This window comes from Arachis hypogaea, chromosome 15, assembly GCF_003086295.3.
Source record: "Arachis hypogaea cultivar Tifrunner chromosome 15, arahy.Tifrunner.gnm2.J5K5, whole genome shotgun sequence".
In the NCBI taxonomy this organism is placed as follows: Eukaryota; Viridiplantae; Streptophyta; class Magnoliopsida; order Fabales; family Fabaceae; genus Arachis; species Arachis hypogaea.
The window spans coordinates 152,863,896-153,008,074 of record NC_092050.1 but is presented as its reverse complement, the minus strand read 5'-3'; the positions used below and the strand labels follow the sequence as shown (position 1 = coordinate 153,008,074).

At 31.8% G+C, this 144,179-nt stretch overlaps 11 protein-coding genes and 1 long non-coding RNA gene across 16 annotated transcripts; 10 read left to right on the top strand and 2 right to left on the bottom strand.

Moving 5' to 3' along the window:
• Positions 1–7,327: 7,327 nt before the first annotated feature.
• On the top strand, positions 7,328–8,605 carry LOC140179434 (uncharacterized mitochondrial protein AtMg00810-like). The gene is made up of 2 exons (XM_072218316.1): positions 7,328–7,465; positions 7,568–8,605. The coding sequence occupies exons 1-2, from the start codon at positions 7,328–7,330 to the stop codon at positions 8,603–8,605; spliced, it is 1,176 nt and encodes a 391-aa protein (XP_072074417.1).
• Positions 8,606–17,382: 8,777 nt separating this feature from the next.
• LOC112751430 (golgin candidate 6) lies at positions 17,383–25,917 on the top strand. Of its 2 annotated transcripts, XM_025800576.3 has the most exons (20): positions 17,383–17,551; positions 17,646–17,697; positions 17,895–17,944; positions 18,340–18,467; positions 18,545–18,597; positions 19,295–19,441; positions 19,576–19,649; positions 19,739–19,808; positions 20,072–20,125; positions 20,215–20,310; positions 20,798–20,848; positions 20,921–21,007; positions 21,092–21,202; positions 21,296–21,367; positions 21,648–21,833; positions 21,983–22,086; positions 22,328–22,376; positions 22,532–22,597; positions 23,740–24,507; positions 25,041–25,917. In XM_025800576.3, exons 2-20 carry the CDS (start codon positions 17,668–17,670, stop codon positions 25,611–25,613), a joined length of 2,769 nt encoding a protein of 922 aa, XP_025656361.1. In that variant the 5' UTR covers positions 17,383–17,551; positions 17,646–17,667; the 3' UTR covers positions 25,614–25,917. The 2 variants fall into 2 exon arrangements, with proteins under 2 accessions (XP_025656361.1, XP_025656360.1); XM_025800575.3 differs by having other exon boundaries at positions 17,383–17,697.
• Positions 25,918–26,146: 229 nt separating this feature from the next.
• On the bottom strand, positions 26,147–29,829 carry LOC112751429 (putative glucose-6-phosphate 1-epimerase). The gene is made up of 9 exons (XM_025800574.3): positions 29,560–29,829; positions 29,287–29,436; positions 28,830–28,904; positions 28,266–28,322; positions 28,010–28,164; positions 27,742–27,873; positions 27,527–27,629; positions 27,263–27,362; positions 26,147–26,681 (listed from the first exon to the last, which is right to left on the bottom strand). The coding sequence occupies exons 2-9, from the start codon at positions 29,362–29,364 to the stop codon at positions 26,464–26,466; spliced, it is 918 nt and encodes a 305-aa protein (XP_025656359.1). The 5' UTR covers positions 29,365–29,436; positions 29,560–29,829; the 3' UTR covers positions 26,147–26,463.
• A 17,436-nt stretch (positions 29,830–47,265) lies between these two features.
• LOC112751428 (pre-rRNA-processing protein ESF2) lies at positions 47,266–74,771 on the top strand. Of its 4 annotated transcripts, none has more exons than XM_072217260.1 (8): positions 47,266–47,520; positions 48,562–48,945; positions 49,045–49,108; positions 49,484–49,551; positions 50,161–50,250; positions 50,344–50,474; positions 51,692–51,817; positions 51,922–52,137. In XM_072217260.1, the coding sequence occupies exons 2-8, from the start codon at positions 48,726–48,728 to the stop codon at positions 51,937–51,939; spliced, it is 717 nt and encodes a 238-aa protein (XP_072073361.1). In that variant the 5' UTR covers positions 47,266–47,520; positions 48,562–48,725; the 3' UTR covers positions 51,940–52,137. The 4 variants fall into 4 exon arrangements, with proteins under 4 accessions (XP_072073361.1, XP_072073362.1, XP_025656358.1 ...); XM_072217261.1 differs by lacking the exon at positions 47,266–47,520 and adding an exon at positions 48,145–48,163; XM_025800573.2 differs by lacking the exon at positions 47,266–47,520 and having other exon boundaries at positions 48,355–48,945.
• LOC112751427 (alkane hydroxylase MAH1) lies at positions 64,887–66,679 on the top strand. Its single transcript, XM_025800571.3, has one exon. The coding sequence runs from the start codon at positions 64,948–64,950 to the stop codon at positions 66,517–66,519; it is 1,572 nt and encodes a 523-aa protein (XP_025656356.1). The 5' UTR covers positions 64,887–64,947; the 3' UTR covers positions 66,520–66,679.
• Positions 74,772–84,283: 9,512 nt separating the features above from the next.
• On the top strand, positions 84,284–86,063 carry LOC140179026 (alkane hydroxylase MAH1-like). The gene has a single exon (XM_072217258.1). The coding sequence runs from the start codon at positions 84,353–84,355 to the stop codon at positions 85,907–85,909; it is 1,557 nt and encodes a 518-aa protein (XP_072073359.1). The 5' UTR covers positions 84,284–84,352; the 3' UTR covers positions 85,910–86,063.
• A 3,495-nt stretch (positions 86,064–89,558) lies between these two features.
• LOC112751426 (alkane hydroxylase MAH1) lies at positions 89,559–91,261 on the top strand. The gene has a single exon (XM_025800570.3). The coding sequence runs from the start codon at positions 89,619–89,621 to the stop codon at positions 91,155–91,157; it is 1,539 nt and encodes a 512-aa protein (XP_025656355.1). The 5' UTR covers positions 89,559–89,618; the 3' UTR covers positions 91,158–91,261.
• Positions 91,262–92,239: 978 nt separating this feature from the next.
• On the top strand, positions 92,240–93,249 carry LOC140179025 (uncharacterized). The gene is made up of 2 exons (XR_011872559.1): positions 92,240–92,759; positions 92,985–93,249. It is a non-coding gene; the product is annotated as an uncharacterized lncRNA (long non-coding RNA).
• Positions 93,250–95,861: 2,612 nt separating this feature from the next.
• On the bottom strand, positions 95,862–97,505 carry LOC140179433 (uncharacterized). The gene is made up of 2 exons (XM_072218315.1): positions 97,337–97,505; positions 95,862–97,243 (listed from the first exon to the last, which is right to left on the bottom strand). Exons 1-2 carry the CDS (start codon positions 97,503–97,505, stop codon positions 95,862–95,864), a joined length of 1,551 nt encoding a protein of 516 aa, XP_072074416.1.
• Positions 97,506–98,920: 1,415 nt separating this feature from the next.
• On the top strand, positions 98,921–100,671 carry LOC112751425 (alkane hydroxylase MAH1). Its single transcript, XM_025800569.3, has one exon. The coding sequence runs from the start codon at positions 98,984–98,986 to the stop codon at positions 100,541–100,543; it is 1,560 nt and encodes a 519-aa protein (XP_025656354.2). The 5' UTR covers positions 98,921–98,983; the 3' UTR covers positions 100,544–100,671.
• Positions 100,672–111,761: 11,090 nt separating this feature from the next.
• On the top strand, positions 111,762–113,510 carry LOC112751424 (alkane hydroxylase MAH1). Its single transcript, XM_025800567.3, has one exon. The coding sequence runs from the start codon at positions 111,806–111,808 to the stop codon at positions 113,363–113,365; it is 1,560 nt and encodes a 519-aa protein (XP_025656352.3). The 5' UTR covers positions 111,762–111,805; the 3' UTR covers positions 113,366–113,510.
• A 17,572-nt stretch (positions 113,511–131,082) lies between these two features.
• Positions 131,083–132,728, top strand: LOC112747253 (alkane hydroxylase MAH1-like). Its single transcript, XM_025795214.2, has one exon. It carries the CDS (start codon positions 131,139–131,141, stop codon positions 132,642–132,644), a length of 1,506 nt encoding a protein of 501 aa, XP_025650999.1. The 5' UTR covers positions 131,083–131,138; the 3' UTR covers positions 132,645–132,728.
• Positions 132,729–144,179: the final 11,451 nt, after the last annotated feature.

Genomic DNA, 144,179 nt, shown 5'->3' with positions numbered 1-144,179 from the left:
GTAACTTTTTTTGAATCTTGTTTCGAATCAATTGGATTTAAAGTTGGAAGTGTTTAGTTTTATCATGTAATATAGAATTTGCCATGAGTAACACTGCTAAAATTATCACTGTAAATTGTAAGAGGAGTATCCATCTTCACATCTAATTCAGGAAGCAAATTCTGTAGTCATTTAATTTCTGCTTCACAAGATGCCAAACTCCTGAATTCGGCTTCATCAGTGGAGGTCTAGAAATGGTTGCTTGCTTCCTGCAACATCAATAAATTAAATTAGCTCCAAAATACACACAATAATCTAATAGGTTGCGTTTGTTTCTGAGAACAGGACAGGACAAGACATTAAATAAACAGAGATACAAAATTTTGTGTTCTTGTATTCTGTTTGGTGATAAACTAGAACAAATTATGAAAAAACCAATTTATTCTCATTTTTTTTCATTAAAAAATTTGAGATGAAAAATATAATAATAAAAAATATAATTATAAAAAATTAACAAGAATAATGAAAAAAAATGAAAAATAAGTTGTGTCTCTTGTTAGTGTCTCCGTGTCCTTCCTGTCAGGATGGACACAAAATACACTAATTCAGTGTCTCTGGACACATTGTTTCTGTCCATGTCTCCTCTGTCAAACATGATTTTGTGTCTCTGTATCCCTGTCTCAGTGTCCTATCTCTGTAAACAAACGCAGCCACAATGACTTGCGATCTTCAAGGTATGCTGCCCAATCTGAATCAGAAAATCCATAGTCTCATATCATTGTTCTTGTACAGAACCAGTTCATGATGCTTTCTGCCTTGCAGGTATCTAATCACTCTCTTTGCAACCTTTCAATGTGCCAACAAAAGACTATGCATAAATTGACTAATTTTATTCACAGCAAAAGAGAGATCTAGTGTAGTAATTAACAAGTATTGTAGAGATTCTATAACTGTCCTAAACAATTTGGGATCTTTAAACTTTTCAGAATCTGTGGACAATAATTGAAGTGAAGACACCATATGTGTATGCATATCATTAGCTTGTCCCATGCCTAATTTAGAGAATAAATTTGTTACATATTTAGTTTGTGAAAGATGAATGTGTCCATTTTCAATTTAGTTATTTCTATGCCTAAAAATAATTTAATCCTCCTAATCAAGTCCTTTAATGAGAAAATTGTGTCAAGTTTGTTTATCATAGTTTGAACAGCAGTAGCATCACTCCTTATGATAATTATATTATCAACATAACACAAGATATAAATGATAAAACCTGAATTTTTTATCCTAAACAAAGATGTGTCAGACCTAGCATTGACAAAACCAAATGAATGCAGAGTTAAACTTAGCTTGATAAACCACTCTCTAGGAGTTTATTTCAGGTCATAGAAAGATTTTTTAAGCTTGAAAACATGAATATTATCAATTTATCATTGACTTCAAATCTAATTAGTTGTTTCTTTTAAATAATTTAATCCAAATTACCATTTAAGAAGACATTATTAAAATTAAACTGCTTAATAACCCAATTTCTAGATAAAGCCAAACTCAATATCAATTTGATTGTTGTTGATCTAGTTACAGGACTAAAAACCTGTTCAAAATCAAAATCTTCTTCCTATCGAAAATCTTAGTTATTAATCTAGCTTTATACTTTTGAATGGTGTCATCTGGGTGCCTTTTGATGGCAAAATTCCACTTGCAGCCTATAACTTTAGCTCTTGGAGGTTTAGGTACCAAAATTCATATATGATTTCTGATTAAAGCTTAATATTCATCACTCATAATCTTTTTCTAATGAGAAATAGCTAGAGCTTTAAGAGGATTTAGGAGGTTGCTCTTCATCAGAATGAGAGAAAGAGTAGCAGCTAAAGCTCTTGGTTTAATAGAACCAGTTTTAGATCTTGTCATCATGGTATGAATGTTATTTGGATTAGTAAGACTATTAGTATCACTGGATGTAGTTGAATTAGTATTATTCTCAGGTTCTAATGGTGGTAACACAATTTCTATACCTGAAATTGGTTGAAGTTGAGTCATTTGAGTATTCTAGTCTTTAAGGTAGCGTTTAGAAGGAGGGACTGGAACTAAAACTAGAGGATTCTAACTCAATATTGTGTTTGGTAGTTAGAAATTGGAACTAAAATTTCAATCTATTCAGTACCTCTAGAAAGTAGGAACATAAAGGGAATTGAAACTTCTAGGGATAGAAACTAAAATTTTTATAACATTTCTCTCCGTATTTATCTTAAACCGAATATGATATTAAGACATAACTGAGTCCAGTATATTTTATACCAAACACAATATAGAGACTTAAGAGTGTCATTATTTGGAATAGAATAAGAAGCATACTTAGTTAAAATAAGAAGATTTTCATTACTTGATGCAGAAGTAACAGAATTTTGATTATCATGCAGAGAAGAACTATAATTATTAGGAGATATAAAAGGTATAGAATTATCATATTGATTATTATCAGATATAGCATATTGAGAATCAGAATTAGCTAAGAAAAACATTTCATTATAGGGAAAAATATAGTCATCAAACAAGACATTTCTAGTGATGTAAGTTTTTCCATTTTGAGACAAACACTTATAACTTTTATAATTAGGAGCATATCCAAAAAAAATGCACTTATGAGATCTGTAATCTAATTTTGACTGATTGTATGTACTAAACAAAGAAAAACAAGTATTGCCAAAAGCTCTTAAAAAGTTATAGTGTGGTTTATGGTTATACAACAACTCAAAAGGAGATTTGTTAGATAAAAAATAGGAGTTAGTAATCAATTTATTAAATATGTAGCACTTATACCTAAAGGATTATTATGTGTTCATAACACGCAGCAAAAGAAAAGAAAGTAATTTTAAAAAATTATTTTGTGTTTAAATTTTATTCTAATAACATAGATCATATTTAAATATCTGAGTACGCTAGTAAAAATCATTTTTTTCTTCGATGGTACAAAGGCGCTATGCGTATTCACACCGAGACCAACCTTTGCTGTTAATTCTTTGAGAAACATCGAGAAACCTCTTTGCAACTCTTTGCACACCATAAAATTCTTTTTCTAAGAATTCGACTCACATACATATATGTGTAGAGATAAAGGAATAAAACTCTTATTATTAGTCTAAATTTCCTTTGCTCTTGTCATACATATATATATATAGAGCATGAAATTTGTTATTGATTTCAAATTTGAATCTCAATTCAAATGTAAATCATATCTTGTAATTTCAAATTTGAATCCTTCAAATTTTATGAATCATATCACAACAATTTAAAATAGATTCAGTTAGGATCTCATTCAAACTTAGAATTCAAATTTAGAAATAAAATAACTAATTATTCTCAATTCTCATTTAATATTCTCAATTATCATATTATTATTATATTCTTAGTGCTAGCAAATAATATAATAATATTCTATTTGAATTAATATAATTATTTATTTGATCAAATCAAAATAATAATTAAATAATTCTTTTACAAAGATTATAACATTCGTTAGTGTGTGACCCCATAGGTTCAACACTAAGCGGGTAGTAAATTATTCATACTAAATTTACTAATTAAAATTGGTGTCTAGCAACACTCCTTAACAACCCGATAGTATGAAGTAATATATTTTTACTAAAAACCTGAGAAGAACAAAGTATAATGCCTTTCATCTTTCCAGCTCTTGGTTAACCCTTAGAGTATGGTTTAATTGTCAAATTCTAACTTGTTACCATTATCATAATGAACTATGAATGATCTAAGAAACTCATTTCTTCATTCATTCAATCTCCTTGCCCAAGGTTTTATTCATCTTAGTCATTATAATCATAGAGCTCAAATTCTTTACCGAGAGTTGACGGATTTTTTTTTGAGTAATCATTAATTCTACAAGTATTTAAATCATACTCAATATCCATTCAACTAGCACTCTAGGATTAGGATATGAGGTGTCCAAAATCAAAATATAATAAATACATTGTTAATTACTATGACAGTCGCAGGTCAAAAGAAACTCTATTACTACATTCATCTTGGGAATATCTTATTGACAAATATGCGGTAATTATAACCATTAGAAATTCTCAAATTGAGTCAGTTCAATGGTCATATATATATATATATATATATATATATATATATATATATATATATATATATATAATTTAATAAATGAGATTTATTAATCTTCATCTAATGAAGACCATTATATATATATATATATATATTGATCTTTTCAAATTATTAATGTCTTTTTTAATAATTTTATGACCAAGAATAATTTAGATTAAATTATAAAAGATTTATCTCTCAATATTATAATCACTGTCACAATGATAAATTTCTAAATTTAATGAAAGGACCTTATTATATTAACCTTCTAATATAATAACAATAATAAATTATTTAATACATGATTGATTGAATTGTGATCATATTATTATTCCTAACAATAACTACTTCATCTTAGTAAATTTTGGCATAGCAATAGTGGACAATATAATTAAACTCATTTTAACATTTTAACGAGCTGTCTATGTTTTTTTTTTTTTTTCTTTTTGCTCTTCCATTTTGTTGAGGCAAATTGCAAATATGGGCATGAAAATCTATGTTGTATTGTATACTACATTGATTAAGAAAAGTATAAAAACTTTAGAGGTATATTCATCTCCATATAAGATTTTGTAAAACCTGAATTTTGCATTTTGTCAAATTTTTCATGTAATTCTTGTAATGAATGAAAGTTTGATAGGCCCAAAATCAGTAAGTAAGTACAAGTATAACAAGAAAAAATATCAATAAAAATTACATAATATCTATATCTAAGTGAAAAATAATTAGAGAGGGTCCTCATATATCAGAGTAGATTAATTGCAAAGACGTATTATAAATGATTAAAGAATCAAAATAAAAAATGTTATGCATTTTGGTTTGTGCACCATTTTCACAAACTGTTAAAGATTAATCTTTATTATCATTTGTCATTTTTATATTACATTGTGCAAGAATAAATTTTACAGTTTTAATGATTGAATGTCCTAATTTTTTATACCATAAATAAATAAGAGAGTGATATACAAAAAAATAAAAAAATGAATCTAGTTATTATATTTGATAAATAAGAACATGTTACTGTTAAGTCACTACAAAAAAGGGTTAAAATGGCAGTTTTTTTTTTAATTATGACAGTTTGAACTACCATTATTACCAAAAATAGCGTCTCCAAGAAACGTCGGTATTTTGGGCGCTATTCTGATTATTATGGCAATTTTCAGAAAATTGCCACAATTATCTGTGGATTATACGACGGTTTCGTGACGGTTAAAATGGGAAATTTCTAACTGCCATTTTAACTAAATAAAACGGCAGTTTGTTGTTATTTAAAATGTCAACCGCCGTTTTTACTAGGATTTAATAGCATTGTTTTCGTTTAAAATGACAGTTTCTAACTGCCATTTTTACCAGGGTTTAATGACATTATTTTTGTTTAAAATGGCGGTTAGAAACTGCTATTTTTACATGGATTTAATGACATATTTTCGTTTAAAATGACGGTTTTTAACTGCCATTTTTACCATGATATAATGGTATTTTTTGTTTAAAATGACAATTTTTAACCATTATTTTTAAAATAAGATTGAAACTATTTATTTAAAGTGACATTTTTAGAACTCAAATTTTAAAATCTTATAATAACCAAAGTAAAAATACTGATTCTTAAATGTTTTCTTAATTTTTCTTATAAAGTAAAAAGAGACAAGTTAAGAAAATAAATAAAGCAAAATTTAGAATAATCAATGTGAAACCAAGAATATATCCTAGCAGCAGGAGGTTAAAACATGTGTCATATTAAATATAAAAATGACCATATGTTACATGCAAATTTAATAAGATAATGAATAATAGAAGAAATCACTCATAAAAAGATATGCATGGAGTACTAAACAAGTTCAAGACTTGTGGAAGACCTAAAAGCAATTAGTACAACATTACTTGCACCCTATTAAAAATTCAAAATGTTCTTAAGTCTCTCTTATTGTGCTTTTCCCTTTTCAACAACCCATTTGTGCTCAAGGATTAATAATTATTCCACTAACTTGGTGGAACTGTGAAAATCTTAAAATTCAACATGCTTTTGTATTGTAAATATGTATCTGCCATCCATGAAGTCTAGAAAGTACAACTTGGTCACATTTATAACTTTTTTTTCTTTAGTTTTTTATACCTTAAAAAGTACAATAGATTATTTGTCTCATCACATGTCTAATTATAAAAACCCATGAACACAACATTCTTCAATTGTCATAATATTTTACCACTCAAAAAATTAAAAATAAAAAGTTCTAACTTAAGCAATGCAGTTAATGATGGCGCACCAATGCAACTTGAATGAGTTGCTGCAGAACTGCCACAAAAAAGTAAGCAAATTTTATAAGGTCATTGTCCCTAACAAACTAAAACAAAAATAAAAGGTCAAATAGACTAATATAATAAAATCAGAAAATAGAAAATATGAATAATTTATTTCACGAAAGTTATATCTCGGATATTTTCATTTTCTCATGAAAAAGATTAACACAGCTCATGCTATAAAGTTACAAATATTCACACTCAACAACACAAATATGGTACAATTAGTCTCATCTTCCACCATATAGTCTTATCTTATGATTATTCTCTTTTAATTTGTTACTGATGGGGTTAAAATGCCTTGAATTGAAGAAATTTGGTGGAAAAGAATTGAACATTGTTTGTTGGAGGAGTCAAGGAAGAGGTCATGACTGTTGGTGAATTAATTAATCATTTGAGATTTTTGTTTTGTTTTGTTTTGTGTTACCTAGATTATTTCTTTATCAATAATAGGTTTACCATTGTAATTATTTTTTAGTGAAAGTACATAAAAAGTACATAGTATATAAGGTGTAATAACTCAACAAATATTTTCTAAGGGGATTTTTCATTCTCTCCAACAATGAGAAGAACTTATTTCTCTCCCTCTTTTAATCTCTTCTAGTTCATCAAACCATCAACATCACAGCTTGAACAGCTTAGGGCATGAGATTTTCTTCATGGTGCGGTGAGAGTGGAGAGCAACCAAGCTGTGAATCAAATTATTAAAAAAAAAAAATAAAGTTGTGAATTGACAGCTCTAGATCAGAACAGAACTTGGTGTCTCACTGAACTCCCAAAAGACAAGAAGGCTGTGGGTTGCAAATGGATTTTTCGGGTAAAATTCAATCCCGATGGCACCATAGAGAGGCACAAAGCGAGGCTAGTTGCAAAAGGATTCACTCAAGTGCAAGGAGTAGATTATGGTGATACTTTTAGTCCAGTTGTCAAAATGACTACCCTACGAGTAATGTTAGCATTAGCAGCGGCAAAGAAATGGCACGTCAACACTGCCTTCCTTCATGGAGATTTGGACAAGGAAGTTTATATGAAGTTACCACCCGATTTGGCTGTATCACAACCAGGTTTGGTTTGTAAATTGCAAAAATCTCTATATGGGCTTAAGCAAGCAAACAGGCAATAATGGAACATTAAACTCACTCAGACTCTTGTGGATGCTGGTTATAAGCAGTTTTTTGATGATCATTCACTCTTCATCAAGAAACAATCTGAAAGCTTTACTGCCATTCTAGTATATGTTGATGACTTGGTTTTAACCAGGAATGACATTGGTGAAATCAATTCCATCAAGCAAGATTTGGATGACAAATTCAAAATAAAGGATCTTGGTGATCTCAAATACTTCTTGGGAATGGAAGTAGCACGCTCTAACTCTGGAATTCACATTTACAAGCGGAAGTACACCATGGACCTTCTCAGAGATTTTGGTTATCTAGATTGCAAGCCTCTCTCTACTCCATTTGATTATAGTCAGAAACTCTCAAAGGAATCAGGTACCATTTTAACAGACAACACTGTTTACAGACAGCTCATCGGCCGACTCCTTTACCTCACAAACACTAAACCCGATATCTCTTATGCTGTGGGACGTTTGAGCCAATTTTTGGATTGTGCAACCACTTCTCACCTACAGGCTGCTTTTCGTGTACTCCGATATTTAAAAGGCCGACCTGCAACTGGTCTCTTCTTCTCCTCTACTTCTAATCTGCATCTCACTGGATTTGCCGACGCTGACTGGGCTACCTGTGCCGATACTCGTCGCTCCATTTCCGGTTATTGCTTCATGCTTGGGAACTCACTCATTAGCTGGAAGAGTAAGAAGCAAACCACAGTTGCCAAGTCCTCTGCAGAAGCTGAATATAGGTCTCTTGCTGTTGCCACTTGTGAAGCTAGTTGGTTATCTTTCTTAATGGATTTCATTGGCTTGCCGCTTCAAAAGTCTATCACTCTATTCTGTGACAACCAGTCAGCCATTCACATTGCCAATAATCCCATCTTTCATGAAAGAACTAAACATATTGAAGTGGACTGCCACATTGTTCGTGAAAAGCATTTGTCTGGTCTCATTCATCTTATGCCAGTTCGTTCCAAGGATCAACTTGCTGATTTTCTTACCAAAGTTCTGCCACCGGGTCCTTTTCTTGCTAATGTTTCCAAGTTAGGATTGTTAGATTTACACAATTCTAGCTTGCGGGAGGGTGTTACCTAGATTATTTCTTTATCAATAATAGGTTTACCATTGTAATTATTTTTTAGTGAAAGTACATAAAAAGTACATAGTATATAAGGTGTAATAACTCAACAAATATTTTCTAAGAGGATTTTTCATTCTCTCCAACAATGAAAAGAACTTATTTCTCTCCCTCTCTTAATCCCTTTTATTTTGTTAGGTTAACAAAATTTTGTTTATTAAAATTGAATAGCCAGCCTTATAGAAGAAATCACGAACAGATAATATTACAAAGAGAGTAAACTTTAAAATTAAACCTACAATTCTATTTAGAAAACTGTAAAACTATACAATGAGATTTTACTTGTTTATTAGAAAACTGTATAACATCATGCATATATATATAAAGGGGATGTTTTGGTAAAGTTGCCAATTTTAACTTTTTGTAAAAACGTTTTCTATTTTGTGGTTGATATTGTTTTAAAAGCGTATCACTAAAAGTGTTGCTTAAAGAGAAAGTGTTATCCTTAATCGTTAACTTGGCTCGGATACCAATTTTTCAATTTCGACCTTTCTTTTAATTTCTTTTTCGAAATTTCATCTTTTATCTGTTTGTCTTTTTCTTTAATATAATTTCTCAAATCCTCAAAAACTTTTTTTATTTCTACACTTTCTCTTATTTCTAAATATCTTTCTAATTTTTCAACTTCATTTTCCATTTTTTCTTTTAACAGCTTTAATTCTTTTAAGTCATAATATGGTTTTCCAGGCATTTATAAATTTTTTAAATTTAATTCCAACTTGTTTATATTTATTCTTAATTCTATCTTTTTTATTATAAGATCATCAATTTCGATCTGAAGATTATTTAATTCTCTTTTATACTCCTCTATTTTACTTTTTAATTTTCTCGCTCTTTTCCTTTTTATTTTATTTTCTGGGTTTTCAATCTTTTTATGCTTCATTATTTATCTTAGAATTTCTGCAAACTCTATCATCGATTCATCAATATTTTCTAGAGATTCTATTAATTTTTCTAGCTCTTCAACTTCTCTTTTCAACTTGTTATGGATTACTTCTAGAGCTTCAAATGCTCTTTGATTTATTTCAGAAAACTGTAAATAATTCAAACGATTTTCTCTTTCAAAGAGCTCTTGTTTCGTATCTTGATAAGTTACATATATTTCTTCTTTATTTATTGTCATAATTTAGTATTTAGGGTTTCATTTAATTTTTCGACCTTTTTTGTTAATTCTTTTATTTCATAATTTTCTTCTTTAATTTTTAACTTAGATAAACTTAAAGGGCTATTAATTTTAGATTCTCTTATTTGAAAATTCGATGAAACCAATTTCCCTTATGGTTCTTTTAATAATAGAACTGGGTTTTTAATAGCTTTATATTTTAGTATTTCTGTTTTTACAATTTTCTGAAATAATTCATCGACATAAATTCTTTCTCTGTTTTTATATATTATACTATGATGGCTATTTGTTAGAGCATAATTTATTGCATATGTAATTGAAAATGGTTCATCATCTTGTTCCATTAGATTCTTTCTGTGAAATTTATAGGCCAAACTTATAGATCTTCCTAGATTTTCAGTTGATAAAGGTATAGCATATCCAAGATGGGCATTGAATTTAACATTTACGTTTGCCAAATTTCTATGAACAATTCCAATTATTTGATCTATTGGGTCATCAATAATTCTTTTGTCACAGATTTATAAACTTATTGGTGAATTAATTCCTTTCATATATGTAGATTTGATTAAGACTTGTATGGTACTAATATGAATTCATCCAATTTTAGATCTTTTTTGTTGATCCTTAATTTTCTCAATCTGTTTACTCAATTCTTCATCATTTATCAAAGCTATTTCAAGTTCTCCATTGGCAGATTTTATCTTTACAGGGGCTTCAAGTTGAATTTTTCCATAATATATTATATTTTTTCTATTAAAATCTTTTTTTAAAAGACTTTGTTTATTAAAATTTTCATTTGATTTGAGATTTAATTCTGTTTTTAGAACAGCCTGTTTTTCATTATCTAATAAAGCAGTTAATCTATAATAATTAGATTCTTCCGTTAATTCTAAACTTTCTAAATAATTCATAACTAAAAGACTAGGATGAAGATGTACCTTTTTGGAGAAAAACTTCCTTTATTTAGTATATTTTACATAAGGTGTTTTTATCTCCAGAGGGAAGATTGTAGATACTAACTCCAGAGGGGAGTTTAGAACTATTTTTTTCCTAAGGGAATTCTTTGTCAGACTACAGAATCGCCTCGGCAGCTTCCTCCTTGCTTTCCTAGCATATGAGTACTCTTAGCCTTCTGCTTTCTGTTTTCTGATGCCTTCTTCAATCGCCTAAGCAACCTATTTATAATAGTTGGGTCTGATGGACAATTCTCATCCTTACCCTTCGTATGACGTCATTGCTTACGTCATTGTTTGTTATCTTGCACCAGCTACATTATTGGTGCTTTATGACCTAAGCGCTTACGTCATTATACAATAATGTTGAGGGATGCTTCAGATGCACTGTCCTCTTCTTTGATCATGTGGGCTTCAGATGTATTGTCCTCTTCTTTTACCATGTGGGTTGATTCCGTTTCATTATTGCTTTCTTCAGATATTTCTGAGGCACATAGCTGGCACTTGTGGTCTTCTCTATCTTTTATCAAATAGCAGAGATTCCTCTTTATCCCTTCAGGGAGCTTTTCTAAAAGTCCAGATAAGTTGTAAAATGCTGATTCAAATTCCACCAAGAGTCTCATCTCTCTTTCTTCAATTTTATTTCTTTTGCTGGACACGAGTAGAGTATTTCTACTTTTATAATTAATCATTGTGTGAGATTCCTTTGTTATTTTTTGAGTTTTTTCAAAGACCCTTGCTAATGTGCTGGCTAGTCTTCCTTCATGATTGTAAATTGTTAAATCTTGAATTTGATCAATTGGTTGAAAATTTCCTGGGAAGACGGACATGAATATTACTTGGTGTGCTGGAACCAAGCATTCTTCTTCTTCATTAAAAATAGGTTGACTGTTTGTAAATTTTAGGGATACATCCCTTGGATTTACATTGTCAATCATATTTTTAAATCTCTTTACTGCATCAACGAATCCTGCAGAAAACTCACTAATAATTTTTAGATCATTAAAAATGAAAATTGTATCAATTAATCCATACTGGAAAAACTGATAAGTGTCAGATGGAGAAGCATCTGGAAAGATAACCAGCTTTGTTAGCTGTTCTTTGGCAATAAGATAATATCCCAAAATTGCCCTTTTTTCTTTAGTCCAATTCAGGACTATATTAAGGATTTCTCTGAGATTTGATCTACAGACCCTTTTCTTTTCCTTGATTTCAGCCCTTGTAGGAATGTTTCTTATTATTCCTGTTCTTTGGGTTTGAATTGGAGCTTTATCTGCTCTTTTTAGGGTTTGCTCTGGATGAAGAGCTTCATATTCCCTGAAGGATTCCTTTGCCTCTTCCAGTGTTAAAAATCCTCCTTTATGAATTATCCTTGATTGATGTGTGAATGGTGCTGCTTTTTCCCAGGCATCATATACTCCTTTCATGGGGCCATTATAAATTACATAATATTTTTTATCTTGGGTAGATTTTTTAATAATTTCAGCAATTGTTTTATTTTCTGAAATTTTTTCTTCACCTGATTTGTCAACCATGCTTAGCTGGCTAAACTCTGATGGTTTTGCTTGTTGTGTTGATTTCATTGCTTCAATAGCCTTCTTGAGGGATTGGATTTGTGTCCTTATTTGCTGACAATGCTTGCATTTTTCGAGTTCTTGCTCATATTTTTGAATTTCTTGATCTAATGCGTTGTAGACGAATTCCATTCTCTTGTTAATGTATCTGCAATAACATTTTTGTCACCCTTAATATATTCAATCTTTATTGGATATTGTAACAAAAATAATTGCCATCTTACCAATCGTCCATGATTATAATTAACTTTTAAATTATATCGTATGAAACCTGTTAAGTAACTTGAATCTGTCCTTAATGTAAATTCTCTGGGTAGTAAATTAATTTTCTATTTCTTAAGAGATTTAATTGCTACTAGAGTTTCCTTTTCATGAGTAGTATATCTCTGTTCTGTTGGAGTAAAAGTCCCTGAAATATACCTGCAAAGTAATTCTTTTGGGAAATATTTAGAATCTAGTGATTCTTTTTCTTGTTCCAAACCTTTTATAGCTTTCTTAACTTTTAGACATTCTGACCAGGTTATGTCTGAAGTATCTGTTTCCACTATTAAGTAGTCGTTTTCTTCTGGAATATAAGGTTCTGAAAGTTTTTCATATAATTCTTTAACTCTTTGAATTTGCATACTATCTTTTTCTTCCCATTTCCATTATTTTTTAGTACTTATTTTTGGAAATAAGCTTTTAGTGTATTCTGTTATATTCTTTAAAAATCCTTGGTCAGAAATATAATTTATACACCCTAAAAATCTTTGTAATTGTTTTCTATATTCTATTTTATTAGGAAATAAATTTACTTTTTCTAAAATATTTGGTTGAAGTTTTAACTTTCCTTGAGTAGATAGAATTAATCCAATAAACTCTCTTTCTTGTTTTGCTATTCTTGCTTTCTTTTTGTTAAGAACTAATCTTTTTTCTTTACATCTTTCTAAAACTATTAATAATTTTTGAAGATGATCTTCTTTATCCTGTTTTGTAAAAATTAGTATATCATCAATGTAAACTAAAACAAATTCATTTAACTCTTTTAGATTTTCTTCCATAAATCTTTGATAAATACCTGAGGCTTGTTTTAATCCGAATGGTAATACATTCCATTCATAGAGCAACACACTTGTTGATTCTTTTGTTGGGCAAGTAAAAGCAGTTAATTTCTTTGTTTCTTCGTCTAAACGAAGTTGCCAATATCCTGATTTTGCATCAAGAGATGAAAACCAAGTTGCTCCTTTGATTTTCTCTAAAATAGAATCTTTTCTTGGAAGTTTATGAGCATCACCAATAGTTGCTTCATTCATCTTCTTATAATTAATTACCATTCTTCGTTTTCCCCTTTTAATTTCATTATTGTTTTCGACATAAAAGGCTGGAGCCGCATGAGGACTTTTACTTAATCTTATAATTCATTTTTCCAAAAGATCTTTACATTCTAATGAGAACTCTTCTCTATCTCTTGCGGAATAAGGAATTTTATTTGGAACATTTATCTCTTTTGTAGGATCTTTTAATTGAATGCTTACTAATTCTTTATTTGTATTTTTAATATCTAAAGGATTTTCAGCATAAATTTTATCCAAAAGTTCTTCTATCTTTATTTCAAGATTATTTTTTGGAATATTTATCTGAAAGTATAAATTTAAATAACATATTTCTAATATAGAAAATATTTTAAATTTTAAGATTTTATCTATAGTAGTAGTTGGTATTTATATACGTTTTGATTTTTGATTTATTGAAGAATCGTGTGGAGCTTTTAAAACTATATATGTTAATTCTTGAATGAATGGATGATATAGCTTTAAAAAGTTATTTCCTATGATAAAATCCATTCCAGAATCTAACATATATATAGATGGAACAATGAACCTATAATTTTGAATAAATATTTCAGCCATCTCTGCTTTTTGGTCAATTTTATGTATTGATTTGTCAGCTATTCTAACTCTTAATGGTTTCTTTAATTTTTTCCAATCAAGTTTTATATTTGTACTAGAAAAGCATTGTGTTGCTCCAATATCTATGAAAGCATTTATAAACTTTTCTGTTATTTTTATAGTAATAAATGTGGCATTATTACTCAGTCTTTGAGTCTGTTTCTGAGACATATTCAAAAATATAGTCTAAGTTATCATCAGATTCTTCTAATGGTTCCATAAAACAAGATTTAGCAATTTCTATTTGTTTGGTAAGATCCTTTTTATCCTTCTTTTTTGGACATTCATTTGCATAGTGTCCTTCTTCTTAGCAATACCAACACTTACAATTTTTTTTTTTATTTGGGCAATAGTCATTTTTTTGTCTTTTGTTTTTATTGTTATTTCTTTTTCTAAAATACCTCTTTTTTTCTCCGGTTTGGATAGTATTTTCTTTTTCTAAATTGATATTTTCTTTTTCTTTGAAAATTTTTATTAAGACCATATTTTTGGGGTATCTCTTCATTATCCTGACAACAAATTCTAATTATATTTGCAAATCTTTTTTGAGTCGCTTCTTGCATACAGCGTTCTTTTATTTCCTCTCTTATTGCAGAGGTTGCTCCACCAAAATTATTTTCAATTGTCCCTCTATTTATTTCTCTTATAAATCTTCCCATTATAAATTCATTAGGAGGATATGGAAGTTTTGTTATATACATACTAAGATGATGCTCTTTATCTTCTTCTTTTAATTTATAATAATGTATTCTATATTCACATATATAAGACTCCACATTACATAAATCATATATCTGAATATTAGCTAAATGGTTTTTTGCTTCTTAATATTCTTTATTATAAACTTCTTGTCTATAATCTATAATATTTTTTCCAAAAAATTCTTTATATAGAATCATCATTATATGTAATATCTTATCATAAGCTGTTGTTTTTGTTGCTAATTCTTCTATTATTTGGTTTTCTATTGATGCCATATAATCTCTTACGGTTCCTTTAGTATGAAACCCTATGTAATTCCAAATATCTCTTCCAGACAATTCACTAAGTTTTGGATTAGTAAAGGCTTCTAATAAGAACGAATTCAACCAGTTTTCGAAAAATTCTTTTTCATTCTTTTTACAGTCTAAATCGAGCATTCTTTCTCCTTCCATTTCCTGGATTTTAGGAACGTATTTTGATGGTATTTTTGTATATTTTGAATCTTTATTTATAAACCCTTTTTTAAAAGCATAATTATCAAAACCTGTTTCCCATTTAAATTGAGATTGATTATCCTTAGATGTTCCAGCTTCATTTTTTACTTGTATTGGAATTGTTGGTTCTTCGTCACTTGAATAATCTAGGATGTGTTCTTCATTTTCTATATTTTCAGAATTTACTAATTCTTCTTCTATTTAAAATCCCTGTTCCATAATATTATTTTCTTGAACAATTTTTAATTGTTTAAAAAGCATTGTAACTTCTTCTAATTTTTCTTCAATATTTATAATTTCAGTGGTGGTTTTACTTTTAATTCTATTATGTTAATTATATTTTGAAGTTTTTCTTCTTTGGGATTCTCTTTTTCCTTATTTCTTTGAAATTTTATGATTTTAAATGAAAAATGTGGCTTTAGAATGTATGATTTAGATTTTACCATGTAAATATCTTTACCATAAAGTTATTTTTGGGATCTTTATTTAAGTGGTGCTTATATATAAATGCATGATGTCTGTTTTATTGCTAAGATATTAATAAAGAATTATGAATATGCCTATCATTAAAAACCAGTTTCACCGCTATTAAGGAGAAAGTTGTTAGTACAAAAAGGTGATAAGTATTCAAAGTAATAGAATTTAAAAATATTTAAAGAAAAAATATCGTATTTTGTATCTAACATCTATGTTCAAATTGTTTAGCAAGACACTAAATATATATTTTGTATGTTAGACGGCAAACATAAACTCTATTAAAAATTTATCACTGACTATTACGTTATTATAAATAGAAAGTAAAAATTGTCGATGAGTAATAATTTAAATAATATAGTCTCTTCATATTCAATTAAGAAGTTTTTTTTTGGTGATTGAACATAACACAAAGAAAAAACACCTAAAAGAAAGAGTAGCACTCCTCTCTAATAATAATGTCTAAATTATTAGGGGGTTATAACCACTCTAGGTACACCAGCTTGTTTAAAGCAGCAGTCTTAGCTATTAAATCAGCCGCTCTGTTTGCTGTACGCTGGATGAGCACTAAAGTAGCTGTCCAATTGCGCTGAAGCATCTCTTTGATTTTGCCAAACAGATCAGAGTCATTCGTAATCATGCTGGTTGTGCCTCGCGAAACAAGAAGAAATGCATCAAGATTATCAGTTTCACATATGACCTCTTTACACTCGCAATCCCAAGCCATAACAAGCCCTCTCCAAATAGCATGAAACTCACAAGAGAGAACACTAGAAAGAGGTATACTGGCAGAACAACCTTTCATCCAAATTCCCATGCTGTCTCTAATAATACATCCAAAGCCCGCTAATTGCCCATTTTCAAAAACGCTTGCATCGCAGTTCACTTTACAGGCATTCATTGGAGGTGGTTCCCAGTTATATTGCAAAGAGGAAGGAATAATATGTTTTTGGTTGGTAACAACCTTAGAGAAATCGCGAGCAGCATGTTGAACTAAGTGAATAATTTTTTCCTTACTCCATGAATCATTTTGATGGAAGAAGTTGCGGGTTGGAGTCTCCTATCTTTGCTAAAAAAAAATAAAAATTAGAAAGCAGAAATTAAATTCCGAAATTTACTTAAGCCGACTGATCATTTGATCATCGGTGATTCAAACACTATATGACGACACAACAATTTTTTTGGTAAATGATCACATTAATAACGCAATGAAACCCGTGCTTGTTTGGTCAGTTACTTCTTTAACTGGTATTTTCGTGTTTTCTCCAACGAATTTATTTTTTCTTATCCATTTATCACAAAAATTTCAGGTGAGCCCATTAGGTTGATTCTGCCTTTTTTTAGAACCTGGATCTTCCTACCAGCCCAATGTAGTAGATATGAAATGGGCTTTTGCAACTACCAAAAATGAGGATATGGGCTTTTTGGTGTTTCAGTTAGGCCCATTGTACATTCATAAATCATAATGGTTGAGGTGACAGACATGCAAATCTGCGAAAACAAGTGAGGCATTAACACACTCAAACTCCAAGCTGTTGCTGCTTATGGTCAAAACCAAAACAAAAAATAAAAATTTTATTAAAATTAAAATAAATAAAAAACAGGAGCGAGCGTCATTGTGTCAAAGGAAGCTCTCGATTTTCCTACGATCGGTACCTTTCTTTCATGCACCGATCATTCTCATTACAAAATCCAATTCTTCTAGGGTTCTGATAAATCCTCAATCATCATTGTGTATTGAATTAGTTTCTGGTGAACTCTGTGATCCATGAAGATGGATTTAAGGTCCGGTTACAAGGTAATACTTCAGCTCAATTTCAATTTTTTGTTTGTATTTTTGTAACAAAATAAAAAGAAAGAAGAAAAAAATATAGTTTTTGAGAAGTTATATCTGTGCATTTTTTTTAATAGTGGGTTAGCTCTGAGTTTATGGTGAATTTGTGCTTGTTTAGAAATTAATTAGTTGTTTAATTCGATTAATTTGAATTGCTGCAGGGGGTTGTTGGGCTTGTTTTCGGCAACGAGAGTTCTTCAGATGCAGATAGGTAAACTAGTTCTTAAATGTTATTGCAATTGGAAGTTTTCTTCAAGTGTAGTCAGTTCCTACCTTTTTCTTTTTTCTGATTGCATATGCTATAAACTTATAAAGTAATGGGTCCTCAAGAATGTTCGATGTTCTTGCTTTGCTATACGAATGTTGTTTAAGCGCATTGTGGATTGGTCATTTGACTGAATGTTAAGTGAGAAATTCACTCTGCTTAACTAGTTTTCTTTAAATCTTTTGTGTTGTATTTAGTTTCCCTTTACTCTATTTCATCGTTTTCAATTATCCAGATACTACTTATTTATTTATTTTTATTTTGAATAATCTGTTGCTTAATCTTACTACATTAATGAGTTCCTAATACTTAATGCTACGTGCTTGGTATTTATCTTGTAGCTATGTTGAGCGGTTGCTTGACCGGATAAGCAATGGTAAACTAGCAGATGATAGAAGAAATGCTATTATTGAGCTTCAGGCTGTTGTCTCCGAAAATCAGGCTTCCCAGTTAGCATTTGGCGCCATGGGTATACTTAAACGAATTGTTTTGTTCTGTTTTCCTTTTATTTATTTTTTTATTTTGATGATTAATGCTTCTTTGCAGGCTTTCCTGTAATGCTTAGCGTCTTAAAGGAAGAGCGTGAAGATGTTGAAATGGTGACAAACTTTTCTTCCTTATCTTTGTATTGCTCAAAGCCTGGGCCCTGATCCTCAAGTTCACCATTAGTTATTAGACAAAATAAGGGAAATAAGAAATAAAAAAACTAGAATGTGAAATTTCTGAGCTTGTTTTTCGACTGCTTAATATGAGATTCATAGTCCAGTTCACCATGCTAAATCTAGAACTCAATACCATCTTCTCTCTAGGACTACGCAATATGCTGAATCAGTATAATGGTCATATTTTACATTCTGTCATCCCTAAAGCAATTTCCCAATTTTGGCTTTGAGCTTATCCAGTGAACTTATTTACTTTTTCCTTTGGGGAATGATAAACTTTCCTCAGTATATTTCCCCCGTTTTATATTTGAGATACTGATGCATTACTCAACTTACTTCACCGTGTCATATGTTGCTTTTGTTAATCTCGTTTAATGATGTGTATAGCCTCATAGGGCATAGGCTTTGTTATATGTTATTGTGTTTGTTTATGATTATTGAGTGAGAATTCATTGCTGCATTTCTTTATTTCTCTTTCAACCCTTCTATGGTTGTGTTTCTTTTTTTTCTTTTTTTTTCTAGTTTTTTTTCCCCCTCTCGGATGTGAATTCCCTCTCATGTATTTCTACCATTTGCTTCTAGTATCAAGTCCGAATAGTTTATTAGTTAAGATTACATCGAATTGTCCATGAAGGTTCGTGGTGCCCTGGAAACTCTAGTAAGTGCACTGACTCCCATTAATCATGGAAAAGGGTCAAGTAATGAAGTTCAGCCAGCCTTGATGAACACTGATTTACTTTCTAGAGAAGCAGACAGTATCTCTCTCCTTCTAAGTCTGTTGGTAAGAATTTCCTTCTAATCATAGGATGCATTTTCAATTATGTCGCAAGAATTTTGCTTGACTTCTAGGCTTATATTGCATATAGATAATCATTATATCGTTTTCGTCATTTTTCCTTTGGGGTACTTTGACAGGAAGAAGATGATTTCTATGTGCGGTACTATACTTTGCAACTGCTGACTGCCCTTCTCACTAATTCTCCACAGAGGTATTAGTATCATAGATTCTATTTGGATTAGTTCCTGAAATTGTTAAATCATTTTTCTCAGTAAAGACACTTGCTGGATTCCTCTTCAGGTTGCAGGAAGCTATATTGACCATCCCTCGTGGAATAACACGGCTAATGGATATGCTCATGGATCGCGAGGTACAAGACTTGAAAGCTCCGCAGTCTTCTCAGTAACTTTTTCAAACTTAATTGTTGTATTTTCTCATATGGCTACACAATATATACTTGTTTAACCCTTCGTATTTATGTTGGCTGGTAAAATTTCAATAACTATGTTGGTGATAATCTGGTACTCTGTAAAAGTATTTACCTATGGAAATTGGAATATTCTAATATGGGTTGCCTATTGATCCTCATTTTGAAAGAAAGCTTGAAATATAATAATGAAAGTTTACCTCCAGGTAATAAGGAACGAGGCCTTATTGCTTCTTACTCACTTGACGCGTGAAGCTGAGGTAAACTTTTTGTTCTACTAGTATTTTTTATATTTATTGTGTTGGATGATAGAGTGTTTGTCTTATTTAAATTTATTTAATGATTATAGGAGATTCAAAAGATTGTCGTCTTTGAAGGTGCATTTGAGAAGATTTTCAGTATCATAAGAGAGGAGGGAAATTCAGATGGTGGAGTTGTTGTACAGGTGATATATTAATACTGTCAGAAAGTTAAGTAAATTTGTTTTATGTGCTTCATGATGAAGCATACTAACCCATGGTTATGGTCTCTACTTGGAGCTTCCAAATTTAGATTTCCTCAAGTCTTTGTGCATACAAATATTTTTCTTTTGGGATAGATAATAGGAGTTTAGTTAAATGAGTCTTGCAGAGAGCTTACCTGTTTTGTTTTCTAATTATGATGAGCTAGTTTTGTTTACGAGTCAATATTATTATTATTATTATTATTATTATTATTATTATTTGGATAAAAAGTTATAAAACAATATGTTCCCAAGCTATTTTAAGACATTATGTCTTTCCATTACCAATTCCTTCAGATTTGTATAATTTATCACCTTTTGTTTATGCCAAGTGTTGAAAAGTGCTTTTTGTGATTTTTGGTCAAGTGAACTTCATTGGACTTTGAAGAGCTTATATCTAATAATTACAAATTCTGTGGATACGGTGCAGGACTGCCTTGAATTGTTGAACAACTTGCTTCGTAACAATGCATCCAATCAGGTTTGTTGACTCTGTTCGGTTTATTCAGTTCTAATCCTGTCCTGGTACTGACTTCAAATATGTATGGTTCAGGTACTGTTAAGAGAGACCATAGGACTTGATTCATTGATATCAATTTTGAAGCTGAGAGGAAGTGCTTTCTCTTTTACTCAACAGAAGGTTAGATTCTTTCAAATTTTTGCTTAATTTTTTTTTTAAGTGAACCCATATAGCTAACCTTTTTTATAAACACCATGCTAGTAGACAATCAATCTGCTCAGTGCATTAGAAACCATTAGACTGCTTATAAAGGGTTCTGACGCTGATACTGGGAAAGACATGAATAAACAGGCAAATAAGACAAATTTGGTTCAGGTTTGTCAAGAACTTAGTCTTGTGATGATTGCAGACAGTAGCAATCTGGTAATCTTATACATCCATTTTATGTTGACTTGATTTTGATTGTAGAAAAAGCTATTGGACCATCTGTTGATATTAAGTATTGAAAGCCAGTGGGCACCTGTTGCAGTTCGATGTGCGGTAAGATATGCTCCCTCAATTTAGCTATCAAAAACAGAAAGGTTTCTTCTTTATTTGCCTCTAGCAAAAAGTTGCTGTAATAAAGCTCTAGTTACATTTTATTGTATAGATAAAATGCAATGTCCTTTGTATCCTAAAGTGATAAAAAGAACTGGCAATCTTTGTTTGGTTGCATTGTTATATTTCATTCTGTAGAATAAACAACATCTAGATATGGTTGTTGTCAAGAACTATTGTCTCAAAATGGGGTCCTCAGGTTGATAGTGTTTTACTCTGATAGGCAATGCAATGTATTGGTGATCTGATTATTGGAGATTCAAAGAATCGTGATCTTCTTGCTAGCAAAATTCTTGGAGAGGAGCCACAAGTTGAGCCTGCTCTAAATTCTATACTTAGAATCATTTTGAGGACTTCTAGCATGCAAGAGTTCATTGCAGCGGATTATGTTTTCAAATGCTTCTGTGAGGTTGGCTATGCATATAGATTTTTAGTTAATAAAGTCTGATACACGTTTCTTTTCTTTACCTTTTTTTTAACATGTCTCATTTCTACTTCACTCTCCCCCCCCCCCCCCCTCTCTTCTATTTTGATTTACTTTATCTTTATCTAAATCAGAAAAACTCCGATGGGCAATCAATGCTGGCTTCTACTCTAATTCCACAGCCATATTCCATGAGTCATGCAACCCTTGAAGAAGATATCAATATGTCTTTTGGAAGGTTTGCTTTGTTGTTGATGCTTTAGGACCGCACTTAGTTTGTTTTTGGATTAACTTATGTTGAAAATTGCTTATAATCATTTTATCAAAATCTTACAGATAGATTCATTATATTTTGTAGATATGAAAACTAAATTTGTTTGATATAACAAAGCCTTGTTCATTTATAAATCCAGAATAGTCACAATTTGTTTGTATGCTTCTCTCAATCAGTTTAATACTGTTAATTGTTTCCATTTCAGCATGCTATTACATGGTCTCACTTTGGGTGAAAACAGTGGTGATCTTGAGGTATGTAATATTAATATTAGAAAATGATGATATTGGGTGGCAATTCAGTGAACTATAGTTTTTGGTTTTGATCTTGTACAATGGAAATTGATTTTCTTGATTTTTTTTACTTTCTGAGCAAAAACCATATGGATAACATTGTGTCAATAATGTAGATTTGTTGCAGAGCTGCAAGTGTTCTATCTCATATATTGAAGGACAATCTCCCTTGCAAGGAAAGGGTATGCAATAATTCCCTATCTCATTGTATGCTTAGCTTTATTCTAGTACTAATTGTGGTCGAGGTATGATCAGAGTCCATGTTCTCTATAAATGCTTTATTTTTAGCTCAATGACCAAAGATTTTATCATAACCAATGGTCTTGAGTCGAAATCTTGGAAGAAGAAATTTTATTTATTTATTTATTTATTATTTAAGAGAAAGGCCTCCGAGACCAAATCAAGTACCCCAATTCTCTTTATATATAGGTGTAGAAGATAACTGGATTGGTCAACTGGAAAATTAATTATACTAATAAACCAAAAGATGTATGATTTTTGAATAATCCCCTAATTGATTCCTAGTGATTTTGTATCGGACAAATTAGTCCCTTGTAAAAAAATTTGATAAATTGGTGCCGGATTTTTTAGAATATTAGCCAAATTAGTCCTTGATAAAATAATAGGACAAATTAGTCCCGAATAATTTTAAAAATAGACAAAGTCATCCTTAATTTTTCTAATTTGGGAATTAAATTGTCTGAACTTTTAAAAGACAAGGGACTAATTTGTCTATTTATTTTGTTAGGGACTAGCTAATTTGTCTATTTATTTTGTTAGGGACTAATTTGTCTAATATTAAAAAAAATCAGGGATCAATTTCTCGAATTCTTTTGTTAGGAACTAATTTATCCAATACAAAAATTGTTAGGGACCAATTTGGGTATTACTTGTAAATTTTTTTGTTTGTTATGCACGCCCTAACTTATAAAAAAGTGAGAAGTTAAAATAGTTTATTATATTACCATAGAGCTAATCATGCTGCTGCCACTAATATATCCTCTTTTATTTATTTAAGTCTTTGTCTTTTGTCTCTCTCTTTGCAGCTTCTCCTTCTAGTAGTTGAATAGAAGTTTTAATACCTTAGGCGGTAGTTTATTTTTCTTCAATGCTTTTACTATTATTTTTCTTCAATACTTTTACTATTCTGGTTGTGTAAAATTAAGAGCCAAAGACAATGCAGTTTTTTCCCTACAACGTCTTGTTGGGCTTTGTTTTTGCTGCTTATACACCTATTTCTGCTGTACCTTTTTTGGTTGTTAGATTATCCATAAAAACAGAAACTTTGGTTGTGTTTAGAGAAATCTTATGAGAAAAGTTGCAGGTTTTACGAATTGAAATAGAGCCACCCATGCAATCTTTAGGAGCTCCAGAGCCACTACTGCATCGAATGGTGAAATATTCTGCCCTTGCTTCTTCCATGAAAGGCAAAGATGGAAAGTCTAGTACATCAGAAAACTCTTATACAGAAGTCATTATCTTGAAATTACTGATTACCTGGCTAGCAGACTGTCCAAGTGCAGTACAGTGCTTCCTAGATGCTCGCCCCCACCTAACTTATCTTCTTGAGCTCGTATCAAATTTGTCAGAAACAGTGTGTATAAGGGGATTTGCAACAGTGGTCTTGGGTGAATGTGTTATCTATAATAAATCCACTGATAACGGAAAAGATGCATATGCCATTGTTGATGCAATAAGTCAGAAAGTTGGGCTCAGTTCATACTTCCTAAAATTTGACGAGATGAAGAAGAGCTTTGCTTTTGCCAGTGTGGAATCATCTATGACCCGTAAATCATTCGCTAGATCTTCAGCAGCCAGCATGGCAGATATTGAAGATGTAGATGAAAATGATTTGTCTGAAAAGAAATCTCCTGATCATCCAATTCTTTCTTCTGTCTTGGATTCTTACTTTGTGAATTTTGTCAAAAAACTGGAGGCAGATATTAGAGAGCAGATTGTGGATGTTTATAGCCAACCAAAAATCAAGGTGGCGGTAGTTCCAGCAGAATTAGAGCAGAAAAGTGGGGAAAGTGACGGCGAGTATGTAAAGAGGCTGAAAACTTTTGTTGAGAAGCAGTGCTCTGAGATACAGGTATTGTTTGTACTTATCTTTTCCTTCTATAATATCCTTAAAGTCCCGAGTTTGTTCCTTGTGTGCTAAAATCAACCGTCAAATGTAAGATAATTTTACTTGTGTGATTCTAACTGGCATTACCATTTTTCTTAAAGTGAGACTAGTGTTGGTTTAATGTTATGCATCTGATAAGATTATTTTGCAAAGTCTTTGCTAGGATGCGCTACGGTCAACTACATTACTACATGTTTAACAAGTTGTTAACTGAGATTGTTTCTGATGGTTTCGTCTCTGTAAATCCCTAATGATAAGAAATTAATACTGCAGGCTCAGAATCTTAATGTATCACTTAGTTGGATACTTGGATGAGGATTTAATGGTGGACTATTTTATTACGTGAATTTGATAGAGGGCATTACAAGAATAGGAAATACATAAACTATAGTTGCCAGTGTGGTCCAACAAACATCAATGTGAAATTCATCATTTGACTATTCTTAATATGTATCTGATGTTGTGGTTCTTTGTATGATCATTGATCATTATTCCAGGATCTCCTTGTTCGAAATGCCACTTTGGCTGAGGATCTGGCTAAGACTAGTGGAGGTAGCAGAAGTTTAGAGTCTGACCAAAGAGTAAGTGGGGCCTCAGAAAGAGTCCAAATGGAGAAACTCCGGAGAGAACTCCAAGAAGCATCTCAAAGGTTGGTGAACCTTCAGGCAGAAAAGGCTAAAGTTGAATCAGAGGCAGAAATGTACCGGAATTTAGCCGGAAAGACAGAAGCTGATCTAAGGAGTCTATCCGACGCCTACAATAGTCTTGAGCAATCCAACATTCAAATGGAGAATGAGTTGAAAGCACTTAGGAAAGGAGGGCCCTCAACATTCCCAGATGTGGAAGCAATAAAAGCCGAAGCAAGGGAAGAAGCTCAGAAGGAGAGTGAGGGAGAGCTGAATGATCTGCTTGTATGCCTTGGCCAAGAACAAAGCAAGGTGGAAAGACTTACTGCTAGATTGCTCGAGTTGGGGGAGGATGTTGATAAACTACTTGAAGGCATTGGCGACGAGGCAGGGGCCGGTGAAGAAGACGAAGATGATGATGATGATGATGATGATGCCGAATAATATATTTCAACTACGCCCTGCTAGCTTCGTGTTACACATTTCATGTTGAATTGTACAGTCTAACACAATTTGTTGAGAATGGAGCAGAAGATATATTCCATGGTTGAATCTGTTATGATTTCTTCAGGACCCTGTTTCTTGCTGGTGTTTTTGCAATATCATTCTCTTTATTTCTCCCTTTTTAGTATTGGCGAATCAAATTTGGAGAAATAATTTAAAGTTCAGTATTTGTATTCTGTTGATATTTTAGATGAGGACTCTCTTGTTATTGTATATCTATGAAAATTATGTTATTTATTATTTAGTCGTTTCTCCAGCCTTTCTTTTTCATATGGTTCAGAATGAAAAAACTTGTTAATACTTTTCCCTTTTTCCCTTTTGGGGGTTCTACTTTATTATGCAAAGAACTCCTTGTTTCTGTTTGATTTATCATTACTTGTTATGAGATTACTGTGTGTCATGATACAACTTCTTCCAAAAACTTAAGCCAATAGGAAGAGATAACATATGATTATATCTCTGACATTGTGATATTATGAGAAATAAATTCTTATAGATTGAATCAAAACAAGAAAAGATTCAAGTTCACAAATTGAATACAAAACTGACATAACAAAAATGGATAGTACTCTTAACAATTGTCAATGACATCTCTCAGTTATTACACAGTAGAACTGAATAATTATAATTAATAATGTTTAATGATGCTGATAAAACTCAGGCTCATTATTTGTTGTGGCCTCAGCATGATATAATGATATTCATGCACTTTCTAATTTATGTACACCTAATTAGGATCCTAGAGACCATGTAAATAAAAATGAGCATTTTGACTTGCATTAAAACTAGATCAGTGAAGGCCATAAAGAACCTTAAGAGGGTCTAATTGTCCACTGCAGTAGCTAGATGAAACAGTAGAGATCTCTTGATACCCTTTCCACTCTTCAGAAGGCTTCAAGACAATAGGGTTCTCAATGGCTGCAGAGTTCATACATATCATGAACTTGTAATCATCAACTCCTAAATCAGGTAGAGTCTTGCCTTTTCTGTCCCATGGATTCCATACAACTGCACCAATATAAGTATATATAACAAGGTGTTAAGTGAGCCATAACAAGATAATATGCACCAATTGATATTGTCAAATAGTTTTACACTGTCATATCGGTTCTTGTAATATGAAATTGGGTAAAGTATATTTTTTGTCTTTGAAATTTGTCAAATATTTCAAAAATACTTTCAAATTTTATTTTGTTTCAATTTGCATCAAACATATCCATGACAGCTAAATTTTCAAAAAATTTAGGACTAATCTAGTAATAATGCATGCAACTATCTCTAATTTACTTGTGTTGATGGTTGGTTCTTGTAAAATTGTTGCTGAATTGGTCCTAAGTTTTTTGAAAAATTAGCCGTCAAGGGTATATTTGATACAGATAAAAAACTTTTGGAATAAAATTGAAACAAAATAAAACTTAGGAGTATTTTTAAAACTTTTAGTAAACTTTAAGAACAAAAATATACTTTACCCTAAGAAATTTTACACAGATGGTGCATACAGATTAAATCCGTATTTAAAAATTTAAGATGACAAGTAATAAGTAGTTAAATGATGTAGAAATTTGTATGAACTTTTAACTATCAACAACCTGCATCAGGCATTGCATTCTTCTGAAGTACAAAAGTTCTCTTCTTCTCATGGTCTATGATTGCAATTTTTGAAGGGCTGCGCAAGTACACCCTGTCAATCTACAAGGTAACACAATTATTAGAAATTTATGAAATTCAAATCAATTAATTAAAAAAAAAAAAAAGAGATGTCTTTCTATACAAAAAATTTATGCTTATGATGTGAGTTGTAACCTCAAACCAATTGAATGAAAATATCAAAATTCAATTTAATATATTCATACCTCTCCATCAAATGTAATTGCATCTGCTTGTTCTGTGAACCTTGATCTGTTCATCAGATTGTCAAAGTAATCAAGTGTCTCCAATCCCTCAATTCTCACTTCACTGCAAAATTGCACCATTCATTTAACTTTTCTTAGTCACTTAATTAAGAAACATGTTACAAACTAATCAATTTGATTCATAGCAACAATCATTTCTATAAACTTTTGCATACCTGATATCTGATACTGATAAATAGTTGCATAGTGCAAATGTGAATGAGAATGCTTTGTTATCAGTGTTTCTGACTCTTGGGATCAGAATCAACTTTCCAGGACTGATACAGATGCGAAGCCGGAACTCAAAACTGCGAAAAATTTACATGTAAGCAGTCTATTTCGGCAAGCAATTCGCTACTTTTGTGATTAATTGACAAGTATTTTTTTTTAAGAGATAATTCAGTACTATGCTGTATGCAGAATTTGGATTGAATCAATGATTACCTGCGAGGCGTCTTCAAGTCAACTCCGGTTGACTTGAGTATCAAGTCAACTGATGATTGATTGTCTGATGGTGGTAAAGGTGAAGGGTCTCTATCCAATGACCACATTCTGTTTCTTGTGAATCCATATTGTTCAAGTGAACCAAGATCACCAAACTGAAAATTCGAAAACTTTAGGACTTAAAGAAGCAACTATAAAAGAAGTTAAGATTATGTTTCAAGTTTTGTATGATGAAAAAAGTGTTAAATAAACTAACCCTTAGAAAGCATGATGATATGCCTCCTCTGATTGCTTTAGGCTGTTTCCAATTTCCCTGATTAGTAGAAATAAATCCCCATAAATTACATTAAGTATGTTTATAAATTTCTCCTATTGAATGGAAAAACAAAAATTCAAACAAGCACATGGAACTTTCGAACCCTCATTTAAGAGAGTTGATCTTGGATTTGAGAAAGAACTTGAGTTTAACTTCAAGTACTAATTAATGATTGAATTTAATTTTGATGCATTGTCAGTAGAATTAACGTCACATCAATAAAAATAACTACCTTTCACACTGACTGCGTAAATAGTTATCCAAAAGAATGGATCTGATTACACGACTGTGTAAAACGCTTTACACGATCAGTACATCAAAATTAAACTCTTAATAATTATGTATTTTCAATGGAAAAATTAATGTTTATTGTTGTTAAGATTGCTGTAATGCATTGGATTTCAAAAGTGGAAAGAATCTTATTCTCAGACACACACCACTATGGTTGTTAGTAAAAGAAAGTAGGAGAATTTATTTATTTATTTATTTATTTTTCTTCTTTACCTTGCTGCTCATAAAAAGTAGCTCTTCCTTCCTTTCATTCTTCCAAGAAACAACTTGTCCTCCGTACAGAAGCACCTGAAAAACACATCAATTCACAACAATTGGTTTCTGCTGAAATTTGAAGTTGAAACTTCTAACATCAGATCAATTTTGTTAAATCCATGGTAGCATCTTCAGAAAACAGAATAAGGAATAATAAAAAAGTAAAAAAAAAAACAATTGTTTGGATACAAAAATTCTAAAAATGATTATTAATTAAGTTCACACTTCCAAAGTATCAAAAAACTATTTCCAACTTAAAAACTTCTATATCTTATTTCAGAATTTGATAATAAAAATTGTTCCTAGAAAACTCATACAAGAGAATGTATTCAGGATTCATTTCAATATGCAGTTTACATATTTTATGATTAAATCATGAATAAGAAAACAGAAAAAGAAGAAGAAGAAAAACAACCTCAGCTGAAGAACCTTTAGGTTCAGTTAAAATAATTCTTGGCAATCCATGTTTGTCATGATATATGTTAAACGGCATCGAAGATGATGATGTTGGATGCAACAACCTTGTTCTTATTCTACTCTTCACTCTCGCTATGCTCCAATCCAGCTTCAACAAACCAAAACCATAAACATATATATATCAGAGAAACAGAAACACATGTTTATAGCTTTATACATACACATATATATATGTTACATGAAACTAGCGTAAGGTTGAACCAAGGTTTACCCTTTTGGCAACTCAAAAGGACCCTTTTAAAATTAATAAAAAAGAAACAATTTTGCTGCTGAATTCTTTGAAAAGAAAATAATGGGGTGGCTGTGTTTTAGTCAAAGACTAAGCTTGAATTGAAGTGTTCATGTCTTTGGTGCTCTAAGAGGGTGTTCAACAATGCAAGTTCATGTTGGAAAATGTGTATGGTATATATAAAGCATGTCATGGATATTAAAAAGAAAAAAGAAAATTGTGAATGGAAAAAGGGAGACCATGGTTAACGTTAGATTTGGACAATAATGCCCTACATTTATCAACCATAATTTTCATATATGATTTTTTTTTTCTTTCGGTGTCAAAATCACATGTATGGTTTATTTTTTCTTGCATGTATTTTTTTTGGTTATTTTATCGAAAATATTCCTTCTTTTTATCTTCAAGAAGCTTAATATATTTTTTTTATTAAAAATATAATTATTTATATATTTTTTTATTTGTCTAAATTTTTAGTTAAATAATTTTAATTATAATATAGTATCCAACATGATATCATAATATTAAAAAATAAAAAATATAAATTTCATATACTAAAAAAAAGATTTTTTAGATAAATATATCATGATGATATATAATTATATTATTTTTTAAAAAATTTTAATAATTAAAGGTTGTCTACATAAATAACCTTCAATAATTATACAAACAATAATCACCAAAACTAATAATTTATATTCCATTGTTTTTATCCAAGATACAAGAAAAATGGAAAACAACAATAAAGAAATGAATGCAAGGAATCTTTTTTGCCCTCATGCTCTAATAATGCCTATTATTATTATTAAGAACACATATAATATTTTAAAATTCCTTTTGTGAACTTGGATTCTTTTGTTCCTCATTATTATGTCTTTTTCAGAAGTTAACCATCAAAATGTTATCCTCTGGTTGGTCCAGCTTGTACACGTAAGCACTTCTATATGCTGTGCCATGTCACTTTACATGCAACTCTTTAGTATATTTTATTGAAAAATATTTAAGTAGATCGTTATACTAGTGTTTCAGTGATTTTTAATTGTTAATCTTAATTATAAAAAAAATATATAATATATATAATTAAAATTAATGATTTAAAATTATTAAAATATTAATATACCAGTATATTTAAAATTTTTTTATTTTATTATTATATATTAAAGTTTAATTGTGATCCAAAATGAATATATATATATAGGAATGAATGATGTTAATTACATGAAGTTTCAAAAGTTAAATTGATAGCATTATTGAAAATTGAGATCTATTGACGTGAATGGTGTAGATAAATGTTGGGAATAAGACACAATTCCCCCTTGAGAAAACACCTTTGACAGAGAAATAAAATAGACACAATCACAACACAAGAATTTAACGTGGAAACTCCAATTACCGGAGAAAAAACCACGGCCGTTGTCAAATGACAACCAGAGAATATCACTATGTGAAAATTGTTACAACACATAGACTTCTTTCTCTCACCGGCACCCCAGTACACCCACACTCTTTCAAAGCAAATATCTAACTACACCTCACAACACTCTCTAATCAAAGAGTACAGAGGAAAAGAAAAATCAGATACAAGCTTAAAGTGTTTCTGACTGGTGCAAAAACAAATGGAGAACTTAGCCTCATATTTATAGCCTAGGCCACCCACTCCATTTGCTATCCTAAGCAATGTGGGACTAATTCAACCAAATCCTAACAATCTCCACCTTGATTGAAATAGTCACACATCTTCAGCTTCCATTGTCAACACCGACAATTCTTTGCTGCCATTGTCTATACCGACAATCATAGTTCAGAGAACTATCATACTCCACCATGAAAGTATACTCACTTGGAATTAGACCACTCCAAGAATTTCGCCTTGGTACAGATCGAAACCTTGCTGAAAATTCATGGTGCAACTTCCAAATTGGCTTTTCCTGGAAGTTCTTCAGCCATCGACCTAACTCCGCCACACACCTTGCATCTCAACGCCAACCAATGCCCGTGTGCAATTGTGGACCTGATTGCCACAACTCATCCTTATCCATGGCAGTGCGGTAATACCATGAGGATACTTCTTGTCTTCTAGAGAACATCATCTTCTCTCATAGAGAGAGCAACCAGAGATCTTCTCCTTCAACGCCTTGTGCAAACCTGATTGTATCAACACATCCTTGACTTGTACTTGCCACAAGCCAAAATTGATTCTTCCATCAAATTTCTCTATTTCAAGCTTCACAGCACTTGAATATCCTGACATTGTTGCAACCGTATACTGGAATATTATAACTCAACTGTAGACCGTGCACTAGGAAGGGTCCCCAGGAAAGAGAGGTGGGTCACAATGGACACACTTAAATACCAAGTCTTTCCTTAGCCAGAACCTTTTCCAAACTGCACTCTCACAGAGTCACACTGCCTTCCAGCAACAACAACAGCAACCAAAGATCAACCTCAAGCCACAGGACAAAATTCTTTTCTGATGTGGAAGGTCAGACTAGGCTGCAACCACAGAGCATACTAAGAATAAATCCCACCGAACCGAAGCTCTGATACCACTTGTTGGGAATAAGACACAATTCCCCCTTGAGAAAACACCTTTGACAGAGAAATAAAATAGACACAATCACAACACAAGAATTTAACGTGGAAACTCCAATTACCGGAGAAAAAACCACGGCCGTTGTCAAATGACAACCAGAGAATATCACTATGTGAAAATTGTTACAACACATAGACTTCTTTCTCTCACCGGCACCCCAGTACACCCACACTCTTTCAAAGCAAATATCTAACTACACCTCACAACACTCTCTAATCAAAGAGTACAGAGGAAAAGAAAAATCAGATACAAGCTTAAAGTGTTTCTGACTGGTGCAAAAACAAATGGAGAACTTAGCCTCATATTTATAGCCTAGGCCACCCACTCCATTTGCTATCCTAAGCAATGTGGGACTAATTCAACCAAATCCTAACAATAAATTCTGCCTAGTGTTCGATATTTTCAAGGAATGAGTGCGGAAATTAGGCACTCTAAATAAATAAATAAAAAACATTAGTTGGTATTATTTGTTGACGTGACTAAGTTGAAAATTTCATGCACTGAGATAAAAAGTTACTTGCTAGGGTATCAAATTAAAGAAGAATTTCTTCTATAATTAAATTTATATGTTAGTTGTTTTCATTGATGTAGATGTGAAAATTTTTCTCCTTCCTTCAATTAAAGAAAAGAAAAACTAAGGATTAAAAAGGTCAATCTCGTAGGTCTATTTTTTTAATTTTATAATAGACGCTAATACTTTTTGAACAACTAATATGCATTTTTTAGATTTTTATTTTGTTAATTAAAAAATAATTTAAAATAATTAATTAATTATTAATAACTGTATTATTATATAGGTGTTAGGAATATTTGGTATATAAATGGTATTATTAAAAAAATATCAACAATCTTAAAAATATCTACAATTACTTGCAAAGCTTGATCACTCAAAGTACCATGGAACTATATATCCTTATGAACAACGTATTCTTCAATTACACTCATATATATATAAAATGATTCAACTTTGATATTTTTGAATCCTTTAATTTATTATCTTAATTATTAATTGACAAGCATTCTTCTTCTTTTGGGATATCTATTGGCGTGCATAAATTTTATTTGTTTTCATTATACCTAAGATTCTTTGTTGATAGGGTAAACTACCATTTCTATCCACAAATGTTGAAAATGCTGACATATCTACCCATAAAAAAAGGAAATTATCATTTGTACCCATGAAATATGGATTTCGCATAACAAAATTATCCAAACACTAAAAAATTACCTAAAATTCCTAAATTACCCTTATTTTCACCACCACACCACCTTCTTCACTCAATCACTTTTTTAACCCTAACCCTCTTCACCCAGCCACCACCTCTCTTTCCCTTTTTAATTTCAAATCCCACCACCACCCCCTTCACCCAGCCACTACCCCCTTTTCCTCCAAAACCCACACACAGAGACATTACACACACACCCCTACTCGAGGAAGAAGAAGAGAAGAGGAGGAAGAGGGAGACCGCACTGGCAACGTGGGGACTCGCTGCCGCTATCGCATCATCGTCGCCGTTGTTGAGGGAGCCCGAAAAGGAGATGCGAACCAAAACCAAGAAAGGGAGAGCTATCGCTGCTGTCGCGCCCTGTTGCTGCCGGCTCCGTCACGTCTGTCGCCGCCATTGATTGAGTCCATCGTTGTCGTTGTCGCTGGTCTGGAAAGAAGAGAGCGCGCAAGAGATCGGAGAAGGAGGAGAGGGCAACGGCATCGGTGGGTGTCACTGCCACCATCGTCGTCGACGCTGTTCAATGAGGGAGGAAGAACCGTTTTTTTTCTTTGCTTTTTCTATTGTTGTTGTTGCTGCTGCTGCTTTATGTGAAGAAGATGATGGTGGAGGTATAGTAGTGGTGGTGATGATGGTAGTGATAAAGGAGATGAGATGGTGGTGGGATTTAAGATTAGAAAGAAAAAGGAGGGTGGTGGCTGGGTGAAGAGGGTTAGGATTAGAAAGGTGATTGGGTGAAGGAGGTGGTATGGTGGTGAAGATAACGGTAATTTAAGAATTTTAGTTAATTTTTGAGTGTTTGGATAATTTTGTTATGCGAAATTCATATTTCATAGGTACAAATGGTAATTTCTTTTTTTTATGAATAGATATGTCAACATTTTCAACTTTCGTGGGTAGAATTAGTAGTTTACTCTTGTTGATATCTTCAATTTAATCTTCAGACTCATCGTTAATTAAATGTTGTTTTGTTTACTCTCCAATTTATACATTAATATTATCATTAATTAGCATATCACTACTAATAAATATTCAGTATATATGACTTATTTCAGTTATTTGTTTATATATCATACCGATAGATTAATTATTAATTCCATAAACTGGAATAATATATTTGCTTTTATAAATTTATGTTTTATTCTTCATCGTTCCTATTATGAAATTAATTTTTTTTAAATTTAAATTAATAAAAAAAAATATAATAGTTATATTCTAACACTCATTTTTAAACAAACGTCTCTTTTAGATTTATTTAATTTTTTATAATTTTCTTTTGCCTTTTATTTACTTTATATTTTTTTATTTTTAAAATTTATTAAATATCAAATTTTAAATTTTTTAAATATCAAATTTTAATATCATATCATAAAATTATTTCTTTTAAAAATTTAAACTAATAAAAAAAACAATTTCAATGATTATATCTACTCCATGTTGGTATTCTTGACCTTCGTCCGTAGACTATTTATACTTTTATTGTATTAAACAGATGATGATGATTGTCATCTTTATCTGTCTAAAATTTTGTGACCACATAAGGCATATTCCTAGCTATCTACATTTTCCGGCAAATATCATCTACAAAATTAGTCATGTATGTTTGTAAAAACAAAAAATTTATATCTATAGTCTATCATGTTTAATTAATTTTGTATATTTCTAATTGTAGTTTCTTTTAGCTTTAAATTAAAGTATGCGGATGATACATATATATTCATCATATTTTAAGCTGAAAATGAATTTTATCCGGATGAATGATATAAAAAAAAAAAAAACAAATTTTACATCTTTTGATTATAAAAAAATTTATTATTTTACGTTACTAATTACCTCTTTTCTAAATATTTAAACGATTAAACTATTATATAAAAAAAGCAAATGATTTATATTTATCATTTGGCACCAAAGTGACAATTTTTTATTTTAACCCGTGAAAAAAATATATATAAATAAACAACAATACTAATAAATCAAGAAGATATCAGCTAAAAATCAGCCAAATATCTTTGGGTAAATTTAAGATCTCTACATGGATAGTGCTTATGCTAGGCATTAGAATATTTCTTCTACTAAATATTAGAATGTTTCTTTTTCATACTAAATGGATGTTCTTTTATATATTTTATAAATTTTTTTATATACTAAAAATTAAAATTGTTGGTAATTTTGTAATCCCTGTCTTTATTTTTTTAACATATCATTTAAAATTTTAATTTAGAATAAAAAATAATTAATATCAAATATTATAAATTAAAAATAAATTAAATTAATTAAATATAATTATAAATTAGTTAAATTATTTATTTTTTGACCGATCAGATTCCATATACTTTTCCATAAATGAAAGGGTGTAGAAATTAAAAGCTATAATTAAGGTAGACGTTGCTTTCTATCTACGCAGATATGGGTGGAGAGAAGAAAAATTAGAAAGGAACAAATTAAATGTGGGCCTAAAGGCTTAAGCATATCACCATCTTAAATACTCTTTCCTATTTGCTGCATAAACCCTTACATGATGGGAATAGAAAATGACATGCAACTTTATGATTATTTATTATTATTATGGACAAGTTTTTCCTACTTTATGTTTTTTGTCACATAATACTTATAATATTAGGAAGGGCGGTGGTATGAGGTCACACCAAATTAAAGCATATATATTGGAATGAATAACAGTTGCCTATGTTCCATAAAAGACCAATTTATCATGTTTCACAAAGTTTAATATAACTTGAGAAAAATTAAAAAAGGTTGATGATATGTATATCATACACTATATATATAGTCTTTTGATAACAACAATTACCTCTTCATGTTGGCAGACAAAGGGTGATTGTATCATTTATTTGGTGAGTGATTGATGAGATATTATAATTATTTTCTTAAAGTAAATTATAAGTAGTTTTGAAAAGTTAGTATGAGAATAAATGTCAATTATGTAACGTTTGAGAGGAGAAAAAACATGGGGAAAATAATGGTAAAACATTAACTTTGAGGTCAAAATCCTCTAAGAATTGGGTATATATATTTTATTTAGTGTTAGAAATATAATTATTTATGTTTTTTTATATTAGTTTAAATTTTAGAAGAAATAATTTTTTAAAATTTGATTATTTTTTAATTTAAAAGAAAAATTTTAGCAAAATTACATAAATTTTAAAAAAGACTACTCTTATACAAGAGAACGTAATAAATATATAATCATTCATATATTTTTTTTTACGAGCTTAAGCTTGCGAAAAAATTAAGCTAAATAAAAAGATATGCATGTTAAATAAATAGAGAATAACAATTTTAATTGATTCAATTTAGTTTTTTTAAATGTGACGTTAGACTATTTTTTCTTTTTGGGTGAAAGGGTAACAAAGAAAAAGAAAAGCAAAAAAATAGAAAAGACTAAACAAAATTACTATATCAATTTCTTGTCATCCTTTGGATTTGAAGAACTGGTTCTTGTATCATAGCAGAGAGTATCCGTTCAAGTTCTTTTCGGGACTTTGGTGGATATGGCGAGTAAGGAATAATGACATCTTTAATCCCATGAAACTTGGCCTCCGAAAAAAGTGATTTGTCTGGCATTAACTTCAGAAAAGGAGCTTAGGAATATTTTTAAATTACAACGTATGTCCTTTCCCTCTACTCTAAATGGTTTTTGGAATCCCCCATCTATTGGTACTTTTAAGATTAATTGTGATGCTAGTTATTTTGGTTCGGATGATAGTGTTGGTTTTGCTTGTATTATTAGAGATTGTAATGGGAGCTGGCAAAGGGAGTGTTTGGGAATGATTGAGAGTAATAGTATTCTTCAAGGAGAATTGTTTGCTATTTGGAGAGGATATCTCTTAGCTTGGGATGTGGGTCAACGAGATGTTATTTGTGAGACGGATTGTGTGGAAGCATTTAATCTTGTTACTCAAGATGGTTTTGGGTTTATTGATCAACTGGTGCTCAAAATAAGAGATATCATGCATTGGAATTGACGGGTTGACTTTCGGTTGATTATGAGAGATGCAAACACGGTGGCAGATACTATGACAAAGATGGCGATTAAGTTACAATTTTCGCATGTGGAGCTTCTTTCACCTTGGGAGGAGTTTAAGAGTAGTCTTGAACGGGACTGTCCCTCTATTTAGACAGTTCCTTATTTTGTTTGTTTTGTTTTTCTTTGTTTAATTTATTTCAGTCACCAAAAATTACTATATCAATTAAATCTCTTAAGCAAAGATCAGTATCTAAAATATGCAAAAAATCCATCTTTCCTCCAACAGAATTGGTTTTCATCCATTTAGAATACCAGAAAGAGTTTAACTTGGCCTAACATAACAAAAAAAATTTTTAACGAATACTATGTATTTAAGTTTTTTTATAAATTAAATTTAACTAAGTTAATCTAACATAACAAAAATTTTTTATAATTAGTATTATTGTAAGTTTTATTGTTTAACTTATAGAATTTAATTCATAAAAAAATTTGAATGTATAGCATTATTCTAACAAAACACTAATCTGAATTATTAGTGTATGTTCACTAAATAATTTAAATTTGTCTTATTTAACATTCATTAATTATAATAAATATTAAATAAGATAAATTTTAACTATTTTGTACTTTTTTTTTCTTTTGTTACCAAACATTTTGCTAATTAATTTGGTAGTCAATAATAAACAATAACATTTGAAAAACTAAACAAATAGTAAAACATAATCTTATTTAATATTTATTAATTATTATTAAAATTATTATATAATTTTATATATAATAAATATATAATTACAAATATTATGTATATAAAATTATAAATATATTTATGTTATATAAAATATAACTTTAGAATTCTCTTCCAGACATTATCGAACAATAAATAAATTTAGTGTCTTTCTCTATTTATAACCTAATCCTAGGAAGGCCTTAATTAATTGTTCCCTCATTAATTGGTAAAAAAACAACACATCCATTTCCCTTCTTATTATATATTATGCTCACACACACCTCTATTGAAGAGTCATGCATAATATAGCTAGCTAGGACTACTAATTTTATACATAACAACAAATTTCAATGGTTAAATTGGTCAATTAAAATTTAGAGCATCAAATTAAGTTTTACTAGACTATTTTACTATATATGCTAATTAAATTAATATATAGAGTAGTAATAATATTGTATCCTACTGATCTTCTGGATATTCTTTGAAAACCTTTCAGATAAATTACTAATTTCTCAAATATATATATATATATATATATATATATATATATATATATATATATATTTGAGAAATTATATATTATTTATAAGAAAGCTCAAGGACATTTATATATTATTTAATAACTACAACTTAATTTGGCGTTTCAAACTACACCAAAACACACATACCGATTCATCTTGTTCAGAAGCTTCTGCATGGTAGTGAATAATGGAAATATTATTTGGATTATTCCAATGAGCATATTTATTATTTTTTCTACAAAACTTTATTTTTATCTTTTATAAATCATATACTTGAGGCTTTACAATTCCTTTTCAATTTCCATGGTTGGTTGGTATGTAACTATTGAATGTTTAGCCGTAAATTATTGAGTGCCTAATTAATATTTAATAGTAGTGAAATCTAAAGGAGCTCAAGATCAAGTCTTAAGCATTGAGCAATGTCGGAAATGGATCATTTCCAGTTTTTTTAACATTTGAGAGAATAAAGTATAATTTTTTACCTTTAATTCTATAAGTGAGACCAAAAATAAAGAGAAGAGAGAATAATAAAATGTGAGATTAAACACAGATAGCATCCAATTTTTTTACCACTAAAGAGGATCCACTCCCGAGCAATGTCCATACATTTGTCAAAGAGATAATATTATTGTAAAATTCAAAAATATACATATAGATATTTATTATTACTAAACTCAATATTTTGATGAATTTTGTTACAAAATAATGGATGCATTTTCATTTTTAAAGTATGAAAATTTGAATAAACTGTTAAATTCGTCTCTGAAAAGTCACTCATTCTTCAAATTGATTTTGAAAGATTTTTTTAATCAAATTTATCTTTTAAAGATTTTAAGTTAGTCACGTTAGTTTTTTCGTCACTTCTATTGTTAATAACGTTAAAAATTATTTATGTGACACGTTAAGTAACACCACATATATTACAATATATATACTTGACAGTCTTAATTAGTTACTAACATGATAAATTTATGCAATTAGATTAAATCAATCTTAAATTAATGAAATATATTTTGAGGTATTAAAATTTTTCAGTTTAAAATTGATTTGTTCTAATTTCATGAATTTATTATATTAACAGCTAATTAAAATAGTCAAGTGTATAATATGGTGTCACTTAATGTCTCATATCAACAAATTTTAATGTCATGAACAATAAAAATGACAAAGAATAATGTGATCAACTTAAATCTTTAAAGACAAAATTTAAGTAAGAAAATTTTTAGAAAACCAATATGAAAAATGAATAATTTTTTAAAAATAAATTTGTTTATTTACTCGTGAAAATTTAGATTTGTATTCGTATAAAACTTTTGTTTGTTAAATATGTAAATTAATCTGAAGTGCGTTGTTGCGTCCAATAGTGTGTTGTTTTAGACTTTTGGAGAATAGTTTGTATGTCATTATTTTATTTGTAGCTTCAGGATACTAATTGTGTCATTATCTCTCAAATCTCTCTTTCAAATATTTTAGTATAATGGAAGAACACGTGTCCTAATACTCTTTAACATCTCTTTTACTATGAGGGTTGCAAATCTAGAGTAATATAATTGAAAAATATTATATAATTTATCAATTATAAGTTAAATAAAAATTTAGTTTGTTGAGTTATTTATCTATTAAATTTTTTCTGTTAGCTTAAGTTTTAAAATAAATAAGCTTATAATATAGTATTAAAATTTTTATGATTAAAAAAAATCTAAAATTTGATTCTTGTTAAACTATAAAAAAATTTAATATAAAACAAATAAAAACTAAAGCGAGAAATAAATTTTATGCAAATTTTATTAAGAAAAATATTTCATTGTTATCATTTAAAATATATCTATGAGGAAAAGTTTGAATTTTCCCCTAAAATTATTAGTTATAAGTTTTTATTTTTTATTTTTATTTTTGTTTTTTATTTGCTATTAGTTATAAGTCTTAAGGATATATACTGCTATAAAAAGATGCATTTGATTTACTAGTCTTGTTTTTTTTCTTATTAATAATACTTTACATTCATGTAATTTTCGTAACCAAGTTAATCAAGTTATTTTTCATTCACGTGCTCCTTTCTTATTAACGTAAAGCTTCTTTCTTAACATAGAGCTTCTCTTTCTCAACATAAACTTTTTTTCATTCTTCTATCTCAACGTAAAGCTTCTCTTCCTCAACGTAAAGTTCTGGTGTTCTTTTCTACTATGATTTCTACAACATAAAACTTCGTATTCTCCTTCGATTTCTTCTTCATTTTCTTCTTTGACCTGTATTTTATTTATCTTCCTATTTTTCTTTGTTTTCTTCTTCGATTTGCATTGCATTATTTATCTTCTTCATTTTCTTCTTCGTTTTCAGATTTCAGATTTCTTCTTCGTTTTCAGATTTCAATAGCGTATCAAAACAATGAATGATTCAACTTCAAATCAATTAAATGAGAGCGATTTGGATTATTCTTCTGAATCAAGCGAACAAGATTTGATTATTCAATTTTGAATTGAATTGAATGGAATGCAATCACTAAATCCAGTTGTTTATGAACACAATTTTCTGTTCATTTGGTATTGTATATTGGTTTCGTGTTGATGGTATTTCTCGGTTCATTCTAGACACAGGTGTTCTGAATTTGAATTTATATAATGGACAATGTTCGGTTCATTTAGTATTGTACAGTAGTTTCACTTTGATAATATTTTCGGTTTATTCTGAACGCATGGTGTTTCTGAATTCGAATTTATATAATAGACAAATGTTCGGTTCATTTAGTATTACACAATAGTTTCGATTTAATAATATTTTTGGTTCATTTGCAGTTTAAGTGTGTTGTCGATGAATAATTTGTCCCAATAGTTAGAATAACTTTCAAGACAAATTGAATGGAATGGAATGAAATCTAATACAATTGAATAAAGTGATAATAAATAATTTCATTCTTTTTGGTTAAAAAAAGGCTCAATCATCAACAAAAACACATTAAATTTATTTTTAGACCCAAATGAACTTCAATTAAACTAAGGAATGAAGCGAAATTACTTAAAGAATAAAAAAATTAGTCAATATTTATTAGCAATATCAACTGAATCTCAATTAACATACAAATGAACCGAAATAAATTAAAAAGAGGAAGAAGAAGAAGACGAGGAGGAGGGAAGAAGAAGAAGAAGAAGAAAAAATAAATAAATAATTAAAAAGAGTTTTCATATTAGAGTGCAAAGAGTAACGTTGGGGATTTTGAGCGCGTGTACATACTCTTTTAACGAGAGTAATTTTTGTTGGTGTTGAACATATTTGATTAGACTTAAATGACAATAAAATTTGGATGTGTAGCTAATCCATTTCCTTATATATCAAGAGATTCAAGGCTTCATTAAACTAATTAGAAAAAGAAAAAATAAATAAATGTCAAATTATTTATAAAATATTTTTCTCTATCTTTCTTAAATTGATCTTTAAATTTTATAGTCATATTACACACACATGAAAAATCAACAATCAATAATTAATCATATATATATATATATATATATATATATATATATATAATATATATATATATATATTATAATTAATTTAATAATTCACTCTTTGTTATGCGTAGAAAACATTTAAAAAAAAAAAAACTTCAGGGGAAGCAGACATACATCATGATGACGATGCTTTAATAGTATTTCAACATACATACATAAACATATAAACATATATATTTATTTCAAAGATGAAAGAAGAAATGTTTATATATAAATATGGGGTGGGAAAAAAATCAAAGCAAAAAGACAATAAGGATTCCTGTTTAGTGATTGAGTTATTGGGGTCTAAAAACTGTTCAAACATGGTGGCCAGAAATTAAAGCAGTGTTGCTCATTGTTTTTGATTAAACCCCACCCAAAAAAAAAAAAATGACGGAAAGTGAATAATTGACGAAGGTGATGATGCCTCTTGTTTTATACAAAAAGGATAATACATAAAATCAACAACTTTATTATGATTATAAAAGCAAAGATTCCAAATCAAAATGGAAGGTAGAGATAGCGTACAACTTAATGAAATGATGTATCTATAATATATTGTTTTTTTTTTTTTTCATTTTCTTTTTAAAAAATCTTTTAAGGGTGTGATTAATTATGACCTTTCTCTGTTGTTATTAAGCCTTTTGAAGAATTTGAACGATAGTGCTACTTTACTTATATACTAGAGAATTTGCTTATTGTTTATTAAGATAGTTTTCATAAATTTTATATTTTTATTTTTTTTTTATATATATAGAAGATATGTATAGTATTGTGTTTAAGTTAGACTTTCATTTCTAGTGACATTAATTTAATTTGAATCATTCTAATAATTAGTTTATTCATCCATTTAAGTAAATATAAAGAGTTTAAATTTTGTTTTATATATACAATAATTATTAATTAATAATAAATTTTTTAAATAAAATTCAGATCCACATTAAATTCTTTATAATAATAATAATAATAATAATAATAATAAAAGTTTTATTTATGTTAAAGTTGTATCATTGATTTGGGACTTGATGACAACCCTTTCAAGTTTTTAGCAAGATATAAAAAATCTCCGCCTTTGAACTTGCTCAATAATAGTGTGAGTTCTTGATTAAAATACAAATATATAGAAGTTTACGTGACTCATAATATCTATCAAAATATGTGTATGATATAATATATACAAAATTCATTGCGTCTTCTCCCAAAGAAAACGTTAATTTTTGTCATGTCATTTTCTTTGGTGCATGCTTGTGCATGATCGACCATATCCTTTATATATGTCTGGGTAGGATTGGAAGAAGAAATTTGTTGTAGAATTATATGAGATTGTAAAAAATATAAATGTGATTAAAGTGATTAGTATTAAGAATTCGTATAGTGTTATATTAGAATTTTTATTCGTAATAATATTATAAAAATATAAATCTTTTAAAATTACGTCAGTTTTGACATTATAGATTATGATATAAAAAATTTATAGCATTAAATTATTTTTATAAAAAGATCGTAAGGGACAAAAGTCTCCGTCGATTAAGAAGATCAGAATTTTTGTAGATAAAATAATTAAACAATAAATTTTTTAATTATTATTTTCATATGAAAGAGTTTAATTTTTTTTACTAATAATTAATTTTAATATTCGTTATCTAAAATTTGAAATAATTTAATATATATACTTTTATATTTGATTATATAAAACCCCAAGTTTTCAAAAATTAAATAATTAACTATTTATGAGTTATTATATTTGTTGAATTTTGTTTTTAAAAAAATTATTTCTAACAAAAATAATTAAATAGAATTTTATTATTATTGAAGTTTAATTTAATTATAATTTATTCTAGTAAATTGAATTATTTATTAAAAATTATTTCGATAGATAAAATTTACATTGATTTTTATTACTATTACTATTATTATTATTAATATTAAAGTATTATCATTACTATTGTTATTATTATTATTACTACAAATAATTTTCTGGTATTTTCTTATAAACTGAAACGCGATATCGACCTAGAGGCTCAATATTAAATAGTAAATTTATAATAAAGGAAATCAGGTTCGTAACGCCTTACTTTTGGTACGATCATGACGTGCTAAAAGTTAGGGTGTTACAGATTAGGTGTTAAATCTGTTACACAAATAAAAATAATTAATTTTTATGCATGCTATTTAAAAATAATATTTTTTTCTCTCTGTTTATAAAAACATAATTAGATATTAACATAAAAAAATTATATTGATAGTTACAAAATTAATTCAAATTTATTTTTTAAAAAATAATTGAATCTTGATTCTAACTTTTAATCACAATATTAGTATTTTCTCTAAATTATATGTAATAAATATTTGAAAAAAAAATTGAAAATATAGATTAGAAAGATAAGTAATACAAATTTAAAACTAAATAAAAATATATATAATAATATTTTTTATTTAAATTATATTATATTGTTAATTTTATTTTTTGTAGAACAGAAAGGTAGAGAAAAATAGAGAATGAGAGAAAAGAGAAAGAAAGATAAAGAAAAAGAATGAGAGAAAGAGTTTGTTAATTTTAAAAGTTAAAAAAATTATTTTAATTATAATGAAAAAAATATCTAGTGACATATTTTAATTTGTCAGATTATAAATATAAAATATAAATTTTTAATTATATATAGAGTGAGAATGATAGATAGAAATAGAAAAAAGAGAGAGGTAGATAAGAGAATGTAAGAAGAACTATGAAGCACGGACACTTCGCTGAGTTGTCATGTCTGCGTGTCGGACACATTTCGAACACGACATTCATAGACACTCGTCCGACACACGTGTCTACCGTGTCCAACTGTGTCTTAATAAAAGATAAAAAATTCTTCGTCGGACACGCTTAGACACACCTAATTACCATCACGTGTCAGCGTGTCCAACTTTATTCTTAACATGTATATTGTTGAAATAAATTAAGAAATAGTATATATTATTATTTATTAAAACAAAATAATATTTTAAATACTTTATATAATTAAAATAAGATATTAAAATAATTAAAAATTTAATTTATATTTTAATATCAATAAAATATCAAAATATTATTACCATTTCTCTAAAAAATACTTCAGATTATATATATATATATATATATATATATATATATATATATATATATATATATATATATATATATATATATATATATATATATATATATATATATATATATATATATCCTCGTGTCCTATAAGAATTTAAAATTCGTGTGTCAGTGTATTCCGTGTCGTGTCGTGTCCTGTGTCCGTGTCAGTGTTCGTGTATTATAGAAGAAGAAGGTTTATTAATTTTATATTTTAATATCAATAAAATATCAAAATATTATTACCATTTCTCTAAAAAATACTTCAGATTATATATATATATATATATATATATATATATATATATATATATATATATATATATCCTCGTGTCCTATAAGAATTTAAAATTCGTGTGTCAGTGTATTCCGTGTCGTGTCGTGTCCTGTGTCCGTGTCAGTGTTCGTGTATTATAGAAGAAGAAGGTTTATTAATTTTAGAGAGAAATATTTTCTCTAAATTTTAATAAGAGAGTATCATGTGATACATTTTAGTTATTAAATTAATTAATAATGTATAATATAGCTATATTTAAATTTTAACATTTTAATTTTAATTTTAATTTAATTTAAATATAATTAAAATTTTTTATATTATTTATTTTAATTGTTAAATTTATAATTAATAATTGATAATGATATATAAGAAAAATAGAATGAATAAAGGAATGAGAGAAATAAAAAAAAGAGAGGATGAAAAATTTTTTTAATTTTAAAAAAAAAAATATTTTAATTATAATAAAAAAATGACATATAATATATTTTAATTATAAAATTAATAATATATAATAAATATTTGCCCTTTTATTTTATTTTTTTTGAGTATTGGATGTATAGTGTTTATTTAGTCTCCAAAGTAAAAGTCGGTTTTGAAGGCAATAGAGCTATTGGAAATCTGTTTCCAACGTTGTGGGCTATATGCTGTGAAGAAGAAAAAAACATGGCCCAAAAGGAATGACGGTATGCGAAAAAAAAAACATGTAATAAATCCATCCTGACCCAAAAAAAAAAAATCCACCAAATAACTTAAAAAATTGGGTATGTCCAAAAAAAAAAAAAAAAAAAGAGAAATTGGGATTGAGATATAGAGACTAGAAGATAAATAAGTATTTGTATTGTATTTTATGTAAAATTTATTGAAGTGAGTTATGTTTTAGTATTATGTTTAATTTAACATAAATTAAATATAGAGATTAAATGGTTAATTTGAAATTTAAAAAGTTAAATGACAGTATTTTTTAAAAAAATGTTATTTAAGTTTCAGTCACCTTTTTTAAATATTTCAATTTTCTGTGTCTCTACTTTCTGAAGGTATTGAAGAGACTATAATTTTTGTGTCCCAAGACTAAAAATTTAGTTTCGGCCTCTAATAATCAAATACAATATTCAATTTCAATCTCGTAATCTTAGTCCTAATCCCAAAAAACAAACCCAACCTAAATGTCCTTAAACGCTGGTAAAAGGAATTAAATGCTTCCTCCATGCAAATTAGAATGTCAAAATACAACACATTTACAAGGAAAAAAAATAGTAATAAACCATAGTGTAGGCTAGCTAGCTAAGAAAAGCTTAAAAGTAAATTTGAGATTCTATTTTGTTGATAGCAAAAATTTACATATAATTATTTTTATATAAAATTGATAATTAAGAATTATTAGAGAATAATTTAATCAAATATATCAAATTATTTAATAATTTTTAACTATTAATTTTATATTAAGACAACTATAATTTAGTGCTTGCTGATGATTATAGAGAGACGTTATTTCTCTTTTTTTTTTGTCAGATTATTATCGCCTGTTATTTATGCTTTGTAGTATATTTTGTTTCTTTTTGGGATTTTAACCGAACTGGTTCAATTGATCTCATAAACTGTCTGATAAAAAATTAGTCAAAGAACTAGTCGAATTGATGGTTAATTGGTAAACCCTCTAAATTAGCCGGTTTATTTAAGGGTTTTCAGTTTGGTATCAACCTTTTCAAAATGGCGCCGTTTAACCTAAAAAAAAAAGCAGTAATCCCCCAAACGCAGTCCGCCAGTCCCATTCCTCTCTTTCTCTTTGAAAACTAAAATTTCATTTGGAGAACCCTACTCCCCAAAACACAGCCCCATAGCCCCGCAGTCCCGTAGCCATCGCAGCCACCGTTTCTCTTCGTAGTCATCGCCGAACTCTTCTCCTTCGAGGACAAGCGTCGCGTGTGAAAATTCTGTCGCCGTCCTCTTTATGTCTTCACCGACAGTTCTCACTCCTTTGTCGTCACCATCACACCCCTTTCTCCCTAGCTACTTAGTAAGCATTGTTCATGGTTTTTTTTTTTTTTTTTTTTTTTGCTGTACGAGCTAAGGGATTGCTGCATGCACAAGGTGGGATTCGAACCCCTGACACTTGCTTAAACGGAAGAGTGAATTGACCACTCGACCAACCCAAGTTGGTTAAATGATAATGATGTTGCTGATATATTGTTGGCTTGTTGCTGATTTTCTGATAATTACTGATGAGTGATGATTAGGTTAGAAATTATTGTAAAATTTTAAATTTTATTAGGTTAGAAATTATTGAATTTAAATATTTGAAATTATATATTAAATTTTTAATTAATATTTAATTAAATCGGTTGAATTTCGATTGAATTCTAATTGAATTATTAAACCAATAAATCAGTTATTTTACTGGTTAATTGATCAGTTCGGTTCTTGTAACCTTCCAACCCTAATAAATTCAGCCACCGTCCCATCGCCGAACTCTTTTCGTCTAGTAGAGGGTGCTGTTGCCGCCAACGAGAATAGACTGTAGGTGCCATTGTTGCCCGTGGAAAGTCTGTTCGCTTCTCCTCAATCCTCTTCTCGTCGACATCGCACGAAGGCTTGCTCGGAGTTGTTGGCGTCGCCGCCACGAAAGGCTGCTCCGTCGTCCCCTCTGCTTGCTTCTTCGAGTGACGTTACCGTTCTACTTGTTTCTCTACTACGATTCTATTTGCTTTACTCTGGTCTTTATCATTGTTTTTTATTTATTTATTTTTTTTATAATTTTATTTATTTTATTTTTAAAATTATAGGTTAAACTAAACTCAGATAAATTCGTAATCTTCATTAGTTCGGTTCTCGCAACCTTAATTTTTGTCTCCTTATTTATGATCTATTGTTTTTTTCTTACTAAAATTGGTTTTTGGTTAAAGCCTTTTTTCTTTATTTTTCTTCATTATAACCCGGTTGAATCTGGTTGGTCCCAAATTCAATTGGTTGGACCAAATCTCTGAACCTTTAGCTTGACTGGTTTGATGCCTGGTCCTGTTTTCAAAACCTTGTTGCTGATACAACCTCTGTGATGAAGGTCGAGGAGATCGCAGTACAAGAACAAGAAGTTGCTGCATTTCACCAAATAAACAAGAGGACGAAAAGTGTAGAGGAAAACGAAAACCCTGATATTGGTACACCTCACCACCAAACGAACCTAATTGCGTTAAATATAAATTGAAAAAGAAGAATAAGAAGACTATGGAAGTTGCAGAGAAAGAAGAAAATGCCGAGAATGAACCTAATGGCTCAGAATCAAAATTGAAAGATAAGAAGAAGAGATTGTTGAAGGAAGCAGAGAAGGCGGACAAGCGAGGTGTTTGCTATCTGAGTCGGATCCCCCCTCACATGGACCACGTCAAGCTTCGTCTCATTCTCTCTCAATTCGGAGATATACAACGCATCTTTCTTGCCCCTGAAGGTCTTCTTTAATTCATGTTTTCACTTGTTTTTCTCAATTTTTGAAATAATGAAATTAAAGCACTCTAATACTTGAAGCGTTTTTATTTTGATTTTGCAGATTCTACTGCTCCAGTCTCAACTAAACGGTCGCGGGGTGCACGAGACCAAGCCTTCTCAGAAGGGTATTTGTTTTCTTTTTGGCAAAATAGCAAAAGCCCCCTGCACTTATAGATTTTGGGAAGATATAAATAGCTCATAACATACTACGGCTCTTTGGTTTAAGAAAATGGTGAAGACCATACCAAACAGCCTTGAAAAGTAGCGTATTTTGACGAGCTTAGTTTTGTTGAGTTCAAATGTTTGTGTAGATAGTTTTCAAATTGTAGTGAGATTTTCTGTGCATCATTTGTGGTCTGAGCCTCTGGGGGAATTTCTTTTCTTTCACATGTACCTTTTTTCAGAACTGAAAATTGGTATATAAATGTTAGTTGTTTATGTTGATAGGAATTGATCATTGGTAGGAATTGATCATTGGATCTTTCTCTGTAACTGTGTAGGTGGGTTGAATTCAAGAATAAAAGTTTAGCAAAGAGGATTGCCAATATGTTGAATGGTGAACAGATAGGTACGCATGTATGAATTTGAGTTGTGCTGGCTCTTTGTTCTTGATTCTCAAATGGAAAATCATAATGACTTCTCATTGATTCTATAATATTAGATTCTTTACATCACATCCATTGCTATTATATGATATGGTGTTTAGTTTTACCTGTAATAGATAGTAGTGGAATTATTATATACTTTCTATGGAAATAGGAATTTTGTCCTATCAACCTTTTCAGTGATAAGCTTAATAAGGTGGAAAAAGAAAGGAGGTCAAGATTCAATTATACATATGCTTAGACCATGCTGAGATCAGAGTCCTTAGGTTTTTGGACTCTGTCTGGTGCTCAGTTCATGGTTTCTCAAAGGACTTTACTATTTCTAATTTATCTAGAAATTGGGCTTCTGTTATCCACTTTATGGAGGACATCTTATCCTCCTGCCTTTATAAGTCTCTTCTTCATAATTAAATTTCTTCAGTAAAAATATACAGGGAATAAATAGTATGCGATGTGTTTATTCTGGTGTTCACTTGTAGTAGCAGGACTATTCATTGAGCGGTTTGTTGCTCATAGATTTGGTTGTCAAGTTTCAATTTTCTGATTTGCATAACTTCATGTTCTTTGTCCAGGGGGAAAGAAGAGGTCATCATTCTACTATGACCTTTGGAATATTAAATACCTAAGTAAATTCAAGTGGGATGATCTCACTGAAGAACTAGGTAGGACTATACAATCCGTATCTTGTTTTCATTTTTTGGTTAACATATCTTGTTTTTATTTAGTAAAAGCTTAAACGAGTCTTGTTACAACAGCATTAAAGAAAGCTATTCGGGAGCAAAAGATAGCTTTAGAACTTTCTGCTGCCAAGAGAGAGAGGGACTTATATCTTTCCAAAGTCGATAAGTCACGTGCTTTGAATGCAATAGAGGAGAGGCTAAAGAAGGTACTCTATCCTGTCCAAAATCTATTGAATACAATTTTGAAGGTTGCATTTGGATAAAAATTTCATGTATTAATATGTCTGACAAGAAACTTATGTGCTGGTTAAAAACTGATTGGTGAACAATCTCACTAGCAAAAAAGAGGATAAAATAAAAGTAAAAAGAAATATGTTGCTGTCTCTAATTTTCCTTTAATAAAAGACTCACACCTCTGCCTTACTTAGTTTGTCCTATACATATTTCCTCTTGAATTGTTGCTATGACTGGTCAGAAAAATGAGCCAGCATAAAATATATGTTGAAATGGTTGTCCAATAGTTGGTGCTTTAAATTGAGCAAGCAATGAAGTTTACAACTGGAACTAATTTGAAAGTGTCATGCTGCATAGTAAGAAAAATAAGGAAACCGACTAACCAGGTGTGTCCTCTCCTTTTTGAAAGGAGAGTGAAAATGGAATTGTTGGCTGTATGTTGGCTAAAACCTATTGGTCACTTAGATTTTCCCAATATGTGATGTCATGTATGTTTCACTCATTTGGCTTGTAACTAAAGTTCCTTGCAAGTTCTGATATTTACTACTTGCCTTTAGTGCTATGCCTATGATGATCAAAGTATTTTCAAACAATTTTCAGACAATTTATGATTTTTAGTTAATTCAAATTCGGATGGATTAAAATATTTTACAAGTATGGAATTCCAATGCTTGTATCTCTGTTATTCACACTATACTATTTTTTGGATCCGTTACATTGCTTTGAATTTTGGCTTTTATAACTTATCTTTACGTGGACTATTTAACTCCATAAAACTAGGATAGATTTACATGCTGGCTATGATTTTCATTTGTAATGTAAGATCATATTTTGGATTATTGATGTATCTGGTTAGTTTTCTTATCCTTCATCTGTATTTGTGAAGTACAATGTACTTGTGGAAGTTTGTTATCTTCTTTGCCATACACGCCATGATCTATAATTTCAAAGGGTAATACTATGGTGAAGAGTGTTTTCGAATGAAGAGGGAAGATAGTTCTTTTTACAAGAGTAAAGGTCAAAAACAAAATAAAGATCATGTGCAATGCACATGTCCTCTATTAATTTAGTGAGAATCTTTACTCTTGGCCCAATTCTCCTATTCACCAAAGAAATTTTCAATTTCAAATTCACATTATGATTATATATGGAGGTTTATTTCTGATGCCATTTCAATTGGTCTCATCAGAAGCAGAAGATTCAACAGGATTCTGGACAAGTCGCAAAAGTGATTCGCCATTTCCCCCAAACGAAGCCAATAACTGCTACTGCTAAAGAAAGTAAACCTGGACTCTCTGATGATATACTGGATGCTGTAAGAATCAATGTGATTTTGATTTATAACTAAATAATTCATGTTTTGGTGTATCTCTTTCATTTATTTAGGCCGTAGCTTAATGTCTACTACACCCTTTACAGGTATTTGGTGGTTCGTAATCCATGTATTGATACTTCAATATCAGGAGTTCAGAACCCAAAGAATAGCACTGCCAATTTTGTAACATGCATATAGCAATTTTCTGTATTCAACTTTTTTTTGGGTAATATCTAGAAGATATTGTTCTTTGTGATTGAAGGTTTTTGACGTGGAAAATTGAAGTAATCTAGAAATATAATAGTGTATTTTTGTATGCAGTGAATTTTGTTATATTGCTATACGCCTTCTAACTGTTAGTTTTAGCCTTGTAGGCTCCAATTATATTAACCCAAGTTCGATATTTGGATTAATTGTAGGTGAAAATTCAGGTGCAGTCAATTTCATGTAAAGTAACGTTGATAACTGAGAGCCGTTAAATAAAAATTTAGTCAAATCATTTAACGGCTCTCAACTATCAATTTCACATGAAGTTGAGTACACATGAATTTTTACCTCAATTGTAACAATTGAATTTGTGTCATGATTCACATTTTACATGTATACTTCAATTTTACCCTCAATTAATAAACATATCAAATTTGCTTGCTAACATTTGCCGAATAAATTATCAGTAGCTTCTAAATTTCTAAATTTGTTAATAATAAAAAAATATTTTAAAACGTGACTACAGTATAGACACCAAAAAAAAAAAAAACGTGACTACAATATCAAACTATTAAATATATATTTTCACAATGATTTTAGAAACCAGATTTTAATGTGATGTTTTATAAGTATAAATAAAAAAAAAAGTTTAGAGAACCAATTACATATTCAATACCTTGAGCAACTTTTTAAATTTTGAAAAAAATTCTAGTAAAAACAAAAAAAATACCTAAAGAACCAATCTAATCTAATGTTCATACACATTCACAGAACGCGCTGGAAAAAAAAAACGCACAAACTCTTGTTTCTCTCTAGCCACGTCCGTGTCCTATCTAGCGTCGGCATTTGCTGCCACACCCAGTGTCATCCATTCCCAAAATGTGACTACAATATCAAACTATTAAATATTATTTTCACAACGGTTTTAGAAATCATATTTTAATGTGATGTTTATAAGTATAAATTTAAAAAAAAAAAGAGAAAGTCTAGAAAGTTAATTACATGTTCAGCCAACTTGAACACCTTTTTAAATTTTGAAAAAAATTTCAATAAAAATAAAAAAAAATCCTAAAAAGCCAATCTAATTTAATGCTCACACACATTCATAGTACGCACTGGAAAAAAGAACCACACAAACCCTTGTCTCTCACTCTAGCCACGTCTGTGCCTTACTCAGTGCCGCCATCCGCTGCCGCACGTAGTGCCATCCATTCCTAAAACCAGTGCTGCCGACCCTGCCACTGACCACCACCACGTTCATGTAGCACCCTCCCTTCGCGAACGTAGTGCCATTGACCACTGCCGCGTAGCACCGCCGCAGGATCCCCTCGCGAACGCATCACATCCGCCACCGAGGAGACCGCCACATGTCCACTACTGTTGTCGTGTTGAGGTCACGTCGCTTCTTCTTAGTTTTGGATACTCCTTTTTACTAATTTTGGATGTTTTTCCTGCTAAATTTTGGATCTTTTTTTATCTTGTTTTGGATGTTTCTTTTGTGCTTTAGTGGATGTTTCTTTTTTGCATTGGGAGATGTTTTTTTATCTTATATTTTGGATTTTTCTTTTGTGCTTTTAGTGGATATTTCTTTTTGGCTCGTTCGGATCTTTCTTTTCTGCATTGGGGGATGTTTCTTTTGTAGGGACTTGTGAATGGCTCAGTTTGCAGGTCAAGTGGTTAGCCGTGATCGACATCAAGTGTCCGGTGGTTCAACGAAAGGTGCGGCATGGAACGCCGTGCGTGTCACGATGGGAGAAGTCGCTCTACGGATTGGTTTTTCCACTGGCGTGTGTAATCCTAATTTTTAAAACTTAAAAAACAGAATGATTTTGAAAAGCTGTTCAAGTTGGCAGGTACCCTAGTTGGTTACTTAGAGGCATCGATAAAAAAAAGAATACTTTATATATACAACTTAGTAATTTTATGTCAAGTCGACGATTTTAAAACAAGGTCAGGAGCGTTAAGGTTGCATTTGTGACAGTTTTCCACATAGAGCAAAAGTTTGGTTTTGGACAGGGAGGAGTTTGTTGCGTTCGTAGTAGAGACTGCATAAGCAAAAACTTGCTGTTTTGTAATACTATTTTTAATGAAACAATCCTCTCTAATGAGTTTGTATAGATTTATAACATTCACTTTCAGTTTAAGAAAACTATTATAGGCTCTAAATTGGTTGAAAAATGATTCTAGTGAGTTATTGATAAATAAAATTTTTTTCAATGATCATGATTAAAGGCCTTAGAAAAGAATGTGAATTTCGTCCTACTTGCATAATGATATTGACTATGTTTATGTCTGGCATTTTGGCAAGGATGACGATTTCATCACGCTTGCTCAATACTATGGACGATGTGTGGATATGATTGTATTGTTTCGTTCACATTCTTTCCCGATGTAAGGTATGGTTAGACACTTACACCTGGATCAGTTGACCTCTATGAGATCGTGACAAGATATCTTTCCTCCTATGGTAGACTTCTGGTAGGGCTAGTAAAACGGAACAAATTTACTGGGCCGGTATGCCAAAATCGGCAAAAAAGTGGGCCGAATGAGATTTTACACTTGCAGATTTTGGTGGCGTAGGCAGATTGGCTCAACAAGCTTGCTATATTATTTTTTAAGGACATTCTAATAATTAACCTCAATCATATAAATGTTTAAATAGGAGAAAATTAGGATTTCAGTTTCATTGCTTAACCACACTCTTTTTCGGACACACAACCTCACTCACGGTAGGACTGGATACCCTCAATTTTTTTTTCAGTTGAGAGAGAAAAGTACGATCTTTAACCCTTTAGTGTTTTCTCTCTCATATTTTCTCTTGATCCCACATATAAAATATTTGGTGAGAGATCAAATTTACTCTCAAGTGAAAAAAAATTGAGAAGATCTAATCCTACTCACAGTCCTGTGCCCTTACTCACGCTCTCATTCAGCCATTGTCATGCTCTCTTCCATGGAGGTCGGCCACTCCGGATCTCCCATACGGCTCCCGCTCTCCAGCTGTCGCAGTTCTCCGGCGATGTGGTCTGCTCTGTCGGATCTCCTTCGTGTCTCTCTTTGCTCCGTCTCTCTCACTCTAGGATTTCTTCTCTTTGGCGACGTCTCCCCTTTTCATTTGTCAAGCATGCACCAGATCTCCCCTTCGTAACCTCGCCATCAAAATTAAATTCTCCACCCTAAAGTCACAGCCCATTGCTCAAAGTCACAGAGTTGCAAATTCGTCGTTGCAAATTCACCGTTGCAGATGCGCTTCCTTTTCTGCAACAATGTCACACCTCTTCCTTTGCGGCGACATCAAAGCAATTGCAAATTCACCATCAATTTTTTCTGCTCTTGCTTCCTCATCCTCTTTTGTTTTGCTTCTTGTTTCTGTTGCGTTTTGCTAATTGATTATACTAAAAAAATTTGATTGTGCAAGAAATTTTAAATTGAGTAAAATACTAAAATAGTACTCGAAAGCTTACAACGTTGACAAAAATAATTCAAAAAGATACTAACAATTTCTGAAAGATTTAAAACTGCGACAGAAAGTAGATATTAAAAATATATTTTAAAAAGATTTTAGAGATCATATTTTAATACGATTTTTTGCAAATATCATTAAAAAAAGTTATTTTCATCCTTAAAATTTGGTAAATTTATATCAAGTGAATTTTTAAAAGAAATTTTAATTGTGAATGACCAAATTTTTTTTAAAAAAATAAAAAATCTAGAGATTAAATTTTACTTTAAATTTTTTTTTGTGCATTTTATAAATATTTATTCAAATGTTATTATAAAAATTCAAAATAGATAGATAAGTTATTTATTAATAAATACGAAAATTTTTTTGTCACTTATAAAAAAATAAATATTTGATCATTATTTTTGTCATACTTTTAAATCATTAAGAAACTATTTTGTCGATAATATTTTTTAAGAGTCTTTTTATCAACATCTAAATTTTTCAGATACTAATAGTTAACTCTTTTTCATTATGTGTTCTGATGATGGGTTTCGATTGTACAAAAAAAATTAATCATACCAAACTGTTCGCTGTTAATTACCAAACTTCATAAATGATCCATGTGACTATTTATTTTGTCAACAAACACTTTCCATGCGGGAGAAAATGCTGTTAAATAAAATGGATTTTTTTAATTTTTATAAAAAGAACACTTTATTTACAACATGTGTAAATGTTGCTCACCATGTGTAAAGAAACTATATAGAAAGTCATATGTACACATAAAATATTTGATGAAATAGTGTTATGGCCCAGCTCAGCTAACACAACGATCGACTTGGCCTACAGACAATTCGGTTTATGCAATCGGATTGGCGCACACAACCCGTCTGGTTTTGCGCCCAGACACGCGTCTCTGCTGCCAGCATGACAGCTATGGGGAAAGAAGCATTTTGGAAGGAGGTCTCCCCCTGTGGCCCACCCTACTCACAGGGTATATAAGGAGAGGGTCCTACCCCTTCCCCAAGATACGTCACTACACCTTTATTTACTGTCACTTGCATATTTTTTGACTTGGGCGTCGAAATGTCCTTGCAGATGGCTCTCCCCATACTTCATAAAGAACTTGGGGGGTCGTTTGCTCGCACATTGCTCATGCCAGACCCAAATCCAGGTCTACCCCCATCAACACCCAAGAATCAACCTCGACCCGTTTGGGACCCCGAGTAACCGAACAAATAGAAAATTAGTGTAAAATAGTTTTAGATTATTTTATTTTATATTTTTAATTATTGTTTTTCTTTTGTATTAATTAATTACTACTAAAATAATTGAATAATATTAAATGTACTGAATATGTAATTATAAATAAATACAATAATGACGAAATTTAGCGTGGATAATGGAGAGTCACGATCACCCAATATTTTTTTTTAAAAAATTAGTAATAAAATTACATAGAACATAATTAGACTTCAGTTGGTTAAAGTCCTATATAACCATCCTAAATACACTCTGTTCAATTTTAGTTCTTTCATTTAGTTACTATTTTTTCTTCGAATTGCTTGGACTAATATTAATGGGCTAATTAGAATGATTATGAGATTTATTTAGATTCATACGCAATAATTAGAATACCAATACAATATTAATATAGATAGATAACAATGAGTATATGCCGGAGGAGCTTAAGTTGATCATATGATTTTATTTGTGAAATATATAAATGGATGAATGTTGGTATCACTACAACATTTCTTAGTTATTGCAACATATATTACAAGTAACACTTGAAAAGTGTTGTCTAAACCAATTAAAGACAACACTTAATATTTATTACATAAAAATAAAGCTGTTGCAACTCTTTTTTAACAACACATCATAACTGTTGCTTTTGATAAATTAAAAGTACAAATAAAAAGTGTTGTTTTTGTAAATTAAATAAGCAACATTTATGATATTTATATATTACATTTTATAAGTGTTATTCTTAAATTTTTAATAAACTTCTTATTATAAATATTGCTAAAAATAAATTAAATTTTTTTCCTTAAAATTTTGACCTACCTTCTAAATATTTTAACAAAAAATATTTTTTCTTCTTTTAACTTAATACAAAATACATCTTTATAATTTATATATTATTTACTGATTTACTGATTCAAATCCTTATAGTTCAAAACAAAATTGGAAGTCCTAATTTCAATTAGAAACTCTAACTCCAACAATTAGAAACGAAAAAAGAAGAAAGAAGAAAGAAGAAAGGGGGGAATCCGAGGGAGAAGGGAGATCGGAAAGGGAGGAGGGACCGTGCTGCGTCCTGCCGCCGCACCACCATCACCGGAGAGAGAGAGATCTGGGGAAAGCAGAGGAGAGCAGAGAAGAAGATCGCGCCGGCATGCTGTGCCTCACCGCCGCCATCGCGTCGTTGTCGGACCGTGGAGAGAGAGAGAGAGAGCGCGTTCGCGGAGGGAGCCATGGGAGAGAGTGACGAGCGCAAGCCAGGACTGGGAGGGAGAAGGCACCGTCGTGCATCCTCGTTGCCATCGCTGGAGATCTGGTCGTCGCCGCCGATCGTCCTTGAGCCGCGTCGGAAACAGAACTGCGAACGGAAGGGAGCGCGAACCATAGCCACGGACGGAGAAGAAAGAGCGCGCGCGGAGGAGGTGAAGCCGTCGTTGTCACCGTCGCGTGTGGAGTCGCCGCCGCGCCTGGTCTCCGTTGCTGCTGAGCTTCAACCGCCGCCGTTCCTGCCGCCGTCAAGCCTCAGTTAGCACCGCCGAAGCTCCTGCCACCACTGTCGTTGAGGAAGCTCACCGGAGTTGCTGTAGGCTGCCGCCGCTCTGTCTGGTTCTGTTTTGAGTTGCGCAGCCGTGTTCGTGGCCGCCGGGGACAGTGTTGTGGCTGCCAGGAGTACCAAGGATTTAGAATTGGAAGTGATGGGAACTTACAACGAGTAGGCCTCTTCATAAATATTGAACCAAGAACTGGACATTTGGTTAGTGATCTGCAGCGAACCACTTTAAAAATTTGTGCTGATTGTTCTGAGGTCAATTGTTATGCTATTGAGACTTACCCCCGCTTAAGGAAAACTTGGTTTCGCCTTTCCATTCTTGAAACTCATTTCAGTTTACTCCATAGAACCTTTTCATCTGCTGCTTCGTGAGTTTCTTACTTCAACAATATTATCTCTTAATATCAACTGGTAACAAACACATTGATTTTCGAGTTGAAATCACAGGTTGTTTTATCCTGCATTGAAGGCAGTCCAGCTGCTCGTGCTGGTATTCATCAAGGGGATGAGTTGGTTGAGATAAATGGTATCAAACAAATATCTGATTCGCATTCTTTTCTTTTTGATGAAGCTATTCATTTAAAGAAGCCAGAATTAGCAAGCTTATTGCTTAGATGTTCCCTTATATAGAATCCTGGGGTTGTTTCTTTATGCTGCTAAACATTTTCTTTCTGATACGACATTTCATCAAATTTTGGCTTGTCTAAGTCTATTTTGGGGATTAAACTATGGGTCTGAAGAGAAACAACTGATTTTTTATTAATAAATGTTGATTATGCAGGGGAGAGGCTTGATGGCCTTGATAGTGAAGCTGCAGCACAGAGGCTTCGAGGGAATGCTGGAACCACTGTTACTGTAAAGGTTCGTTAACTATCAACATTCTATTTATTTTCTAAATATAATCATTCTTTTTTCCTGCTAATAATCCTTGCCAAATGCTTTGAAGCACCCTAGGACCCCTCTAACTAATCCAATTAGTGACCGATTTAGCTACCGATGACAAAGCCAATCTAGTTGGTCGCTAAAATCGGTCACTATTTTCCAATTCGGGATCGATGGCTGTAAGGTTTCGTAATTTCTCCTTTCATTCTGGTCTTGGTCGCACTGTTTGAAATGTTCTTTCCTTCTTAATATTGCAATCTTCATCAGCTTAATTAGATTTTACTCTACTATTTTGATCTGATGCTTGCTACGTTGCTAGATTGTGATTCAACAAGTAATTTAAGTATAGCTTTCAACAAGTAATTAGACTTTTTATATGTAGTTGAAGCTTCTGGTGTAGAATCATATCACAAACACTGATTGTGATATAAACACAAGCATGCACACTGCATTATGTGCTGAACTAGGAAGATGATTGCAACAGGGATTGGTTATGAATTTATTAGACAATTAGACATGATCACATCACATGAATATTATTTCCAAGAATCTAGCATTTGAATGCCATATATCTGGTTCCCTTTAACATTTCAGTTGAATTATAAGTTCACCTCCACAAGTTCCATTTCATATTCACTGTATAATCTAATATACAAACACCAAACGTGTAATGTACTAATAGGAGCTTCGGAAGAGACTCTAATGCTTGCTGAACCTATGGCTGGTAGTTGTGCCTGCTCATACAAATTTGGTCTTTATGTGATGTGCTGCTGCTTGTTTCAAATAATATTATGTAGATAAATGTTATTTAAAAGTAGTTTGCCTCCTTGGCTTGCACAGCACAACTGATCCTATTACTGGATTCATATCCAAAGAGTTGCCAAGTGAATAGTGGCTATTTTATGTGCTGCTCCAAGGAAGCCTTTCAATATTATCATATTTGCAACAGTTTATTCTTTTAGTTTTCTAATCAGTGAAACAAGTTTTTAACGTTATCATTTCAATTTAAGAACATCCCCCCGCCCCTCCTTTCCCAAAATTTCAAGAAATTTATAAATATACATTTTTTTTATATTGTTGTATGATGCAACCAGTGAAAAATGAGTCAAGTTTGTTAATATTGCAATTTGAATTCTGAAGCTTATGATGAGAATTTTGTATCAACTTTATTGAGGTGAAGTTTGGCACGTTTTTTGTTTCTTCAGAGTACTGACCAGAAAGCTTTGAAGAAGATATTGGTAGCTGCACATGACAAGTCTCAAAAGAAGGTGAGATTTCCATTATTTCTTTAAAAAACAAATCAAATATAAATGTTGAGAGAGATTATGTCGGAGAGCAAAGTTAACTTGTGATGCCAGTATAATGAGTTATTCTTTCTTTTCCAATTTTCTGTGTTATTGAACTTAATCAAACCTGTCTCTTTTCAAATTTTACTGACTGTTTGTGTGTACACTTCTTTGATAGGTTGATAAAGCTATAGAGGACATACAAAAAGATGAAGGCAGGGATACAAAGTGAAGGAAGGCAAGCATGTGTTTCCACACATGTCAGAATTGTGGATTTGATTAAGCAGACATTGAAGCTGTTAACTCCCTTTGTTCTTCATGTTTATTGCATGCAGCTGTGTGAATCAGACATTGAAGCAGTAGAGGAAATTAACTTTTCAGTTTCTGAAGTGAAGAGCAACTACAAGGTAAGATTTTCCCTTTCTCTTGTTTATTTGATGACCTAGTAATGGCTTTAGTGTCTAATGGTGAAAAACTGAAAGTCTATCATGTTTATATTGTTATGGTCTTAATTCTTATCCTCTTAACTATTTCTATATTTCTCTATTTTTTTTGGCTCTTCCTAAAATTGCTGCATTTGATTTTGATGGGTGTCTTGCAAAAACTGCTGTGAATAAGTATGCTTGAATCTGAAGTCTAAGATCTGCTATTTTATTTATTGATGCTGTTGGATTTAATATCTTTTATAAATTACAACCTTTTAAGGTTTGTTTAAGGTCTTCTCTAACCAATATATCCAACGGGATTGGCTTTAGAATTAGTGTGGTGATGAAGATATGAGTAGTCCGCAGAAAGTTCCTATAAGTTTAATAAATCTGCTTCTTGTTGTTACATTAGAGAAGGTTTAAAAAAAAAACACTGCACGAGTCCATGGTAATTTCTGTTCTTGTAGCTTCCCTTGTCCAATACAGATTATAGTATCTTATTAATTAAAGTTTTGAAGCTGCATGATATAGTGAACTCAATCATTCATGTTTGCTTTCCACTGGATAATGACATTTTTATCTGGGAGTTAAGGCTACGCGATGGGGATGCCTTGGCCCTTGGGTTATTTCTCTTAACTGGAAAAAGATTCACAATATTAAGTTTTCAACTTATATCTTAAATTATGTACTATTATAAATTCTCAGCGTTGATTACACTTGTTGTGGGTAGGAACCCTTTGTCAACATCTATTTGAGAAGCTTTGAAAGTAGTCCTAGGTATTACACACTCTTTAACTTCTTTACTACAATGTTAGCCCTTAGCACAACCTGTTGAGTGATATATTAATCTAACGTTATTTGCTTGCATCAGATGTTAGAAACCACCCCGTGCTAATTCATTGTAAACGAGGGAAAGTAATTTGATAATTATGGTCTCAAATGAGGTCAACAGGACTTCTCCGGGAGATATTTTTAAGTTCACAACTATTTGAAACATGTACTATTTGTTGTAATTTGTGTTTGAGCGGCATGTTTTAATTTGTTTTGCTAATTTTAAACATGTTTTAATTTGCTTCTCCTCTCGTATAAAGATCCTAAAGTATGAGCTGGTAATTTGCTTTTATATCTATAGTATTTAATATCATAAAGAAATTTTTATTATAATTTTTCAGTTTTAATACTATACTTTTTTGTTGTGTATTATTTGCAGATTTAGCATATGGGACAAGTCAAGCATGGATATAAAATATGCAAGTAAATTGATATTTTTTTGATAAATATTACTTACTATTTTGTTATGACAATTATTGTTAGACAAGAATTTTTTTATTTTGTTGAGAATTATTGATGAACATGTATTTGAAATACTAATTAAACCTTTTAATATCTATTTTAATTAGAATTTTATTATTAGTTATTTTGTCTCTTTTATAAATTTTATTACTAGTTATTTTGTCTCTTATTTATTAAATAATTTATTTTTGTGTATTTTTATTAAAAAAGTAACATTTATTTTTACCAAAAGAGGCAACCCTTCTATTAGTTGCATATTTTGAATATTAGACAACACTTGTATGGTTACATATTTAAAAGAAAAAACAACACTTGCATAGGTTGCATATTCAAAAGAAAAGGTAACACTTGTATAGGTTGCATATCCAAAAGAAAAGGCAATGCTTTAAAATGTTGCATATTCATAACTAATAGGCAACACTTCAAAGTATTGCGAATTCAAACTTATAAGCAACACGAAAAAGGGTTGCATTTTATTGCAAATAGGCAACACTTTTTAGAGTGGCCAAAATATAAGAGAAAAGACAACACTGAAAAAGTGTTGTCTCAAACACACCTTTGAAGTGTTGTTGTTTTTCAACCAAAGACAACACTTACCAAGTGTTGCTTTCAAAAGCGTTGCTTTTGAAACAAAAAAGTGTTGCCTTGATCTAAGGCAACGGCTGCATATGCAACGCCGCCCAAAAACGTTGCCTTAGGTCCAAAAGTATTGTCATAGATCAAAAACAACCTTTTATCAGCTTTTAGGCAACACTTTTTAAATGTTGCCTCAACCTGAAAATGTTGTAGTGTATTTGAAAACACACTTTCTGTTTAATTTCTTACACGCGATAGATTTATATTAGTTGTCAAGAGAATTAAATTATGATCATATTTTAACCATAAAAAACTCAAATAAAAAAATATACATTATTATCTCATCTTATTATATACACTAACCATAAAATTTACGACTCAATAATTTATCATTTAAAATTTAAAATAAATCACTCAATTATTTATAAATTTATAAGAATGTCAAAATAAAATACTCAACCAGTTTTATCAATGACAAAAATCAATAATTAATAAGAATCCACCACACTACAGAAAATTCTAACGATAATATCATATTATTAATTATTTAGTAAATGTCATTTCCGGTCCCTAATCATTTGTTCGATGGACTTCCCACCCCCTAAGAAATCTAAACATCCAAATCAGTCCTTATCTACTTTGATATATGTACGGTCCAGTCCCTGTCTAGTTTGAGTAAATGCCCTTTCTAGTCCCTAACCAGGGACTGAAACGTACATATATCAAAGTAGATAGGGGCCGATTTGGGTGTTTAGATTTCTTAGGGGGTGAAAAGTCTATCGGACAAATGGTTAAAGATCGGAAATGACATTTACTCTTAATTATTTAACATGCATCAATAATTCAATATCAATGAAAACATTAACAACTTAACAATTGGAACCAAGAACTAATTTGTTCATGTTTTGCAAATTGCAATTTGACAGACTATAAATGAAAAATTTAAGAAATTAAAATAATTCAGGCAAGTAATAATGTGAAGGATTAAAATAAAAACTTTGCTGATTTTTATTCCTCTAAATTATAGTCCCAATCTTATAAGCTACTGATTGAACATTTTCATTCATTCAATTTTAATTATATTAGTAAAATTTAAAATGTATTCCCCTATATAATAATTTAAATCATCGAAACAAAAACACAAACTAATAACATCATAAAATTATTCAACATAAATCAATTATATACCCACAAAAATCTTTCAAATATCTTCTACTACGAAATATTCCAATAATATTTAAATACAACAAATATATGAACAATTAATCAAGAATTTTAGATATATATATATATATACAAGTGGACAGTACAATATAAAAAGCCAAACAAACCCCAACCATAATGTCCACGGTCCTCTGAAAGAAGACACATCTTGAAGTATTTCACGTGTTTGGGCAATTATTATTATCACATCCCAAATTTTTGGCAATATATTTTCATATCATACATTAATTTGATAATAATAGCAATATATAGTAATATGTACCTTTTTGTGTTTTTTTCTTCAATCTGGTGTATTCACCAGCCTGTATGTATAGTGAAAATCACAATGTTTTGGGACCTAGCTACATATATAGCTTTACATCAATTATTAATTTATTGTGTACGATTTTGCCTTTCTCTTAGAAAAGACAAATAGAAAAGACATAAAAAAATCTTAAAATATTATAAAAGAAAATGCTTGTATGGAGACACACAAATTAAAATCATCATTAAGCATTGTCAGAAGTTTGTTAATGTTAGGAGAAAAAAATTTAAAGTTATTTTATTTAACTCAGCATTTTATGTATATAATATTTATAATTACATATATATTTATTATATTTATAATTATTTAATTATTTTAACTGTAATTAATAAATATAAAACAAAATAAACAATAATTAAAAAAATACAAAATAAAATAATTTAAAACTGTATGTGTTTTCGATTAATTTTCTATTATCTTCTAAATAGTTTTGAAATTTTTATTATAATATAGACTATATAAAGCAGCACTTTCCACTTAATACTATAAAAATGAATTTTTATATTATATATTGTTATTTAATTATTTCTCATGGAATTCATCACTCATAATGTGGAAAGTGGATGCCAAAATAGGACTACTGTATATATAATGCCACATACATACATATCAATAGAATAACAAAACCAACCTTATCTATCTAAATTAAAACCGCCTCACATAATAAACTACAAGAAATTAAACCATATACACTATGGCCATCTTTCTCTATGTATCAATAATTGCATCATCATTTTGCTACATATATTATTTCTTCCATAGGAGATTATCTTGCAAGAGTCCTCTCCTAATAGATTGGCCTATCCTTGGCATGTTACCAAAATTGTTGTGGAACTTGTATCGGATACATGATTTCATAACCGATATTTTGAAACAACATGGGAGAACCGGTGAATTCATGGGACCTTGGTTCACCAACATGAACTATTTGGTCACTAGTGACCCCATGAATGTTCATCATATAAAGAGCAAGAGTTTTGACAACTATGTCAAGGGCTCCGAATTCCGCGAGATTTTCCAAGTCTTTGGACTTGGAATTTTCACGACGGATTCAGAGACCTGGAGGTACCATAGATCCTTGCTTCTCTCGTTGTTCAAGAATAGAAAATTCGAGATGTTTCTAGAGAAGACAACCAAGAAGAAGGTGGAATGTAGCTTAATTCCCACATTGGAAGATGTGAGACAACATGAGATTGAGGTTGATCTACAAGATGTCTTCAATAGGTTCACATTTGATAATATTTGTTCTATTGTTTTAGGGTATGATCCTAATTGTCTTTCTATTGAGTTCCCTCAAGTTGCATGTGAGAAGGCTTTTAATGAAGCTGAAGAGTCCATATTCTATAGGCATGTTGTTCCAAAGAGTGTTTGGAAGCTTCTAGAATGTCTTCAAATAGGTCAAGAGAAAAAGATGAGTGAAGCTTGCAAGGTGTTTGACCAATTTATTTATTCATGCACAGCATCAAAGAGAGAAGAGCTAAGAAAGTACAACAAAAGTCAAAGAGATGAAGCTCAAGTTGACTTGCTTAGTGTTTTGATGATGATGAGAGAAGAAGAAGAAGAGAAGGGTCAGGGTCAAAGTCAAAGTCAAAGTCAAACATTATTAGTCAATGATGACAAGTTTTTAAGAGACTCAGCTTTTAATCTTTTTGTGGCTGGAAGAGATACCATAACTTCAGCTCTTACTTGGTTCTTTTGGCTTGTTGCTACAAACCCATTAGTTGAAACCAAAATTCTTGATGAAATCAAAGAAAATTTTGGATCAAATAATGATGAAATGAAGCACAAAGTTTTAGGCATAGAAGAGGTGAAAAAGCTAGTTTATCTTCATGGTGCTCTTTGTGAATCTTTGAGGCTATTTCCTCCTATTCCTTTTGAGAGGAAACAACCAATCAAAAGTGACATACTCCCAAGTGGACACCATGTTAATCCAAATACAATGATCTTACTTTCTTTGTACGCAATGGGAAGATATGAAGAGATATGGGGAAAAGATTGCCTGGAGTTCAAGCCAGAGAGATGGATATCTGAAAAAGGAGGAATAATTCATGTGCCTTCTTACAAGTTTATTAGTTTTAATGCGGGGCCAAGAACTTGCTTGGGAAAAGACTTGTCTTTTATGCAAATTAAGATGGTGGCAGCATCCATTTTGTGCAATTATCATATTCATGTGGTGGAAGGTCATCAAGCTATTCCAAATCATTCAATTGTGCTTCTAATGAAGGATGGTTTGAAGGTTAGGATAACCAAAAGAGAAGGTTTTTAGTTATTTCAAATGTATGAAGTGTGGTAAAGCTCTAATACACACAAGTAGATGGATCACTTAATAATTTTATAAAATATGTAAGTGTGTGTATATATACATATATTTGGTGTGAAGAAATAATGGAAATTGTTAGAGAATCAATATAATCAATTTAGATCAATTAGCATCGTCTATATTTATATAGCATATCTGTACATTAATTGTAGGATTCTATGTCTTTATTACTTTGATTCATTTAGCACCTATAAATACCCCTTGTATATTGTACCTCAATACACAACTGAATAATACACTTTACATATTATTCTCTCAGTCTCTTGTTTCTAACATGGTATCAAGAGCTTAAGTTTTTTTTTTTTTTTCAATGAATATTAGTTCATAGCCCCATTGTTTTTCCTTTCCGACAGTATTCTTTGGCCTCATTTTTCGTTCTCTTTTCGACGCTTTGGTTCGTCACCCCCATAACCATCTTGTTCGTCTTGTCTCCGTGATTCCAACGCAACCAGAACCGCCGCCATCCGCCACCAGACGCGCCGCCGAAAGACGCTGTCACGACCAGGTTGCTCTTCCTTCCAGCTTCCACCCGTGCCTCTTTGCTCGCCTTTTTCGACCTGTTTCCGACGCTTTGGTTCGTCACCTCCGGCACCGTTGTGATCCTCTCGTCGTCAGCTTTCCAACGCCGCTGAGATAGCCGCCATACGCCCCCGGACGCGCCGCCACGCGCCGCTGGAAGCTCGCTGTCCACCTCCATTGATCCTCCCCCGAGATGCTTCAGTAGCCATTGGATCTTGCTGTTGATCCCACGACCCTGAAGCCGCCACGTGTCACGCCACCAGCCTTCCCTGTGACCCGCGCACCCGCTCCTGACCCGACCCGGCCCGCGCGTTGACCCGACCGCCACCTCGACGCCAGCTCGTCCTCCTCATCCTCTCACGGGCTGCCACGTGTCTCCGTTGCCCTGACGTGGCGCTGACGTCACTGCTGACGTGGCTGACAAGCGGGACCATCCCTAAGGTTTTTTAGTGACCTCTTTCCGATTCCGCGCTTCGTTTTCTCATTTTCTGCTTCGAAATTGCAGTTTTCTCTCCTCTCTTTGATTTGTGTGACTATTGTTATGGAAAAGTCGGATGTTTTTGTTGCCACAGACAGAAAGGATACATTCTGTCGAAACTGCAACCGTTTTGGGCACCTTTTCTCCGTCTGCCCCTCTGTTGAATGTCGGACATGCCACCAGAAAGGGCATATTAGCTACCATTGTTCACAGTTGCTCTGCTGTTATTGCAAGCTCTCGGGACATTTGATTACTACCTGTCCTACTCGTCCACCACGTCCTGCGCCTGCTTCTACTGTTGCTGCTACTACTGAACCTAGCCCCTCTGCACCTTTCAACCCGTCTCCTGTCTCTCTATCTGATATTGCATCTCTTCTACGGCGTCTTCTCTCTGTTTCTGGTAATACTCCTGCTGCTTTATCAACCCCTCCAGGTGATTCTAAATGGTACTTTGACTCGGGTTGCTTTAATCACATGTCTCCGTTGCGTAATATTTTCTTGTCCATGTCTACAACTATAAATGGACCTTCTGTCAATACTGCAAATGGCTCCCTCTTGCACGCAACACACAAGGGTTCTATATCCCAGTCATCTCTTAATCTTCCAGATACTTACTACATTCCCAAATTACACTTCAATCTTATTTCTGTTGGTCAACTTGTTGATTTGGGTTTTGACATCACCTTTTCTATTTCTGGTTGTCGTGTACAGGATCCTCGGACGGGACGAATCATCGGGACTGGACGTAAGGTCGGAAGGTTGTTTGAACTCGAAAGTCTTCATATTTCTCCTGTACCAAATCTCTGTGCTGCTTCTTCTCCCTCTACCCTTCACTTATGGCATCAACGTCTTGCCCACACCTCCTTAGGAAAACTGCGTCCTCTTGTGTCTCAAGGTGTTTTAGGTCAGGTTCCAAATGAATCTTTTGATTGCATTTCTTGCCAAACTGCCAAACAACCTGCTTTATCTTTTCACAATAATTCATCTCTTGCTTGCTCTCCTTTTGATATCATTCACTCTGATGTTTGGGGCCCCGCTCCCACTGCCTCTATGGGCGGAGCTCGATACTTTGTCGTTTTCATTGATGATTATTCCCGTTTTACTTGGGTTTATTTGATGACTAATCGCCATGAGTTACCTCAGATCTATATCATCTTTGCTACTATGATTAAAACACAGTTTTCCAAGGTCATTATGGTTTTCCGACGTGATAATGCTATGGAATACCGTGATTCCAAACTCTTAGCCTTTCTTGCAGAACAGGGTACTCTGTTTGAGTTTTCTTGTCCTGGTACGTCTCAACAAAATGGTAGAGCTGAACGCAAACACCGTCACATTCTTGACTCCGTCCGTGCAATGCTCCTTTCTTCTTCGTGTCCTAAGCGTACTTGGGGTGAAGCTGTTCTTACTGCTGTTCATGTTATCAATAGACTCCCTTCTTCTATTCTTGGTAATGTTACTCCCTTTGAGCGTCTTTATCATACCCCCCAGATTATAGTTCTCTTCGAGTTTTTGGTTGTGTATGTTTTGTTCTTCTTCAGCCTCATGAACATAGTAAACTTGAACCTTGGGCTCGTATGTGTTGTTTTCTTGGTTATGGCACTAAACACAAGGGTTATCGTTGTTGGGATCCTCTCTCTAAACGTATTCGTATATCTCGTCATGTTGTCTTCTGGGAGCACCACATGTTTTCTCGGTTCTCATCCTTTGAGTCGATTCCTACTACTCAGTCACCTTTGTTCACTAACCCCAATGTTGATCTTTTTCCTAGTGATGATTCTACAGGTTCTATCTCGAGTGACCCTCCACAGCCTTCTGTTCCTCCGCCTTCTCCATCTCCCAATGATTCCAGACTGGACGATGATCCTGCTCCTACCGTCATGCCTCCTCCTCCCGCTCGTTCTTCTAGGGTAAGGAATCCACCTCCTCATCTTCTTGATTACCATTGCTTTTCTACTATTCTTCATCAACATGAACCTAAGACATTCAGAGAAGCCTCCTCAAATCCAAATTGGGAACAAGCAATGCAAGAAGAATTACAGGCACTTGAAAAGGCACACACTTGGGATCTGGTTGATCCTCCTTCTGATCAGGAAGTTGTGGGTAGTAGATGGGTCTACAAGATCAAGACTCGCTCTGATGGCTCTATTGACCGTTATAAGGCCTGTTTGGTTGCTCAAGGTTGTACGCAAGAGTATGGTATTGATTATGAAGAGACTTTTGCCCCTGTCGCTCGTCTTACGTCTGTTAGAGCTCTTCTTGCCATCGCCGCGGTTAAAAAATGGTCTCTCAGTCAGATGGATGTGAAGAATGCATTTCTTAATGGGGATTTGAAAAAGACAGTCTATATGAAACCACCTCCGGGATATCCTTGTCCTTCTAATAAGGTTTGTCTCCTTCGCAAGGCACTTTATGGACTTAAGCAAGCTCCTCGTGAATGGTTTGACAAGTTCAGCACTACCATATGCAGTCTTGGTTTTACTTCTAGCCCTCATGAGAATGCACTCTTCATTCGTAAAAGCGAACGTGGAGTTGTTCTTCTACTTCTGTATGTTGATGACATGATAATTACTGGGGATGATGTTGATGGTATCTCTGATCTCAAGGCCTCACTTCACCGTACCTTTGAGATGAAAGATCTTGGTTCTCTCAGCTATTTTCTTGGTCTTGAGGTCATCTCCACCGATGATGGCATCTATCTCTCTCAGGCTAAGTATGCTTCAGATCTTCTTGCTCGCGCTGGGATTACAGATAGTCGCACTGAGTCTACTCCTCTTGAGCCTAATGTTCGATTTACCCCTATGGATGGCACTGTTTTGGATAATCCGACACTTTATCGCCAGTTAGTTGGAGGTCTCGTCTACTTGACTATCACCCGACCAGACATTGCCTATCCGGTTCATGTCCTCAGCCAGTTCTTGTCAGCTCCTCGTACTACTCACCATGCGGCAGTTCTTCGCATTCTTCGGTATGTCAAAGGCACTCTATTTCATGGCCTTTATTTTTCTGCCCATTCCTCTTTGACCCTTCAGGCATATTCTGATGCTGATTGGGCTGGTGATCCCACTGATCGTCGTTCTACTACTGGTTACTGTTTGTTTCTTGGCGACGCTCTCATCTCTTGGCGTGCTAAGAAGCAAACATTCACTGCTCGCTCAAGCACAGAAGCTGAGTACCGTGCCCTCGCTAACACCACTGCTGAGGTTATCTCGGTTCGTTAGCTTCTCGAAGATCTGGGTGCTCCTCAGTCGTCTCCTACTGATGTTTTTTGTGATAACCGCAGTGCTATTCAGATTGCCCATAATGATGTGTTTCTTGAACGCACCAAACACATTGAGATTGATTGTCACTTTGTTCGACAACGTATTCTTATTGATGCTGTTTGTCTCATTGCCGTTGGGACACTGGATCAGACTGCTGATATCTTCACGAAAGCTCATCACCCGACTCGCTTTCGGACTTTGTTATTCAAACTCAAGTTGGTATCCTTAGTTCCCACTTGAGTTTGAGGGGGGATGTTAGAGAATCAATATAATCAATTTAGATCAATTAGCATCGTCTATATTTATATAGCATATCTGTACATTAATTGTAGGATTCTATGTCTTTATTACTTTGATTTATTTAGCACCTATAAATATCCCTTGTATATTGTACCTCAATACACAATTGAATAATACACTTTACATATTATTCTCTCAGTCTCTTGTTTCTAACAGAAATAAATGTTTCTTATTGTTTCAAGAATTATTTTATTTTATAAATAAATCTTACATTATTTTTCAGAGAATCAGATTTTACTTTGTTTAGTAATTCGTGATAGAAATATACAATTGGAACTAATTTGAAAGTGTCATGTTGGATAGTAAGAAAAATAAGGAAACCGACTAACCAGGTGTGTCCTCTCCTTTTTGAAAGGAGAGTGAAAATGGAATTGTTGGCTGTATGTTGGCTAAAACCTATTGGTCACTTAGATTTTCCCAATTTGTGATGTCACGTATGTTTTACTCATTTGGCTTGTAATTAAAGTTCCTTGCAAGTTCTGATATTTACTACTTGCTTAAGTTGCCTTTAGTGCTATGCAGGCGAACCTAGACAATATTTAATAGGGCCAATATTTTTTTTTAGTTTTTTATTTTAATTAAAAATAATAATTTAGGTTTAGAATTAATTTTTTATAAGATGATTGAATATATCGTATATTAAAATAATTAAACACAAATATCTCAAAGCTAATTTTAAATATTGTAAATATAAGTTACATATTTGCTTTTAGAATCTTCAAATATTATTCTATTTTTTTTAGACGTTTTCTACAAAATTATTAAAAAAATATATTATGTTTCATGTAAATAATTTAAGTCACAACCATAACTTATGCAATGAAAAAATTAATAATATTATTATTAGAGCTGAAATAAGTTAAAATTTGTAATTTACATACACAATTGAACTCGACATTTTTTTCTTGATTCAAAGTCATCTATTATTGAGAATTTACATAGATAATAAGATAAACTTTATTCAACTTAACTGAACTCAATTTATTTTATTTTTTGTAAATCAATAATATCAATGTCACAAACAATTAATAATAAAAAAAAATTAAAAATAATACAAGGATAGCATTATAATTACATGATCATCATCTTTAATTTTTTTTAAAACCTAAATTAATATTATAAGATTATAAACTAGATAAATAAATAAATATATAAATTATTAAAAAAACAAATAAAAAAATAACTTATAAAAAAAATGAGAGATGATAATGAAAGACCAAAGACTACTTATTATTTTCTAAGTTGTAATAATAATAAAAATATCGAATGATGTTTTGTTTTCTAATTGAAAAAAAGAGGAAAGAATGGAAGAAGTAATTTGTTGGCTTGTTGTTGCTGTCCTTTCAAATTCTTTATTTCTAATATAAGTTAAGATTTTTTTTAACTAAATATATGATCTATAACCTAAATAACACAACTTTTCAATTATTCTTTGCTGCATTGAATGAGAATTAGGATAACCATTCATTTTTTTAAAGAAGGGAAGACTAGACATTATTTTGAGGGGTGGGAGACATTCTTTTATTTTTTATTATATTTGTAAACAAATTTTTTTCTTTTGGGAGGGCACTGTCTCTCCTATTTTATACGTAGCTTCGCTCATGGTGCCATGCCGGCGGATTTTAGCCTGCACCTGGCAGAAAAAGGTGAAGCATTCACCTCTCACTGCTGACACAGGTAAGTGTATAGGTGTTCTGTTTTTTGATAAATTTCAGTGTGACCATTAGACTATTAGTGTATTGTTTAATAAGATAGATAAAAAATATTAATTGGAATGTTGTCCTTTATTGAACAAATGGGCATATGGAAGAAAAAAAGAAGGTACCGTATGGGTTGGGCTCGATTATATAGCTTTGGGCTAGTGCATTGTACATGACCCTAAGAAAGAAAAAAAAGAAGGTAAAGTTGTGCTGTGCAATGTCTCATATCTAAACGTGAAATCCGTTTCTCAAACCCTAACACTGGCTAAAGAAATGGATGACATTCTTGACTTGAAGCACATAGATACATGTTCATAGTTATTGAAGCATTCAAATTTCGAAAAAATAAAGTTAGTGACCTGTTTATTGGCCTCTTTCCAACTTGTGAAAACACCAAGATGATGTCCCTTGGTTACAGCAAAGAAGAGGAAACGTTTAAGACTTTCATCCATCTTATTCTATCCTTGTACAACTCACTCGATGTATAGTGGAGTGAAACTAAAAAAATGTAATTCTCAGAGGTGGAACTACAAATATATATTCAACATAAGAAATCTAAAGGCTTTTTTTTTTCATTTTAAATAGGGCCTTGCATATTTTTAGTATGTGGCCTTCAAACACAATTAACTATAGGTTGTTAATAATTGAAGACCCAATACACTTTTAAAAAAAAATTCTAATACATTTTTTATTGGCCTAAAATTCAACACAAACTTTTCTTATTTATGAAATAAATCCCACGTCTGAGGGAATAAATAATTCTTCTATAAACCTATAAACAAGTTTCCTGGTAACAAAGCAGGGAAATTTTTGCCACGCCACTAAAATCTGTGCTACGTGTTAACAATGGAAGTGTGACAACATCGAGGTGAATGCTTCACCTTATCCTGCCAGGTGCAGGTTAAAACTCACCGTGCTATGCCTATGAAAGTATTTTCAAACAAATTTCAGACAATTTATGCTTTTTAATTAATTCAAATTCAGATGAATTAAAATATTTTATAAGTATGGAATTCCAATGCTTGTATCTCTGTAATTCAGAGTAAACTATTTTTTGGATCCGTTGGATTGCTTTGAATTTTGGCTTTTATAACTTATCTTTACGGGGACTATTTAGCTCCATAAAACTAGGATAGATTTACATGTTGGCTATGATTTTCATTTGTAATGTAAGATCATATTTTGGATTATTGATGTAGCTAGTTAGTTTTCTTATCCTTCATCTGTATTTGTGAAGTACAATGTATTTGTGGAAGTTTGCTATTTTCTTTGCCATACACGCCATGATCTATAATTTCAAAGGGTAATACTATGGTGAAGAGTGTTTTCGAATGAAGAGTTATAAGAGCAAAGGTCAAAAACAAAATAAGGATCATGTGCAATGCACATGTCCTCTATTAATTTGGTGAGAATCTTTACTCTTGGCCCAATTCTCCTCTTCACCAAAGAAATTTACAATTTCAAATTCACATCAATACATCATTATTATATATGGAGGTTTATTTCTGATGCCATTTCAATTGGTCTCAACAGAAGCAGAAGATTCAACAAGACTCTAGACAAGTCGCAAAAGTGATTCACCATTTCCCCCAAACGAAGCCAATAACTGCTAATGCTAAAGAAAGTAAACCTAGACTCTCTGATGATATATTAGATGCTGTAAGAATTAATGTGATTTTGATTTATATCTAAATAATTCATGTTTTGGTGTCTCTTTCGTTTATTTAGGCGTAGCTTAATGTCTATTACACCATTTACAGGTATTTGGTGGTTCGTAATCCATGTATTGATACTTCAACATCAGGAGTTCAGAACCCAAAGAATAGTACTGTCAATTTTGTAACATGCATATAGCAATTTTCTGTATTCAACTTTTTTTTGGGTAATATTTAGAAGATATTGTTCTTAGTGATTGAAGGTTTTTGACGTGGAAAATTAAAGTAATCTAGAAATATAATAGTGTGTTTTCGTATGCAGTGAATTTTGTTATATTGCTATACGCCTTCTAACTGTTAGTTTTAGTCTTGTAGGGTCCAACTATATTGACCGAAGTTTGATATTTGGATTTTGGATTAATTATTATATTGAATTTTGTTGTGTTATGATTCACATTTTACATGTGTATTTCAATTTTATCCTCAATTAATAAACATATTAAATTTGTTAGTTAACATTTGACCAATAAATTATCAGTAGCTTCTAAATTTGTTAATAATAAAAAAATATTTTAAAATGTGACTACAATATAGATACTAAAAAAAAAGCATAACTACAGTGTAAAACTATTAAATATATATTTTTACAACGGTTTTAGAAATCAGATTTTAATGTGATATTTTATAAGTATAAATAAAAAAAGAAAAAGTCTAGAGAATAAACTACATGTCCAATAACTTGAACAACTTTTTAAATGTTGAAAAAAATTCTAACAAAAATAAAAAATACCTAAAGAATCAATCTAATCTAATATACTCACAGACATTCATAGTAGGTACGGAGAAAAAGAAGCGCACAAACTCTTGTTTCTTTCGCATTGAAAAAAAGAAGTGCACAAACTCTTGTTTCTCTCTCTAGCTACGTCTGTGCCCTATCCAGCGCTGGCATCCGCCATCGCACGCTAGGGGTGAATGTGGATCGGATTGAATATGGCCAAAATTTCGATCTGATCCGTACTAAAATCATTGGATCAGATCCAATATTTGTAATTTTTTAGCTTAGATCTGATCTGCACATTTGCGGATCGGATCGGATATCGGATATATCCGCAAAATATAAGAATACTTTTTAAAAACTTATTTTTATTTAAAAAAACATCAATAAAATCTCTTTTTCTACTCTTTTAAACATGTTTACTTTTAAAACGTGACTACAGTATCAAACTATTAAATATTATATTTTCACAATGGTTTTAGAAATCAGATTTTAATGTGATGTTTTATAAGTATAAATAAAAAAGAGAAAATCTAGAAAATTAATTATATGTTCAGCCAACTTAAACAACTTTTTTAATTTTGAAAAAAATTCCAATAAAAATAAAAAACACCAAAAAATCCAATCTAATTTAACGCTTACACACATTCACAGTATGCATTGAAAAAAAGAACCGCACAAACCCTTGTCTCTCTTTAATTACGTCTATGCCCCACCTAGTGCCGCTGTCCGCTGCCACACGTAGTGCTATCCATTCCTAAAACCAATGCTGTCGTCCTTACTGCTGACCACCGCCGCAGACATGTGTCCCCTCCATTAGCCAACGCAGCGGTGCGTAGCACCGCAGTAAGATCCCCTCGCGAACGCATTACATCTGCCACCGAGGAGACCGCCACACGTCCACTACTATTGTCGTGTTGAGATCGCGTCGCTTCTTCTTCTTCTTGGTTTTGGACGTTGTTTTTACTAAATTTGAATGTTTCTTCTGCTAAAATTTGGATTTTTTAAATCTTGTTTTGGATGTTTCTTTTGTACTTTAGCGGATGTTTCTTTTCTGCATTGGGAGAAGTTTTTTTTATCTTATATTTTAGATTTTTCTTTTGTGCTTTTAATGGATGTTTCTTTTTGGCTCGTTCGGATGTTTCTTTTCTATATTGGGGGATGTTTCTTTTCTAGGGTCTTGTGAATTGAATGGCTCAGTTCGCAGGTCAGGTGGTTAGCTGCGATCGACGTCAAGTGTCCAGTGGTGCGACGAAAGGTGCTGCATGGAGAGTCGCGCCTGTCACAGTGGGAGAAGTTGCTCTACGGATTGGTTTTTTCATTGGCGCGTGTAATCCTAATTTTAAAATTAAAAAAAAACAATGATTTTAAAAAGTTGTTCAAGTTGGCTGGTATCTTAGTTCGTTACCTAGCAGGATTGATAAAAAAAGATACGTTATATTTACAACTTAGTGATTTTATGTCAAGTAGACGATTTTACAAGGTCAGGAGTGTTAAAGTTGCATTTGTGACAAATTTATGCATAGAGCAAAAATTTGGTTTTGGGTAGGGAGGAGTTGATCGCGTTCATATTAGAGACTGCATAAGCAAAAACTTGCTTGTTGTTTTGTAATCCTGTTTTTAATGAAACATGTCTCTTCAATGAGTTTGTATAGATTTGTAACATTCACTTTGAATTTAAGAAAACTATCATAAGCTCTAAATTGGTTGGAAAAGGATTCTAGTGACTTATTGATAGATAAAAAGTTTTTCAATGATCATGATTAAAGACTCTAGAAAAGAATGTGAGTTTCGTCCTACTTGCATAATGATATTGGTTATGTTTATGCCTGGCATTTTGGCAAGGATGACAATTTCATCACACTTGCTCAATACTATCGACGATGTGTGGATATGATTGTTTTGTCTCGGTCACATTATTTTCCAATGTAAAGTATGATTAGACACTTACTCCTAGATCAGTTGATCACTATGAAATTGTGACAAGACACTTTCTCTCCTATGGTAGAATTCTGGTAGGACTGGCAAAACAGATCAAATTTATCGAGCCGGTCTGCCAAAACCATCAAAAAAGTGGGCCGAGTGGGATTTTAAACTCGCAGGTTTTGGTGGGGCGAGGCAGGTTGGCTCAGCAAGCTTGCTATATTATTTTTTTAAGGACATTCTAATAGTTAAACCCAATCATATAAATGTCTAAATTAAATGGGAGAAAATTAGGATTTCAGTTTCACAGTCTCACAGTTTCGCTGCCTAACCACACTCTCTCTTGGGCACACAACCTCACTCACGGTAGAAATGGATTCCCTCAATTTTTTTTCAATTGAAGGAGAAAAGTGCGATTTTTAACCCTTCAATATTTTTTCTCTCATATTTTCTCTTGATCCCACATATAAAATATTTGGCGAGAGATTAAGTTTACTCTCAAGTGAAAAAAAAAATTGGAGATGATCCAATCCCACTCATAGCCCTGTGCCCTTACTCATGCTTTCATTCAACCATTGTCGTGCTCTCTTCTATGGCGGTCGGCCACTCCGGATCTCCCTTACAACTCTGACTCTCCAACTATCACAGTTCTCCGGCGACGTGGTCTGCTCTATCAGATCTCCCTCGTGTCTCTCTTTACTCCGTCTCTCTTTGTCTCCATCTCGCTCACTCTAGGATTTTTTCTCTGTGGCGACGTCTTTCCTTCTCGTTTGTCAAGCACGCACCAGATCTCCCCTTCGTAACCTCGCCGTTAGAATTAGATTCGTTGCCCAAAATTAAAGTCACAACCCATTGTTGAAAGTCACAGAGTTACAAATTCGTCATCGCAAATTCACCATTGCAGTTGCGCCTCCTTTTTTGCAACGATGTCACGCCTCTTCTTCTGCGGCGACATCAAAGCAATCACAGATTCACCATCGATTTTTTCTGCTCCTGCTTCTCCTCATCCTCATTTGTTTTGCTTCTTTCTTCTGTTGTATTTTACTCATTGATTATACTAAAAAAATTTGATTGTGAAAGAAATTTCAAATTGGGTAAAATACTAAAATAGTACTCGAAAGTTTACAACACTGACAAAAATAATCCAAAAAAATGTTAACGATTCTTGAAAGATTTAAAGTTGTGATAGAAAGAAGTAGATATTAAATATATATTTTAAAAAAGATTTTAGAGATCATATTTTAATACGATTTTTTGTAAGTATCATTAAAAAAACAATTATTTTCATCTTTTAATTTTATATCAAGTGAATTTTATAAAAAAAATTTAATTGTAAATGACCAAATTTTTTTTAAAAAACAAAAAATCTAGGGATTAAATTTTGCTTTGAATTTTTTTGTGTATTTTTTAAATATTTATTCAAATGTTATCACAAAAATTCAAAATAAATAAGTAAGTTGTTTATTAAACATTAAATTTTTTTTATCATTTATAAAAAAATAATATTTAACCGTTATTTTTATCATATTTCAAATTATTAAAAAACTATTTTATTGATATCTTTCAAAAAAATTTTTGTTAACGTCTAAATTTTTTAGATATCGAATTGGTAATTAACTCTTCTAATTATCTGTTCTGATGATGGGTTTCGATTGTGCAAAAGAAGTTAATCACACCAAACTGTTCGCTGTTAATTACCAAACTTCATAAATGATCCATGTGACTATGTGAGTATGTGACTATTTGTCAACAAACACTTTCCATGCGGGAGAAAATACTGTTAAATAAAAAGGAATTTTTCTTTTATATATAAAAAGCACACTTTATTTACAACATGTGTAGATTTTTCTCACCATGTATAAAGAAACTATATAGAAAGTCATGTACACATAAATATTTGATGGAATAGAAAATTAGTGTAAAATAGTTTAAGATTATTTTATTATATATTTTTTAATTATCGTTTTTTTGTATTAATTAATTACTACTAAAATAATTGAATAATACTAAACGTACTGAATATGTAATTATAAATATATGCAATAATGACGAAATTTATAGCGTGGATAATAGAGTCATGATCCCCAATATTTTTTTTTTTAATTTAGTAATAAAATTACATAGAACATAATTAAATTTCAGTTGGTTAAAGTCCTATATAATCATCCTAAATACACTGTTCAATTTTAGTTCTTTCATTTAGTTACTATTTTTTTTTTCAAATTGCTTGGACTAATATTAATGGACTATAGATAACAATGAGTATATGCAGGAGGAGCTTAAGTTTAATTATCATATGATTTTAGTTGTGAAATATATAAATGTATGAATGTTGGAATTTGAAAATACACTTTCTGTCTAATTTCTTACACGTGATAGATTTATTAGTTGTCAAGAGAATTAAATAAAAATATAATTTTTTTCTTATAATATATATATATATATATATATATATATATATATATATATAATATGATCATATTTTAATCATTAAAAAATTTAAATAAAAAATATATATTATTATCTCATCTTATTATCTATTATATTTATCTAATTTTAGAGCCAAAATGTGCCACATGTCACTTTCTTATTGTAATTGAAATTAAATCTTTTTCTTCAAAATTAAGGAATTTTCTTCTCTTCCTTACTAATTTTACAAGTAAAATGTGCCACATGTCACTCTCTCATTGTAATTGAAATTAAATCATTCCCTTCAAAATTGAAGAATTCTTTCCTCCTCCTTACTAATTTTATAACTAAAATGTGTCACATGTCACTCTTTCATTGCAATTGAAATCAAATCTTTCCCTCCAAAATTAAAGAGTTCTTCCCTGCTCCATCTTTCTTTCTCTATTTCTCTCATTCCTTCAACAATTATATCTATTTTATATATCATTATCAATATCAATGATCAATTACTAATTTGACAATTAAAATGTGTAACATAACATTCTTTAATTGCATTAAAATTAAAATTAAAATATTAAAATTAAAATTGAAATATACCTTATTATGTATCATATATTACTATCTAATTTAATAATCAAATGTGTCACATGACAATCTCTTATTAAAGTTGAGAGAAAATATTTTTATCAAAATTAATAAACTTCCTTCCTAAATTTTCTTATATACATCTCTCCATTTTTCTATTGCTTTCTACTTTTTTCACTCTATATATAATTTATATTTTACATTAATAATTTAACAAATCAAAATATGTCATCTGATATTTTTTTATAATTAAAATAAAAAATTTTCTTTCAAAATTAACAAACTCTCACTCTCACTTTCGTTCTTTATCTTTATCTTTCTCTCTCTTTTCTCTCATTCTCTATTTTTCTATCTTTCTCTTCTACAGAAAATAAAATTAACAAAATAATATAATTTAAATAAAAATATTATTATTATTGTTATTATATACATAATTTTTTAGTTTTTTATTTAGTTTTAAATTTTTATCATTTATCTTTTTAATTTATATTTTTATTTTTTTCAAATATTTATTACATATAATTTTGAGAGAATACTAATATTATAATTAAAAGTTAGAATCAAGATTTAATTATTTAAAAAAAATAATTTTGAATTGATTTTATAACTATCAGTATAATTTTTTATGCTAATATCTAATTATATTTTTATATACATAGAGAGAAAAAATATTATTTTTAAATAGTAAGTATAAAAATGAATTATTTCTATACAGACTTAATAGTTAACACCTAATTAAATGTAAAAAGTATACACGTTAAATTATTTTAAATTTTAGATAATAATAAATGTTAAAATTAATTATTATTAAAAAGTTAGATATTTTCATATAAAAATAATAACTAAAAATTTTATTATTTAATTTTTTATCTACAGATACCTTAGTCTTCTTAGTTAAAGACTTTTGTCAATCTATGACTTTTTTTTGTAAAAGTAATTTGATTTTATAAATTTTTTATGCCATACATAATCTATACTATTAAAATAAAATAGACCGTAATTTTATTAAATTTATATTCCCATAATATTATTACGGATAAAAATACTAGTATACACTAATTATAGAATTTACGACTCAATAATCTATAGTAGCATCTAAAATTCAAAGTGAATCACTCAATCATTTATAAATTTATAAGAATGTCAAAATAAAATACTCAACCAGTTTTATCAAAGACAAAAATCAATAATTAATAAGAATCCACCACTAACAATAATATCATATTATTAATTATTTAACATGCATCAATATCAATGAAAACATTAACAACTTAACAATTGGAACCAAGAACTAATTTGTTCATGTTTTGCAAATTGCAATTTGACAGACTATAATAATAAAATAACAATTAAAAAAATTAACGTGAAAATTTTAAGAAATTAAAATAATCCAGGCATGTAATAATTTGAAGGATTAAAATAAAAACTTTGCTGATTTGTATTCCTCTAAACTATAGTCCCAATCTTATAAGCTACTGGTTGAAATTTTTCGTTCATTCAATTTTAATTATATTAGTAAAATTTAAAATGTACTCCCCTATATAATAATTTAAATCATCGAAACAAAAACAAACTAACATCATAAAATTATTCAACATAAATCAATAATATATACCCACAAAAATCTTTTATGGTGCACCATCAAGACACATCATTGAACTCGATCAAATATCTTTTACTACGAAAATTCCAATAATATTTAAATACAACAAATATATGAACAATTAACCAAGAATATTAGATATATATATATACAAGTGGACAATATAAAAAGCCAAACAAACCAGAATCATAATGTCCACGGTCGTCTGAAAGAAGACGCATCTTGAAGTATTTCACGTGTTTGGGCAATTATTATTATCACATCCCAAATTTTTGGCAATAGATTTTTATATCATACATTAATTTGATAATAATAATTAACAATATATATTAATATGTACCTTTTCTGTAGTTGTGGACACTACTTGACTGGATGTATAGTGAAAATCACAATATTTTGGGACCTAGCTACATATATAGCTTTACAGGATTTTTTATTTTTATAAATTAAATAAATATAATAATTACTAAAATAAATAATTTTAAAAATATTTATCAAAATAAATATCTCTTATCTTGTTTACACTATAAACAAGATAAAACAGATGTATGCGACACGTATTTATCTTGTCTACAGTATAAACGAGATATATGTACTTTTTTTAAATAAAAATAATAAAAAATATTAATAATATCAATAATCCAAACTTTTAGCATGCAATTAGTACATAAAAAAATTGGTAGAAGAGATTAAAATGGATATGTTTGATCAATTTTAGTCCATTTTAAATGATAGGAATTAATACGTTTATTTGAAAATTATTAAACTCTCCACTATTAACACGATTACCTCTCTTCTAATTACTCGCTATTTAAAAATTTAAAATATAATTTAAATACACGTAATTTATTTAACGACCAAGTTAATGCATGTCACTACTCTATTAGTATATATAATATGAAATCTTTTTTACTTAAATTATATTTCAAATTTGTATGTACAACAAATAAAATTTATATGTACTCTTGTACAATAAACGAAAAAAAAAGTAGATAAACATGGAATAAACAAATATATTAATAATGTATAGTTAAAAATATATTTGTAATGGCCATTATTAATAGTGTGGTGAAAATATATTTGTAATCACCCATTATTAATAGTGTGCTGGAAATATATATATTTGTAACTACCCATTACTCTTTACATGTTATTTATTTAACGGATAGTTACAAATATATTTCCATCACACTATTAACAATGGGCAGTTAGTCACCAAAAAATTAACAATGGGCAGTCCACTATTGATAATGGATAGTTACAAATATATTTCCAACACACCACTAATATTGGATAATTATAAATATATTTTTAACTATACATTATTAATATATTTGTTTCTTCCATATTCACCTACTTTTTTTGTTTGTTGTACAGGAGTACATATAAATTTTATTTGTTGCATGGAGTACATAAAAATTTAAAATATAATTTAAGTAAAAAAGATTTCATATTATATACCAATAGAATAGTGATCTACATTAACTGAGTCATTAACTAAATCACGTATATTTAAATTATATTTTAAATTTTTAACCCAGTGGATGATTAGAAAAGAGATAACAGTGTTAATAGTGGGCAGTTTAATAGTTTTCAAGTAAACGTGTTAATCCCTGTCATTTAAAATGGACTAAAATTGATCAAATATATTCATTTTAATCTCTTCTACCAACCTTTTTATGTACTAATTGCACGCCAAAAGTTTGGATTATTGATATTATTAATATTTTTTATTATTTTTAATTTTTTTTTAAAAAAAGTACATATATCTCGTTTATAGTGTAAATGAGATAAATACGGATTGCATACATATGTTTTATCTCGTTTACACTGTAAACGAGATAAGAAAGAGGTATTTATTTCGGTAAATATTTTTAAAATTATTTATTTTAATAATAATTATATTTATTTAATTTATAAAAATAAAAAATCCTAGCTTTACATCAATTATTAATTTATTGTGTACAATTTTGCCTTTCTCTTAGAAAAGACATTAAAAAATCTTAAAATATTATAAAAGAAAATGCTTGTATATATGGAGACACACAAATTAAATTATAATCATCATTAATCATTGTCAAAGTTTGTTAATGTTAGGAGAAAAAAATTTAAAATTATTTTATTTAACTCAGCATTTTATTTATATAATATTTATAATTACATATTTATTATATTTATAATTATTTAATTATTTCAACTGTAATTAATAAATATAAAATAAAATAAACAACAATTAAAAAAATACAAAATAATTAAATAATTTAAAACTGTATGTTTTCGATTAATTTTCTATTCTCTTCTAAACAGTTTTGAAATTTTTGTTACAATATAGAATATATAAAGCAGCACTTTCCACTTAATACTATAAAAATGAATTTTTGATATATTATATATTATTATTTAATTATTTCTCATGGAATAATTCATCACTCATAATGTGGAAAGTGGATGCCAAAATAGCACTACTGTATATATAATGCCATACATACTTATTAATAGAATAAGAAAACCAACCTTATGTATCTAAAACCGCCTCACATAAACTACAAGAAATTAAACCATATACACTATGGCCATCTTTCTCTATGTAGCAATAATTGTATCATCATTTTGCTACATATATTATTTCTTCCATAGGAGATTATGTAAGACTCCTCTCCTAATTGATTGGCCTATCCTTGGCATGTTACCAAAAGTGTTGTGGAACTTGTATCGGATACATGATTTCGCAACCGATATTTTGAAACAACATGGGAGAACCGGTGAATTCATGGGACCTTGGTTCACCAACATGAACTATTTGGTCACTAGTGACCCCATGAATGTTCATCATATAATGAGCAAGAGTTTTGACAACTATGTCAAGGGCTCCGAATTCCGCGAGATTTTCCAAGTCTTTGGACTTGGAATTTTCACGGCGGATTCGGAGACCTGGAGGTACCATAGATCCTTGCTTCTCTCGTTGTTTAAGAATAGAAGATTCGAGATGTTTCTAGAGAAGACAATCAAGAAGAAGGTGGAATGTAGCTTAATTCCCACATTGGAAGATGTGAGACAACATGAGATTGAGGTGGATCTACAAGACATCTTCAATCGCTTCACATTCGACAACATTTGCAACATTGTTTTAGGGTATGATCCTAATTGTCTTTCTATTGAGTTCCCTCAAGTTGCATGTGAGAAGGCTTTTAATGAAGCTGAAGAGTCCTTATTCTATAGGCATGCTGTTCCAAAGAGTGTTTGGAAGCTTCTAGAATGGCTTCAATTAGGTCAAGAGAGAAAGATGAGTGAAGCTTGCAAGGTGTTTGACCAATTCATATACTCTTGCATAGCATCAAAGAGAGAAGAGATAAGCAAGTACAACAAAAGTAGTCAAATAGATGAAGCTCAAGTTGACTTGCTTAGTGCTTTGATGATGATGAGAGAACAAGAAGAACAAGAAAAGGGTCAAAGTCAAACATTATTAGTCAATGATGACAAGTTTTTAAGAGACTCAGCTTTTAATCTTTTTGTGGCTGGAAGAGATACCATAACTTCAGCTCTTACTTGGTTCTTTTGGCTTGTTGCTACAAACCCATTAGTTGAAACCAAAATTCTTGATGAAATCAAAGAAAATTTTGGATCAAATAATGATGAAATGAAGCACAAAGTTTTAGGCATAGAAGAGGTGAAAAAGCTAGTTTATCTTCATGGTGCTCTTTGTGAATCTTTGAGGCTATTTCCTCCTATTCCTTTTGAGAGGAAACAACCAATCAAAAGTGACATACTCCCAAGTGGACATCATGTGAATCCAAATACAACGATCTTACTTTCTTTGTATGCAATGGGAAGATATGAAGAGATATGGGGAAAAGATTGCTTGGAGTTCAAGCCAGAGAGATGGATATCTGAAAAAGGAGGAATAATTCATGTGCCTTCTTACAAGTTTATTAGTTTTAATGCGGGGCCAAGAACTTGCTTGGGAAAAGACTTGTCTTTTATGCAAATTAAGATGGTGGCAGCATCCATTTTGTGCAATTATCATATACATGTGGTGGAAGGTCATCAAGCTATCCCAAGTCATTCAATTGTGCTTCTAATGAAGGATGGTTTGAAGGTTAGGATAACCAAAAGAGAAGGCTTTTAATTATTTCAAATGTATGAAGTGTGGTACAGCTATAATACACACAAGTAGATGGATCACTTAATAATTTTAGAAAATATGTAAGTGTGTGTATATATACATATATTTGGTGTGAAGAAATAATGGAAATAAATGTTTCTTATTGTTTCAAGAATTATTTTATTTTATAAATAAATCTTACATTATTTATCAGAGAATCAGATTTTATTTTGTTTAGTATTCGTGATAGAAATATATAATTGTGTTTTTTTTTATATTAACTTAAGTTTCTAAGATAAGTGGTTCATGATATAATATAGTATTAAATTAAAGTTTGTCCCTATAATTTAAAAACTTAGAGGTTGATCCTTATTAACAAAAAAAATTTTAGTATAACACAAATATAAAAAAGTTTATGTAAATTTTGAATTTAAATTTTTTAAAGTGAGAAGATTAATAAAGTAAAGGGTTAATTACTATACATTTGTAATTAAATTCTATCATATGTGAGTCTCATTATCTTAATTTAAAAGTGATTAAATTTTTACTTTATCACTTTATTAATTTGTTCGTTCACTCTAGAGGAGTTTGATCCACAAATTTCATCCAAACTCAAAATAAAATAAATTGGAAGTTAGGACTGAATTAGTTTTAATTTAAAACTTTAAAAAATATTAAGGATATAAAAACATTTTATATTCTAAAGCGGCTAGGAATGAACGCGGATCGAATTGGATATGACAAAAATTTCGATTCAATTCGCACTAAAATAATCGGATCGGGTCGGATCCTGGATATATCTGCAAACATAAAAATATTTTAAAAAGCTTATTGTTATTAAAAAATATCAATAAGTCTATTTTTCTACTTTTTTTAAACATGTTTACTCTTAAAATATTATTAAACACTTCTTAAATAATAAAAATTAAATAATACAACATATATAATAATTATTAGATAAAATAAAATATAAAAAAAATATTTACTTATTTATTTATTTATTTTTGCGAATTTATAGATATATAAATACCTACATAAAATCTGCATTCGATCCTATTAATGTGCGGATCAGATAATATCCATAATTTTTTGAATCAAATTCGAATAAATATCGTAAATATACATATTGGATCTTATCCATAAATATCCCTAACAAACTTGTCATATGGCTACATTTACTAAACTTAAAGATGAGCTAACTTAGGAGAAATAAGGGAAGGTTGTAGGCAGCTGTTTTTTTTTTTTTTTTTTAATTTTTTATCTCTTTGATTGTTTTTTATTATTTCATTAAAAAAGTATCATTACTAAACGTGTAAAAATTTGATAATAAAAAAGAGTACACTGCCTAAATATTTTTAAGGGAATTTAGACTAACACATAATAATTGCTCTCCTTGTGGTTCCATATAACACAGTAGATGGGGCATGGGTCTTCTGGCACTTAAAAAAAAATAGTTTAAGTATTGAAGTTCTAAAAATGTTTTGTATATGCAATTAGTCAATAATAAATTTTTAAATAAAATTTAAATTTGCCATTATATATGTGTATAATAACTCATAATTAATTAATGTGTTAGATTTTTAAATAAAATTTAAATTTATAATAAATTAATTCTTGATTTGTCAATTAAAAATATTATAAAAAATATATTTTTTGAGATTTTAATAGAGTTCAACTTTTTGACCAATAATGATAAACATGGGACCGGAGGGTAGGCAAACAAAGTAACAGGCAAGAGTTCACGTGAATCTGGGCAACAATAATTCATCAATAACTTGGCAAAGTACTTGAAGAGCTTTTTGTATCAATGAATTGATAAACATATTTCTGATTCTATTTTTATATATATTTCTATCATAGTATTAGAATATGATTAAGAAAAGGTTTACAAAAGGTCAATTGAATCTAAATGCATTTAATTTTTTGCACAATCTTCTTAATCTTTTAAGTATATTATGATGTTGATTGGGTTGGTGATTTTATTGATTGTCATTTTATTATTAGTTACTGTTTATTTTTTGGTAACTCTTTTAACTCCTGACCTGTTAAGACACAAATTTTTTATAGTTCAAACAAATACTAAAGCAGAATATCGTATTTTGGCTGATACTGCTGCTAAAGTCCTTGTAATTCGTAAGTTTCTTGAAGATTTAATTTGGGGCTATTCAATCTTTTTTTTTATTAATTTTTATTGAAGCGCTATTCAAATTGTCCATAATGATATTTTTCATAAGTGAACTAAACATATTGAAAATTACTGTTATTTTGTACAACAACAACTTCTCATTGGTGTTATTCGTCTAATTGTTGTTGGAACTATAACTCAGATAGATGATATATTTATCAAGACTTATCATTTTATTCGTTTAAAATTTAGTGTCCAAACTTAGAATGGTCTTCTTAGTTTTCACTTGAGTTTGAAAGTGTATATTAGAATATGATTAGTGAATTAGGTATAAATTAATAAAATTGTTAATATTAATAAATAATTAGTAAAGTAGTTAATAGAGTTGTTAAGATAATTAGTAGGATTGTTAAGAATATTATTAAAAATATTTGTATAAATAACTTTATTGTATCAATGAATTGTATAAGATTTTGTATATAAAATAAAATAAAAAAGTATTTGATGTAATTGTCTTGAAATGAAATTACTAATATTCGTATTTTCTTATTTACTGAGTGTAAATCTTGATTATAAATAATAATTCAGTTCTTAAAATGAAATTAACTATATTTATTTACTATCAAATGTAAATCATAATTTTAAATAACGAAATAGATAATTAGTATTTGCACAAATTAATATAAATTGTGTTTACACGGTAGGTAATTTATGGTTTAACTCAATCATAGTTTTTGAGCAAAATAAATAAGAAAAAAGCATAATTTTCGTGGTTTACAATCATGATTTTGATTCAGGAAAAAATGAAAACAACTAAAATTTTCTGGTTGTATACAATAATTATTGTTGGAACACAGTTAACAAAAGGCCGTCACGTGGGGACAGATTGATCTTAAATCTTGGTTGTAAATCACTATTAATTAAAGACAGTTATTCAATTATAATTAGGGCTGCACATGGATCGAATCGGATCGGATATAATCTAAAATTCTATCCGATCCGCACTGCACTCATCGGATCGTATCGGATACGATATCCGTATATTTTTAGGCTAGATCCAATACGATCCGATCCACAAGTATGCGGATAAGATCGGATCGGATATTAGATATATCCGCATAATTTAAAAAAAAAACTATTTTAAGATTCTATTTGGCTGTTTTTACAAAAAAATATCCAGAGAATTTATTTTTTATCTGTTTAAGCCTATTTACTCCTAAAATATTATCAATAATAGTTCTCTTGAATAACAAAAATAAAATAATAACACAAGATTTAAGTTTAATTATTTTAAGTTGAAGTACAATATAAAAAATTAATAATAAAATAGCATAAAATTCATAAAATAACACACTAATATTTATATATATACATCTCTATCACGCAGTTAGCGATAAATATCGTTTGTGACTTTGTGGACTCGATGAATTGCCTAGTAAACACATCATCTTTATATGGACCACCTCTACAATAATTGATAGTGATTAGTAAAAGAATAAAAAAAAATTGACACATATATATATATATGACATGCGAGAATATATATATATATATAAGAACACAAAACATACAACCAACTCACCAAACACACTTATTTTTGTTGATTTTATGATGATAACCGCAATCTTTTGCTATGTAGCAATAATTGCATCAATATTTTGCTACTTATTATATTATTTTTTCCATAGGAGATTATCTTGCAAGACTCCTCTCCTAATAGATTGGCCTGTCCTTGGAATGTTACCACAATTATTGTGGAATTTGTATCGGATCCATGATTTCTTAACCGATATTTTGAGACAACATGGGAGAACCGGTGAATTCATGGGACCTTGGTTCACCAAAATGAACTATATGATCACTAGTGACCCCATGAATGTTCATCACATAATGAGCAAGAGTTTTGATAACTATGTCAAGGGCCCTGAATTTCGCGAGATTTTCCAAGTCTTTGGGGATGGTATTTTCGCCACGGATTCTGAGAGATGGAGATACCACAGGCTGTTGCTCCACTCTGTTTTCAAGAATAGAAGCTTCGAGATGTTTCTAGAGAAAACGATTCAAAAGAAAGTGGCAAATGATTTGATTCCAGTACTAGAACATGTGGTACACCAACATGTTGAGGTGGATCTACAAGATGTGTTCAATCGCTTCACATTCGACAACATTTGCAACATCATTTTAGGGTATGATCCTCATTGTCTTGCTATTGATCTCCCTCAAGTTATTGCATATGAGAAGGCTTTTAATGAAGCTGAAGAATCCATATTCTATAGACATGTAGTGCCTAAAGGTGTTTGGAAGCTACAAAAATTGCTTCAAATTGGTCAAGAGAGAAAGATGACACAAGCTTGCAAAATATTTGACCAATTCTTATATTCATGCATAGCAACTAAGCGCAAAGAGTTAAGTAAGTCTACAAAAATTGATGAGTCTCATGATCATGTTGACTTGCTCACCTCTTTAATGAGAGAAGAAGATCAATTACATGATGATAAATTCTTAAGAGACTTAGCTTTTAATCTTTTTGTAGCCGGAAGAGATACTATAACTTCAGCTCTTACTTGGTTCTTTTGGCTTGTTGCTACAAACCCATTAGTAGAAGCTAAGATTCTTGATGAGATCAAACAAAATTTTGGGTTCAATAATGATGATGAAATGAAGCACAAAGTTTTAGGCATAGAGGAGGTGAAAAAGCTAGTTTATCTCCATGGTGCTTTTTGTGAGTCTTTGAGACTTTTTCCTCCTATTCCTTTTGAGAGGAAGCAACCAATCAAAAGTGACATACTCCCAAGTGGACATCATGTTAATCCAAGTACAATGATCTTACTTTCTTTGTTTGCAATGGGAAGGTTTGAAGAGGTATGGGGAAAAGATTGCTTGGAGTTCAAGCCAGAGAGATGGATCTCTAATAGAGGTAGTGTTGTTCATGTGCCATCTTATAAGTTCATTAGTTTTAATGCGGGTCCTAGAACTTGTTTGGGAAAGGACATATCTTTTATTCAATTGAAGATGGTGGCAGCTTCTATTTTGTGCAATTATCATATTCATGTGGTGGAAGGTCATCAAGCTATTCCTAGTCTTTCAATTGTACTTCTAATGAAGCATGGTTTGAAAGTTAGGATAACTAGAAGACAGTGCAAGTAATTAGATGAATATAAGTTTTACTTTGTGATGTTTAATTTTAAGAGTTGTAAAAGCTGCTACATTGTTACTATATAAATGTGTTAATTAGATAATAATTTCGAAAATCCTTACATATTTATAGAGTATCTATCTAGTTCATGTTTGGAGAATATGTAGGATAATTTATTCTGAATTTCTATTTAATTTCTCATGAATTCACAACATGTTCAAAAGTTCTAGAGAGTAATCACAGTTAGTATTCAGAGCACAAATTAAAACAACAAAAAATTGAGTTCATATACTGTACCTGGAGTTTATTAATTTGATATGAAATATAACGAAAATATTTAATAACAAAAAAAATTAACTACAAATAATCAGAATTTCTGAATTTATTTTATTTAAAATTTATTAATTATTACAATAATTAATATATTCTAAATAAGACCACTTCTTTTTTTTTCCTCTAACATTACCATATATATAATCGAAAGTCAAATTAGGTGGGCTAACATACCAGACCAAAAAGCCAAGAAGGGAAGTGAGCATTAGATGATGTTTTTTTTTTGCTTTATGTTACTAGAAATTAATTAAATATTGAAGGGATAGGATGCTTTTCAATTTCTCTTTGTTTTTTTCCCTTTAAAATATATAGCTGCCTTGCTTTCGTGTTTTTGAGTTTTTTTAATATATATATATTAATTTATTATAGATTAGAATTCAATTTAAGAATTTATAGTTAGCTAATAAATTATTATATATACAAGGTGAAATTTAAACTCTCAATACTATATTAATTCAAAGTTGGTTTTAATATATATATTTTTTTGGTTAAATAGATTGAAGAACTCTCAATTTTAAGTATCACAACACACCCAGAGACACTATACACTCACCCACACAATATTAGAGAGTTTTTTTAATACTTGGTGTATTCATCAAAGTTTGAATCTAAATACAACATATTAAGAGACATATATAGGCAGTATTTGGATAGTGTCTTTGAAACACAAATACATAGACACAAATACACAGTAAGACATAAATACAAAATATACATTTTTTTTAGATTACCATTTGACAGAGAATCTGAGCTAAATCTCAGCTGCCTTTTATTAAATTAATTGATAATTGAAAATTTTGAAAATCAATACTGGGTCTGCAGAAATGGGCCTGCTGGGCTTGTAGAAAAAAATCTGGTGCCTCTGTTCCAGCAGCAGCAAGGAGGAGAGAAGGCGTGCAAGCCACTCCAATCTCCCAAATGGAACAGTGTATGTTTTACCAATTTGAAATGAGCAGTTCAATTGAGACAAGATAAACTCTTCATCTTTCAATAGGTTGAAAATGGTTACTTTTGTAGTTATTCATGATTTCCTTAATATTTATTTTGGATGAATTTTCTCTGTTTGCATGCTTTGAAATGAAAATCCTTCAATAATGTATAAAACTAATATACTAATGATGATCTTATGCTATTTTGTGAACCGTGAGAGTTTTTGAGCTATTGGATCGCTTGCAACTCAAAAGGGGATTTCAATATGGCATGCACCTTGGATTGAAGCCTCATCATAACGGGACACTTGCAGTGGAAAGAGTTGCACTATTGGCCAAGCCATTAATAAGGTTCGAATTATTACACTTCTCCTAAAAGTTTAAGTGAATAGGAGAAAGTAATATAAAAATTATATTTTAAATACATCTTTTTAAGTAAAAATTTTTATTTTAGAATTTTTTTTTTGTATATATATATTTTTTTATTTGTCTTATACTATTTTTTTTTAGAATTCATCAAGAATCGAAATTTAGACTTTTCGAATATAAAATTCTAATACTATATCATGAGATTAGATTGATTACTAGTACTACATGCGACGATGGAGTGGGATATGAGTGGAATGACACTGGCTACTACAGGCGATGATAGAACGGCGGTCAAACTATGGCAATTTAACCTTCAGTTATAGCGGGTCAGTTTTGCACTAATTTTTTTATATCTATAAGATTTAAGTTGATAGGAAAATGTATATAAATAATTGTATACAATCTAAAACTCTTGAGTATGTAAGTTGTAAAGTATTATTTGTTAAATGTTGAATAGGATGATTGATGTGTATCTGGTGGAGAAGATTCTTGTGTTACATGAAAGCTATGATGGAAGATGGCACATGATTGTACAAATTAAACCTTTTACTGTGACTTAAAATGCTAAAGCAAGAGAAGAGTGAATTCACCCTATATATATACATGACATCTCAACAAATGTTTAGAATGGAAAAAGTTAAGAACCAAGTACATTAATGAGTGAAAATTGAACTGCAAAAACCAACAATAACTCAGTAACCCCCTTATCCCTACACACCCCACTTAACTAAGTCTCATTATATTCATTCGCTGTTTGATCATCATCAAAACAGGCACATGGTTATTACACCAACAATAAATTGAATTCGCAACATGTGGCGGTTCCTCTAAGCTCCACAAGATTTTATAATAAACCGACACAATAAAAATTCAAATTGTAGAAACAAATTAAATCAATAATTTCATGCATGCATCCGTCCTTCTCTCCCACCAACCATCTTATTACAATAACAGATACTTACAATACATGCCTATTACGTAGTATAGCTCTTCTCCAAGTAAGAACAAATTATGTAAATTTATTTGTATGTATCTTCTTTGACATCTTACTATACTATTTAAATATCACAATTGACCAATGATAAACATGGGTCCTGAGGATAATATGAATTACCACTTTACAAGCAATCCAAATAATAGTATATGTAATAACAATTAAATGAGAATCTGAGGTTATAAAATAATGACAAATATAACATAACAATTATATTATTAAGTTATAAAACCGTCAAATCATGGTATTAAAGAGCATATGATAATTAAAAACAGTAAATGTTTAACGAAATGGAGAAAAAATTCGACAAATAAACTTCGGTCTAAAATAATACCTAAAATTTATTATTGACTTAAATATTAGAATATCTTGTAAATATTGACTCAACATTAGAATTTTCGATTTTCTTAACTCACCTGTTCGTGATCTCTACACTTTATACGAACACTTAAATAATTCACATTGCTAGGTAATATAGTAGTATAATATACCAAATAGAGTAACTTAGGTGATGATCCATGTAATTTAATTGAAGAAAACCAATAATTTAGGTCTCTATTAAATGATGGCCTCTTTTTTGGTTGCCTACGGTATCTCCCAGTCTGACATGTCAAGGACTAATTCAACGCAGATCGGAGTTTCATTTAAAAGTCTGTTGCTGGCCAATGAGTTGCTGCATATACAAGGCGAGATTCGAACTCCCGACACTTACTTAAGTGGACGAGTGAGTTGATCACTCGACCAAACCAAGTTGGTTAAATGATGGGCTCTTTGAATGTTTTCCAACGAATGACATTTCTTCCTCCTTTTTCTAATCATAGGCCTGTATCTATCGATAATTAATAAAATCGATTAATTTTTTTCGTTACAAAAGTTTTTTTAAAGAGATAAGATAAACATTTAATCATAAGATGTACTTCAGTTCCACAAATTAAATAAACAAAAATTGAACTCCTAAGTCCTAACCGTTCCTTAATAAAATAAAATAAAATTGAATTAATCACATAATATAATAATATAATTAACCGAAGGAACAAGATTAAGTACATATACTATTTAACTATTTATCATATGTCTCACTTGTTATTACTTAAAACATCATTTGTGGACAAGATGAATTGTCTAGTAAACATCGCTTTTAATTCATAGGGCCAGTATAGTACAATTAACGATTTAGATTTATTTTACAATAAAACAAATCCAACAATAACGAGTTTTGCCAAGCCACACATCATATGGAGGAATATGTGGAAGCTTTTCCAATATATTTAATCTAACGTGTGCTTTAAAATTACAAAAATGTTATATACACAAAAAAAATATCAAATTAATTATTCTATATTTACAGTGACGGAACTAGAAATTTCATAAGAGGGGCCAATTAAATATAAAATATAATAAAAAATTAACAAAATATAATTTGTAGCATATATATCAAAAAAATAATTATATTATATAAAAGTCAATGTTCAACTACATACTTTAAGATTTTGATATTTTTAAACTTGACCGACGATGTTTCATGGAACTAAAATTATCAATTATCATCTCTGAAGTGAATTTTGAAGCAATTTCCTTTTCAATATATACAATCATACAATCTGCTAAAAATTCATCTTCCATCTTGTTTCGAAGCCTTGTTTTAATAATCTTCATAGCTGAAAAGGCCCGTTCAGTTGTTGTTGTAGTCAAAACAAGACGAATTAATCTATCAATTAAATGATATATATTTGATTTTCCTGTCTCTGTCAATTTTTGACACAATTCAGCAAGAGTAGACAAATTCTGAAAATCTGGAGCTTTAACCACATCAAGTTCATAATGTTGTAACTCATAATCCAATTGAATCTTTTCTTGCTCAGAAAAATCTAAAGAATAGAAATTCTTTGCAAGATTGCATATGTTGCAAACACCGAATAACTTGAAAGCATCTTTAGGATCTAAAGATGTACTCAATATGAGGAGCTCGGTTGCTTGCTCACTAAATCTACTATTTAGCTCTTTCAATTGAAAATCTATCACGCTAGTAAAAATGTCAACACGATAGTGGTGTTCAACAGTGACAACATCCTTTTTACGACGAGACCGAATTATGTCACTAAAAGAAGCACCCATATCAGGTATCTGAATAGCATGATCATTGCAGAAAGAACTAACTTTCTCCAAAAGTGCTCCCAACTACTATCTCTTAACTGTTGAATCAATGACTTTGTACTAGAAACCAGATGCATAGCATTCAAAATGTCTTGAGATTTTCGTTGCAATGCTTGACAAAGTTTATCAGTGATTCCCATGATTTCTTTCATCATATGCAAAATGAAAACAAAATCAAATGATAATAAAGATTTAAGAGCATAAGTAGCATCACCACGTTGAGAATATGTAGATCCATTAGTAGCCAAATCTTCCAGAACTGAAGTTGTTGCTCCAAACATACGTAAAAGGCTACAAATTGAGTTGAAGTGAGAGCTCCACCTGGTATCTCCTGATCTTTTTAATGTGCCAATTTGATTTGCTCCCCTTCCTGTTTCAATTTGATTAGTTGCAACTAAATGAAAAATTTCAGTTGCATAAGCAGATCGTAATTCATCATTGCGTTTGCAAGAAGAGCACACAACATTGATAATATTACTCAAACTTTGGAAAAAAGCATGAACATCAACAACTTCTTTAGCCGCAGCAACAAGAGCTAGCTGTAATTGATGAGCAAAGCAATGAACATAATATGCATAAGGACATTCTTGAATAATTAAAGCTTGTAACCCTTTCCAATCTCCACCCATATTACTAGCTCCGTCATACCTTTGACCTCGAACATTTTGAATGTTGAGATTGTGATGAGATAATGCAGAACAAATCTCTTGTTTTAGAGTAGCAGAAGTAGTATCTTTGACATGAACAACATCTATTAGCCTTTCTTTGACAAATTCATGCTTATCAACAAATCTAACAACAAGTGCCATTTGTTCTCTTCTAGATTCATCTCTAGCTTCATCAACAATCAAACAAAACTTTGCATTACCAATCTCATTTCGAATTTCATTTTGCACCTTTCTAGCAAAAACATGTAGAATTTCCTTTTGAATAGAAGGTGATATGTATATTGCATTTTGAGGAGCATTATCCAAAACAACTGCATCCACTTCTTTATTGTAAGAAGCTAATAATTTTAATATTTCAAGAAAATTTTTTCGATTCTGAGACTCATGACTCTCGTCATGTCCCCTAAAAACACAAGCTTGAAACGTTAACCATCTGACAGTATCAATAGAGGCTTTAAGACGCAATCTATTGCTTAAAACTTGTTGTGAGCTTTGCTTAGCCAATACTTTGTCAATGTGACATAATTGATTAAGCAAATCTTTACAAGACTTAACAGCAATATTATGAGGAGAATTAAGAGATTTACCCACATGAGATAAAAATGCACAATCCTTTCCATTATTCACTTTTTTCCAATTGCGAAATCCTCCTGATGTGAATGGACTTTATTTTCTAGAAAATAAATAGCATGGAAGACAAAATGCAGCATCCACTTCTGGCGAATATTCTAGCCAAGAAAAACTCTTAAACCAATGAGCTTTGAAACGACGAGGATGACTTTCTAGACCAGAAAGAGAGTACTCATCCATAATAAATTGATATGGTCCAAACTTTATGTATGCTCTACGGATTTCATCTTGTTGATTGATAGGATAATTCCAAATTTGCGAACGCTTTCCGGGATCACGCATCAATGTATCAATATTAACTTGATCTATTTCAGTCCTTGTTATTTTGGAAGCAGGGGGTTGAATATCTTGCTCAACAAGTTGTGTCACAGGTTGTTCAATAATATTTTGAACATTACTCAAAGAATCTGAAGCTGAATTTTGTTCATCATATATTCTCTCTTTTCTCTTGAAAAATGAGTGAATTGTTTTCATCTTTGACATTTTTAACTTAACTTGAACTATCTAACAAAAAAAACAAAAATAATTACATATATATTATTTTCTTAAAAAAAATATTAAACCTATTGAGCAATAACAAATAATTTTAGAAACACAAATATATAATAACCAAAAATAAAGTTATTAATTTACCTGAATATTTTTTTGTTTCAAGTCTCACCCAAAAATAATTCTATTGAGTTTTGTCCTCACTTCAATCTTTGAACACTGTCCATTATAAAAAAAATAAATTAATTATTTTAAATAAATAATGTAAATAATACTTGATATTGTTATTAACTTAAAAAAAATTGAAATATACCTCTTTGAATCTTTGTTGTGCATTCAATGGTTAATATTTTGCTGTTCACTTCTCTTCAATAGTTTTTCTTCACATGTCTTGTTTTGGTATGGAAAGAAAATTAGAATGGAAAGAATAGAAGACCAAAAGTTTGGGAACCACTAAAAGAGAGAAAAGTGGCGCTGATGCCTCTGATGGTTTGAAACAAATATTTGAAAAATGTACTAGTGTTACTTTAATTAATAGTATGGACTTGGACAATTGGGCTAGTATAATAGAATCATTTTTATTAATTATTAGAATGGACTATTTGTTAATAAGAACAACAATAATTCAAATATCCAATACATAGTGCAGTTTTTAGTTATTTTAATTTATAAAATTTTGTAACTTATATTTTTTTAAATATTATATATAAAAAAAATTTAATATTATTAATTATTACTATTTACTATTTTTTTTTTAAAAATTTTGGGGGACCATGGCCACCTTAGGCCCGTCGATCCGCCACTGTATATTTATATAAATATATATTATTTTATTTATTTTTAATATATATTTTATATTTTATTTAATATTTTACCCTGATAATTGATTATTGATAAAAATTTTAAAGCCCAGATTAGATTAAAACTAAGTCTCAAGCAGTTTTCTTTGCCGAATTCAATGTAATATCTATCATTTTTGAATTAAAAATATTATTTGTCTTTTAAAATTTAGTATTTAATCAATTTTTTTAAAAATTTATTATTATTTAATTAATTTGAATATTTATTTTTTATATTATTTAAAAAATAAAAAAATTATGTATTTTTTATTTTTTATTAAAAACTAAATAAAAAATAATATTTAAAAGATACTTAATTTTGAATACCCTAGAATATTATCATTATATTCTTTATATATAGGGATACAAGAATAACAACACTACTACAAACACAAACATCAAACAACATAAACATTCTCAAATTATTTAGTGATGGCCATATTTTTCTATTTAGCAACAATGGCAGCACTACTTTGCTTCCTCTTACACTCTTTTCATAGGAGACTATGTTGCAAGAGCCCTCTCTTAATAGATTGGCCTATTGTTGGCATGCTACCAATAGTGTTATGGAACTTGTTCCGGATCCATGATTTCATAACCGATGTCTTGAAACAAGAAGGCAAAACCGGCGAGTTCATGGGACCATGGTTCACCAACATGAACTATTTGGTCACTAGTGACCCCATCAATGTTCATCACATAATGAGCAAGAGTTTTGACAACTATGTCAAGGGCTCTGAATTTCGTGACATCTTCCAAATTTTTGGAGATGGTATTTTTACCACGGATTCGGAGACTTGGAGGTACCATAGATCTTTGCTTCTTTCTTTGTTTAAGAATAGAAGCTTCGAGATTTTTCTAGAGAAAACGATTCGGAAGAAGGTGGAAGCTAGCTTGATTCCTGTATTAGAACACGTGGTACAACAACGTGTTGAGGTGGATCTACAAGACATCTTCAATCGCTTCACATTCGACAACATTTGCAACATTGTTTTAGGGTATGATCCTAATTGTCTTTCTATTGAGTTCCCTCAAGTTGCATGTGAGAAGGCTTTTAATGAAGCTGAAGAGTCCTTATTCTATAGGCATGCTGTTCCAAAGAGTGTTTGGAAGCTTCTAGAATGGCTTCAATTAGGTCAAGAGAGAAAGATGAGTGAAGCTTGCAAGGTGTTTGACCAATTCATATACTCTTGCATAGCATCAAAGAGAGAAGAGATAAGCAAGTACAACAAAAGTAGTCAAATAGATGAAGCTCAAGTTGACTTGCTTAGTGCTTTGATGATGATGAGAGAACAAGAAGAACAAGAAAAGGGTCAAAGTCAAACATTATTAGTCAATGATGACAAGTTTCTAAGAGACTCAACTTTCAATATTTTTGTGGCCGGAAGAGATACTATAACTTCAGCTCTTACTTGGTTCTTTTGGCTTGTTGCTACAAACCCATTAGTTGAAACCAGAATTCTTGATGAAATCAAAGAAAATTTTGGATCAAATAATGATGAAATGAAGCACAAAGTTTTAGGCATAGAAGAGGTGAAAAAGCTAGTTTATCTTCATGGTGCTCTTTGTGAATCTTTGAGGCTATTTCCTCCTATTCCTTTTGAGAGGAAGCAACCAATCAAAAGTGACATACTCCCAAGTGGACATCATGTGAATCCAAGTACAATGATCTTACTTTCTTTGTTTGCAATGGGAAGGTTTGAAGAGGTATGGGGAAAAGATTGCTTGGAGTTCAAGCCAGAGAGATGGATCTCTAATAAGGGTAGTATTGTTCATATGCCATCTTACAAGTTCATTAGTTTTAATGCGGGTCCTAGAACTTGCTTGGGAAAGGACATATCTTTTATCCAATTGAAGATGGTGGCAGCTTCTATTTTGTGCAATTATCATATTCATGTGGTGGAAGGTCATCAAGCTATTCCTAGTCTTTCAATTGTACTTCTAATGAAGCATGGTTTGAAAGTTAGGATAACTAGAAGACAGTGCAAGTAATTATTAGATGAATATAAGTTTTAATTTGTGATGTTTAATTTTAAGAGTTGTAAAAGCTGCTAGATTGTTACTATATAAATGTGTTAATTAGATAATAATTTCGAAAATCCTTACATATTTATAGAGTATCTATCTAGTTCATGTTTGGAGAATATGTAGGATAATTTATTCTGAATTTCTATTTAATTTCTCATGAATTCACAACATGTTCAAAAGTTCTAGAGAGTAATTTCAGTTGGTATTCAGAGCACGAATTAAAACAACGAATAATTGAGTTCATATACTGTACGTGGAGTTTATTAATTTGATATTAAGTATAACAAAAATGTTTGATAACAAAAAAAAATAACTAAAAATAGTCAAAATTTATCTTATTTAAAATTTATTAATTATTACAATAATTAATAAATTTTAAATAAAATAAATTCTGATTTTTTTTATTCCTCTAACATCGTCGTATATATAATCGAAAGTCAAATTAGGTGGGCCAACATACCAGACCAAAAAGCCAAGAAGGGAAGTGAGCATTAGGGGATGTCTTTTTGTTTTATGTTACTAGAAATTAATTAAATACTGAAGGGATAGGGTGCTTTTCAATTTCTCTTTGTTTTTTCCCTTTAAAATATACAGCTGCCTTGCTTTCGTGTTTTTGAGTTTTTTTTTAAATATATATATTTTTTTAATTTTTCACATTATCTTCTAATTCGATCAGATAAGTTCAATTTAAAAATTTATAGTTAACTAAATAAATTATTATATACAAAAGTAAAATTCAAAATTTTACTATTATATTAATCCAAGTTGGTTTTAATCTTTTTTTTTTCTTTTATTAAATTAATTGATAATTAAAAATTTTAAAAATCAGGACTGAGTATGCAGAAATGGGCCTGATGGGGTTGTAGAAAAATATCTTGTGCCTCTGTTCCAGCAGCAGCAAGCACGAGAGAAGGCGTGCAACACTCCATTCTCCCAAATGGAACAGTGTATGTTTTACCAATTTGAAATGAGCAGTTCAATTAGAAGGGGCAACATGTATCTTATTCGCGGTATTCAATCTGATTAAATTAGGTTGGATAGAATTGTCAATCTGATTCGTAGTGGGTAGAATTTTCGTGCGGTTAGGTAGAATATGAGTTGGGCTTCAATTCTATCCTATCAATTCACACCCTATATATGTATATATACTTATATAAAAATATGTTTTAAGTGGATGTTGAACTAAAAAGCTCTCGTTAAATATAAAAAGTTTTTAACCACTAAGAAAAGATCATTTATTGATAATTTAATACGATTTTTTTTTTACATAAAAGTCAATTTTATTTTAAATTATCATCAAGTTATATAATAATATTGCATTTTTTTGGTAGCCAACGGGTTAAAAATGGGTAAGGTTAGAGTTGAAATATTCTCAACTCACAAGTAGAGTAGAGTTGAGTTTATATAAAAATTTCAACCCGCGAGTAAAGTTAGGATTAAATTTAAACCCTACCTACTCTACCCATTGCCACCTCTAAGTTCAATTGAGACAACATAAACACTTCATGTATCAATAGTTTGTGTCAGAAAGGTAATAGAGAGAGCAGTAGAGAAAATATTTGTGTGTATTCGAACTGTGTAGAATGATATAATATAAAAGGGTATTTATAGGTGTTAAGTGAATCGAAATAATAAAGATGTAATATTCTATAATAAATATTCAAATATGCTAAATAATGCTAATTGATCATAATTATACTCTAACATCCCCTCAAACTCAAGTGACAACTTAAGTTTGAAACTTATTTAAAACAACGAAATAAAAAAAATGCATAAACTGATAGAAAAGGTGCAGACGGAACTACATGAAGAAAGCGCAGACAGAACTGCCGGAAGGAAGCGCAGACGGAACTGCCACAAGAAAATGCAGATGGAACTGTTGGAAGGGAACGCAGATAAAACTGCCAAAAAGAAACGCAGATGGAATACCGGAAAGAAACGCAGATGGAACTATCGAAAAGAAACACAGACGGAACAGCCAAAAAAGAACGCAAACGGAATTGTCGGAAAAAAAACGCAGACGAAACTGCCGAAAAGGAACGTAGACAGAACTGCCACAAGAGTGGCCAACTATCGAAAAATTGCTGAAAAGATAACGAACTGTCAGAAAATTGTTGAAAATGACAAAGTGTGAAAAGATGGTAAACTATCGAAAGGTGATGAAAAACATATGATTTCTCTACGAGAAAGCATCAAAACATGGACAAAAGTGAAGGAAAAAAATGACACGAAAGAAATGTATGAAAAATACGGTGATTTTAGTAAAAGAAAAATAATCAATCATTCTCAAGGAGGATACCATGACTCTGATATCATGTTAGAAAAGTAAGAGAGAGAGAACATCAGAAAAAAATGGGTATATTTGAATTGTGTAGAATGATATAATATAAAAAGATATTTATAAATACTAAGAAAATCGAAAAATAAAAAAACATAATATTCTATAATAAATATTCAAATATATTAAATAATGCTAATAATTGTTTCTAATTATACTTTAATAAATTGAAAATGGTTACTTTTGTAGTTTTCATTATTTCCTTAATATTTATTTTGGATGAGTTTCCCTGTTTGCATGCTTTGAAATGAAATCCTTCAATAATGTATAAAACTAATATACTAATGATGATCTTATGCTATTTTGTGAACCGTGAGAGTTTTTGAGCTATTGGATCGCTTCTTCCAACTCAAAAGGGGATTTCAATATGGCATATTGGCATGCACCTTGGATTGAAGCCTCATCATAATGGGACACTTGCAGGGGAAAGAGTTGCACTATTGCCAAGCCATGGAGGCTCGATTTGTATTTCTCATTATACCACTTCTCTTCAAAATTTAAATGAATAGAAAGGGATAATATAAACTCAGGTGCAGTTGACTTCATGTGAAGTTGATAGTTAAGAGTCGTTAAATAATTTAATAGGTTTGACTATATTATCATCTAACGACTCTCATCTATCAACATCACATGAAGTTAATTGCACCTTAATTTTCATCATATTCTAAATACATCTTCTCAAGCAAGAATTTCTATTTTAGAGTTTGCTTATTTTTTTATGCGCATACTTTTTTTTTTATTTGTCTTATACTATTTTTTTTTAATTTATCAAGAATCGAAATTCAGGTGACGATGAAAGAGTGAAGAGTGAATTCATGGTATATATATATATATATGACATCTCAACAAATGTTTAGAATGGAAAAAGTTAAGAACCAAGTACACTAATGAGTGAAAAGTACAGTGAACTGCAAAAACCAACAATAACTCAGTAACCCCCTTATCCCTACACACCCCACTTAACTAAGTCTCATTATATTCATTCGCTGTTTGATCATCAAAACAGGCACATGGTTATTACACCAACAATAAATTGAATTCGCAACATGTCGCGGTTCCTCTAAGCTCCACAAGATTTTATAATAAACCGACACAATAAAAATTAAAATTTTAGAAACAAATTAAATCAATAATTTCATGCATGCATCCGTCCTTCTCTCCCACCAACCATCTTATTACAATACATGCCTATTACGTAGTATAGCTCTTCTCCAAGTAAGAACAAATTATGTAAATTTATTTCTATGTATCTTCTTTGAGATCTTACTATACTATTTAAATATAACAATTGACCAATGATAAACATGGGTCCTGAGGATAATATGAATTACCACTTTACAAGAAATCCAAATTATTTAGTCTTCTGGACAAACAATGTTATATATGTATTAATAAATGAGAATCTGACATTATACTAACGACACGTACAATACAACAGTTATATTATCAAGTTACGAAATTGTCAAATTATGACATTAAAGAGCATATTATAAGGACAGTAAATACTTAATGAAATGGAGAAGGAGCTCGACAGGTAAATTTTGGTTTAAAATAATACCTAAAAAATATTACTCTTTTAAGTGTTGAAATGTCTTACAGATTATTCCCCAATCTAATTCTTTTTTTCACCAAAATTAGGATTTTCAATTTCTTTAACTCACCAGTTTGTGATCTCTATATCTAATATGAACACTTAGATAATTCACATTGCTAGATAATATAGTAGTATAATATACTAAAAAAAATATAAAGAGACAATGAATTTATGGTATAATGTGTATAATAAAAGTAAAAAAAAATTAAGATCAAATAATAATTAAGTTAATTATTTTTTAATAATTTCTAATTTTAAATTAAAAAAAAATAAGGATTTGTAATGAAAACAATTACGTATACCGCATAACTTCTCTCTCCGCATATGATGGGACTTCTTTAAGTACGTGCTTTTCGCCTAGTCTCTTTTCTTCTCGCCGGTGTCGCGCCACCAGCAACTTTAGTCGCCGCCACCCATAGCACCGACCGATGCCTCTCTGCACACCGCAAACGTCCGAGCAGCACCATCGCGCACAAAGAGTGATTCGCACAGTCCGCCAACGCTCCGGTCGTGCAGTCCCTTCCCCCAGCCGTCAGGTTTCACCGTCTCAACCTCTTCATCCGCGACATACAGGGAGTGGGGATGGTGCCACGTGTACGGTGATTTGGAGTTCGGTGGGTTGCCTATGGTGGATGTAGTGTATCTGATTAAAGATATCAAGAAGGCGAATGCTTTGTTTCATGGTGTTGCGGAGATTTTCGGCCAACTTGATTTTCTTGGATTTCGCTCCCTTACGTCTTCAAGGTATATACATTGAAAGACGAATTTAGATGTTGGATTTTCAATTCAATAAGTATATAGATGGTTATTTTAATTCTTAATTGGATGGTTATTTTGTTTGATTCAGTTTAACTATATACAATTAACAAATACTGGATAGTCATTTAACTAGATAATTAGATGATTATTTTAACAATTACGTGAATAGTTGTTTGATAGCCGGTAAAAGAGCTTCTAATTAACACCAGAGAGATGGAATGATAGATAAATATGGGATATCAGACGATTCAAGGAAAAGAGAAAATAGTATTTAGGTAAATTCTTTTGATAAATTAGGATTGGAATGACTAATTTTTTTTAAATAATTGTTTATATTTTTTTTTAATATTGAGCCAAATTTAAAATTTATTGTATACATTATTAAAATTTCAAATTGCCACTCTAATTATAGAGTAACGTAGTGATCCAAGTGATTTAATTGAAGATAACCAACAATTTAGGTCTGTATTAAATGCTGGCCTCTTTGAGTGTTCCGAATGACTTTTCTTTCTCCTTTTTCTAATCACAGGCCTCACTACCAAGGTATCTATCGATCATTAATTTAATAAAATCGATTAATTTTTTTCGTTACAAAAGTTATTTTTAAAGAGATAAGAGAAACACTTAATCATAAGATGTACTTCACTTCCACAAATAAACAAAAATTGAACTCCTAACCGTTCCTTAATAAAATAAAATAAAATTGAATTAATCACATAATATAATAATTAACCGAAGGAACAAGATTAAGTACATATACTATTTAACTATTTATCATATGTCTCACTTGTTATTACTTAAAACATCATTTGTGGACAAGATGAATTGTCTAGTAAACATCGCTTTTAATTCATAGGGCCAGTATAGTACAATTAACGATTTAGATTTATTTTACAATAAAACAAATCCAACAATAACGAGTTTTGCCAAGCCACACATCATATGGAGGAATATGTGGAAGCTTTTTCAATATATTTAATCTAAGGGATAAGTACGATTTTGGTCCCTGACGTTAGGGGTCAGAATCGAAATCGTCCATCTTGTATATTTGGATTTAATCTCATCCTTAAAGTCATATTTAAAATTAAAATCGTCCTTTATAACATTTTCAGACGAAAATGCCCTTGCGTCGTTATGAGGCAGTTATTACCACCGAAAACAATTATAAATATATATATATATGCATAGAAAATTAAAATGAATGGAAAACCTTAATAAGTATACATTGAATTGAAAGGAAGAAAGGGTAAAGCATCGTGGAAGCCACTGTTGCAGAGCAGAGATCACCGTGGAGGAGCTGCCAGAGGGAGAACGCCATGGCTGCACAAAGCTCAACCTCGTCTCATAGCAGAGCTTCGTCTCATGGTAGGCCGTTACTTTGTTCCCATGGTGAGAAGCCAGTGTTGCGAATCTCAGGGACCAAGGAGAACCCAGGTCGCAGATTTTGGGGTTGTGTCTACTTCGAGGTTTGTTTTGTTACTTTTCCTCTGAATTGGGTCTGCTGGGTGATGGAATGGTGGATGATGTTGGTGGGTATGTGCAGGTGCAAGAAGGCTGCAATTTCTTCCGTTGGGCAGATCCGGAGACAGAGGTGGAACAGTCAGAAGTTGCTAGAATAAGGAAGAAGCTTTCGATGATGAAATCAAGAACCAAAGCGGCAGAGTGGAAGGTGAAGGTCGTTGCAGTGTTAGGGTTTTTTGGGTGGGTGGGGTTTCTTTGTTTGTTGTTGCAGAGTTGGTCTAAAGCAACGCAACAGTGTGTAATTCCATTGAACCTGGTATGAAACATGTGTACACTTCTGGTGTTGTTATTGTTGGTGAATTGGGGTAGGGTTTATCTATTAGGGTGGTTCCTGATTGTGTTATGTTGAGTCTATTTCAAGATGTATATATGAATGTTTTGTAAGCATGGTTGGATAATGAAATGAGATTGAGGCCTTTTCTTGGCACAAACATGAGTTCAATTACTGATCAATAACATAACAGTGTCATGAGTTCGGTAAATGTCTGAATACATGATAAGCATAAGCATAGTGTTTGACATTAGCAACATCTTAAAAGAAGCTTAACTCAAAATAAAGTAACCATCAAAAGGATTGGCTGGGAAGAAGCCAATAATTCAGTACAAGAGTTTGAGCAGAAACTTAACAAGAAAAACATAAGCAACAAAAAGTAAGCAACAAGTTCACACTATTTAACCAGAAGCTTAACACAAACTTAAAACAAAATAAACCAACATCCATGCTATATAACTATGACATATTGATGCTAAGTGTTGTCATTTTCCTAAAGCAATCCCCATTTTCTTGGAGGCAACTTTGCCATTAACTTCAATTTCCTGGGAGAAACATGAGGTCCTCCAGTAAGGCTGACAGAGAAGTGCCCAGTGGGTTGGCTTGAAGCTGTGGCAATGGATGGCTGAGATGCTGGAAGAGTTGTGGTGGTTGGCTGTGATGAGGATGCAGAAGGTGCTGAGGTTTTTGGGATTGCAGTTGTCTTGGGTGGTGGATCATGTTGGGCTGAAGATGTGGGCTTGGTGGTCCCCTTGGGCCTGCCTCTAGGCCTCTTTAGCTGTGCTACAGTGTTGGACTGGGCTGAAGTTAGTGGCTGTGTTGCTGAGGTAACTTTTCTCTTGACAGTGAGCTTAGGAGTGGGCTGTGTAGATGCAGTTTTCTTTCCTCCCTTAGCAGCAAGAGGGTTTGACTTGTTGCTGCCCCTGGATTGCTTGCCTTTGCTTACATCCTTGGAATTTTGGGCCTATGAAACAGATGCAGTTAATATAGATGAACATAAGGCTTAATGAAAAATCTGAGACAAGTAGTGTAAAACATTAATCAATATACCTCATTCTCAATAGGTTTAGGGCATCTGCTCTTATTATGTCCAACAACACCACATATGGAGCACCTTTGTTTCTCCCCCCCTCCTGGACAGATGAGTGCGGCTGCTCTGTTCTTCATCTCCAGCAGATTGTTTCCTTTTCTTGACTGGCCTGTGACTAGGCCTTCTGTATGGGGGAGGCATCACATCAGGATGTGAGGTTATCTCCCATAGATCAGGTCCATTCAATGGGTGAATAACTGCTTCATAGCACTTCAGGTATGTTTCTATCTTGTAGCAATCGGCCACATAAGGTTCCAAGCCAAATCCCTTGAACTTGATGCAGCTAATCGCATGGACACATGGTATACTACTCAACTGCCACCTTCTACATGAGCACTCAAAGGATCCTAAGTCAACAGTAAACTTATCTAACCCACTCACAACCTCATATTTCTGAGCTGCAGACCAATATGGCCGCCATTCTCCGGCAGATCTAGACCTCCTCTCCAACTTGATTCTAATCCTAGGTAAGATTGTCCCTGCATATTTCTGAGCCAGATCCCTATTCTCTGCCCACCTAGTCATTAGTTTAACCCTGATATCCTCTAACATTGTAAGTATAGGTTTCTCTCTAGCATCAACTATGGCAGCATTAAAGCTTTCAGACATATTGTTTACCAGTGTATCTACTTTAGAATTATAGGTAAACCTAGATCTAGACCAATACTTAGGAGGGATAGCATTTAGGTACCTATATGCTTCCTGATTAACAGCTTTCAGTTCAGCCATGTTCCTCTCCCAGTCCCTCCAGTGAGTTGCCTTACCACACCTCCACATTAGTTGCTTCAATTGTAACCCTGGGAACCGTTTTCTGAAATTGCTGTACAGGTGCCTCACACAGAATCGATTCTCCACACCTGGTATAACTTCATCGTATGCTGGCAACAAACCCTGCAAGCAGAAAATGGAGGATGATATAATTAGTAAAATATTTACATGCAGTGATACAGAACTTCAATGAACATAAGTCAATGTGGTAATAGTTTCTTACTTTCTGTTGGTCAGACATGAAAGTAGTTTTTCCCATTTTCTCAATACCAATGTCAGATGCCAGATGATGTAGGAACCAACTCCATGAGTCCTTCGTCTCGGCCTCTACAACCGCATATGCAAGGGGTAGCATCTGGTCGTTTGGATCCCAACCAATGGCAGTGAGCAAGTGTCCCCCCTGGGGTGTCTTCAGAAAACAGCCGTCCAAACCAATGAAGCTCCTACAATGGCTGAAGCTCTGCTTGCATGCTTTCAAGCATATATAGATTCTCTGAAAGATACAGTGGCTGCTCATGGATAAGGATTCTGCTGCATTAACTTGTTCAGGGAACCTCTGCACCTGTATGCGAACGGATGACCCTGGATTTGCCCGCATCACCTCATGTGCATAGTCATATATCCTCTTATACTACTCTCGGAAGGTTCCCTGGATTTCATCCAGGGCAATCTGCTTGGTCCTCGTTGCCATTGACTTGGTGACAGTCAAGTTCCACTTCTTTTGAGCCTTTGACACTAACTCCCTAATCTTCACCTTCGGATTTGAACTGACCTTCTTCTTGAATGCCTTGCCAAGCCATCTCGAGTGCATAATCCCCACCCTGTGTGCCTGTGTACAAGTGTGACTCAGATTCATGCTGCGAAGATGCCAAGTATCCTCTTCTTTCATTTTCGCTGCATATACCCAAAACGGACACTCGCCAGTACAAACTGCCCTAACCCTCTGCAGATCACATTTCCTAAATGTGATCGCCCTAGCTGACTGCACGGCATATGCAGTCACAGTGTCCTTGAACTCTTCTCTGGATGCATACAATGTGCACACTTCCTACTTGTATTGGCTCATGTCTTTTTGAGGCTTGTGAACTGGATAACTCTGCCCCTGGTTCTCTGAATCTGAGACATCACCTCCAACCTCATGGTCATTCTCTAATTCATCACTCCTTGCTACATCCTCGTCTCCAAAGTTATCAGTTGCGACACCCTTCATTTTTCCTGCCCTACCTTTTTTATTCGCCACATTAACATCTTGAAATCTACTAACATCAGGATCAAGCTCATCTTCACTGTTCGTAAAGTTTGAATCATCTTCAGTCTCCTCCTCTTCCTCAGATGGTTTATACTCTGAATCAACGCTGTCACTATCATTATAGTTACCCATATCAGCTTCTAGATTAACATCATCACCACCCTCATTATTCTCTGCCCCAGAGATATCAGCAGCTGCTTCAGCATGTTTTGAATCAGGATGTTCTCCTCCATACAAAACCATCTGTTGTCCCTCATCATCCATCCTATGATCCCCCCCAACATCAATGTAGCCAGACGCAGGAAACACGTCTTCCTCCTCAACCTTGTGCACTACATACAAGTCAACATAATCTCTTAACTCAGCTATTTTGCACATAGCAATGGAATCTGCATCAGTTTTAAACAACTTCAAATGTTTCTCCAAGTCTTCGTGTGTAGGATCCTTGAACCACAACGAAGGGATGTTCTCCTGCACATAACCAAACTGCCTTAACTCTGCATAGGCTTCAAATACGGACCACCGATCACCATCAATCTCTTCTATCACTGTTGTTTCTCCCCCCACATACTCTAACGACCCATTCCGATAGATAAAAAACCCCCCATGGTAGACTTTCAGTTTAAAGTACACCATTGTCCTCTACAACAACCTACAGTGCCATATCACAGAAAAAGAAGAAAAATTAAAAAATAAATCGCACTGTGATGTTTATCCCTAATCTCAGTAAACAGTGAAACATACCTGAATGCCTATGCACGACCCTGCCTTCCAGTGAACCAGACTCGCCTTCGATCTTCAGTCCAAGAACACCGTCTCTCCTTTCATATTCTTACTTAGGGCACAGTGCAACTACATTGGTGAAGTGAAATATTCTGATGGGTTTTGTTGTTTACGTTGAGGGTTTGGAAGCATATGAAGGGGTGAAGTGTTTCGCGCGTAACACTTCAAGGATAGAAGGGTACTATGGTCATTTAGAAAAAATTTACACTGTAAAGGACGATTTTAATTTTAAATATGACTTTAAGGATGAGATTAAATCCAAATATACAAGAGGGACGATTTCGATTCTGACCCCTAACGTCAAGGACCAAAATCGTACTTATCCCTTAATCTAACGTGTGCTTTAAAATTACAAAAATGTTAAATACACAAAAAAAAATATCAAATTAATTACTTTATATTTATATAAATATATATTATTTTATTTATTTTAATATATATTTTATATTTTATTTAATATTTTACCCTGATAATTGATTTGATAAAAATTTTAAAGCACACATTAGATTAAAACTAAGTCTCAAGCAGTTTTCTTTGCCGAATTCAATATATATAATATCTATCATTTTTGAATTAAAAATGTTATTTGTGTTTTAAAATTTAGTATTTAATCAATTTTTTTAAAAATTTATTATTATTTAATTAATTTAAATATCTACTTTTTATATTATTTAAAAAATTAAAAAATTATTGATTTTTTATTAAAAATTAAATAAAAAATAATATTTAAAAGCTACACTGTTTTTGAATTAGAATATTATCATTATATTCTTTATATATAGGGATACAAGAATAACAACACTACTACAAACACAAACATCAAACAACATAAACATTCTCAAATTATTTAGTGATGGCCATATTTTTCTATTTAGCAACAATGGCAGCACTACTTTGCTTCCTCTTACACTCTTTTCATAGGAGACTATGTTGCAAGAGCCCTCTCTTAATAGATTGGCCTATTGTTGGCATGCTACCAATAGTGTTATGGAACTTGTTCCGGATCCATGATTTCATAACCGATGTCTTGAAACAAGAAGGCAAAACCGGCGAGTTCATGGGACCATGGTTCACCAACATGAACTATTTGGTCACTAGTGACCCCATCAATGTTCATCACATAATGAGCAAGAGTTTTGACAACTATGTCAAGGGCTCTGAATTTCGTGACATCTTCCAAATTTTTGGAGATGGTATTTTTACCACGGATTCGGAGACTTGGAGGTACCATAGATCTTTGCTTCTTTCTTTGTTTAAGAATAGAAGCTTCGAGATTTTTCTAGAGAAAACGATTCGGAAGAAGGTGGAAGCTAGCTTGATTCCTGTATTAGAACACGTGGTACAACAACGTGTTGAGGTGGATCTACAAGACATCTTCAATCGCTTCACATTCGACAACATTTGCAACATTGTTTTAGGGTATGATCCTAATTGTCTTTCTATTGAGTTCCCTCAAGTTGCATGTGAGAAGGCTTTTAATGAAGCTGAAGAGTCCTTATTCTATAGGCATGCTGTTCCAAAGAGTGTTTGGAAGCTTCTAGAATGGCTTCAATTAGGTCAAGAGAGAAAGATGAGTGAAGCTTGCAAGGTGTTTGACCAATTCATATACTCTTGCATAGCATCAAAGAGAGAAGAGATAAGCAAGTACAACAAAAGTAGTCAAATAGATGAAGCTCAAGTTGACTTGCTTAGTGCTTTGATGATGATGAGAGAACAAGAAGAACAAGAAAAGGGTCAAAGTCAAACATTATTAGTCAATGATGACAAGTTTCTAAGAGACTCAACTTTCAATATTTTTGTGGCCGGAAGAGATACTATAACTTCAGCTCTTACTTGGTTCTTTTGGCTTGTTGCTACAAACCCATTAGTTGAAACCAGAATTCTTGATGAAATCAAAGAAAATTTTGGATCAAATAATGATGAAATGAAGCACAAAGTTTTAGGCATAGAAGAGGTGAAAAAGCTAGTTTATCTTCATGGTGCTCTTTGTGAATCTTTGAGGCTATTTCCTCCTATTCCTTTTGAGAGGAAGCAACCAATCAAAAGTGACATACTCCCAAGTGGACATCATGTGAATCCAAGTACAATGATCTTACTTTCTTTGTTTGCAATGGGAAGGTTTGAAGAGGTATGGGGAAAAGATTGCTTGGAGTTCAAGCCAGAGAGATGGATCTCTAATAAGGGTAGTATTGTTCATATGCCATCTTACAAGTTCATTAGTTTTAATGCGGGTCCTAGAACTTGCTTGGGAAAGGACATATCTTTTATTCAATTGAAGATGGTGGCAGCTTCTATTTTGTGCAATTATCATATTCATGTGGTGGAAGGTCATCAAGCTATTCCTAGTCACTCAATTGTTCTTTTAATGAAGGATGGCTTGAAGGTTAGGGTAACTAGAAGATGCTTGTTTTGATGTATAAGACTTGTTGGTTTTAATTTCTATTCTTTACTATTATTGTTCAGAGCGAGCCTAAGCTATTTTTTTTTTATATTGTTAAGTTTTATTTCTACATAAATATAATAAAAGGTATCTTAATAAGATATTTTTAATTTAGTAATATTAGAAAGACAAAAAATAATTAATTTAAATAATTTTATTTTATTTTATTTAGTATTTATTTATTGTAATGTATATTAAATAAAATTAAAAATAATAAATTTTAATAATTTTTTATGAATATTTTTTGTTTCTTATCGATATAATTAATTATCTTTGTAACTTTCACGTCAAGTTAAAACTCCATTATGGAACTTATTTGGCTTATTTATTGTAGGGTGGGACTGCCCTAAGTTAAAAGTTGAATTTAGTTATTTAGGTACTGTGTACCCTACAAGGAAGTGTTACAATAATTCGTGTACATTTTGATACTATTTATTAACATCTAGCTAGCGACCTTTAATAAGAAAATAAAGGTAAGTCTCAAGTATTTATTGCTTTTAAGCTACATGAAAAATTGATGGAAAAGTTGAATGGCGTTAACATCATTTTAAACCCTTCCTACATCAAATTACATGGTATATATTACTCTTAGCACTCGTTACTATTTTACTTACGGGGGCAATGCTAGGTAGACAAAAAAAATAGTAAGAATTTGTTTTATTTAGCATTAATTAATTATCGCAACAATTAATAAATACTAAATAAGACAAATTATGACTGTTTTTTGCTAATTTTCTTTGGTTACCTTACTTAATGTGGACACTATCCAAGTAAAATTTAACATCTCATGCATATAACTATGGATAGAGTGCTATTGATATGTCACATATTACCCTTTATGCTATATATATATAATTGATGAGTTTGGAAAACTCTAAATTAAATTGATGATGATCAAATATTATTAACAGCAAAATTATTAATCTAATCTATATATGTTAATTAAATTAATTTTGCTGTGCAGGGTTTACATGGGCTGAAAAATAATCCTGGTGCAAGCCCAATCACATTCAACCTTTGGTTTTGATAATATATGTTGAATATGGCTGAATTGTTTTTTACGTTACTTGGGCCAACTTAATCAAATTGAAAAAGCTTTCCTATGTGTTTTATGCATGATCCAAAAATTTATCAGGAAAGCAAATGTTACCAATTGGGCCAGATTAAATTTAGATGCTACCAAGCCCAATATTATTTTTGATGAATGTTTCCAAGCTTAGTCCAAAACCAAGTTAAAAGGAAAGCAAGTTGGCTCCATGCTTTCAACAGATTCCATTTCTTTATTAGGGATGGATTTCAAAACTTAATTGCTAGCATTGGAAACATGAGAGAGAATTTGACATTGATTTGATTGAAGGCATCATTGCTACACGCCACACTAAGGGAAGTAAAAGCAAGTTATTTTCAATTAATTTGTTTAAACCACTTTGAATTGCTTTTCTTCAGATTCTCTTTTCTCTCTCATTCTTTCTTCTTCTTCGGTCATTATCCAGGAAGTAATGGAAGCTATGTTCAGCTACCAAAAGAAAGAAGGAGCTGCATGCATCAAGACCATCAAGCTAATGATGGCAAGAAAACATACTAAAATAAAAATGAGCTGTGGCTGAGATTGTCACCAAATATGGATAGATTTGGTGAGATAATCTTGGGTTCTTCATGCTCAAAAAGGAAGAAGAAGATTTCGGCCAGCAAGGTGAGATTCTTGGAGGCATGGCTTGTCTTTGATTCTGCTCAACCACCACAGGAAGTAGCTAGAGTGGCAAAGTGATGGTAGAGGCAGAGATTGAAGCAGATGAATTTATCATCATCATGAAGCATCAAGGGCCAGAAATCCATCTTGGAGAGCAAGCCAAGGATGGAGAGCTCGGATTGATGAAGAGTGATGACCAAGGAAGGACTAGAGGTAATTGCATGTTGGTTACTGCATGGTTATCTCTTCTCTCTCTGTGTGGCCGAACTGGTTTCTTGAAGGAAGAAGAAGTTGGCTTGGGTTTTTGGCTTCAAGTGTGGAGGCTTCTCTCTTCTATAAAAAGGGGGAACAGCCACTGGTTGGAGCAAGGAGTTAGAAGTAAGCAGTGAGAGTGCAAGGCACAGGATTCTCAGAGCTACCTAAGCTTACAGATTTTCTTCTCCTTCAATGTATTATGTTTTGTATTTTTCTGTTTAATTGTGTCATGTCTTGAGTCTCATGGAAAAAGACAAACAGTGAGGTTTGTATGAAAAAGCCATAGAGCGGAAAAAGGCAGTGAGTGCAAAATTAAAAGAAAAAGCCATAGATGTCTTAGAGTTCCTTTGTTCATCTATGTTGTGTTTCATGATTCTGTGGGAATCCCCTTGTAAGTTGGGTTAGCACTTTACAGTTTGTAATCAGGTTGATTATAGTGAAATTCCATCATTGTTGTGATGGAGACTAGATGTAGGCTGCACTGCACTTAGCAGCTGAATCAGGATATATCTTGGTGTAATCTTCCTTCTCTCCTACTTCATTTCTGTTTTCTACTGCACAAGAGCAAAAACCAAAAATGTCTCGTGCCAAGTGACGAGACAAAATAAAAAAGTCTCGTGGCTAGGGACGAGCTAAAAACAGAAAAGTCTCCTCTAAGTCCAGCAAGTGTTAGCAAGCAAAAAGTGGGCTAAGATTCAACCCCTCCTTCTCTTAGCCACTGAAACCATCAATTAGTATCAGAGTTTGGTCTCAAAGAGATCAAGCTTTGCAGCTTGGAGTAAAGATCCTCATGGTAGAAAACAGTGGCGTAAATGTGGTGTCCTATAATCTGACTGAAGGTCAATCAAGCAACAGACCTCCTCTTTTCAATGGGAAAAATTATACCTATTGGAAGGAGAGGATGAAGATATTTGTACAAGCAGTGGATTACAGACTTTGGAAGATTATCCTGGAAGGGCCTCAATTTCCAACTACCACAAGTGCAGAAGGAGTAGTCACTCTTAAACCAGAAGCAAGATGGACTGAGGAAGATAGGAAGAAGATAGAATTAAATGCCAAGGCAGTAAATCTGCTAAACTGTGCTATCAGCTTTGAGGAGTACCGACGGGTATCAAGATGCACAACTGCAAAGGAAATCTGGGACAAATTACAAATCACCCATGAAGGAACCACCATTTTAAAGAAGACTCGGACAGACATGTTGAATAGAGAGTATGAAATGTTTGCAATGAAGGAAGGAGAGTCCATTGATGAACTGTTCGAACGGTTCAACACCATCATTGTTGGCTTAGATGCTCTGGGAATTACACATTCAGAATCTGTGCTAGTGAGAAGAGTGTTGAGATGTCTTACAAAAGAGTGGGAAACAAAAGCTTTAATTATTTCTGAGAGCAGTAGCTTAGATTCCATGACAGTTGATGATTTGAGAGGAAATCTTCTTGCTTTTGAAAATACCTATTTGAAAAAAGATTCAAAAAAGAAAGGAATTGCTTTTTCTTCTGTGACTAACCCTCTGGATGATGAATCCAGTGATAACTCTTCTGAAAATGAGTTTGTGTTGTTTGCAGAAAATTTAGGAAAATGGTGAAGCTCAAAGGCAAAGGTAGCAGCTCAAGGAAGATGAAGAAAGACCTTAGTAAAGTAACCTGTTACAATTGCAAGGAAATAGGACATTTCAGATCTGATTGTCCCAAGTTAAAGAAGGAGGAGAAGCCGAAAAGAGTAAAGAAGAAGGGACTGATGGCCACATGGGAAGACTTGGAGAATGACTCAGATGATGATGATGAAGAAATCGAGACCAAGTCACAACCATGTCTCATGGCAGATCACATAGATCAGGTAGTCTTTCATAACCCTAACATTGAGGATCTTCATCTTATGATAGACCACCTTTCTGAAAAAATAAGATGCTTTCTGTTGGAAAATCAAGAACTTGAACAACAAATCACCATTCTTAAAGCTGAAAACAGTTTTCTTAAAGAGAAAGTGAGAGAGGCCGAAACTGCTTGTGATCTTGTTGAAGAAAATAAGCAGTTAAGAGCTCAAATTAAGAGCTGTGAAAGTAATCATTCCGTTCTTGCATATGTGGATTGTTTTAAGCAAAATGAAGAGTTGCTTAAAGAGGTTAAAAGACTTAAGGAAGACTTAGCCAAGTTCACCCAAAGTTCTGAAAATCTGAATCAAATCCTAGCTAGTCAAAAACCTCTTTATGATAAAGCTGGGTTGGGATTTTATAAATCTGAAAAATCTCATTTTGAAAACATTGCTTCATCTTCAAATGATACAAGGTATCAAGACCCAACCTACTTTAACAAAACAGCAACTCCAAGATTTTGTAGGCTATGCAATCGAAATGGACACTTTCCTATTCAATGTTTCTTTGGTGAAAGAATGATTGGTGATAAAGTTTGTAAAGTTGTTTTTGATTACAATGGCTTAGGACATAAGAGATGGTTTAACGTGAAAGGATCCAAGAAAATTTGGATACCTAAGGTCACTTAAGCTTGTTTTGTAGGTGTGTCTAGCATCCAAACGGAAAGAAAATATGTGGTATATGGACAGCGGATGCTCTAGGCATATGACCGGAAAGACAACCTTCTTCATAAAGCTTGATGAATATGATGGAGGACTTGTCACTTTTGGTGATGATGCAAAAGAAAAAATAGTGGCTGTTGGGAAAGTTGGTAAAAATTTTTCTTCTTGTATAAATGATGTTCTCCTTGTACATGGTTTGAAACATAATTTGCTTAGTGTTAGTCAATTGTGTGATTTAGGTTTTGAAGTTATTTTTAAGAAGTTTGTTTGCTTGGTTGTTTGTGAGAAAACTGGGAATATTTTATTTGAAGCCAAAAGATGCAACAATGTGTATGGACTAACTCTTGAGGATTTAAAGGAACAAAATGTAACATGCTTTACATCTCTTGAATCTGAAAAATGGCTTTGGCATAGAAAGTTGGGTCATGCTAGCATGTACCAAATTTCTAAGCTAGTCAAAAAGAATTTGGTTAGAGGAATTCCAAATATTAAGTTTGATAAGGATCTTACTTGTGATGCTTGCCAATTGGGCAAACAAGTAAAATCATCTTTTAAATCAAAAGAAGGAATCTCAACCAAAAGGCCATTAGAGATGTTACATATTGATCTTTTTTGTCCTACTAGAACTCAAAAGTTTAGGAGGTAAACACTATGGTCTTGTGGTGGTAGATGATTACTCTAGATTTGGTTGGATACTTTTCCTTGCTCAAAAGAATGATGCTTTTCATGCTTTTTTCACTCTTTGCAAGAAAATTCAAAACGAAAAGGATTTGAAAATTGCCCATTTGAGAAGTGATCATGGAAGAGAATTTGAAAATCAAGATTTTGAAAAATTCAGTGATGACTTAGGAATTTCTCATAATTTTTCATGTCCTAGAACCCCCCCAACAAAATGGGGTGGTTGAAAGAAGGAATAGAAGCCTTCAAGAGATGACTAGGGCTATGCTATGTGAGAATGAAATTCCTAAATTTTTGTGGGCTGAAACTGTGAACATAGCATGTTATATTTTGAATAGAAGAATCATTAGAAAAGGATTAAAGAAAACCCCTTATGAGCTATAGAAAGGAACCCCTCCAAATCTTAAGTACTTTCATGTTTTTGGATGCAAATGTTTTGTGCTTAATAATAAAGAAAATCTTGGAAAGTTTGATCCAAAATCCTATGAAGGAATGTTTGTTGGATATTCCACCACAAGCAAGGCCTATAGAATTTATCTCAAGGAGCATAGGACTATAGAGGAATCCATACATGTTACTTTTTGTGATTCTAACTTAATTCCCAGTACTGTGATAGATAATAATTCAGATGGTGAAGAAGCTGGAACAAGCAAAGAAAATCCCAAATCTGTTCAGAATGAAGAATCTGCCAGTCCAATTTTATCTCGTCAGATTGGAGGAGACATTTCCATTTTGTCTCCTGAGCAGGCATGAGCAACTGAAACAGTGAGACCACCAGAAGTTCATCAAAGCTCTACACCTATCCGAAAGCCTAGAGAATGGAAGTCCATGAGAGGTTATCCTCATGACTTCATCATTGGTAATCCCTCTCAAGGAGTAACAACAAGATCATCCACCAAAAGGCAAACCGAACCTAGCAACTTCGCTTTCTTGTCACAAATGGAGCCCAACAATGTCAAACAAGCTCTTGAAGATCCATCATGGGTCAAGGCCATGCAATAGGAGCTTGCTCAATTTGACAAGAATGAGGTTTGGACATTAGTACCTCATCCGGATGGTAAGAAGGTAACGGGTACTAAGTGGGTATTTAAAAATAAACTTGGTGAGGATGGACAAGTTGTTCGTAACAAGGCTAGATTAGTGGCCCAAGGTTATGATCAAGAAGAGGGTATAGATTTTGATGAGTCTTTTGCTCCGGTAGCTAGAATGGAAGCAATTAGATTGCTTCTTGCCTATGCCGCCCATAAAGGTTTCAAAATGTTTCAAATGGATGTTAAGTGTGCTTTCCTTAATGGCTTTATTGATAGAGAAGTGTATGTGGCACAACCCCCCGGTTTTGAACACAAAGAGTTTCCAAATCATGTTTTTAAATTAACTAAGGCTCTTTATGGTCTTAGACAAGCTCCAAGAGCTTGGTATGAAAGGCTTAGTGCCTTCTTGTTGGAAAATCAATTTCAAAGGGGAACCACCGACACTACTTTATTTATTAAAGCATCTAATGATGATATACTCCTTGTTCAAGTTTATGTTGATGACATTGTATTTGGATCGGCCAACATTTCCTTGTGTGAAGAGTTTGGAAAACTCATGACTAGTGAGTTTGAAATGAGTTTAATGGGAGAGCTTACTTTCTTTCTTGGCCTCCAAATTAAACAAACTCCTAGTGGTACTTTTATTTACCAAGGAAAGTATGCAAAAGAGCTTATCAAAAAGTTTGGCCTAGAAAATTCTAAATCAATGGGTACTCCAATGCATCCTAACACAAAACTTGAAAAGGATGATGATGGTCAAGATGTGGATGAAACAAGGTATAGGGGAATGATAGGTTCACTCATGTACCTTACCTCCTCTAGACCGGATATTGTCCAAAGTGTGGGTGTATGTTCAAGGTTCCAATCTCACCCAAAAGAATCCCATCTCACGGCTGTTAAACGCATCATTAGATACATTAAGGGAACTTGTGATTATGGATTATGGTATCCTAAATCTGATGACTTTTGTGCAGTAGGGTTTTGTGATGCAGATTTTGCGGGAGATAGAGTGGATAGACGAAGCACATCTGGCATGTGTTGCTTCCTTGGAAGCTCACTCAATATGTGGTCAAGCAAAAAGCAAGCCACAGTGGCTTTATCCACAGTTGAAGCAGAATACATTTTCGCATCTACATGTTGCACTCAATTAATTTGGTTAAAAACACAATTAGAAGATTACAAATTAAAAATCAATAGTATACCCTTATTTTGTGATAATATGAGTGCTATAAATATTTCAAAAAATCCTGTTTTGCACTCAAGAACAAAGCACATTGAAATTAAATATCATTTCATTAGAGAACATGTGCAAAAGGGAACTATTGATATTCAATTTGTAAAATCTGAAGACCAAATTGCTGATATTTTTACAAAATCCCTATGTGAAGACAGATTCTGCACCTTGAGAAAAAAATTGGGAATGTTTGATTTAAGTTTCATTGAAAACCTGTGAACTTTTAACTCTGTTCAGTTTTGTCTCGTAGATTAGGACGAGATAAAAATGCAGGCTTGATGGAGGAGCTATGATCAAGGGGGAGGCAACGCAGATTTAAATTTTCATGGGCCCACCTAATAATTCCTGACCCCACCATGGCAGTTTAGTTAGTTATTCTTTCTTTGAAAAATAAAATCACAAAATCCCTTGGATTGTCTTTTCATATCTTGTTGGAAGAAGCATGTTGTCAAATCATATCTTTTCCTTCCAACTAATCCCTTGATTCAAGGAAACTCCCTTTTTTTTGAAACTCCCATTTGGTTAATAACCGCGCCATTATGGTCATTAACTTTCCCATCATCTCTCTCCAATCCTCATTTATTGTACCACTAACCTCCTTCCACCCTCACTCTCTTTCGGCATTCACCCTTTCATATTCAACTTTTCCATTCATTCTATCATGAAAAAGAAAACTTCACTTAGGAGAAGTAGCCGAACCCCCATTCCAAAGAATCCACCCTTTTCATCACCTCCAACCCATACGCATATCCATCTCCATTCTACCTCTTCTTCCACCCATTCACCACCTTCCAAAAGGACCGAAACCATGCGCCGAAAGGTAGTTGCTCAGAAAACATCAGGGAGAGGCAAAACTGGAAAGAGCAAGCAACCCAGCGTTGAAGAAGATGAAGAAGAATCACATACCTCGCCCCCTTCATCATCACCAAAGAGATCTACTCCACATGCAAAAAGCTCTCAAAAGAAGCAGAAAAGTTTTGTGTTACATGACACAAGAGAGCCTGCAAATTTGGAGTCCCTCGAATTCAAGAACAAGTTTCACAAAGCTCACTCACATTTTGATCCCTCTCGGTTCTACTCATGTGCGTTCTATGAATTTCATAAAGATGTCTTGCTGAAACGACATCTCTGCCCCTCTTACTTGGTGAATCGTGAAAATCTGGCCACCAAAGTGGTTCTCACCATAGAGTAACAGTTTCTGATTCTATTATCCTATTTGCTCTCATTACTTCTTCTCTAATTTCATTTGCTTATATTATGATACGTCATATGTGGGAAGCAGTAAAAAGTACTAAAAAGGCTAATCTTCCATATGGCATGTTCCTCACATGTATATTTGAGTATTTTAAGGTTGATTTGTCTAATGAATCTGTTGAGAACAAGGTTTTCATGATTAAAGGAGGAGGAGTTTCGGGCAAGAAAGGCAAGCAGTCTGTTCACTCTAAACCATCTCTCAGCGATCTGGAGAGCCGTCCTGAACCCTCAAATGTCACTGCATCAATCCGGGAAGTTCTCAAAGAGTTTTGCAACATGGCCAAGTTAATACGTAAATCTCACAAGGCTGCCCGGAAATTGGAATATGAACAGGAAAGGGCTTGGAAGAAATGTCACGAACGAGTTGGTTTCATGATTAAAAGCTTTGATGATGAAATGGGGATAGGGGATTACGAAGATGATTCCGGTTCAGAGTTCAATATTTCTGATGATAAATGACTGTTTCTTTACTTTTACTTGATATTGGCTCCATTAGGCTCAATCTGTTTTTGTAGGAGCATGACTTGATACTCACTGCTCTATGATACTTTGATACACTCTTGTTACTTTATTATGGATATTTTGTTGTGTTGTTCATATTTTGTGCAGGTGCCCCTTGATGACAAAAGGGGGAGGAAAATTAGTTTCCAAAATTGAAATTGAAACTAATGAAACAGGGGATGAAATTTTCAATTGAAAATTCATGATCACCCTTATTCAAAGAATGCATGTTGTTATTGCATTTGTTTCACTATGGTTACTACTGTTGGAAATGCATTTGGCATTTGGTTTATGATGATGTTTCACAATATATTTGTATTGATCATATGAATGCCTGATTGTTGATTTATCTTGATGAACATGCTTGTATTGAAATAGGAATATTCTTATTCATCTTGGTAAACATGTTGGTTTGAAAATTTATTTTTGGCAGTATCTAACAGCTGCAATGTTCTTGATGTGATCATGAGTGATTCAAAAATATTTTCTTACTTGAATAATATTGCTCTGATATCTTGACTGAAAATATTTGAAAATTTTTTGAACTACATTGTTTTGAAATCAGTTGATGTGTGTAAAGTTTGAGCAGAAAATTAATTTATTGATAACAAATGAGTTTTGATTATCATCACACTCTGCTCATAAATCAAGCATTCAACATTTTAAAATAAATATGTTGAATAACATTGTTACTTGAAGCTTGATTAAAATGTTACAGGTTAGTGCTTCCCTTGGTAAAATAAGCATACATTAAGGGGGAGCCATGTGACATTTAGAAAGGGGGAGAAATTCAATCTTCAAAGGGAGTACTCATACTCAAATTTTTTTAGATTTCTTTCCATTTCAATTTTAATAATGTTTGTCATCAATGGGGAGATTGATGAGTTTGGAAAACTCTAAATTAAATTGATGATGATCAAACATTATTAACAGCAAAATTGTTAATCTAATCTATATATGTTAATTAAATTAATTTTGCCGTGCAGGGTTTACATGGGCTGAAAAATAATCCTGGTGCAAGCCCAATCACATTCAGCCTTTGGTTTTGATAATATATGTTGAATATGGCTGAATTGTTTTTTACGTTACTTGGGCCAACTTAATCAAATTGAAAAAGCTTTCCTATGTGTTTTATGCATGATCCAAAAATTTATCAGGAAAGCAAATGTTACCAATTGGGCCAGATTAAATTTAGATGCTACCAAGCCCAATATTATTTTTGATGAATGTTTCCAAGCTTGGTCCAAAACCAAGTTAAAAGGAAAGCAAGTTGGCTCCATGCTTTCAACGGATTCCATTTCTTTATTAGGGATGGATTTCAAAACTTAATTGCTAGCATTGGAAACATGAGAGAGAATTTGACATTGATTTGATTGAAGGTATCATTGCTACACGCCACACTAAGGGAAGTAAAAGCAAGTTATTTTCAATTAATTTGTTTAAACCACTTTGAATTGCTTTTCTTCAGATTCTCTTTTCTCTCTCATTCTTTCTTCTTCTTCGGTCATTATCCAGGAAGTAATGGAAGCTATGTTCAGCTACCAAAAGAAAGAAGGAGCTGCATGCATCAAGACCATCAAGCTAATGATGGCAAGAAAACATACTAAAATAAAAATGAGCTGTGGCTGAGATTGTCACCAAATATGGATAGATTTGGTGAGGTAATCTTGGGTTCTTCATGCTCAAAAAGGAAGAAGAAGATTTCGGCCAGCAAGGTGAGATTCTTGGAGGCATGGCTTGTCTTTGATTCTGCTCAACCACCACAGGAAGTAGCTAGAGTGGCGAAGTGATGGTAGAGGCAGAGATTGAAGCAGATGAAGTCATCATCATCATGAAGCATCAAGGGCCAGAAATCCATCTTGGAGAGCAAGCCAAGGATGGAGAGCTCGGATTGATGAAGAGTGATGACCAAGGAAGGACTAGAGGTAATTGCATGTTGGTTACTGCATGGTTATCTCATCTCTCTCTGTGTGGCCGAACCGGTTTCTTGAAGGAAGAAGAAGTTGGCTTGGGTTTTTGGCTTCAAGTGTGGAGGCTTCTCTCTTCTATAAAAAGGGGGAACATCCACTGGTTGGAGCAAGGAGTTAGAAGTAAGCAGTGAGAGTGCAAGGCACAGGATTCTCAGAGCTACCTAAGCTTACAGATTTTCTTCTCCTTCAATGTATTATGTTTTGTATTTTTCTGTTTAATTTTGTCATGTCTTAAGTCTCATGGAAAAAGGCAAACAGTGAGGTTTGTATGAAAAAGCCATAGAGCGGAAAAAGGCAGAGAGTGCAAAATTAAAAGAAAAAGCCATAGATGTCTTAGAGTTCCTTTGTTCATCTATGTTGTGTTTTATGATTCTGTGGGAATCCCCTTGTAAGTTGGGTTAGCACTTTACAGTTTGTAATCAGGTTGATTATAGTGAAATTCCATCATTGTTGTGATGGAGACTGGATGTAGGTTGTACTGCACTTAGCAGTTGAACCAGGATATATCTTGGTGTAATCTTCCTTCTCTCCTACTTCATTTCTGTTTTCTACTGTACAGGAGCAAAAACCAAAAATGTCTCATGCCAAGTGACGAGACAAAATGAAAAAGTCTCGTAGCTAGGGACGAGCTAAAAACAGAAAAGTCTCCTCTAAGTCCAGCAAGTGTTAGCAAGCAAAAAGTGGGCTAAGATTCAACCCCCTTCTCTTAGCCACTAAAACCATCAATAATTAACTTTTTTTTTATTATTATTGTTCAAAATTATATATTGCAGGTAAAGAATCTATATATATAGGTGCATGTTGATTCACCAAATGCATTATTGATTGGTCATTAATCAATAAGGGGTGGCCTTGGGACAGTTTATGAACAACAACCCCACCTTTGATTAATTGGTTTCCACAAATTCAATGTGCTCAATTGATATTATCATCAGTGGTGAATGAAATTGTCAAATTGATTGAATATATCATTTAGTCTTCTTTTTTTTTGCCATGTTCATTAATTAAAAAAATAAAAAAAATTATTTTTTAGTTAATCAATATTAACTACTGTTTTTAAAGTTTATAATTTGAAATCTAAAATTAAGGTTTATGATTTAAACTCTAAAATTTAAAATAATTAGCTAATATTAACTGAAAAAAAAGTTATAAGAAGTCTAATATCTAGTCGTGACAACGTGTCTAATCTCCAACCACTTTATTTTTAGGTCTTGAATCTTCAACGAATAAAATTTCTTCAATCCACATTATTTATCATAAAAGAAAAAAAAAATCTCACTTGATCAACTACCCTCGCTACAATAAAAGCTAGATGCAATCATCCAAAGTGAAGAGAATTTATTATTCCTTTGGTTATAAATTGATTTCATTTTTACTTTTAAAATGTATATCTATATATTAATTTTTAATATATTAAAGTGACCAAATAATAATTACTTTTAAACAAAAGAAATTATTTAATTTATCTTTGTTTATCATGTTAAACTTTTAAAATAAATAATTTTACGACAAAAATAACACTCAATTCATGCAAACTTGTGTGAGAGAGATGTAAATATACTTAAGAGTACACCATAAAATTACTTATTGCAAAATTTATTAAACTATTATATAGAGATATATAATAGTTTAAAAGGAATAATAATTTAAAAATATATTAAAAGGATATATTTAATACACTTCTCTCTTGATGCATGGAAATTTAAAAATGATGTCAAGACTCAAGATTCAGTTGAAACTTGGATCATCAACTAACTCAATGGCTATCAATTGTAAAAGTTGGCCTTACATACACAGGATGTAAATTAAATTAAAGTTTGTAGGATTTCATATTCATCGATCAGTAGTGATGATTCGACTAATAAAATTAAGATTTATATTATTTGTAACATTATCTCATATTAAAATTAGGTTTAAAGAAATTTAGTTTCTATTAAATATATGGGCTTTTCATAATTAGAGAAATAGAGAAAGACCTAAAACCTAAAACCTAATTTTTTGGTGATATCACTTAGGCCGGCTTACTTAGCTTCTAGGCTGCTGTATATATGACTTAAATTAATGATAAAATTATTGTATCAAATAATAAATAAATTCAATGCGGTATTTATGAGGTTTTTTTTTTTTTTTTGGACTTAATACGAGACAGTTTGATATATTATAAAGAATTATTAGGTGTTTTTGGTGGAGTTAAGCTTTACAATAATTTGTGACCAGAAGCTCTACAATAGTTTATAAAATTACCGTCCTGCATTAAAATTGTTTTTGAAACTTCAATTGCATTAATTATTATGTCTGTAAAATTGATAAAAATATTTTACGTTAGTCATTGATCTATTTTTTATTAATAGTGTGTTAATATAATTTAATAACGTAGATCATTAGTGATATATATTACTTCATGATTGATCACGTAAAATGATATAATACTGATACGTGATGTATCGGTGATGTATCGATGTGAACGGATCGATGTACCACATGTCATAATATTATTTAATTATGTGTCAACTTATATCACGTGTTGTAATATTATTCGTTTACATATTATTATTATAGATGTACTATATAAATTGATCTCTAATTTTGTATTAAGTGACTCATTTTGATCTCTAAAATTAAAAGTCGTGCACCAAAGATAAATAATAGAGGACTATCAGAATTTATTATTTTTGACCATTAATTAGTCATCAATATTTAAAAGTGTGGGTTAAAATATATTGTTGAATTGCTAAACTAAAGAAATTTATGGCTAAAAGTAATGGCTAAAAACCTATGAAGTATGGACACTTCGCTGAGTTGCCGTGTCCGCATGTCGGACACATTTTGGAAACGACACTCACCGACTCTTGTCTAACACGCGTGTCTGCTGTGTCCAACCGTATCTTAATAAAAAAAAAATTCTTCTTTGGATATGCTTGGACAAATCTAAATATCATCACGTGTCAGCGTGTCCACTCTTATTCTTAACATATATTCTTAAAATAAATTTAGATATAGTATATATTATTATTTATTAAAATAAAAATATTTTAAATACTTGATATAATTAAAATAAGACATTAAAAATAATTAAAAATTTTAATTTATATTTTAATATCAATAAAATATCAAAATATCATTATAATTTATCGAAAAATTACTTTATATTTTATATGTATGCGTGTCCCTGTGTTATGTAAAATTTTAAAATTCGCGTGTCGGCATGTCCCGTATCGTGTCGTGTCTCGTGCGTGTCCGTGTCAGTGTCCTTGCATCATAGTAAAAACAATAAATTCTCATGGTCTTCTAGCATCAAATTAATTCCTTCACAAACTTTTTTAATATTTTTAATTCAAAATTTTTAATATCTTAGGATGCACTAATTTCAATTCTATTTTTTTATATGTCATTTATATGCAAGTATTTTTATAAAATATTTTTAAAATTTTAGTTTTAGTTATATAAATTTTTTACAATAATTTAACATTGATAAATTTTGTAATATATAAGTATGTTATTTTAAAAAAATTATTTGATTGATTAAACACACTTTTTTTTGTCAAAATAAACACGCGTACTTTTAACAAGAAATCAAGAATCAAAATACACATTTTTTATTTTTTCCGATTTCTATAAAATATGAAATACACGTTTTTTGGAATTAAAAAATATATTTTTTAAACCAATCATATAATTCTTTTATTAAAAAACATAATCATTGTTGCCAGACATAACTTAAACCGATTATATATAAATGGACTAAATAAAGGAAGTCAGAGATGACAGCAAGAGTGTAGCTTGCAGTTGGAGGTACCTATATGAAATTTCGATGGCTAAGTCAGCAAGAGTTTAAATTAATTTATGTAAAAATTGGGTTGAGAAATATTTAAATTTGTGGGGATATTTATAGGAAGAGGTGATAACTTAGTCATCTAAATTGATGTTCTTATCTAAAGTGAGTGTAATTTTTTTCCTACTGCATGAAAAGTTATCTCACATTGCGTAATTATAAGTATTAAATTACTATGAAAGAAAATTTGTATAATTAAAATTAGAGCATTCAAAGATATTAAGAATTTTGAATTCATACCAAAAAAAAAAGAAAAAAAATTAGTGAAAGGACTAATTTGATACACGATATTCAATTTAAGGTACTAAAATTAGTTACTTAATTCAAAGTCAAGAACCAATTTAGTATATCTACAATGATGACATAGTAGATGACATGTGAACGAATAATGTTGCGATACGTGACACAAGCTAATACATGATAAAATAGTACATGTGATATACTTGTCCATATCAACATATTATGTGTCACGACCTGTCATCATATTATTACACGTGACTAAATTATGAAGTGACACGTATCGCTAATGATTCACGTCGTTAAGGCCACATCAGCATGCACAGTATATAAAAAAATTAAATGAGTCAAAGACTAATGTGGTGTATTTTTGTCAATTTTAGAGACGTAATTAATGTAATTAGATTTTTAGAGACGATTTTAATGCATGAGGCCGATTTTAAAGGCTATTTTAAAACTTAACTCACTTTTGATGTAAATTATAATTCTTATACGAATGTATTAATTGAATAATAAGTTATTAACAAGTATTTATAATAAAATTATTTTATCCTATGTGACATAAATTGATTAAAAAGAATAAATATTTTTGTTTTATCCTCAAAGTATTTAATAATAACTTACATTATTTGGTTTTTATGATATTTAATTGCACAAATTTCATCTATTCCATGAATCGAGCAGAAGTAGTACTGAAGTAGTATTAAATGTTATGGGGATAAATACGTATGACGCATGTAAAATGAATGTGCCCCGTGTTCAATGGATGGCCATCAATAAATATCAATATATAGATTTGCGTACCTAAAAATATAACAAGGATTTTTAAAATATAATAATAAAAAATTTTAATCACGCTTTTAATTTATTTAATGAATTTAGTGAATATGTGACAAATTGTTGGATATATAAAAATGGTTTTAAGATATAATTATATGGTTTTTTTTAAAGATATTTATATTTTTATATTTAATTTTTGTAGAATTAATGACAATATTCTTTTAAGATATAATAAAACCTAAAAAATTTTTAATTAGCAATAATAAAATTTTTTTAACTCTTTTAAACAAAAAAATCTTATAATAGTTAAAATACACACTTAATTAGTATGTATAAACAGTGGACAAGGATTTTATTTATATCTATTGTACATGTATAGTAATTATAATTTGTCACGTACGTAAATTATTGTGATTCTTTTATTGTCAATAAGTACAATGTTTTAAACAGACACCATTCTTAAAGAGTTATGTCATTTTAGCCAATAGATATAATATTTTAAACATATACAATTCTTAAAGAGTTGTATCCCTTTAGCAAAATGATACTATGTACCATTATTATAATTGACAATCTATAAATGGTTGGTAACTAATTATTAATATTAATAACATTAATGATTATATTAATTAATCAAATTTATAAATATTTTTTAATCCCTCATTATTTACAAAATTTTAAATATCATAAAGTATATGTATAAAAAATGTGCCACTAAAATTAAACATTCTTTTAGTATAAATTTTAAAATTTTAATGAAATAATAGATGTTTAATCGATTAAACATATATTTCATATGTTACTTATACCTTCCAAGTTCAAGAGTCTATAATTTTAAACACTTATATGACCTTGTGCTCATCATGGTTTCATGAATATTTATGAGAATAAAACCGCTAAAATTTTTTATTAGAGTGGCACCACTCCTATATTCATATAGGTGGAATCTTTTAAAAAAATAATATTATCATTCCATTAAAAGTTTTAATTCACCCTTCTAATTTATTATAAATAACACTAAATTCTATACCTTAGTGTTCTAATTGTTAAATATCTTATTATTACCTATTAAACCTTGAAATTAGTAGTCTACTAAAATAAGGTTAGATTCCTATTATTTAACAACAATAGAAAAAAATTCTAAATGTTTCAAAAATAATAACTAGAGACAAAAAATGACGTTTATCATTTTAAATTTTATATCATAAATTCTAAATGTTTCAAAAATTAAAAAAAAAAATAGTTAATATTAACTATTTAATTTTTTTTTTTATATTTTTTAAAATTTTAAAAATCGAAAAATCAAATACACAACCATTGTCCATACTCCATAGCATTAAGTTTGGTTAGATAGTAGATATGGTCGAGGAAGATAAAGTCAAGGCACGAAAATTGTCATTATCAGGTTCCATGGCTAGGAGATGAATCATTTAGCAGCATCCATGTTTAAGATTGAACAGCTTAGCTTTCCAATAAAACTTTATTTGTTAGAACTTCTCGAGTATATTTTCATAAGATAAATATTTCCTCCGTCATTTTTATTTTTAATAAATTTTATTATAAAATAATTAAATCTAAAAAAAATATATTACTATTAAACAAATGGGAAGAATCTATATCCTACTTACATACAATCTTCCATCTATATATATCCCCGTGGGCCGTGGCAAGAGTTCATCAACATACATACACAACAAATATAAAAAAGAGTTGCATAACCCTATCCGATCCACAAATTATACTTTCCAAATGGCCATATTGTTTCTCATTATACCAATCCTCCTATTATTCTCATATCTTGTTCATCGTAGAACAAGTTGTAGAACCCCTCTCTTGATAGATTGGCCAATCCTTGGTATGTTACCGCAAGTCCTTAGCAATTTGTGGCATATCCATGATTTTGTAACAAATGTTTTGAGACGAAAAGGTGGCACCGGTGAATTCATGGGGCCATGGTTCACCAAAATGAACTATATGATCACTAGTGACCCCATGAATGTCCATCACATAATGAGCAAAAGCTTTGACAACTATGTCAAGGGTCCCCAGTTTCGCGAGATCTTCCAAGCTTTCGGAGATGGTATTGTGGCCTCAGATTCCGAGACATGGAAATACATTAGGACCTTGCAACATTCCTTGTTCCGGCGAAAGAGTTTCGAGACCATGGTGGAAAATACCATTCAAAAGAAGGTTCTTAATAGCTTGCTTCCGATATTTGATCATGCATGGTTGCATGGAAAGGTTTTGGATCTTCAAGATGTGTTTAGTCGATTAACTTTCGACGAAACATGCATCATGGTTTTGGGGTATGATCCTAAGAGTCTCTCAATTGAGTTTCCATTGGTGGAAGTTGAGAAGGCTTTTGACGAAATTGAGGAATCCATATTCTATAGACACATAGTTCCAAGAAGTGTTTGGAAGTTTCAAGAGTGGCTTCAAATTGGTGAGGAGAAGAAGATGACAAAAGCATGCAAAGTTTTTGACCAACTACTATATTCATGCATTGCAACTAAGCGTCAAGAGTTAAATGAATGCAACAAAAGTAGCGGTGATGACTTGCTTAGTTCTATGATGGTGATGGGTGAAGAAAAGGGCAAAATGGTCCATGATGATAAGTTTCTAAGAGATGCTGCATTCAATCTTTTTGTAGCTGGAAGAGATACCATAACTTCAGCTCTTACATGGTTCTTTTGGCTTGTTGCTACACACCCATTAGTCGAGGCCAAGATTCTTGAAGAAATCGAAAAAGTTTTTGGCGCTGGTGTCGGAGAAAAACGTGAAATTTTAGGGATGGAAGATGTGAAGAAGCTAGTTTACCTACATGGTGCTCTATGTGAAGGTTTGAGGCTATTTCCACCTGTTCCTATTGAACGTAAACAATCATTGAAACGTGACACACTTCCTAGTGGTCATTGTGTTAATCCAAATTCAATTATTTTGTTGTTTACTTATGCAATGGGAAGGTTTGAAGATATTTGGGGAAAAGATTGCTTGGAGTTCAAACCAGAGAGATGGATTTCAGAGAAAGGAGAAACAATACACGTTCCATCTTATAAGTTTATTAGTTTTAATGCAGGACCAAGGACATGCTTGGGTAAAGACTTGTCTTTTCTTCAAATGAAAATGGTGGCATCTACTATTTTGCGCAATTATCGTATACAAGTTGTGGAAAATCATCCTACTACCCCAGCTCATTCCATTGTGCTTCTCATGAAGCATGGCTTGAAGGTTATGATAACAAAAAGACAATTTTAATTCCATCAACGAATTTCAATATCAAATGTCATGTGTATTAATATATATATTGTTTAAGTAATTTTTAATATATATTTTGTATTTTGATATGTATTTTAATATATATCTTAGTTTAAGGTTGGATACTGAATAATACGGTGGTTTAATGAACCTTATATCTATATGCTTGCACTTTGTAATTTTGTTTATAGAATATGAGGATGTTTGCACTAATTTCATTCATTCCATGAACCGAGCAGAAGTAGTATTAAATGTTATATGCGGAAAATGCATCTGTATGTACGTATGTAAAGTTAATGCATGTGATCCATGTTAAATGGATGGGCACGCAGATGGCCATCAATAAATATCAATAGATTTGCGTACCAAAAGAAATTACAAGGATTTAATCTTTTAAAAATATAATAATAAAAAAATTTTAATTAAGTTTTTAATATATTTAAGGGTCATGTTACACATCCATGTAATTTTGTATCAAAGTTTATCTAAATTGGTCCAACACCAAAAAAATCTAATACCATTAAATGAAACGTGAAATACACGTAGGGCTGACAATGGGTAGGGTAGGGTAGGGTTTAGACTCTACTCTAACTCTACCCGAAGGTTGAAAACTTTTTTAAAATTCTATCATATTCTACCCGCGGGTTGAGAATCAACCCTAACTCTATCCGCACCCTAAAGTTCTAAACCCTACCCTACCCGATCCTACTCGCAGAAACAAAAAAATGTTCAAATAAATATAAAATTCAACCATTCCAAATTTCACACATATTAATAAAATAGAAAATAAAAAACTAAGTTCAAATTAAAATTAAAAACAATAAAATCTTAAAGAAATTCAACATAAAATTACAAATAATATGATCATCAACTAGCTTAGTGATTATTTCAAGTTTTTATAAGAAGAAGATTGTGAGGACAAGACTCACTTTCTTCACTACATACATAACTTTTACATATATATTATATAATATATTAAGGATGCGGGTAGGGTAGGGTAGGGTATACCCTAAACCCGTATCCTACCCTACCCGCAGGCAAATTTGCACCCTACCCTACCCTACCCGCAGCGGATAGGGTAGACAACCCTACCCGAACGGGTTGGTCTGGGTTGAGTACCCGCGGGTAGAGTATATATTGCCAGCCCTAAATACACGTGCCCAACACATACGAAATGACTGCTCTTGCCTAACGTTTCTTCTCTTTTCCCCGCGCTTCTTCTTCTTCTTCTTCTTCTTCTTCTTCTTCTTCTTCTTCTTCTTCTTCTTCTTCTTCTTCTCACGCTCGTTTACGCACGGAGCGTCTTTTTCTTCGCATTCCTCCTCCTCCTTCTTTTTTGCGTTCCTTCTTCTTTACGTGTTTTCTCCTTATCGTCATTCTTTCGTTGTTGTTGCTGCTATATTTTTTGTCTTTTCCTCCTTCTCTCTCTAGTGAAAAAGCAGTAGAAGGTGAGGAGAAAGAGTTTTGAATTGTGCATAACAGAAATGAATCGAACATGTCATTATGGTGAAACAATTGTATAGTACTGAGTGAACGAAACATAATATAATATATAAAATCAAATTCAAACAGCTTTCTGCATAATGAACCGAACACAGTACTCATGGTGAAACAATTGTATAGTAGTGAGTGAACAAAACATAATCCATTATATAAATTCAAATTCAAACATCTTTCTGCATAATGAACCGAAAACGTCATTATGGTGAAACAATTCTATAGTACTGAGTGAACAAAACATAATCCATTATATAAAATCAAATTCAAACAGCTTTCTTCATGATGAATCGAAACACGTACTCACGGTGAAACAATTGTGTAATACTCAGTGAACGAAACATAATCCATTATACAAAATCAAATTCGAAACACCTTTGTCTACAATTTAGATATTATCAATTCAATTGAATTCAATTCAATTCAGATTCAGAACATCTCTATCCATTCAATTCAATTCAAATAAAATTAGCAATTGCATTCCATTGAATTTGATTCAGAATTAAATAATCCAAACCTCATCAAATTGATTTGTTTTGGAAGAATAATCCAAATCGCTCTCATTCAACTGATTTGAAGTTGATTCATTCATTGTTTCAATTCAGAAGTTCAAATCGAAGAAAAAAACGAGGAAGAAGAATGACGAAACTTATTACGTTGAAGTCAATCCAGATCCATAACAAAGAACGCGAGTAAAGAAGAAGAAAAACAAGAAAGAAAACGCAAGCAGAGAAGAAAAAGAACAAGAACAAGAACAAGAAAGAAGAAGAAGAAGAAGAAGAAGAAGTAGAAGAAAAAAAAGAAACAAAGTGCAAGCAGAGAAGAAAGTTTAGGTTGCAACAGAAGATTTACGTTATATGTAGCGTGTGAATCACAAACGATTTAGAGATTGGAAGAGGCGCGTATAGAAAAAATGACTTGGATAACATCCATATATTTTTTACATGGATGTGGAGCATTATTGTATATTTAATATATTAAATAAGTAAAAAAAAATTGTTTTTAATAATATTTAATAATTTTTTAAAATATTCTTAAAATGAGTCTTTTTAAATACATATTAACAAAACCTAAACTTAAAAAAATGCTAAAAATTAAAAAAAAACTTTCAAAATAGGACGAGACATGTGATATCATTTTAAATAATTTGAATGAATGAAAGTTAATTAGCAAAAAAAGTAGTACTTTGATGAATAATTTGGAGGTGGTGAGGCCGCCAATTGAAAAGCCGGGGATTGCGGGAGAATATGATTAAGGGAGAATTTAATCCATACACTTTCCAACTACAACATCTTCTCTTTCCCTAAAATCCAATGACTAATGACATGAACTTCATTTCAGGTTATATATCAAGAATTATGAAGGAGTAATTACACCTGAAACTGGCATTAGAGGGTTGTTTTTCGGACATCCTGATGAAAGGGATTAACAGAATGTTTATTGAGAAAATATTTTCGATAACAGTGAGTTGAATAGAAATGAGTTAAGTGTATGGTTTTTCGAGAAGGTACGCTTAAGTTGGAGATAATCAGTGCTGATGTGGATTTTGAATATTTTGTTGATCAAGTCAAATCGAGTAGGAGATTCGATTCGAAGAATTGAGTAAGGCTTTCGAAAGAGTTGATCGATTCAGTTATGGAAGTGGGAAGTTAATGGCTTTTATTGCACAAGGAGATCATGGAGAATATCTACAACTATGCGGCGGGAAGTTAATGGCTTTGGAACTTTTACTCAGAAAAAACACTCTAGCACTCTCACATCCCAGCGAATCCCTGAGTTTGCAATCGAGTTATATTTTCTGTAAGGTTCCTTCCATCTTCTTCTTTCTTTTAATTTACTCTTTCTGTAAACTTATCATTTCAATTAATTTTACTTTTACTCATCAAGTGTTCTTTATTTTCTTTAATGAATTTATCTTTCTGCCTTTAAATCCTTTATGTTGAAGTTCTTGGATCAAATCAAAAGCATTTTTATTGTGTCTCTTTAATTTCATTGCAATCTTTTTTATTTGTTATCTATTTAATTTTCGAAACTTCAATTTTTAAGTCTTAGTTATTAATTTACAAATTTATTTTATTTTTATTTTTAAATTTGGTCTAATTGAAGACGCTTTTGATGCACTTCTAGAAAACTGGTACTCGCACAGAGGAGTAGGTTTCGCTCCCAGACCACTAGATATCGAACCACCATCAATTTGCTAAAAATCGACAAAACAAATTGGCACGCCCGGTGGGGTATGCGATTACGAAGTGGGAAGATCATTCACATGGATGATGAGTTATCAAATGTGAATGGTGGTTCATCCACCAATGATAGCATACCGATTTTCATGCAACAAGTCGACGTGTCTTCACGTTCGGAAGGTGCAATTGGGACTGAAAGTATAGTCGTTACGACTATTCAAACTAGAAATATTGGACGTAATACTCGTCCACGCGGTCTTGTGTTACCATATCAACCTCTGTTAACTGCTGGTTGGCCTCCTTATGGTCTTCCTCCTGGTTATACCCCACCGGTGGGTGGTTTTATGCCGCACGTCCATTTTGGGAATGTAAATGGAGCGAATAATGCTCAAAACCCACAACATTCCGAGTATTCTCGTGATTATCATGTGGGCTCCACTTCGAATTTTGTGAATTCGATGGCAGTATATCGACAACAAGTGGAGGAGAGTCACCATGACCTGGTTAATTTATTGACTCAGCAAATGACTACAATTCTGAATCCCATGATGGCCGATCATGAATCAAGATTTGAGCGTCTTGCTAGACAAGTTGAAAGAATTGCTCGAATTGTTGATTATGATGAAGGTGAGAGGCATAATACCAGGGAAAATAACGAAGGAATGGAAAATATTTTTCAAAATGAAACCAGATTCTGAATCGAGAAAATCCTCGTGTGGTTCTCCGAGGTCAAAATGCTTATGACTATCTGGCCGGATTGCGTGGTAATTGCTATCAAGTTGCTAGAATTATTGAAGAAGTGTTAAATCGGGTTGGGCTAAATGTTAGTTTTATGAATCAACCATATTTTGTGTTCGCTTTTTCCCAAGTGGTTCAAATGGCTGAAGTGCCAAGAGGGGTGAAAATCCCAAAAATAACCACAAAATTTACTTGTGAAGTTGGAGAATCAACTACTGAACATGTTGCTTGTTATTTGGTCGAAATCGGGAATTTAGCTAATGATAAAAATTTAAAAATGAAATTTTTTCTTCATCATTGACAAAGAATGCATTTACTTGGTTTTTGAATCTTAGACCAAATTCGATTACAACATGGAATCAGTTAGAAACTACCTTTCACGCTCAGTTCTATCGAGGTGAAATGAACGTAGCAGTTACTGATTTAGTGGCTTTGAAACGTGAAGATGGTGAGACCATTGATGATTATTTAATACGTTTCAAAAATGCTAGAAGTAGATGCTATATGTCATTACCTGAGAATGAGATAGTAAAAATAGCAATTATGGGCTTGGGGTTCTATATGCATAGAAAACTGCTTAATGTGCATATTCCCGATTTGGCCCATCTGGCTAAAAAAGTTCGACAGACCGAACTTATGAAAAGAGAAAAAGAGAAATACAGGAGTGAACAAAGATCGAAGAGTAAACCTTTTACTCGAAAAGAGAAGGTTGCTTATGTAACAATGGAGTCTTCCGAAGAAGAATTCAATTTGGAAACAGAAATCGATTTGGCCGAACTTAAGAAAGGCCCTCCTTATGTTTGTTCTTTGTTGAAGAAATTGCCAAGTAATAAAAAGTCGAATGATTCAAAACTAAAAAGTGGAAAAAAGTACAGTTTTGATATTTCAAAATCTGATCATATTTTTGATGTGTTGCTTAAAGATAAACAGTTAATTTTACCTGAGGGTAAAACTTTGCTTTCTGTGAAAGATTTAAAAGGAAAGCCTTATTGTAAGTTTCATCAAGCAACAAGTCATTCGACTAATAGTTGCGTCCATTTCAGGGACTTGATTCAAGAGGCGATAATGGAGGGGCGATTGAAATTTGATGATGGCAAAAAAAATGAAGGTTGATATAGATCCCTTCGAAGTTGAGGCCAGTTATATTGAACCTTGCTTTGGAGTAAACATGGTGGGCATGTCCTACGATTTTGATGTGGCTCTCGATGATTTTGAGTCACAGGTCAGATCGATATATCCTAGAACAGGGGACGGTTTGCTGGACTTCTTAGTTTAGCAGAAGATCAAAGACCGGGACGTATCTCTGTGTCCGCGGTGTAATGCTGTTTTTGATACTGAAGCGGCAGCAATCTTTGAAAAAGAAAGGATGAAGAAAGAGTTGGCTCATAGGGAAGAACAGGCCCGTCAAAGGCAGCCACTCAGGCGTATAGAGGGTTCTAGTTTGAATACCCCTCAAGAGAATGTAAGTGCACCTTTAAGCCGTTCTCAGGCTATAGGTGTCCAGTGGATCAAGAATTGTCAGGAATTCCAGAGACGTGATCATTTATATCGGCGTAATCCTCAGTGGGGGCATCGAGCACCTTCTCGGAATCAGTATGCTTATTATCGAGGCCGTGCCTGGGGTTTTCCCCGAGGAAGAGGAGGAAGGAGAAGTTTCAATCAGAATAAGAAACTTTCAGTTGAGACAGGTAAGGAATTAAGCAAGGGGGCAACGCCCTCTGTGCATTCAAGAATAGTCTTTCCTTCCGATGGGGAAACTTATCCTAAAGAGATTCCATTACCTGCCAAGATGGAAAAGGGCAAGGCAATAGCCCAGCCCTCAGAAGATGAAAAACATAAAGATGTTGATGTGGATGAGGAATATTTCGATGAGGGCAATGATGACATGGTTGGGACGATATCGATCATTCCCACTGAGTATTTGGGGGAATATGAAGGAGATCCTGATGTGGATTATGATTCGGAGGATGAGGAAGCTTTTTCCTTCATTCGAATCGAGGATGAGCCAAGCTACTTTTTACGCCCTACTGAGAAGCAAATGTCTCACCTTCGCCACTCTACATAACAACTACTCTGAGTGGGATAAAAGTGAATAAGGTCTTGATTGACGGTGGTGCTGCAATTAGTCTGCTGCCAGAAAGGATGCTAATTAAAGTAGGGAAGCATCCGGACCATTTAGTCCCTACGAATATTGCTATGACAGATTTTAGTGGGGCTTCAACTCTAGCCAGGGGATTGGTGACTCTGACTGTAAAGGTTGGCTCATCTGAGCGTAACACTGTCTTCGTAGTGGTCCCTTCGAAAGCGAGTTATAACGCTTTTATTGGGGCGAGATTGGATACACGGTGTGGGAGCTGTGCCTTCTACTGTGCATCAAAGTGTTCTTCTATGGACCAGTGAGGGTAAACCTGAAACCGTCAAGGCAGATTCGAATTTATAAGTCGAACAAATGCATGTCGATTTGAAGATTTATAATCATAAGTTAAAGCCCTTGGATGTTGATCGATCACTAAGTCCTTATAATTGTGAAGGGTGCTACTTGTCCTCGGAAGGCCTTTCGATGAAGATGCATTATCCAGTGTTGGACTTTGAACCAACTGGTTGGGATTGCTCCTCTTGAAGACTTGGAAAGGATTGCTCCATGGACCAGGTTGAGGAAGTTTCTGACTACCTGGTAACATTATAAAATTATTTAAGTAATTTGCAGTTATTAGAAAATAAAGATGATTCTTCTGATGAAGTTGAATCGGATAGGATTAGTAAATTTATTAATGGTAGTATGTTTGATTCGATGCTTCTAGTCAAATTTAGTTATGATTTTCCTATTTCTTGTAATGAAACTCATGATGTGAGCCGGACTGCCGATTTAATAGCAGAGGCCCATTGTGTAGAAAATAAGAATAGTAATGATGAAGTTTCTTCTATTTCTCATAATTCTATTGATTTTACTTTCGATTGTATTTATGATTTAGAGCGTTTGGGATTTGAAAAATATTCAATTAAAGAGGATGATTACTATAAAGGGTTCGAATCTCAGGATCATTTAGAACAAATTAATTTGGGGACTCATGATGACGTTCGAATTACATATATATGTAAAGATCTTATTGATCCTTTTCGAACTGACCTTTTCAATTTTTTACATGAGTTTAAAGATTGCTTTGCGTGGGATTACCATGAAATGCCTGGTCTCGATCGTTCATTAATAGAACATCGATTAGCATTAAAGCCCAACGCTCGACCTGTGAAGCAAACCCCAAGACGTTTTACTCCTGAAATCAATGTGAAGATAAAAGAAGAAATAAAATGCTTGATCAAAGCAAAATTTATTCGAACTGCACGTTATGTGGAGTGGGTATCGAATATTGTTCCTGTGATGAAGAAAAATAGGAAGTTAAGGGTGTGTATCGATTTTCGAGATTTAAATAATGCCACCCCAAAGGATGAATATTTTATGCCGATTGCAGACATGTTAATTGATTCTGCAGTAGGAAATGAAATTCTTAGTTTCATGGACGGTTATTCTGGATATAACCAAATCTTTATTGCGGAAGATGACGTGGCTAAAACTACTTTTCGTTGTCCTGGGGCTTTAGGTACGTATGAGTGGGTGGTTATGCCTTTTGGTTTGAAGAATGCTGGGGCAACATATCAGCGTGCCATGAATGCCATTTTTCATGAGTTTATTGGGAAGTTTATGGAGGTGTATATCGATGATGTGATGGTAAAATCGATTTCTGTGGGTCAGCATATAGACCATTTAAGAAAAGCATTCCTTACTATGAGGAAGAAAGGATTAAAAATAAATCCTTTGAAATGTGCTTTCAGGATATCGGCAGGAAACTTCTTAGGCTTTGTTGTTCATAAAAAGGGGGTAGCTATTGATAAAAATAAAGCAGATGCGATATTAGCATTGTCAGCATCCAAATCGAAAAAAGAAGTGCAATCGTTTTTAGAAAAAGTGAATTACCTTAAGAGATTCATCTCGAATCTTTCGAATCGAACTAGGGTATTCGTGCCTTTGGTGAAATTAAAGAATGGTTCAACATTTGAATGGACCATAGAACATCAATCGGCGTTTGATTCGATTAAGTCATATTTATCAAAAGCTCCAATTATGGCGAATGTACGTCCATCTGAACCTTTAAAATTATATATTGCAGCATCTGAAAACACTATAGGGTGTATGTTAGCCCAAGACGATGAAAATGGGCATGAACGGGCGGTTTATTACCTTAGTCGAGTTCTAACTGATATCGAGACAAGGTATTCCCCGATTGAAAAATTATGCTTGTCACTATATCATGCTTGTATGAAGTTAAAATGTTACATGGTGGCTAAATCGGTGAAAGTAATAGCACAAACCGATCTTATTAAATATATGCTAAGTTTTCCTATGTTAAGAGGACGTTTGGGAAAATGGATACTGGCATTGACGGAATTTGATTTACAATATGTCCCGGCTAAGACTGTGAAAGGACAGGTCATTGCAGATTTTCTTGTAGACAATTCAAAAGATCTGAATGACCAGGGGGCAAATATAGTTGATGTAGAAGTCAATTATTGGAAATTGTATTTCGATGGATCCAAACATAAAGATGGTGCGGGGGTTAGAATCCTCATTATCTCGCCAGAGGGTATTCCATCAGAATCCTTGTTCGAATTAAAGTATCCTTGTTCCAATAATGTAGCCGAATATGAGGCTTTGATTTTGGGTCTAGAAATTTTAATCGACAAAGGAGTTTTAGAAGTTCAAATTCTGGGGGATTCACAGTTAGTTTTAAAGCAGTTGTCGAAGGAGTTTAAGTGTAATAATAAGACGTTACAAAAATATTTAGTAACTGCTTGGGAGTTATTGACGTCTTTTCGAAAAGTTTCTTTGGTGCATATCCCTCGAATTCATAATGAGATTGCTAATGAGTTAGCCCAAATTGCTTCGAAGTATCGGATTGGTCCGAAAACTATTAAGAAATTATCTAGTATCCATCAAATTTTAATACCAGCAAATGAGAGAGAGGTGTTATGCATGGATGAATGGGAGAATTCTGATTGGAGAAAACCTATTGCTCGGTATTTGAAAGATCCCAATACTGCAGTTGATAGAAAACTAAAGCTGCAAGCAATGAACTTCATTTTATTGGCTGATGAGTTATACAAAAAAGGGATCAATGGAAGTTTGTTGAGATGTTTGAGTCGAGAAGATCAAAACATTGCTTTGGGTGAAGTTCATAATGGAATATGTGGTGCTCATCAGGCAGGAAAAAAATGAGATGCGTGTTATATCGCAATCATGTATTTTGGCCATCTATGATAAAAGATTGTATTGATTATGCGAAGGCATGTTAAGAATGTCAGAAATATGGTTCGATACAACAGATTTCTGCGGCTGAATTGCATTCGATAATAAAGCCATGGCCATTTAGAGGTTGCACTTTAGATCTGATTGGATTGAATCACCCTCCCTTCATCGAAGCAGCACAAATTTATTTTAGTGGCTATTGATTATTTCACAAAATGGATTGAAGCAGTTCCTTTGGTAGAAGTTGGTCAAACGGAGATAATTAATTTTGTCGAGGAAAATATTATTCATCGATTTAGAATTCCTCAGACGTTAAGTACTAACCAAGGAACTATGTTTACTGGCCAGCGAATTAAAAATTTTACGGCTTCAAGAAACATTAGTATGGTTACTTCAACTCCTTATTATGCAGAGGCTAATGGGTAAGTGGAGGCAGCAAATAAGATATTGATTGGTTTGATTAAAAAGCATATCGGGAATAAACCTCAAACATGGCATGAGACTTTAAGTCAAGTGTTATGGGCTTATCGGAATTCACCAAGAGGTTCGACAGGAACCTCACCTTATAAGTTGGTATATGGTCATGATGCAGTATTATCATTGGAAATTAATTTGAATACCCTAAGAGTATCGAAGTAGAGTGAGTTGCCATTCGATGACTATTGGAATGCAATGTTTGATGAATTAAATGAGCTAGATTCAGAGCGAATCCTGGCACTTGATAATGTAATTCGACAAAAACAAAGTATTGCTCGAAGTTATAATCGTCGAATTAAGGAGAAATCTTTCGAGATAGGTGAGTTAGTTTTGAAAGTTATTTTACCAATGGAAAAGAAATCGAAATTTCTTGGTAAATGGTCTCATAACTGGGAAGGTCCCTTTCAAGTGATAGGGATATTTTCTGGAAATGTCTATCAGATTAAAGACATCGAGTCAGGAAAAGTGGTTAATTTGATTAATGGGAAATATCTGAAATATTTCTATTGCTGGCAAATATAGAAATTCAACAGGCATAAGTTCAGAAAAGGAGGAAATCATTACAAAAGTAAAATAGAAATAAAAAGGAGTTCAAGATGCCAATAGTTTTGCTAAATCAGAGCACAACTTTGTCCTTTTGTTTTCCAGAATCGTGAGCATTTCAATCTGTTTGAACTTGTCAGTTTGAATTTTCTCGAATTGTTTTTCATATTCTCTCTGCTCGGTGTTGATTAAGACAAGTTTCTAGATAAGGAGATGTTATTCTTGTTGGGCTGCAGCCAGAGGTTTGGCTAGGGTGGCTCGATCTTGGCGTATGGTGGCAAGTTGTTCTTGAAGTTGAGCCAATTCTGCTTCGAGTCTTGCTTCTTCTTGATCATGAAAAGCCTGAACAGAAATAGCATGAGAATTCTCACATCAAATTCTTCACGAGAGGATTGGATTGGTTGAGCAGTTGCAAGGCAGTTTTCTATTTTAGATTTGGCTGTAGCTTCTTCATTTTTGGTTTCCTGAAGTTGAAATTGATATGCAACGCTATCACTGTGAAGTTGTTTGAATTCTTGGATTGAAGCAGAATATGGTGTGTTGGTTGGGAATTCAAGAGAAGAATTCAAGCAATCCTCCAGGAGTTTGTTGAGGATTGGATCATTAACCCATGAAGTAGGTGGATGATCCAAAAGTTTGATGAATGATCGAAGTTGTTCCCGAGTATCAGGTTCTAATTTGATTGGAGGTCTTGATGTGGCAAGCCTTGAAATTGTTGGAACAGGAACTGGTACTTTGTTTTCTTGGATAATTTTATTCAAAATAGAAATCAGGTCATCCAAGGTAGCACTAGTTGGA

What these genes read in the sequence shown, in the direction of transcription:
- LOC140179434 (XM_072218316.1), top strand. Translation starts at nt 7,328, where the DNA reads ATGACTACCCTACGAGTAATGTTAGCATTAGCAGCGGCAAAGAAATGG. An exon ending in CTGTATCACAACCAGGTTTG is followed by an intron (nt 7,466 to 7,567) that starts GTTTGTAAATTG and finishes GGTTATAAGCAG; the next exon opens with TTTTTTGATGATCATTCACT.
- LOC112751430 (XM_025800576.3), top strand. Translation starts at nt 17,668, where the DNA reads ATGAAGATGGATTTAAGGTCCGGTTACAAG. An exon ending in AGTTCTTCAGATGCAGATAG is followed by an intron (nt 17,945 to 18,339) that starts GTAAACTAGTTC and finishes TTTATCTTGTAG; the next exon opens with CTATGTTGAGCGGTTGCTTG. An exon ending in ATCAATATGTCTTTTGGAAG is followed by an intron (nt 22,087 to 22,327) that starts GTTTGCTTTGTT and finishes TTTCCATTTCAG; the next exon opens with CATGCTATTACATGGTCTCA.
- LOC112751429 (XM_025800574.3), bottom strand. Translation starts at nt 29,364, where the DNA reads ATGCCGTTTAACATATATCATGACAAACATGGATTGCCAAGAATTATT. An exon ending in TATCATCATGCTTTCTAAGG is followed by an intron (nt 28,165 to 28,265) that starts GTTAGTTTATTT and finishes TCGAATTTTCAG; the next exon opens with TTTGGTGATCTTGGTTCACT. An exon ending in GACTTGAAGACGCCTCGCAG is followed by an intron (nt 27,874 to 28,009) that starts GTAATCATTGAT and finishes AATTTTTCGCAG; the next exon opens with TTTTGAGTTCCGGCTTCGCA.
- LOC112751428 (XM_072217262.1), top strand. Translation starts at nt 48,726, where the DNA reads ATGGAAGTTGCAGAGAAAGAAGAAAATGCCGAGAATGAACCTAATGGC. An exon ending in CATCTTTCTTGCCCCTGAAG is followed by an intron (nt 48,946 to 49,044) that starts GTCTTCTTTAAT and finishes TTGATTTTGCAG; the next exon opens with ATTCTACTGCTCCAGTCTCA. An exon ending in TGATCTCACTGAAGAACTAG is followed by an intron (nt 50,251 to 50,343) that starts GTAGGACTATAC and finishes TTGTTACAACAG; the next exon opens with CATTAAAGAAAGCTATTCGG.
- LOC112751427 (XM_025800571.3), top strand. Translation starts at nt 64,948, where the DNA reads ATGGCCATCTTTCTCTATGTATCAATAATTGCATCATCATTTTGCTAC.
- LOC140179026 (XM_072217258.1), top strand. Translation starts at nt 84,353, where the DNA reads ATGGCCATCTTTCTCTATGTAGCAATAATTGTATCATCATTTTGCTAC.
- LOC112751426 (XM_025800570.3), top strand. Translation starts at nt 89,619, where the DNA reads ATGATGATAACCGCAATCTTTTGCTATGTAGCAATAATTGCATCAATA.
- LOC140179433 (XM_072218315.1), bottom strand. Translation starts at nt 97,505, where the DNA reads ATGCGTGATCCCGGAAAGCGTTCGCAAATTTGGAATTATCCTATCAAT. An exon ending in CAAAGCTCATTGGTTTAAGA is followed by an intron (nt 97,244 to 97,336) that starts GTTTTTCTTGGC and finishes CATTCACATCAG; the next exon opens with GAGGATTTCGCAATTGGAAA.
- LOC112751425 (XM_025800569.3), top strand. Translation starts at nt 98,984, where the DNA reads ATGGCCATATTTTTCTATTTAGCAACAATGGCAGCACTACTTTGCTTC.
- LOC112751424 (XM_025800567.3), top strand. Translation starts at nt 111,806, where the DNA reads ATGGCCATATTTTTCTATTTAGCAACAATGGCAGCACTACTTTGCTTC.
- LOC112747253 (XM_025795214.2), top strand. Translation starts at nt 131,139, where the DNA reads ATGGCCATATTGTTTCTCATTATACCAATCCTCCTATTATTCTCATAT.